Raw genomic sequence first — 135983 nt, forward strand, 5'->3', positions numbered from 1 at the left:
ATAGCTTTTGCAAGTGATGCCGAGACACAAGAAAGCTAGTGGTTGATGGCTTAAATTCATTCTGCATTTCAATTCTTGGTGACAACAAATACTCAAGCATTCAGTTTTTCATCAAGATCAGTGACCTTAAAGAAGTCTTTAATATCCCTCACAATTATTTTTACACAGCTGAAATTGCATGAGCCGAAATATGCATGATCGGGAATCCAGACAACAGGGCTAGGGGAATTCTTGCAAGAGGGAACTGCCAATATAGCTTGACAAGTTGTAAAAAATTATCTACCTCCTCTCTTCCTGTAAAATAACTGTTATTTACAAGTTCAGAAAGACAAACAATGGGAATGCAGAAGTGTAGTCATTCTCTAACTTGTAGCGGAGTTCCCTTGGCTGGTGCATGGTCATTCCAACTTACAACTTACGAGATTCTGGTTTGCACGTAGGCCATTTCAATGGCATTGGCTGAGTTGCATGTATTTTGGTAGAACTAATCCGAATTGACTTGTGTGCAAGAATATACTTTGGTCTCAGCAAATACCGGAAAGTGCTGTGGTACCAGCATTTAGTGCAGAAGCAAAGGGTTGTGCAAAATTGTGGAAGCACAATATCTGAAGAATTGGACATAGCAAGAGGGAAACAGTTTAGCTGCCTGGAGATCCACCGGCAAGGTCATTGCTCCCCTTTTTTAAAAGAAAAAAAATACAGAGAAAACATCACATAACTAGGATGGTATTGTCGGTTAGAGAAAAGCATCCATTTTGTTTAACAGTAGCAGCGTATCACTTACCTAGGTTTTTCTTGGTCATAGAAGACACAGAAATTCTAGGATTCTTGGCTAGTGGCACTTCATCTTTAAGTTATATGGTAACAAAGGTTTCACAAAAAACACAACAAGAACCAATTCATGAGATATAATATGGTCCGTCAAGCACGTCGGTTCAGCATCTCCGTTTGTTTTATAACTTTACAGGACACATTAAGTCAACCATCCTTTTCTTAATTCTTACCATTTTGCTTATAAATACGCCATCTTAATGTAGGTCATAAAGCATTTCTATGTTTCCTTTTTTAAAAAAACTTTTCTATATACAGTCAACGGCTGCAACAAAAACAGAATATGATTGATTTAAAAAATTTATACACTTAAATAAGGTAGTAGTTAAAATCATTTGCTGACAAATGATCTTATTTCACCTTAATGTAGGTCATAAAACCTTTGTCATCTGTGTGCAGCCAACGGTTGCAACAAAACTAGAATATCATTAATTGAATAAATTTATAGAATTTAATAAGGTAGTAGTTAAAGTGTTAACCACATGAGTGTTTCTAGAAATGTATTCTGTCCTTTAAAATCAACATATTATATGACGCTTGCTTAAACTTTTTTTCACCCACGGTATTTACATTAGTCAACACCTCTCGTTCACTTGCTTTTCCCATCCGCCGCTGCCACCCCTACATGACGTGCGAAGCTATCCCTCACTATTACGTTCTCGATCTCTAACATCAAGTCGTCAACGAGCACCGACATTACCCTTTTTCGTATTGATCTGGACTCTTTTACACACGATCCACCTCTATTCTAGTACCGTTGGCTCCCACGCATCGTCCTCCTCTGTCCACGATGGCTCCTACTTCTTCAAATCCAGTGAATTGGCCAACATCTCATCAACGATTGCAACACATGACACTTTCACCTACCGGCTGTTGTCCATCACTCTAGCATCATGCCTGCTGCCCTCAGCTCCATCGGCGATCCACCAAATCATCCAGGCACCCATGCCAAATTAAAGTTCAGGTAATCCACACCCCAATACCGATCGTCTAACCCTATTAGCGTCTATTGGTGTTAAATCTACTTCAATTTTTTAATGGTCTACACATTTACGAGGTCTAGGCTTGTCTCTGCTTGACATCGACCCTGTGACGGGTGTTGTTGATTCGTTAGCGACGGCCATTAATTTGGGCAGTGACCGGGCAGATTGAGATTTTTTTCTGTGAGATCAACCGGGCAGATTGTGGTGTTGTTAATCATTAAATAACTCCCATGGGCTAACCCGCTTGTTGCGTCCTGTCTCGGCTTTGTGGGCCGGTGGACGTCTTTCGGCCCGGTGGGAGCGTTCGTTTCGTCGTTGGCCCGTGCCCTCCCGTCCTCTCTTCCCGGCCGCCGAGCGGCTCTCGATCTGGCTGGGTCGCTCCGTTCGTCGCTCCCTGGGCATCGTCGCCGTTCTAGCGGTGCGCTTCGCCGCCTCCTCTACTTCTCGCGCGCTCCGGCTGCTACGACGGTTGTCGGCTGCGCGAGAGTGGTTCCGGCGGCCCGCGTAGATCGGCGGTAGGTGTTTCCTTCATCTCCTCTCTCTGTTCTCATGGCCTCATGGTCCTGCGACCTGCGTGCTCGTGAGCGCCGCCGTGCCCTCCGATTTGGCATGCGCGAGCTCGTTCCAGTTGGCCGCCGTGGTTGCTGGTTGGATTTTTGCGGCACCGCCCGCCGCCGTGCCTCGGATCTATAAGCACAGCCCCGCTAACCCATTGGCCCGTTATGTTCAAATACCCGTTAGCCCGGGAGGCTACCGCTCTCGCGGCCTATCCGGATCACACACCCGCGAAGCAACAGCCCCGTCTCGTCTCCCCGTTTCTCTCTAGTCTCTAGCCACCTTCGTTCCCCACCACTGTGCCTAGGGCTCGCAGTGGGGGCGACCGGACCGCGGCCTCCGACCTCCCTCCACCGCCGGAGGCGCCCTCTTCGTGCCGCACGGGGGCCGCCGAGGCTCCCTCCGTACCTGGCATGCCTCCGCGCCGCCGCAGCCGCGTCGCCAGAGGGCTCGCCGACTAGGAGGTGGCTCTGTCTCTCTCATCCGGTCTTCCCCCGTCCCCCCTGCCTCGAATTACGGGCTGCCTCATGCTGCTCTAGCCTATGTAGTATATGTTTTACAGATTTTTCAGCTAGAGTGGTAGATTTGAACCCATTGATGCGTCCAATTGCTTGCGGAGGATGCAGTTCCGGTCGTGCGGTGACTAGGGAAATGATTTAGAACCCCAGTATTGATAATTGGGTCAAATTCGCGGGTTTAATTACTAGTTTAGGATATGTGTGCTTATTTGGGTTGTACCCCTGTGATAATTTGGAGAAGGCCTTCATGGACTGATAATCGTTGGACTTCCATGCATGGACATCATTGAGCAGCCTGAATATCGAATCTGCTTGTTTCCTGACTGCCATGAATTCTAGGGTTTTAGTGATAGGAATTTAAGTGTCTCGAAATAGTTTTGCTTGTTAGGAACTGGTGAGTTTGCATGGGAAGATCTATTTGTTAAGCTGGATGCCTGGATGGTGTGAAAGTTAGGTTGAATATATATGTGTTACATAATTTATTGATAGGATTCCCTGCATTTTGTGATGTTATATATGCTGGTGTTTGGCAGCGGGTGAATGGGGGAGGTTGAAGAGAAAGTATCTCTGCAATGTATCATTGATAAATTAGACTTAGTAGGATAGGATGTATCTCTGCAATGCATGGGCTGATTATGTGGTACAGTTTTATACATGATGTGCTTTTGCTTGATAGTTTAGTGAATTCATCTTTCTTGCATTTACAGTAACACTAACAAGTTGCTAAGTTTGTGAATTTCAACCACTGGATAGATTTTTGCTTGCCTGTAGTCTTGTACTCTTGTACACCACGCTGCAAATTTTTTACTATGATTCTGCCATATCACTTCAGTACAGAAGTTAGTTGAGACTTGAGATGCATCATCAAGAATTTATTCATTTTCCCTCTCATACATCTTGTGGTTGCCAGCTAGCTGCTGTCTTTCCTATTTTGTTTTTTAATTCTGTGTTTTTATGTATGTGCTTCTACTTTATATATTCCTGACCACTCCCGAGCCATATCATTTCATTATTTAATGCTTTACTTGATTATTAAATTTAGTGTGTATACTTATTCTTTATATTTCCAGATCCAGGTGGTCTAGTAGACATGTCTTTTAGAAAGCACCAACTTTCCAGTAATGCAGCCTCCATAAGTTTGGCTCCTCCGGATTTTACAAGTCAGGAACTTGAGAAGGTTAATCCTTTGAATTCAGTGATGTCAGCTGATGTTGCATCCATGGATGGTGTGGATATTGATATGAGAGAAGTTTACTTTCTCATTATGCATTTTTTATCTCATGGTCCATTTAAACGGACCTTTGGTGAACTGTGCAATGAACTACTGGAGCATCAACTTCTACCTAGAAGATACCATGCTTGGTATTCGCGTCGTGGTTTCCATAGTGGTGAAGAAAATGATGACGGCATATCACTCCCTTTGGGTTATGCAAAGTTAGCTGAGAGGTAAAAATGTGTTATCTGTTGTCTAATCATTTAATCAATTTGATTCTGTTATTTTCTCGTGGAGGTGAGGATTCTGCAATTAATGTGGAGAACTGGAGATGCTCCCACCATTTCATTTTATAAGGCGTATCATTTAAGTGTCAAATCTTGTAACCTTGAACCAACCATTAGCCTCATATGATATAAATATTGTTGTACAAAAAATTATACCATTGACATTGCAAAGTACTTTCTTACGGTTATGATCATGTTGCTATACTTTTCCTGTGAACTTAACATCACCACTACCCATAGGAAAAGATGTTGGACATTTAGCAAAGTCCCGCTCGTGGAAGTGTAGTATTCCTGCACGATATATGCATATCAGAGAAATTAAGAGTCGGAGTTTAGTTTAGGAAATTGTGCCAAGTCAAATCACGCCTTATATTTTGAAACGGTTGGAGTACTTCCTAGTTTCTTAGAATCCAATGGGAAAAAAAACTGTATTTAGTGCATAAGTCAAATAAACTCATATGGTGCCTCTTGGTAGTCTTCAGTCCATAATATTCATCCACAGTTTGCAAATGATATTAGTATTTTGCATAGCTTGTCTGTGTAGTTTTTAACTGATTAAAGTTTTTGATTTTGAAATGACTGTCATCTTGAAAAGTAGAAAGCATATTAATTTAGCAGAATGAGTGAGCAGACATGAAATAAGCCTCCTACCCTGGCAGAACTGTTATACTTAATCTGCTTCTATTTCTAAATGATTACATAACATTGAGCATTTTCTTGTTGTAGATACCCCCACATTGGTAAAGACCACTTGGTAAAGCTATTAAAGCAACTGATGGTTAGTTCCTGTCACCCACACAACTTGATTGGAGCAGTTTCTCCAAACGCTGCTGATGTTCCAACACTTCTTGGCTCCAACTCCTTTTCGCTTCTTGCATGTATGTATATCATGGTGTTCAATGCATTTTTTTTTCGTTTTAGTATTCTTTGATAATCTGTGTATGCAATTTTATTTTTCCAGTTGTAGCAGTTCGATTTATCCTGTTCTTCCATGTTAGTATTGTAATGTGCTTATGCATTTTCGGATCCTTCAGCTGATAGGCAAGACAAGGAAACTCCCAAGATGCCAACCTATCTTCGTTGGCCGCACATACAGGCTGATCAAGTTCATGGTCTAGGTTTGAGAGAGATTGGTGGTTTCACTAAGCACTGTCGAGCTCCCTCTGTACGTGCATCATGCTATGCTATCGCAAAGCCATCTACCCTTGTTGAAAAGATGCAAATCATAAAGAGAATGAGGGGACATCAAAATGCTGTGTATTGTGGTTAGTTTTAACTTTCTTGCTCTCTGAGTTATATATGCTTAAAAATATGGTTTGTTGTTAGTATTTAAACTAAGGGCACATTTGTTATTTCGGTTGATAACTAATTTTGCCACACATTCTTGAGTAAGGTGGCTAACTTGCCACACTTACGGGCAAGAAAAATGGCCACCTAACCTTTGGCAAAGTTAGTCAAGAAACTTGAGTCCATGCCCAGTGGCCAGCAGGCTAAGAAGTTAAGGAGAGTAAGGTGTGGCAGCAACCAATCACTGCCTAAGAGAAAGATGTGGCTTACTAAGCTTAGGCATCATTTAGGGAGTTAGGGTGCAATTCAACATGTATTTTGTTATGTCCCTCATGAATCAACTCAATGTTAAGGCCTGCTGTACTTATTAGAAAAATTCCTGTGGTTGATCAACATTTGTTAGTTCATTCAGTTAACAATTCATATATGCTGTTCATTCTGTTCCAGAAGACCTTATTCTTTCCCCATACTATATCATTGACAAATTTAGCTGCTGCCTTGTTGTCTTTGGTTCCCCAAACCATCTTACTTCATCATAAATACATCATTTTTTATCTGCTGTATTGCTTTCATAGTAATCCTGTTTCTGCAGCTACCTTTGATCGCACGGGGCGTTATGTTATTACTGGTTCTGATGACCGCCTTGTTAAAATATGGGCGATGGAAACAGCTTTTTGTCTGGCTAGCTGCCGGGGCCATGAGGTAAGTTGTGGCTGTGTTGCATATATATAAACTGACCTTTCATTGATAACTTAACCCCACTTGTTCTGTTCCATTTTCCAAATCAAGGGTGATATTACTGATCTTGCTGTCAGTTCCAATAATGCTGTGGTGGCATCTTCATCCAATGATTTCATTATTAGAGTGGTAAGTTTGGTAGTTCATTCTTCCTAAGTAAACTGTCATAACATTCTTTCTTGGCCATAACATTATTCCTTTTATCTTCAATAACCACTTTTACCACTGCAGTGGCGTATGCCTGATGGAATGCCAGTTTCAGTGCTCAAGGGGCACACGGGAGCAGTTACTGCTATTGCATTTAGTCCAAGGCCAGGTGCTGCCTTCCAGCTGTTGTCGTGAGTGCTTCTTTTTCTTTCTTTTTCCCCCAATAATAAAATATAATTCGTGCCACTTTGTTGGTTCTTGTTGCTACATGCAAACTGGATGCAACTGCTTTCTAATGAAAATGCCCTGCGTGAAAGTATTTGATACCAGCGTATGTGATAACAACTGTATTTAATCGGCTAGTGCTGTAGTTTTCATGTTTGACTGAGGCTGATACTTGATTGAAGAAATTATAAAGCTAGATTGCCAGGTTAAAGAATTTGAATGAATTTTCTGGAACATTTCTCATTACTTTATTCAATATGTGCAGTTAAGAACACACTTGATTAAAGTTGTGAACCATGTTTCCTTTTTTTCTTCCTAAGAACTGTTTGGCAAATGTTTTACTTTACCCATGTTACTGGCAATACATATACATATGCAAAGCCATATTCTAGTACAAGTTGTTTTGTTTCACAGTGAATGGGCTTCTATTTATGCGATCTACTGATCTTACATTCTCTATGACCTTAGGGCAATTAATTTGTGCTGATTACCTTCATAGATAATTTTGCTGTTTCCGAAATAATAAAGATATGTTGCATTGCTTTATGTGTTTGTTGGGCAACCTTTGCTTGGACTGATTTTCATTTGTCATTTTGAATGTTGATTGTTTATAACACATGTAAGGCGTATTCAGAATGTGTTTGTCTTCTATGCTCTGGAATAACCTCACCATTTGACATGCTGTAGTACTTCACTGCACATAAGTAGGGTTTTGCTTGCTATTTTCATTTATGTGCTTGCTGAAGTTATCAAATACTATATGTTGGCAGGTCATCAGATGATGGGACATGCAGGATTTGGGATGCCAGATACTCCCAACAACCTCCACGAATATATACACCAAAGCCCCCAGATGTTGCCCCTGGTTAGTTCACTGAAGCATGTATACTGCATTAGTAATACTTGTTTTTCCCTAAAAAAAGTAATACTTGTTTCTGGATAATCCAATCCACGTGGTGTTGATTCCAGGGAAGAGTGGTGATGTGTCTTCAAGCGCTGTTCAAGTCCAGCCAACAAATCACCAAATCTTATGTTGTGCATTTAATGCTAATGGAACTGTGTTTGTCACTGGCAGCTCAGACACCTTTGCTAGGGTGTGTTTTTCTTGTTACCTTTTGTTTTCAACTTCTGATTTAACTATGGTGAAAATTGGCCTTTTTCATAGAAATTTTTATTTCAGGTATGGAATGCTTGCAAGAGTTCTTCTGAGGAACACGACCAACCGAATCATGAGATGGATCTATTATCTGGGCATGAAAATGATGTAAACTATGTGCAGTTTAGTGGATGTGCAGTGGCATCAAGATCATTTTCATCTGATTCTAGTCATATCTCTAAGGAAGAAAATAACCTGAAGTTCAGAAATTCCTGGTAAGTATTTTGTGCGTACTTAAAGTTTGTTTACTCCTTTTAAATGATCTTATGTTAGTGGAATCAGTTCTGATATGACCAGGGAAGGAACCTTTAGTAGATGAAAGAACGAGGAATACAGAGGGCACCTTGAGCAAGATCCCCCTCCTGCCGAGGAGATCTTTGCTCAATTCTTGCCTGCCTAACCTAGGACTCACGACAGCCTTTTATAGACAAGGCGCCTAACAAACTCACCAACAAATCTTATCCAAGCAACTAACAAATCCTAAGGGCTAACAAACTTGAACAAAGTAACTAATCCTATCTTGATGGCGTGCTCCCGGTCCACGTCCATAACATTCCCCACCCCTTCAAGACAGCTCGTCCTCGAGCTGCAATAGTGCTCAGAACTGAAGACAGAAGATTGAAGTAGCCTGTTGTTGGTGAAGATAGCAGCACGGTAGAGCAGTTCACGCCACAAACACTTGCTGGCTCAGAAAAAAAAACAGCACCCATAGCAGCACTGTAGAATCCCCTGGCCCAATCCTGTTATCCCAAACTCTCATCATCAACGCTGAAGGCGCCCAGCTCAAGGTCAATGCTGTTGATCGACCAGGGTGTTGCGTTATGCCGGACAAGCCATGACAGCTGCAGCTGACGGCGAATTGGAGCTCAACGCCCTTCCAGCTCGAAGGTGGCTGCAGTTTTGGTGGTGCCAAATCTCGCCCAATGAGCTCAAGGTCTGGTTTACCCATATCGATGACGCCGGTGGAGTCCGGCAGCGGATGGAGTCTGCCCCAGCAAAAAGGATGGGGGCACAGCTGACAGTAGGTACCCTCCAACATGCAGCCGCGCACGTAGGCGGCCGAAAAGTCGTTGCTGGTGGTGTCCGGCATGTCCGGGGGTTGCAGATGCCATGGGTGCTGATGCCATGAGAGACGTAGCAGCCTAGGCTGTTACCGGTGTGGACGATGGTGGTGATGCTAGTGAAGTAGCAAGCTGGGCGTTGTCACGCGACGCCAACCAGGCTCATAGCTGTTGCTGTGGGCCCGAAGGTGATGCTGCTGCTGCCGAGGTCGTTGGAGCTGCTATTGTGGACGCTGGTGGGGAAGATGCCTCGGCTGTCGAGGGAGGCAGTGGTTGTGATGCAGCGACAGCCATGGCCACCGGCAGTGACGATGGCTGCATAGCAGTCAGTGCAGCCTGTGGCGAAGTCGCTGCTAGTGGCACAGCCGTTGAAGATGCATCAGCCCGCGCGTCGCCAAGGGATGGCACCCAGGCCGCCAGGGCTGGTGCTGCAGCAGCTGCAATCAGCAGTGAAGATGGAGGTGCTGCTGCAGGCGGAGAAGGTGTTGTCGCAGTCGGTGGTACCGGCGTCACCGGAGGAGGCGCGGACGGCGTTGCTGGCGCTGGCACCGTCGGGAATGGCAGTAACGGCGTCCGTGGTGCAGGGTCTTTGGAGGCGACGGCGTGGGCGTTGGTGCAGGCATAGCCGGCGGTGATGGCGTGGGTACTGACGGTGCAGGCGGCATTGGGGCGACGGCACGGGCGCCGATGATGAAGGCGGCATTGGAGGCGACAACGTAGGTGACGGTGTGGGCTCAGGCATCACATGAGGCAATGGTGTTGGCATCGATGGCGTGGGAATCGCCGGTGGAGATGATGTGGGTGTCGATGGGGCGGGGATCACTAGCGGAGACGGCATGGGCGTCGATGGCGCGGGCAACAGCGGTAGCATCACCGGCGGAGAAGGCGCGGGTGGCTGCGGTATAGGGGGAGACACCGGCGGCGTAGCTGGTGTCGCCGGAGGCTGCGGCGTGGGAGGAGACGCTGGCGGAGCGCCTAGTGCCACCAGTGGCTGTGGGGGCGAAGATGGCGGTAGGGCAGCGGGTGTCGCCGGTGACTGCAGCGGAGGGGATGGCGCCGGCGGAGCCGCTGGCGTCGCCTGTGAGGGTGGAGTAGATGGAGACGCCAGCGGAGCGCCAGGCGCCACCGGTGGCTGCGGGGGCGGCGAAGACGGCGGTGTGGCAGCAGGTGTCACCGGTGATGCAGGTGTTGGTGGCGGCAGCGGTGGCGCTGTAGGGGCTGGAGTCTCCATCTTGTTGAGCTTCCTTTGCATCTCCTCTAGTAAGGCATGGATGTCACGACAAAGAACTCTAGCCTCCCTGGTGGTTTCCATGGACGATGGATGTAGAGCAGATGCAATCTGGGGTGGGATTGGGTGGGATTTTTGCGAGAACAGGAGTGAAATCAATCTAATCTGGCGCAGGGGAAATATGGTGATGGAAAAAAAAGTTGCAGGATCTAAGGCTCTGAATACCAAATGATATGACCAGGGAAGGAACTTTTAGTAGATGAAAGAATGAGGAATACAGAGGGCACCTTGAGCAAGATCCCCCTCCTGCCGAGGAGATCTTTGCTCAATTCTTGCCTGCCTAACCTAGGACTCACGACAGCCTTTTATAGACAAGGCGCCTAACAAACTCACTAACAAATCTTATCCAAGCAACTAACAAATCCTAAGGGCTAACAAACTTGAGCAAAGTAACTAATCCTATCTTGACGGCGTGCTCCTGGTCCACGTCCATAACAGTTCTTAGTTGTTCACTTCACCCATGTCGAAAAGATGTCATTTTTGTCTTCAATCCTCTTAGTTGTTCACCTATGTCAAAAAGATTTCATCTTTCTCTTTAATTATTACATGAGCTAAGTTGGTCTCTTTTTGGTAGGTTCACGCATAATATTGTTACCTGCTCACGTGATGGCAGTGCAATTATATGGGTTCCACGATCTCGGAGGTCACATGTAAGCTAATGCATCCTAGAACTTCCAAATTTTTTCCTGAAAAACTTTGCGTGAATATTTTCTATGATTACTTGCACAGCTGCCCAATGCAGCTATTGCTATGGTGCTATCACTGCTATGACCGCCTCCTGAAAAGCTGCCCATCATATTTCATAATTCAGTATCCACTGCATATTTCTTCGTTGAATCATGCTTCAATCACTAGAGGGTGTAGTAAGGGTCAGTATATAATATACCTGATGCAGCAGCCAGCAGCCAGCTGTAACGATAAATCCTATATGATGGCTAAGTCAGGTGTACTGGCTCATTAGCAGACTGTCTTCTCGTGTTCGAGTGAGACTGTACATTATCAATGCCTTTGATGTATGCTATATATGTGTTCAAAATAGTTTTCTGTATAATTTGTTCCTGCATTGATCTCGATTCAGGGAAAGGTTGGACGCTGGACACGTGCTTACCATCTTAAAGTCCCCCCACCTCCAATGGCTCCTCAACCACCACGAGGTGGTCCTCGTCAAAGATACCAACCAACTCCTCGTGGTGTCAACATGATTGTTTGGAGTCTGGACAACCGCTTTGTACTTGCTGCTATCATGGGTAATGGTCTACTGTTTCATATGTTCTCACTGCAACCATATTGAAACAACACTTTGTTTATTGTTTTTGAGAAATATTTGCATGTGCTGCCATTTGAATTGTTTCACTATCATCTTGGAATTCAGAAGATTTTTTTTATATTTTTTAATCTGATCATCTCATAGTTGGTTAATTGCATAGTCACCACAAAGAATAATTTCATGTTGATTTCATTCATGACCAATCAAGAAGGGGTTGCATGATTGTACCTAGTTTGTTGATTGTCAACCATTTTCCTAGCAATGAACACCCAACACCCATCCTCACCCCCAGCACACTTTTGAACAGTAGCTTTCCTTAGTGACATTGTTTTAGTAATTTCTCTAACATGCAGCTCTATTATGATGTTAGTTGATTGAAATTTTATATATCAGTATATTACTGAACGAGTAGAAGCCCCTCCAGCTACTCCACCCTCATGTTCAAATCATTCACCTAATTTTTGAGTTTTCTTTTTAGAAGCGCCAGTCATTCTCTCATTCTTCTTTTATAATTCAATGATCGATTCTATCATTTCTATTCATCTTCCTTGTACTTATTGCAGATTGCAGAATTTGTGTATGGAATGCTTCTGATGGGAGCTTGGTGCATTCACTGATCGGCCATAAGGAATCCGTAAGCATATTTCATGCATTCTATGCATTATGCTTTCATTTTGTGAATGATATATTGTGTTTGGGACTCAGTCTGCTGGTAACTCAGTAGATAGTTTGTTAGGGTGCTATTCATATGTTATTTTTCCCCCCTTTTTTGAAGGATAATTCATCACGTTATTATTATTGCCTTGAGTGTTCTGCCAAGAGCATTGATAATGATCATTAAACATAGAAGGATCAGAAAAAATCATGTAGTGTAGTGGTAAGCAAAATCCTGGTGGCAGCAAAAAAATCCCCTCGCTGGCAACCCGAAAAAATAGTGGCAGCCGGCCTGTGGCACCTGTGGTTGGTCTGGGCCCTCCTACCAGGGGGTAGTTGCAGTGGTCGCTAACCCAGTGGGTCGTGGTCGGCCTAGGTTACGGTGCGGCCCTATAGGGTGAAGCCGGGGTTCGGGGGTTTTCTCAGCCTAGTTTTCTGAAATAAATTACTAGTTTTCTCTTGCAATGATGTGATACTGAAGTTTCTTGTTTAACCTGTATCACTGATTTGAGGTATAGCTGGTGTAGTACCATCAAACTTGCATGAGTTCTATGCCTTTAATCTTATGTCTAACAAAATTCTTTAACAATAAACATCTGTGGTGCTGCTTGATTCAATGTCATGATTTCTGTTCTTTCGCATTTCATCTGCATATTGTTATTCAACTCCTATTTACTCAGAATCTTTAACTTGCAGAAATGTTATCCTTTTTAATTTGATCAACTTCATTCTTAACAGACATTTGTCCTTGATGTGCATCCATTCAACCCTCGTATTGCTATGAGTGCTGGGTATGATGGAAAGACGATCATCTGGGATGTATGCTCCTAACCAGATTCCTTTATGTTCTAACAATATCCATACCTGAAAAATCTAATCCAATTTTTCTGCACCAGATATGGGAAGGAAAACCCGTGCAAATTTACGAAACAGGGCATTTTAAACTAGTTGATGGGAAGTTCTCTCCGTAAGTATGGCAAACTTTCTTCACAAGCTTATTTTACTACATATGCTACGAATACCATGAGATTCAGTATGGCACTTAGATAACATTTTCTAGATTGGATCCAAAAAGAATTTCTTGGATGGTCTGCGATTCTAGTGTCTTTACACACACACACACACACACACACACACACACCACCCCCATCCCACCCCACCCCGCGCGTCAAGCCCACGTGAAGGGTGGCGACTTCAGGGTTCAGATCTTCGAGATGACATGACTTGTGGGGCCTATGTTCAAACAAGGTTGTGGTGGTGTGACAAGTTGGCAAGGCAATGTGTTGGCGAAACACCGTTTTATGTTTTCTTTTGCACTATAAATCTATAATTTACATGTGTGAATGATTTCGTGTGAATAAAAATAAACAGGGCCAAACTTTTAAATAACGCTGAAGGCTTTGACCCTATTGTCATGTGAATTATCTCCCTATAAAAGAATCTCATGCAGAAGAATAAGCTAGCCCCCAATATTCGCACACACTCCTGTCTACATGCTATGGATGAGATCGCCTTGGGTGAACTTCTGGTAGCTTCATAGCCTTTGGTTATTTATAGGCGCCACATATCCTCTGGCAACATTAAGTAGGAATCCTATGGAAGTTATCCTTGTAGTGCATTTCTCCAGCTCTAAATAGGATTGGAGTATGAGACCTGGCAATATTGTTTATTTTAGATTGGTAATGAATGTGAATAAATTATCTGTCATGTTCTCTTTATGATATGCTGGATGATCATCTAGGGATGGCACATCACTTATTTTATCGGATGAAATTGGGCAAATATTCATTATTGGTACTGGACAAGGAGAGTCCCAGAAGGACGCAAAATATGATCAGGTACACAAGTTGTTACTCAACTATCACAATATGATCAGTTACACAAGTTGTTACTCAACCATCATGTTTATGGAGCTCAGTGATGATGTGATTTATTTGATGAGTAAGAATAATAGACATATTTGATGTCTCAGTTCAGTTTGGTGCTGTATAAATTCCTAGTCTGGCAGATATTCACAAAATCATCCACCCATGCGCCTATAGTTACATGACTACTAAGATAATAAAAAACACCCCTTTGAGCAAGTTACTATCTTTTTATGAATTTGTTTGTAGTTCTGACTATGTGCGTTCTCTAACAGTTCTTCCTTGGAGACTATCGACCCCTCATCCGAGATACCAATGGAGGCGTTATTGATCAGGTTTGTTAAGAAAGTTACAATTCTCGTTGAGTGCTACAGTTCAGATGATTTCTTTCTCAAATGTATAATTTCATTCGTTGCATTGTTTATATCTGATTAATGAATGGAATGATTCCAACATAATATATTACTTTCAAGGAAATTGGTGCCATTACCTTGCTGCTCATTGTTGCTATAGCTGCCATTGTCTCGACATTGCTGCTGTGCTCGCTTATCGTCATTGTGAGTGGCCCTGTTGTCACCTCATCAAACATGTAAGAGGAAGAAGGTGAACAGCGAAAGAGCAAAAATAGTGCGACAAGAGAGGCAGCTAGGGTTTTCAGGATTGAGGGGGAAAATATCAGAGTGCTGTGATAATTGGGTGGTAGGGTTGGATCAGTCTGGTGGGCTGGGTTGGCCTATTGTTTACCTTCTTCGTTTTTTTATCCTCTTCCCCTCTAAACCAGCCGCATGTTTTTCTAGACGCTCCTGCTATCTAATTTGGCATTGTATACGCGTCCAGCTTATTTTAAAAATTCAATTTGCGTTGGTAGCTGTGTGGCTTTCTAGATTTTTAATGCTCTTATGAAATAATGTAAGCACTACAAGACTAAGGAAATGCTGAAAGCACGATTAAACAAACAGGGGGGCATAGTTCTCCATAAACTACCAGAATTCAAACCTGTTCATAACTTTGTAAAGTTCTTTTTTTCTTCTAAAAAGCCCATGAGCTTGTGAGCTATGCAGCTTTTCCTTATGCAGCTTTTGCTCCGTGTATGCAGGAAACACAGCTTATACCATATAGGAGAAATATGCAAGACTTCTTATGTGATGCTGGTATGTAACTTCCCTATCAGCCCTCTAGTGCTTTTACTACTCAATTGCAATCATGCAATGCTTACTTGCCAATTTCAGGTATGATGCCATATCCAGAGCCCTTCCAGAGTATGTACCAGAAACGTCGGTTAGGTACACTTGGACTTGAGTGGCGACCTCCCTCTGTGAACTTTGCTGTTGGCCCCACTTACAATGCAACCACTGGTGAATACCAAACCATCCCAATTATTGATCCGGACAGGTGGGAACCACTTCCAGAGATAACAGACTTCATTGAGCTTGAACCAGAAAATGAAGTTATCTCTGACGATACTGATTCCGAGTACAATGGCATGGATGAGAATTCAAGTGAAGGAGAACAGGAGATTATGAGTGGTGATTCCTCGGGTACTTCATATTCAAGTGCAGAAATTGATGCGGATAACCCTAATAGTGCTGCTCATCTCCGCCGATCAAGAAGAAAGAAGAAAAAATCTGAGGTAAGTGTCAACTTTCAATATCATCCTATATTCCTCTGTGCTGTGTTCTAAACTTTTTGGCATACTTTCCTTCTATTACATGTTGTGCAGGCTGAACTTGTTACTTCATCTGGTCGGCGAGTTAGGAAAAAGATTTTGGATGAGCCTGATATAGCTACAGTGTCAAGGCCACGTAGAAGTAGGAAGTCTAGGAATGGACATTCAAGCAAAAGGAAAAGATCCCCAAAATCCAGGGGATTGCGTCCTCAAAGACGTGCTGCTCGCAATGCACTCAATTTTTTCTCAAAGATAGGAGCTTCAACGGAAGAGGATGAAGATGACTCAGAGGGAAGTTTCTCAGACAGTGAATTGAACACAGATAGTACTGATGCTGAACAGTTAGAACGCACTGGCCAGCTCAGATTTAGCACAGAGGAAGATGCTACACAACCTTCTCAATTTACGGATAATAAGGGAAATTCTGGAACTGGTAGAAAAATAGTACTCCGAATACCACGCCGTGATTTGAAAAATCAATTTCCTTCGGGAAGTGGAAAAGCAGAATGCTCCACACAGGATAAAACAATGAATTCTCTTGCTCTAGCTAATCATGGATCAGTAGAGCCCGAACTAACTGTTGAACACAGACATTCCTCTGCTTGCAAGGCTGAATTACCAGCAGATGGTGGTCTGTATGATGGTTCTGCTGTTCACAGTAACAACTCAATTAGGTGGGGTGAAGTTAAGATGCGATCCTCAAAGCGTTTCAAGTACAGTGATCCAGCAGGAGGGTTGTGGTCCACTCCAAACAATGCAGCTTCACAGGATATTGAAGGATCAGGTAGTCATGAGATGCCTCATGAATATGGTGGTGGAATCCAGCAAAGTGTTGGGCGAAATGTACAAGAAATACGACCTGGAATAATTCTAGATAACATTCAGGAAAACCACACTACTGATGAGTATAATGGAGAAAATTTTGGGGACAAAGAAAAGATAACTAACGATAATAATGCCTGGGCAGATGGAGTAAATAATACCATACAAGTTAACAATACTTCTCAGCCTTCCTTGAAACTGAAGTTCAAGTCAAGAGGCTTTGCAGATGGAGCAAGTTTGCCGGACAAATCAAGAAGTGCAGCAGAGGGAAATATCATGAATGCCGAGCATGGTGAAAGTTCAGTACGGCATGATGATGATTCTTCGATCAATCAACCTAGGAATGTGCACATACTTAATGTGTCCAAAAGTTCTCAGGAATGCACAGATAAAAGCATTGGTTTACATGATTCAAAAAAGCTGATCTTGGATTCTCCAAAGACATTTCCTGCAGTGTACAAAAGGTCAAAGCCAAATAACAGGAAAAAAATAGATTCAGATGAATATGCAAACGAGGATAGTACTTCTATCTCAAACGACGATGGTGGATACCAACCTCCAGAATATAGTCCTGTTACAGCTGCAAGAGGTAGATTGAGAAGAAGCACAAGGAAGTCTTATGCGCACAATGGTGATGGCATACCACGGGATGATATTTCTCAAGTTAAAGATTCTTATAGTTCCTATAAAGCTTCAACTAGTGGAAGACGAATTGTCACAGATGTACGGGAAGTAATGTGGCAACCAACCTCAAAAACGGTTGGTTTAAGGTCTGCTAGGAACAAAAGAGAGAGTAGCAACTTTCCTGATACACATCTATTTGGTAAAAAGCACCAGGGGGCCTTAAAGTATTCATGGTTAATGTTGCACGAGCATGAAGATAGTTACCGTTATATTCCTCAACTCGGTGATGAGGTTATATACTTGTGGCAGGTAATGCTATTTTTCATATTTATTATGTAGTCTGCAGAAAGTATGGGTATGAAACTTCTCACTTTTGTTTTCTCCACATTTTGCCGCTTCTCCTTGCCCCTAAGTGTAGGACTAGTAGTTGATGGTGGAAAAAGCATATGTAGAGTGAATGAAATACAAATATGCTTGGGTTGACTTTATATAGTATTTCACTATTATGATCCTCCTTTCTGGGCTTGCTATATTTGTAGGGCCATGAGGAATATCTTGAAGGAGAGCGATTATCTGATCCTTGCCCTTGGATGCGGATAAAAGGCCTTAAGGCTGTAGAACTTTGCAAAATACAGGGTCTTGATTACTCCTCTTACAAAGGATCTGGTGAAAGCTGCTGTAAACTATCCATCAAATTCATTGATCACGCTTCCACTGGGTTTGGCAAAACATTTATGATCACCTTGCCTGAGCTAGTTAGCTATCCAGATTTTCTTGTGGAAAGAACAAGGTATGAAGCTGCTATGGAGCGGAATTGGACCCACAGAGATAAGTGCAAAGTTTGGTGGAGGGATGAAGAAGAACAGGAAGGAGGAAAATGGTGGGAGGGACGGGTTATGGCAGTAAAACCTAAATCAGCTGATCTCCCGGATAGCCCATGGGAGAAATATGTCATACAGTATAAGAATGATGTTTCTGAGCACCCACATAGCCCCTGGGAACTTCATGATGTAGGCAATTTATGGGTTCCATGGAAACATCCGCATATCAATCTCGAGATTCGGGATAAACTGTTATCAGAAATGGAAAATTTACAAGAAATGTCGCATGGGAATCAGGTGAAGTTATTTTTATTCATTACACTTTTGCTACCTTTTTGCTGTGGTATTGATCTTTAACAATATTTCTTTATGGTTTTACAGGATCGTTATGGTGTTATAAAGTTAGACAAGGTCACAGAAAAGTCGGACTTTGTGAACAGGTAATTATTGTATGTCGTTTTTCAGCGATTTTTCATTGAAATTATGATTTGAGAGGCAATGTTTGTTAAAAAAATTATACTTCACAAAAGGTTGACCAAATAAGTCCAAACAAATGTCTGCATATTTGTTTTCTCATTTCCTTTTATTTATACATGAGATTATCTAGAATATTGGGACCTACAAATCATTTTGTTGGTCAGTAAGAACCTACAAATCTCTGTTGAATTACATTTGTTATATCTAGTAGAAATGTTCATCTTAATTGACTCCTGGCCATACAATTTTTTTCCCTAGGTTTCCTGTCCAATTTTCCATAGAGGTGATCAAGACAAGACTAGCGAACAATTACTACAGAACTCTGGATGCTGTCCGACATGATGCCACTGTGATGCTTATAAATGCAGAGTCTTACTTTTCAAAGAGTGCTGAAATGACCAAAAAGATCCGCAGGCTCTCTGACTGGGTCGATCAAACCTTTTCATCATTGTAGTGGGTCTAGGGGACGTTCCTCGACGCCTGATTGACACCTTCATTTTTCATGTCAGCAGAATTTTCGCCTCAGCCATCAAGATGATTCTACTGAGGCATAATTTTGTTAGAGGAATTAACCAAAGTAGTTCTCAGGGTGAAAAGGAATTTTCGATGTAGGTCAACCGGTTAAACAATTTGTTTGCTGATACAAATTGATCTTAGCTAACTCCTCTGACCGTTTGATTTCCTGTTGTCAAGACACAATGTTTCATCCTATTGGGGCTTTGTTAGAAAAGATGCTAAGGTGTAAAGCTGGTAGAGGAAATGCATTAACAGATATCATTCATTGTGTATAGACACCAGTACATCGGCAATAAAAGAGGAAGAAAATGTGTCTCGTCTGTGCTAAGTACAATTTGGGATCTTTGTTCCAAAAAAGTACAATTTGGGATGATACATTGTATGTCTGAAGTTAGTAGCGCTTTTTTCCTGCGTGTCTAGGCACGCCGTTTATGTAAGGCTTTGGATGCCTTTTCTCCATTTGGTTTGATTTATTGCAGTTGGTTGAAGCCTTGCGACTGCCATTACAACTTTTGGCAAGTAAAAGGGGGACTGTTTCTTTGTCTAGTACTATAGTACTTACTTTACTCCACGCAAAAACATCTTTGGTTCAAGCAATGCAGCAAGCCATGAGGCCCTGCATAAAAGTGACTTGACTTCCGTAACTTCGCGGTTTGTGCACCAAGTGACTTTCGTTGACTGCATTACCATTTTAACAGGTAGTTGGAGATTAGTGGTTCCTTATTTGAAGACTTTTTTGATCTTTTTAAAACATAGGAATAGGAAACACATTGGAATGAAACGCATGATTTTAGAGTAATGAAGAGAGCGCATCGAACATCTTAAAACACGAGATCTGGACTAATGCTTGCTTCGCTATGTAGTTTTTTGAGATGATTACGCTGTGGAGTTGGATCATTGGGATATACAGACATCTTCGTTACTTTGTTCCTGAGTAGAAAGGAAATCTGAAGCGGACAAGATGCTACCCGCTTGGCCGCTTCGATGCGAATATAATGAACTCGAGTATCAGAATTCAGAACAACTTTAGAATAACTCTAGGAAAACCAAGTCAACCATGGAAAACAACCTCTGACAAACTAGCAATAGATGCCTACGTGGGCTTGGCGGCCCGGAACGTGGGGTGCAACAGCCGGCCGAGTTCCTCGTCGTCCGCGTCCAGCGGCCCGCCGGTCTCGTCTCGGACGCGCTGCACGGCCGTGGTGTTGAGCGATTCGTGCTCGAACCCGTACAGCCTCAGTATCTGGTCGTCGGCGAAGTTGAAGGCGCGCTCCATGCCGCGCCGGCACCGGTCCGCCGGGTAGCTGTCCGCGTACCGCCGGCAGGGCTTGCACCCGACGAAGTGCGTCACGAGCGGCCACCGGCCGTCGCCGAGGTCGCTTGGCCGCCCCTTGCGCCGAAGCTCCTCGTACCTGTCCACGATCCCCTCCCAGAACCCGTTGAGCTCGTAGGTGCTCTCCAGGAACGTCTTGTCGCCCCACCTGCTCCGCTGCGTCACGAGCAGGTAGATGAGCGCCGATTGGTCGTCGGCCTCGAACGGCGGCCGCCCCGAGAGCTCCTGCGCGAAGAGCTCGCCGTACCTGTCGCGCACGGGGCCGCGCGGCCCCATGGGCGCCAGCGCGTCGAGGAGGTCAAGCGACCACTGGCAGTTGCGGATGAGGAAGCTGCCGGTGTTGATGCCGACCCAGCTCTTCTCCTCGAACACCTTGGCGACCCAGCCGTGGAGCACGAGGTTGTAGGGCTCGTACCTCTCCCACGGCAGCTCGAAGAGCATGTCCGTGAACACGGCGTCCGAGTCCACCCACCAGAAGAGCTCCACCTCCGGGTGCGCCTGCATCAGCGTCCGCAGCAGCGGCAGCTTCGCCCAGAAGCCGGACATCTCGGCGTCCAGGAGCGCCGTGTTGTAGAAAACCTCGAGGCCGTGCACGCGGCAGTAGTCCGCCTTGTTCTTGAACGCGCGCAGCAGCAGGTGGTCGCCGTCCGGGTCGGGGCACCGGGCGGGAGCCGACCCCGTGACGACCAGCACCCGCGGCCGGCCCGCGGGCGGCACGCGCGTGGGGAACTCCGGGTGCGCGGCGAGCCAGGCCGACCGGCGCGCGTCGTAGTCCAGGATGGTGCGGCCCAGCGAGTAGGGCGGGTCCGTCAGCTGCCGGGGCGGCGGGAGGCCTCTGTCCTCGTCGTCGTCGGTCGCGTTGCCGGGCGCAGGCGCGGCGGCGACAGGCGGCGCCGGGAAGGCTGTGCGGACGGGTTGTTCCTTGAACACGACGCGGATACGCGGGATGGCGAGGTCGAGGTCGGAGTTGGCCGGGCCGAAGACGAGGTAGAGCACGCAGAGCGCGAGGAGCAGGGATGCGACCGCGATGTTGGAGGCTGCCGGGGCGCAGCGGCGGTAGTGCCGCCGGATGCCGGCCGCCTTGCCGCCGTGGTGCTCCCTCATTGTCACCAGACGGCCGGGAGCTGCACCCGGCGACTTGTAATTGCAGAATTGATTCTTTGTCTTGGCATTCGTGTCGGCTCGAAGAACTCCGTTTTAATTTGTTTACCGTGTTTTGTTTATGCCACATCGACCGTGTGGCAAGGGTCAAACGAAGTGTGGGGAACCGGTGGTGCACGCAGGCCAGGGCTCCATTTTGCTTTTGCAGAAGTTCATAGCCAAGCGGAATCTGAAAAGGAGAAAAATGGCTGCCTGGGGATTGCTGGGGATTAAAATACTGAGCAGCGAATTTCTGGAAGTGCAGGTTCCGAATCTCGATGCTTCTTAGGGTTCTAGTGCTTTTAATTGCCCATGTGCATCGGCTTAAAACCTGTGTAGGATTATTCTCCCCAGGTTGCACACTCACTAGGGTGATGAACGGGAGTGAGTTTATGGTGGCGTACTGGAGGGCACGTCTCTTTGCCCGGTTGATGAAATCTTATAAACTCGTAGATAGGCCAGGAGACCGGCCGGCCCACGGACGGACGCTAGGGAGTGGGCCAACAACGGTCTGGGCCACGCGCTGACGGACTTGGCCTTCGTGGACCTTTCCCGCACGCGACCGCAATTTTGGTCCTCATGGAAGCGGGAAGCCCAGTGAGCTCCACTTGTTTCAGTTGCGCTCGCGAGTCGGATTTGGATCTTCGGGTTTGGGGGTTTAGGGTTGGGGTTAGGGTCGGTGTTGCTCCTTGGAGGGTCCTTAGACGGCGGTGGCGACGGGCTGTGGGCGGGACAACGAGGCAGCAGGGCGACGCCGGCCGCGGGTTACAGGGGACATCCGGTTGGCCGGGGTAGGCGGCGGGGGAGCGTGGCTTTGCCGATGGTGGAGCTGGTGGCGGCGGCTATTGCAGCGGGAGCCGCCAGAGACGAGGAAGGTGGCGGTGCGAGGGCGGGGGAGGGCGAGGGGATGGTGAAGTGCTTGCTAGGACGGGGCAGGAGGCCGGCCGCGGATCCAACGGTGAGAGCCGCTGGAGACGAGGATGGTGGGCGGCGCGGGGGTGAGAAAGGAGAAGGCGAGGAGGAAGGAGATCTAATAGGCCGTCTTCAGCGATGAAATTATTTTCATCACCTGAAGCAATGTCTAGCTTCACCCGTCGGTCCATGCATGTTAGTCCACCTGTACAGTGTCCGGTGCTTCCCGAGCAAGTCAGTCACAGTAGACATTCGATCCATTTCGCACGATATAGTAATATATATTTACTAAATAACTAGAATTAGCACCCCGCGCCCGTTTATTCTGCATCGACGCATGGCGACTACTACAAACGAACGCGGAACCGGCTGGCGGCTGACCGATATTTCTACGCGCGCAGCGTCGATATACAGCCACATGGCGCGGCGGCACCGCAGGCTGTCGCCCCGAGCTAGCTACTGGCCCAGTATAGCAGTATTGCCTTGCTCGCTTCCGTTTGCCGTCGAGTTTTCTGTCCAGTCACGATCGTGCAGGCGCCTGCAGGGCTGCAGCCAGAGGCGCCGTCTCAAAACGTCATGATTTCTCAATCTGCTCGAATAGACGCCCTCCATTGTGTTTTGCTCTTGTCTACAGCAACTCAGCGAGCAATCACGCGTACAAACAAATCCGATGACGATCGAGGTTGCCGAAAATGAGAGAGGGGGGGGGGGGGGGGGGGGGGTTGTTGAATAGAGGCAGCTGACAGCGGCCCGAGCTAGCTGGCCGGCTGCGACGACGTATAGTACGCAGCGATGATTTGAAGCATTTACGCAATGCACCGTCTGAAAGGGAAGCGAATGTTCTTATTCAGGATAAAATGCAAATGCTTCAGTTTCCTGGACACTGTTAGTTGGCGCCAGAACTAAGGAGCAGCGATGGTATCACACATATGGAAACTCACCCGTCACATGCTGTGTATTTTTTGCAGCAACTAGCGTGACAGCCGGAGCTGCCAGCCGATCACCATCGGTAAGTATATTCTCCAGTGACAGGCAGCATTAACATACACCAACAACTCCGGCCGGCGCGCACCGCGTCCCATCGACCGAAACGACGAAACGTCGAGGCCCAGCGCGTCCACATTTCTCTGTTATGGGATCTCTGGCTCGTACTGGGACGTCAGATCATATATACCGGCAACCTACGGGGTTCCTCGCGGCAGCTGCCTCGTCCTTCCGTCGTCGGTTATAATGTCGGAGGAAGCCGACCGGCGAGCGCGGCAGCAGCGGCTGCTCCCCGTCCCGATCATCCCCATCCTGCTCTTCCTCGTCGCGCCGCTCGCCCTCTTCCTGTTCACGTCGCCCGACTTGCAGCTCCCTCGTATCCGCATCGAGTATGGCCGCGGTGACGCTCCCTCCAGCGCGACCGCCACGGCCGAGCGCACGACGCCTCAGCCTCCGCCGCCGTCTCCGGTTCCGGGTGCCGACGACAGCGACGAGGAGACACGGCTCCCGCCGCCGCGCCAGCTGACGGACCCGCCCTACTCGCTCGGCACAACGGCCGTGTCGGGCTACGACGCCCGCCGGGCCAAGTGGCTCCGCGACAACCCGCGGTTCCCGGCCTTCGTCGCACCGGGGCGGCCCCGGGTGCTCGTGGTCACCGGGTCGTCGCCGCGCCGGTGCGGGAACGCGGACGGCGACCACGTGCTCCTCCGCGCGTTCAAGAACAAGGTGGACTACTGCCGCGTCCACGGCTTCGACATCTTCTACAGCAACGCGGTGCTCGACGCCGAGCTGTCGGGGTTCTGGACCAAGCTGCCGATCCTGCGCGCGCTGATGCTCGCGCACCCGGAGACGGAGCTCCTCTGGTGGGCGGACTCCGACGCCGTGTTCACCGACATGCTGTTCGAGCCGCCGTGGGGCAGGTACGCGGCCCACAACCTCGTTCTCCCGGGCTGGGACGAGAAGGTGTACGTGGCCAGGAGCTGGCTCGGCATCAACGCTGGCAGCTTCATCATCCGCAACTGCCAGTGGTCGCTCGACCTGCTGGACGCGTGGGCGCGCATGGGGCCGCGCGGCCCCGTGCGCTACGAGTACGGGAAGCTCCTCGGCGAGGCGCTCTCCGACCGGCCGCCGTACGAGGCCGACGACCAGTCGGCGCTCGTGTACCTGCTCGCGACGCAGCGCGGCAGGTGGGGCCGCAAGACGTTCCTCGAGGGATCGTACAGCCTGCACGGCTACTGGGTGGACATCGTGGACAGGTACGAGGAGATGCGGCGGAGTCGGACGCCGGGGGCCGGCGGCGAGCGGTGGCCGCTGGTGACGCACTTCGTCGGGTGCAAGCCGTGCGGGGGCCAGTACGCGAGCTACGACGCCGCGCGGTGCCGGCGCGGCATGGAGCGCGCGCTCAACTTCGCCGACGACCAGATCCTGAGGCTCTACGGGTTCGAGCACGAGTCGCTCAATACCACCGCCGTGCGGCGCGTCCGGAACGAGACCGGCGGGCCACTGGACGCGGAGGACGAGGAGATCGCCCGGCTCTTGCACCCGACGTTCAGGTTCAGGTGATTCACGTAGGTCTTAGTTAATTTGGAGATTCTCACAGGGGAAACTAGCGTTGTACTACTACCTAAGGATTTCACTAGTCTCGATGTGTCAATGTCCAAAAGCCGTGTAATATGAGGGTCTTTTATGTGACACACCAATGAGTTGATGACCAATTGCACTACTATTACGGGGAGGTAGAATGGTAGGTGCACAAAATGGAGCATGGGAGCATGGTAGATGCCCAAAATGATCAATTTCTCGAGCATTTCTTAAGGTGCTCCCACAGCAGGAGCATGGGAGCAGGCTACCTCATCCTCTCACACTCACACACTAAGCTGACTGCTCCTGCTGGTGAGCCGCCGCGCCTAGAACCCCTGGCTGCTACTATGCGTGTCATTGCAGTGCATATGCCCTTCTAGACGCCTATGTTTTTTTTTTGAAAGAATTAGAGATATGTAATTGGGGATCCACTGGAATGTTGAAAGTCATTTTGCGATGCATTCCTCAATGTCATAGCCCAAACTTTTTTTTGTCCTCCTCTTTACAACTGAAATCACTTCTAGTGTGAGCTGAGCTTTTTAAAGATAAAGCCTCTACACCCACACTTCAACCTTTGTCTATTCATACACCTATACGCAATCAAGGGGAGCATCGAGGGCCAAAGGAGGGGTGGGTTGGGGGTATGGGGACTTTCGATGCACTCTTAAATATTGTTGAAATTCAAAATTTTGCTCTTATTCGTAGGCTGTGTACGCTATTGATCACATCAATTTAACTTACTTTGTTGTAAAATTTAAAAATTTCAACCTTGTAGCGGCTTTTAGAACGAGGCCAAAACATTGGGTGTTACTGAGCGAGACGATGTTAGCTCTTTGCGTGAGCAAACTTTCCATTTTGTGACACAAACCTTTGCAAGAAAAAAACAACTGTATTCTATGATGATGAACCGAAGAAACATGATCAATTACCATGGGCAATGCTAATCGTCTTATGCCTAACAATCAGGCCCTCATCACTCATCAGTCAACGCATCTCCCCCATCTGATCGCGACTCCGATGGTTCACGAGCTGTCTTCCTCCTCCGGTTCCGCTTTGGTTGCAGCTTGCCAGTTACACCTAAAAGAACGATGCCAGCTCAAAGGGCATCGTATTTGCCAGCGTATAGTGCAGAACTGCAGATTGAAGCACCATCTCTCCACTTCACCTGTCGCTTACTCGCTTGGCTTGTTTTCAGGTCACGTAACCCTCTGTATTTTTTGGGACGACCCGCGAACTTTGGCCCAGCCCAATACCTGGTGGGTCTGTCAATCAGCACACCGGTTCACTAGGGCCCACTCCTCCAGGGCCCAGCCCAGGCGCTAACCCGCGGCCCCGTCCCCAGTCCCCCACACATTCCGAAGCGCTCGACGTCACGAAGCCGACGAGTACAGTTGACGTGTAGAAAAAGAAGAACGGCGACAGCCGGCATCACGTACAGTATTTTTTTTTCGAACGCAGCAAGATTAAATTACTACAGGGAAGATGATATCTTGTGGCAGCTCAGGTCCCAGATCTGGATGCATCCTAGGACTCTGTGGCTTTTTAACTGCCCATGTGCCTCGGCTATTCTTCCCAGGTTGCCGCGTGCTAGCCCACGGAACTATACAAGCCGGGGTGGCTCGGAGTACGCGTCGGGTACTCGGGTCACTGGTTCAATCTCTTCGATCTACTCAGTGTCAACCAGTAGTAACGAGTACGATGGGCAGTCTGTCTGTGGCGAGCTCCAACCTCGCCACAGCCCACAAGACACGCATGACCATTTGACTCTTGTTACGTATTCACCATGTGTTTAGTATGCTGGCAGCTGTGTACGTATTCACCATGTGCTGTAAGTTTCCAAAATATGTTCGTCCGGGGTTTGCCGTTGGAGCTGGTGTCTCTAGGCTGACCGACGACTCATTAGGTAGATCGCTGAGATTTTGCTGTTCATTTGAAGGACTATTTGAAGGATTGTTTCCTGTGTTTTATCGAGTTTACTACAGGACCTCACCTCTTACTAGAGCCCTGAGGAAGTACACTGGTTGGGAGGAGAGCACGGTTTGTTTTTCATTCCACTAGGAAACACCATGTATTTTGTACAAGAAGAATCACCCGAAATGATGTTTCTCATGAGAATTACCTCTTCCTTCAATCCTTTAAGAATCCAAAACCAGCATATTAGCCAAAAAAATCATACAGGTGAAGAGGGGGGAAAGCTTTCCAAGCAGACCGGGAAATGGAGGATCCAAAACCTAGTAAACAGCCTAAGTTTTCCTCAACCGTCGTGTGCATAAAAGTTTCACACTTCACTTGCTTATTGATGCAAAACCGTTGATTTTTCTAGTCATATACGTACGTTCCCTTAACACCTTCTGCTTAGCAATATTTACAATCAGCATGACAGTCAAATACTGTAGTGAAATAGCCTTCGTCCTCCCGTTGCCGACATTTACATGGATTCCCGCTCCAGTCGGCGTGCATTATATTCTGTCAGACTGCGGCACCGAAACTTCGAAAGCTGACTCGTCCTGCAGAGTTACCTGCAGGATCTCGCGCTTCTAGTTCAGCGTCACCGTCATACCAGCAATCTATCTACCTACCTACAGTGCAGGGGTGTAGCACCCCTCCACCGCCGTCGACCATGTCGGAGCAGGCCGTTGCGGCCGACCGGCGAGGCTGGCAGCATCGGCCGTTCCGCCTTCTGGTCGTCCTCGTCCTCCTCTTCCTCGGGGCGCCGGGCGCCATCTTCTTCTTCATGTCGACCGGCCTGGCCCGCCTCCCTCGCATCCGCCTCGAGTACGACAGCTGCAACGCTCACTCCGGCGCGCGTACGGATCAGCCGCCGCCGTCACCGTCACCGCCGCCGCCGCCGCCGGATTTGGGTGCCGACAACGGCGTCGAGGAGCAAAGGCCGCCGCTGCGCCAGCTGACGGACCCGCCGCACTCGCTCGGCCCGGTCGCGTCGGACTACGACGAGCGTAGAGCCCAGTGGCTCCGCGACAACCCGCGGTTCCCGGCCTTCGTCGCGCCGGGGAGGCCCCGGGTGCTCGTGGTCACCGGGTCGTCACCGCGCCGGTGCAGCGCCCCGGACGGCGACCACCTGCTGCTCCGCGCGTTCAAGAACAAGGTGGACTACTGCCGCGTCCACGACTTCGACATCTTCTACAGCACGGCGGTGCTCGACGCCGAGCTGACGGGGTTCTGGACCAAGCTGCCGCTGCTGCGCTCCCTGATGCTCGCGCACCCGGAGACGGAGTTCCTGTGGTGGATGGACTCCGACCTGATGCTCACCAACATGCTGTTCGAGCCGCCGTGGGACAGGTACGGGAGCCACAACCTCGTCATCCCGGGCTGGGACGCCAAGGTGTACGGCGCCAAGAGCTGGCTCGGCATCAACGCCGGCAGCTTCATCATCCGGAACTGCCGGTGGTCGCTCGACCTGCTCGACGCGTGGGCGCGCATGGGGCCGCGCGGTCCCGTGCGCGAGATGTACGGCAAGCTCATCGCCGAGACGCTCTCCGACCGCGGGCCGTACGAGGCCTGCGACCAGTCGGCGCTCGTCTACCTGCTCGTGACGGAGCGCGGCAGATGGGGCGACAAGACGTTCCTTGAGAGCTCGTACAGCCTGCACGGCTTCTGGGCGAGGATCGTGGACAGGTACGAGGAGATGCGGCGCGATCCGACGCCGGGGCCCGGCGGCGAGAGGTGGCCGCTGGTGACGCACTTCGTCGGGTGCAAGCCGTGCGGCGGGGACGACTCGAGCTACGACGCCGTGCGGTGCCGCCGCGGCATGGAGCGCGCGCTCAACTTCGCTGACGACCAGATACTGAACTTGTACGGGTTCGAGCACGAGTCGCTCAACACCACTGCCGTGCGGCGCGTCCGGAACGACACCGGTGGGCCGCTGGACGCGGACGATGTGGAACTCGGCCGGCTCTTGCACCCGACTTTCAGGGCTGCCAACTTGTGATTTAAGTTGGGGTTCAATCAATGAACTTCTCAAGGGCTAAGGGGAATATCCTTCTTAATGTTACACACGGATTTCAATTCTTCATTAGTAGGCACAAGTTTTGCGACTTGTGTGATGAATTATACTATGTTGGCAGTCACTGCCTCATGCAAATCTTCTTGCTTATTACAGTATTGGCTAAAGCTAATCACCGTCTAAGTATCTAACTGAGTTATCCCCAAAAGAAAAGGAAACTTAAATTAGAAAACAAAATTCTGTCACCATCAAATTTCGATGCACAACTGGACATAAACTGCGCGCATGAACATGGTACAAACCCGAAGTAAAAATGTGTGGCAGTTTGCCGTCAAAAAACATATTATTTTGCAGTTTGAGGGTACATCATACCTTTTTCAAAATTTCAAACATAAGGTTCAGGAAAAAGAACCATAAACTGTAGCAAGGAACTGAAGAAATTGATCAGTTATTCATAGAACTGCTCAATCTGATTGGGTGTCGCTACAGTTGACTAGATATGACTTTACAATATGCATCACCAACGGGAACGGCAGTACAGACAAAAGGTAACTACACACTAGCCATGAAGCGAATGTGTTCATTGCACTGCCTTCTCTAAGACCCTAACTACATAGCTAAACTATAGCATTCATCCTAACTTTTGCACTTGCAACCGGTGTACTATCCGCACCTTAATCTTTTCAGCAATTGAGCTCCCATTGTATCCATCGATACAGTAAATATTGCAGCAGTATCTCAACTTGCTATCACTTGAACAATGTCTCATTTGTATTGTTTTGAAGGCAAGCTATTCAGTAGGTTAGTGCTCGTGAAAAATGCTAAGCATGATTTCAGTTCAGACACTTACTTCAGCTTCATCTAGTGATGAAGACAAATAATTCAAGATGAAATCATCTAGGTCTCCTTCGAGGACTGAATCAGGGTCTGATATTTCATAGTTTGTCCGGAGATCTTTGACCATACGGTATGGCTGCCAAAAAGCAAGGAGATCAATCTTTTACTAAAACCATTAAAACTATACAAGTCTGGTTGCAGAAATAATTCGAAATAACGCTTACGCTTAATAGCTCATTTCGCAATCTGGTTAGCTAAGAACGATATAAATATTTGCCTTCTCTTATTTCAAAATTGCACTAGTAAGATTATGAAAGAAACTTCAGATCAAAACATGTAACTAATGTACACATGAAGGAAAAGTAATCACTAGTTTGCTGCTGCTTTTTAGATTTATGACAATCCTGAGATGAGTATGTAAACAAAATAGAAATAGGAAGATTAACATTATAGACTAGTAACTCCAACTAGGAGGAAACACCAAGAACACAGATCATGCTATTGAGAGGTCACATGTTTTATCATTACTAGAGTTGTTACTTTAATCGGGTACTCTCAAAATAGAACCTTACATGGAGAACATAAGATCTTATTTGGTTGCCCCAGCTGATTTCATTGAGTGATTGTGTGTGCTCTGCATTCATCTGTGCTTGGCGGGCAATCTCAAGTTGGTCCAGACGAGATTGGAGCACCGCCATTGCTGATGCCTTGTTCATGTGTTGTGATCTGCATTTCTCAAGAAGTACAGAAATTTCAACAATTATGTCTATAAACATGCAGCCAAGAACCAGCCAAAATGCCATTTCTGTTTGATAAGGAAACACCCATCAATTAAGGAGGAAATAAACCATTGCACTTATGCTGCACAGATTAACAATTCAATGCCCTAGCAAAAAAAATGAATAAGTGGTTGAAATCCAAAGGAGACGAAGTCAAATTTACCTTTCGTTTTGACATGTTGCGCTAATACCAGTTGGAATGTGCACAATTCGAATGGCACTTTCAGTAGTGTTGGCATGCTGGCCACCAGGACCACCGGAACGGAAACGTTCTATCCGAAGATCAGAGTCTTTTATCTGGTATCGGCTAGAGGCATCGCCAAGAATAGGGATTACAGCAACAGCAGCAAAGGAAGTGTGCCGCCGCTTTCCGCTGTCAAATGGAGAAATTCGCACTAATCTATGAACTCCTACTTCGGCTTTGGCATATCCAAATGCATATTCACCGTCAACTTTGATAGTGGCCCTCTGGAAATAGCAGCTGTTTAGTATGAGTTCATTTTACCTATATAATACTTAAATTAAAAAGTGACTGTCTCAGAAGAAGGCAAAATGTATCCCAAGAAGGGATACATTTCTAGCAAAAGATACAAATAGCAAAAAGGCCTTTACGAATAAGTCGTTTATTCAGCAACAGGTATCAATGAGAAAAAAAATAAACCTTGATTCCTGCTACTTCACCAGGCATCTCTTCTACCACAGTGATTGTATATCCCCGTCGCTGAGCCCATGATCTATACATGTTCATGACCATTGCAGCCCAGTCCATGCTCTCAGTGCCACCAGCCCCTGCCTGAACCTGAAACCATCATCACAAGGAATCAACCACTGATAACGTTTTCAGGGCTGCATAAAAGGAGCATTAATGCTTCAGTACAAGACCTCTAGATAGGACAGTTCGCTCAAAATTCTTACAAACATAGTGAAATGGAGTAAGATGGTACGCAAAATAAACCTCAATGAAGCAAGAGCAGGAATCATTGTCTCCAGAAAGTAGAGCATTGAGTTCTTTCTCCTTTGCACTTCTTCTCATATCAGCCAAAGCCCTCATGCTTTCCTACAGGAGCAGTTGAAGTGACAGATGGAACAAAATAGCTGGTTTGCACGATGACTGGAACATAGGTCTGTGCTGTGTTTAAAGCTTTATATCATGTAATAAAGCACTGTACTCACCATCTCAAGTTCATTATCATTTTCTTCACGTGCAAGCCTTAACATATCGATGTGTTCAATTAATTCCTGCTCAAATTGGTTAACTGATTTAATCTTGCCCATGAGCTCACCGTGCTCACGGCTAACCCTTCCAGCGAAAACTGGATCATCCCAGAGGTCTGGCTTCTCCAACACCACAGCCAGTTGCTTCGTTCTCTCAAGTATCCACCCCCACTGTACAAAACAAAACAGTGCTCGGTTCAAACAGGATAAAATACCCAGTTAAGCAAGCATAGACACACACCGCACTTTAGATGTTCGTTCATATGCTCGAAAGAGCCAAGCACCTAAGACGCACATCCTGTCGCAACAATACTTCACAATTCAAATTTCACCCTACGGAAAAGAACAAGTACGGGTGTCGTGTGAGAATTGAACCTTGAGGCGCTTCTTAATGAGCTTGATGGACTGCGCGACGGCGGCGGCGTGGCTGCGCCAGTCGCTCTCGGCCTCGGGGAGGATCGTCCACCCCTTGCCGGCAATCGACTCCATCGTCAGGCCGTCCGCCGTCATCGGCACCTCTGCAACCGCCGCCGTGGACGAAGATGACCACCGCGCTGGGTAGCGGAGGAGGGCTGAGTCGGCGGCGGCGGGGATGTCACCGGTAGGCCCCAGGAGGGACGCCAAGGAGGCGCCATGGGGAAGGAGGCGATGGGTAGGGTCTGGCGTCCTGCGGCGGAGGTGCGAGAGGAGGCGCGCCGCCGCTGATCTGGCTAGGAGGCGGGAACCCATTTTTGTCGGCTGCGACGGTTCGACAGGTCGACGCCGGTGAGGGAGAAGGCTGGTCAGGTTAGCCTCTCGAAGTACGTTTTGATGCTTTGAAGGCGTATCCAAGAGGATGGTGTTTCTCCGTATTCTTATGATTAATTCCGAATACAAACATTTGCCCTAACGGCTAAAAATAATTCAGAAATCACTCCAATTTCACTGCCGCACGCTATGTGCAAGCTTGCCAAACCAGGTTGTAACATCCCAGTTTTCATCACTATTGAAAGAAATGTAAGGCAACCCTTTAGAACATTCTCCACTAAACAAGAGTTAGATATTTTCCATGGAGTACTCTAGAATCAGTAATAAGTAAAATTTTGAAAATATTAGAATATTTTGGAATTCTCTAGAAGGGGGACATTTGTCCTAATATCATGGCTCCCGTTGACCTATAAATAGAGCCCCCTCCTTGCCATGGCATCCATCCATGAACAAGGTAGATGAGTTGTGGTAGGGCGAGAAGGGTGAGTGCTAGGCTAGCCATTTAAAGGTGTGTGTTCCTTTGTAACTTTGTTGCTCCAATAAGATAAATGTCTTTATAAGTGTTAGTCTTCTAGTTAAACTTAAGTACTTAGTGTATAAGTTGTGATCCATCGAAGGTTGGCTCTGTCACCCGGAATCACAAAAGGGTCTGGGCTTCATCGAAGGTTGGCTTTGTCACCCGGAAGCCGGCTTCATCTGTTGGTAGGCTCTGCCTCCCGGAAGAAAAAAAGGCTCTACCGTCAAAAGGACTCGGTACACTAAGTAACTGGAAGCTGACCAACTCTGAAGTGAGTTGGTGTGTCATAGGGGTAGATCCTCAACCTAGTGGGTATTAGGGCCACCTCAATTTCCAACAATCACTAAAATAAAACTTATGTTGCAATTAAACTAGTAACGTAAAATAATACAAACGTTATATGAGGTATTACATAACTACTAGGCAAACTATTTTATACTCTTGTCTTGCGTTAGTGCATTCGTTCCCTTCAGTAACCAGCATGCGCATGCTTGCACCTACGATAAAAAAATCATCTCGTCTCTTTCCATAGAAGCCTCTCGAGTCACCGTACCACGCCATAATTCCCAGACAATCATGACAGCGCCTACCTTCTTCGCCATAACTTCATCATCCCCTGGAAGCCACAGAGTACCCACATCATTGACCTTGAAATGACACGTCATGGCAGCACTCACTCCAATTCCTGGAAGCCGGCAAGAGTGCTCGCAATATTAAATAACCCGTCATGCAAATAAGGCGGCACCCACCTCGCCATAAATCGGGGTCGTCGCGCGCAGTGCCGGCTGAGATTATTTTTTCCACCGCGCGAACCGTCTCACCTCGTCTATAAAAGAAGCCGACGCCCCCTCTCTGCCGTCCTCACCCGCGCTCGCTCTCGCTCTCGCTCGCGCACGCGCGACACGCTGGCCCCACGACGGGACCGCGCACTGCCGTCGGCACCACGCCATGCCGCCCACCTCCGCGTCCCCACCTCGCCCACGCCGCTGCAGCGTCCTCGCCGGCTTTGCCGCCTCGACGCTCGCGCCTTCAGCGCTGCCACTGTTCGCGTTGACAACGAGCTGCCGCAGCCCACGCCGTCGCTCGTCCCTGCGCGACGCCACTGCTGCTCTCCTCGCCTATAAAAGGAGGAGGCTGTGACGAGCCCCATCATCAGCCCAAGCACACCGAGCCGCTTCGCTCTGCTAGCTGAACCTCTTCTCACGAGCCCAGCTCAGTCACGAGACGAAGCTCCAACAGTTGACCATCTTCCTCGAGCTGTTCCGCGCCAAGGTGAGATGATAGGCAGCTTCCCGACCATTAACTCCGCAATACTAATAAAGGCCCAAAACACCCACCAGGCCGTGAGCACTTAATCCAAATCATTCTATTTTCGGAATTAAATACCAATCAATACTGTAAACTCAATATCTCCTTCATATCAACTCTTTTTCACGTAACTCTTTTCCCTAAACTCTCCTCAAATCATATACTATCTATTCCTCCTATTTTCATCTCCATTTGAGCTTATTTTATAGCTTGCTTGTGTTTGTTTGCCGGTTGTGCCGTTTTCGCCCGTAGATCACGGAGTGAACGAGGAGGAGCCTGCCAAGGAGTACGCAGGCCAGTACAGCGAGCCGGAGCCAGAAGACCCATACCGCGAGCAGGAAGCTGCCGCCGCCGCCGCGTACGTAAGCAAAGGCAAGTTTCATCGACCCCCCTACGTGAGCGGTTGCATCCATGTGAGAACGTCTAGTTGTAGCCCTGGTTTAGGATCGATTACATATACCAGTACTTGAGTGATTGAGTGTGCTCATATATGCATATGAGTAGTTATGCGTATCCAGAGTTGAGACTAGGATATGAAGGGATTTGGCTGAGGCTAGGGCAGCTGGGTATGCTGGAGCCGACGCTACCGTGGTGGTAGGCTGGCAGGTGAGTGATACTGTGGTGGTAGGCTCGAGTTGACATGTTGAGGGATGATTGCTGCCCTGGTGAACCATAAGGACTGAGTTGTTTTGACATCTCACCTAGCTTACTTTAGTACGACCACAGGTTCCGGTATGAGCCGGACTTAGCTTAATCCCACTGATTAGCCTGACGGTCGCAGGGATGGTTTACGGGTATAGACCATTGGGGTCAGGGCCCGAGGGTTTGTGCGGCCGGGCTGGGCGTGACCACGGCTGGGTGTCGGCTATGTCGGTTGTTCGTTCGGGCAGTCGAGCTTGTGGGTACAGTGTACGACCTCTGCAGAGTGTATAATCCATTCGAATGGTCCGTGTCCACGGTATGGACATGCTACGGTGTGATCCTGACAACTAGTGAGCTACCTACTGTGGGCTGTGTCGGGAAGAGTGCATACCATGAGTTGCATTGCTAATGCATTGTGCTTAATGTGCGTCGTGCATATCATTCCCCTCCCGTAGGGTGAGGTGAAACTTGCTGAGTACTCTTGTACTCAACCCTTGTTGATTTTTCTCCAGAGGATCCTAACTTTGTGCCAGAGGACTGCGAGTAGATCGTGTCCGCATCCAAGCTGATCGAGTGGAGCCGTGATGGATGAAGAGCTAGTCCTCCATGCCGTCATGCTAGTCGTTGTCCTATGGTTGTGCTGTGTAGCTCTGTGTTATCGCTTTACCCCTCGTGTACATGTTGAATAAAGCTCTGTATGTCTCTGGACTCCACTTGATGTAACATGTATTATGCCGGAGACCTCATTCGGTATTTAATACATGGTTTAGCCTTGATCTTTGGGTCAGGGTGCTTCACAGGTCCTCTGTTGTCCTTGCTCTCGCTCGCACACGTAGCAACACGCACGACACGCCGGTCCTATGACGCGACCAATGCCGTGCCGCCCACCGCTGCGTCCCCACCTCACCCACGTCACAGCCGCTTTACTCGCCGACTTTTTCTCATCATCGTACGCAGCGTCAACTTGAATGTCGTTCCAGTACCATCAGCACGACGACGCTCACAAGCGGCCACACGGCCTCAGCACCGCCATTGAAGGCGAGGAGGCGAGCGTTGGCACAGCTCCATCCCGCTGCACATAAAAGGCACCCCAAGCTGCTCTCTATCGTCATCCCGAGCTCGCCGAGCCGCCCAACTCTGCCGCTCATCTTCTTCCTCGCTTCAATCCCCCCTTCTCTATTCTTCACCAAGGTCATACCTCCCGTCGATCTCCTCCACCAAACCATTTTGGTCCAATTCCTTTCGAGATGAGCAACTCCACGCCCTCCTCTAGTAGTCTCAATTTGCGTCCTTCCCTATCCCTACTTGAATACATCTACACACGAGTTTCCGGAGCCGTTATCATGACTACCGCGACTGCGAGAGCCAACCTCCATTTCCCATACCCAAAGTCATCAAAATGGAACCCCCATCACCCTCCTCTCTCCCATGCCCCCGGATTCGAGAATGGTGGCCAAAGCTGCCGCTGGCTCGAGCTCGAGCAGCCCAGTCATGGTGTCCTAGCAGGGAAAAATATATCTGCTATTTTTTTTCTCTATTTATCTCCTGAGCACGTATAGACATGGTTCTTTATAAACTAAGCCACCTTTGCTGGCCGTTAGTATGTGTTGGTAAGAACAATCTTAATCAATGCTGTTTTCCATTTTCGAAGTTAATGAACACTCTATCCAACACATCTAATATCTTGCTCATCCAAACTCCGATTTAATTGATTCTTTTTACTAAATTTCTATAAAAAGAAATCTCCTATCTATTTCTCCTATTTTCATCTCCCATTGAGTTTGTGTGTGTTTGTTTATATTTGTTAGTCGTTGCGTCGTAATTGCTGTAGTCGATGGATTGATCGAGGAAGAGAACGAGTTTAGAGGCTAGCCCTGCGAGCCGTAGTACGAAGGACGGTACCGCGAGCTGGAGCCAGACACTCTGTACCATGAGCAAAATCTGTCTGAAGGATTTGAAGACCTCAAGTTCAATATTTTCCCTTTGATCATAGTTATCCCAATTTTCAAACACAACCCGTAAAAATCTACATGGTATCCAGTTATATATAAATATATGCTTGAATTATTTTACTGCTTTAGTTATAAATTTGTTTGGATAGCCACTCCTTGTTTGCCATTACCTCGCTGATGAATTGATGATACATAACCTAGGATTTATCGCTAAACATGATACGCTCTGTTTATACTATCACCTTGATATTAGCTAAATACTTAGGGCATGTTATTCAACATTTTTACTACTCACTTTACAAATGCAATTGGTTTCAAAAAGAAAATGTGTTGAGTGTGTTGTTGGTATACACATGGGTTCAGATTTTGAGAAAGTGTTAATGAACAACTAAGTGTTGGTGATTACCTTGAGATGGGGCGGATCAGGGTTCCTTGTGTGTGACGCCTGGTAGTTTGGCTCGTGCCTTTGTGGCTGAGTATGGAAGATGTCCGTCTTGTCCCGTTTAAAGACCGAGTCGATGTGTTATCTTGCCTAACCTAATTTATGTACAACCACTCGACCCTGTATGTGGAAAGGGCTTAGTCTAAATCCCACTAGCTAGTCTGTTATTCGTGTGGAAGCAAGTGTGCAACGAGAGGCTAAGGAGCAAGCATAAGCAAATGCAAGCTTATTAGTGGCCCGGTTGGAGACCTTGTTGGAAGGTTACGAGCCCTTTAGTCGGCTCTCGTGATGATTAATCATGATGATGCTATGATGGGTAATGGCTTTGATGAATCCACGTTGACACTAAGGTGATCATGTTGTGGTACCCTATAAAGTGTACACCTCTGCAGAATTTAAAATATATTCGAATAGTTATGTCCACGGTCTTAGACGAGTTGTGGTTTAGTCACTTTGACTAGTTTTAGGAATTGTGTAAACTTATTTGTGTATTTGGTGTGAGTAAAGCGTGTGTTGATTTTGAAAATTTCAGCAAGTGTACCGTGTGCTGCTGTAGATGGGGTGTCCGGTAAGCAATTGAAATTTAGATCCATTGTGTAGGATCACCCAATTCTTTTATAACTACTGTTTTCATAGCAGCGGCTTGTTTTATAAAATCAAATTATTAGATAAACCTTGTGTGTATATAAAAACTAGCTTTATGCAAATTAAATCTTAGCATATTCCTTGAATTATCCCTATGCATGTATTCTTTTATCCCTGTTCGTAGGATGGAGTTGGATTTGCTGAGTATGTTTATACTCACCTTTATTATTATTATAGAGGAGATCCAGATTTCGTCGTGGTGAAGATTTCGAGTACTTCGTCGCGTCTGCATCCAACTTGCCTGTGGTGTTGGGTTATTAAGGATGATTTCGTTTCCGTGTAGTTACGAGTGCTGCATGTGGATTATAATAGCCATATCCAGTATCCTCAGTTCGATTTGGTTGTTTCTTGTTTAGCTTTAGATTACTCGACCTTTATCGAGGGATTTGTATCGAGACTGAATTATCTAAATATGTGTATCAATTTTTTAGAATTGGTATTTATATCATATTTAATCTCTGTGCAAATAGGAGCTCTTCATTTACTTAAATGCTGATTGGTTAGATGCATTTCAGCCAACTAGGCTCACGGCTCACCGGATGCAGCATAGTCTTGACTGGTTCACTGAGGGTGTGATTGGTTTTCGGATCACGGCAGCCTGGCTTGCACCAGGCATGCAGGCTATGCAGGCGTTTGCTTCCAGCCAGGCCAGCGGATGAACTTGATTGGTTGTTCGTCCGACCAGCCTTTCCACGTTGTGCGCTCGCCCACGCGTGCTTGTCTCTACACCCCACGAGCCTGGCTGCGCGGAAACGCTGAATTTTTCTGCATCAGTCGATGCAAGCTCGGGGACAGCTTTTGCATCGAGCAGGCAGGGCCTGTTTGGCACAGCTCAAACTTGTTCAGAAGCCAGTTGGTGGCTAGCTGGCCAGAGAAGCAGCTTATTAAAGAAGCAGCTGGTCGTAGAAGTTAAATGTTTGGCAGACTGCTTGTTGAATGGGCTGAAATCCTGTTAAAAAGTTCAGAAGCCAGACTGTTTCCTGCTTAATCATAAATTACTCTTAATGATAACTTAATTATTGTACATAGTGCTCCTTAGTCGAATAACAGAGACTGATTAGCCATTTTGATCTTCAATTTTTTGCCTTTTTAGTTTATGATGCATCATCGATCACATTCAGAGGGGGAAAGAACAGAGCCCCGGCGCTAGGGGGCGGCGCGGGGGGCGGAAGGGGGCGGCGCAGGGCCGGCGCAGGGGGGCGGAAGGGGGCCGGCGCGGGTAGGGGCGGAAGGGGGCGGCGCAGGGCCGGCGCGGGGGCCGGCGCAGGGGGCGGAAGGGGGCTGGCGCGGGGGGGCCGGCGCGGGGGGCGGAAGGGGGCTGGCGCGGGGGGGCCGGCGCGGGGGGCGGAAGGGGGCGGCGCAGGGCCGGCGCAGAGGGCGGAAGGGGGCCGGCGCAGGGGGCGGAAGGGGGCGGCGCAGGGGGGCGTCGCGGGCCGGCGCGGGGGGGCCGGCGCGGGGGGCGGAAGGGGGCAGCGCAGGGGGAGGGAAGGGGGCCGGCGCGGGGGCGGAAGGGGGCCGGCGCTGGGTGGGGGAAGGGGGCCGGCGCGGGGGGCGGAAGGGGGCCGGCGCAGGGGGCGGAGGCCGGGGCGGGGTCCCGCGGAAGGGGGCGGAGGCCGGGGCGGAGGCCGGCGCGGGGGGCGGGGGGCGACGCAGGGGGGCGGCGCGGGCCGGTGCGGGGGGCCGGCGCGGGGGGCCGGCGCGGGGGAGGCGGGGGCCGGCGCGGGGAAGCGGCGCAGAAGCTGGTCCGCTCCCGCTGCTCGTTAACGCGGGTTTCTGAACGTGGTCGGGGAAGCGCTGGCGAGGGAAGCGCTTCAAGAAGCGGAGCGTTTGGCTGGGGAGCGGCTTAAAATTGCTAAGAAGCGGTGCCAGAAGCGGTGCCAAACAGCACCATAGCCCAGTCCCTGCTGCAGGCAACCAATCAAGGGCATGTTGCGCCCGACGATTCTGGACGGCTGATATGCAGGCAACCAATCACTTCCCGAAGCATGTGCTGGAACTAAACTTGCATGCAGAAAAGAGCTCTCTTAAAATCCGGTTCCCATTTACTAAAGCATACTGTCTTAGTCAGTTTAAGGACTAAAGTTTCAAATAACATAATTAAAAATAATTAAAAATATTTTAGTCACGTTAGCTCCTAAAGAGTAGCTAAAATTAAAAGAAAAATTTAAGAGCTTGTCTCTCATTTTAGTCATTTTGTTTGGAATTTTTGTCACTTTTGCTCACTTGATCCAAATAGGGGGGACTAAAATTTAATCACTGCTTTTAATCACTTTGCTTTTAGTCACTGGATCCAAACACACCCTTGATCTAATCTAGCTTCCGAGGTGCGAAAATTTTGCTTGTTTCCGCCAGATCTGGTTCGCGTGATCCCCAGATGAGGAGCGTGCTGGCGAGTGGAGCGTATGGGAAAAGACGTTAAGTGCTCTGTTGGACTGGTAACCAATCAGCGTTTTAGCTACTATTGTCAGTTGGAAACAGCAACGAAACTAAAGCATGCTGCATTTACCAAGCCTAGCCACCGGGAGCCTTACTAATACGAGCCAGGACTCTCAGCCAATTACATCTTAGAGCCTCTAAGTACATTACTACACATCAATTTCGTAAATTGTCTCGTGCGGATTCATGTAGGATTTTTGATGATGCAGAGAAGAGAAGGACGAGAGAGAACGAGATAGTTGCTTCGCGAAATAACTGTCTCATAGGCTAAAATTAAGTACTATAAGATAGCTTATTCACCATTATACGAGTTGTTGTTGTCACAATACTCATAATATTTTCTTTTTTCATTCCACAAATTAAGAAATATAGTATTACTGCGAGACAATAAAAGCGACACGCTATCGTAGATATTGTCTGTTTAATCACCTTAAGATGACATACCGTTATATTAGATCGTCTATTAGACAGCTCCAATGTACTTGTCCTTAGTTGGTTCTTAGTCCGTTGTCCTTAGTTGGTCCTCAGTCATCTAGTTTCTCATTTATTCAAATTACAAATAGATATTATAAAAAATAAGTAAAAAATATATTGAGTATGTTCGGAACATCTAGCTGCAGCAGCTATATATAACTATACAAATGCTGCGCAGCCCTGCAGCCAAGCAGAAACCAACAAGACTACTATTTAAATTATCAACAACTGCTATTTAAATTATCAACCTGTCTGATGGAGCAGTCCTCCCGTGCTTACCCCCCGCCAGAGCGGCTCGTCCGGCCGCTAGCCCGTAGGAGCAGCCCCGTGCTTGCCCGCTAGAGCGGCACACTCGCCGGAGCAACTCGCAAGCCCGCAAGAGCGGCCCGGCCCGCCAGCCTCTTTCCCGCGCTCTGCCACCGGAGAAATTCACCAGACCGCCCACGCTGCTCGTGGTTCGCGGGATGCAGCGAAACGTGGACGAAGTGGGATATTCCCGTCCGCTCTTTTCAGAGGGATGGGCTCATCCCGCATCTGGAGGGAATATTCACTCCAGTGGATGATCCCATCTCACTCCTCAATCCGAACACCGTAACAAGAAGGATGGATCTATACCCGTTCTAGTTAGTCTCGGAATCACTTGTACATAATTAGTTCTCCTGAGAATTTGAAGCGGCAACTCTACCAGTAGTTCCTTAGTGATAAGTTGGAAAATTATGTGACACTAATGCTACATAGATAGATCAACACTAATTAAAGAGGTTTGGATCTCGAGTGAACTATTTACTAAGTACAGATATTAAAGACCCATATATGCACATCAACAGTTTGGAGGCGTAGGTGACATCCAAACAAGTGAAAAGCCGATGCACTTTAGTCTTTTCAATATATATAATTTAATTTATGCGGGAATTTAAAAGAACTCCAACATTCCAGGCGAGACATGAAGATAGCGGAAACTCTCAAACGATCCAAAATTGCATTGATACCTGCCGAAACAGTGCCACATCCATAGCAGCTTCAGAAATTAAGCAGGTACAAATACAAATAGAGTACTTTTGTGGAATGTGTATAAAAAAATCCAGGGGGTTAAAGTAGAGGTGAATAGCTGTGTACCACAAAAATTCTATTAATACAGAGAAGTTGCAAATTGTTCATTTGCCATGCAAGGAAAGGGTGCAATACATTGCTCTGTTCATGATTGCCCAAGTCTAGTTTTTATTCTGATGATGCATAAACAGACGTGTATGCTTACATAAATCGATGCCTTTCAACTCGCACTAGCATTCAACCCAAATTTTGCTCGAAGTCATCAAGTTGAGCAGATTTTACCATCAAGCAGCCCTATGTGACTAGGCTGTCACCGTCATACTGTGACCCCTTTGTATTTATAAATGAGATCGAGGATCAGAAACAAGTGAAAGAACTTCACAAATAATTTTTAAAAGATGTAAATGCACGCATAAGCTGTAAGCACAGTTGTTATTAGGACTGATACTGCATTAACAGCATCATTGTCCAGGACAGTGATCCCAGAAATCTTTGTAACAGTAGGACCTCTTTTGCTGACGACCTACAAGGAGAAACAAAGACAACTATAACATTATTATCAAATGAGGTTGCAAGATAGTATTTTGCTAAAAGTTCACTAAATTCCAAACTAAATCAAGCTTGTTAGTATTTTACTACAAAGGACCCTATTTGCAGAAACATCAAATCCTGGCATTCTATATTTTGAAACATCCAAATGTACTTGTTATGGTCTTTACAAATAAGTGAACATGTAACACTTCAAACCTATGGAAGAAGTCCTATATGATGATATTCTACTTTGAAAATGATAATAAAATGAATAAATATTTTTGTGCCCTTTGCGATTATCACTTACTGACCATACTCCATTTATAAAGCAGAGGAAGACTTCACAACTGATAGTTCTATCTCAATGCAATAATGACCTCTTGATGCAATCTTCAATGAAAAAACATAGCTTTTACAGACCATCTTTCCCCCTAATAGCATATTACAGAGGTGGCCCAGAAAAGTTTACCTTCTTCCGAACACTGCAGTATCCACTGAACTGAAGTGTAGCTCCCAGCAATGAATCAATAAGACTCCCAAGCAAACCAGCTGCAGCAGAGATGGGTAGCACTAGGAGCTGCCGGAGGGCCATATCAAAGGAACAATCAGCTGTCAACAGTCCAACGATAACGAAAGTGAGACCAATGATCAGGCCTCCTCCAGTGGCAGCAAGAAGTCCTTGTAAGGTCACTCCACCATTTGTACCCTTCCTGACAGGCTTATAGAGTAATATTGTTATCAGTTTACAGGCAAACACCACAAAAGATATACACTGGGGGAATTTCCGACTCCCTCTGACCATAAATGTAAGTCATATTAACCTTTTCGATTCTTTAGTAGATTTAAGCCATCTAAGAAATTATCGGCACATTTTCTTTCTTCCTTCCTTCGTTGCCCAAGATAATTGATGCTTCCACCCTCATGTTGTTATGGCTGGGTGGTGAAGGCCCTAGGTGACGAAGGTGATAGCCGTTAGCCGTGGTTAGTAACTGACCGAGGCTGCTCACCTCGTCGCCCTGGAGCAATAGAGAGAGAGAGAGAGAGCAGGAGAGAGGAGGATAAATCTTTGCTTTATTCTTGATGAGTATACCGCCTTGGTTTATATCAGCACCAAGTCGTTTCCCGGGCACAGTCCATCTCCTATCTTTGCTTGCGAAGTCCAACAAACTAGTACAAAGGCGAGCTGATCCGAACTAGATAAAACCAAATAGTTTAACTCAAATATCCTAACAAACTAAACCGAATATTGGATAATGTAGTGCCTTTCGCGCCGGTGCGCTTCCGCATCATTCACGATGTGACCGTAATGTCATCCTTGGTGCGGCATGTGTAGTGTCTTCCCCACAAAACACATGTATAAATAACCCATCTTTTCCAATTTAGTATAAATGAAGGGCAATAAAGTCATTTGATATACCTTCTTAATTCTTTTACACAAATCTAAAGTGACCTACATTTTGGAATCAGATGAGTAAACAAAAAAATAAAATAAGTGGAGAATGAAACAGTAATATTCTGTGTGTTGAACACAAACCATGATAATCATAATCTATTGCGTGGTGTAGGTAACATAGTCATGACAAACATCCACTCCACTTAAATGTTAATGCTCATCTGTTCTACTTTGTACTCTTGTTACCCTTTGCTAATGATACCATATATGCTTTGGGAACGAATAAAAATCATCTGTCCTAGTACTCTATTGGATCAACTTTTCAAAAAACATAGTGACACTGTACCTTACTGCCATTAGGCTTCAAATTCAACTTCTTTACAAAACAGTATATTGGAATTAGTGATATATTCGATGTTTGTACGGCCAACCCACTAGAACACACATAGCATAGAAGTGGACAAGGTCTGTGGTTTCGATTCTGAGTTTGCACATCTGGAGAAAGGTTTCACATGATTATTAAGGAAAGCTATGCAGTGTGGAATTAGTCCAATATCATAAACAATATGGGTGTGGTCAGATGGGTAGCAATACCATGACCTTGGACATTTCAGATCATTTGACTGGAACCTAATGTGGTGGCGTTGTCCAGTCAAATTGGGTACACAGTAGGTTTGGTTAAGGGCAGATTAGGAAAAGTGACCAAATCTTGCAGCCTGGTTAAAACATATAGCGGATTACATATACAATGAATGAAGAGAACACATGGACTCCATCAGTAACTCAGTATATCCTACGTGAAAAGGAACAGTTACCTTCAGAGTTGTAATAAGCCGTGGTTGTTCGTCACTAAGCACACCAATTTCGGACGACCAAGTATCTCCATTGCAGCAACAGTAATGGCCAATAATACCACCTATAATACCAGTTATAATCTTTGAACCATTTGAGTCCAAGCACTGATCTTGCCCTCCAGTCATTATTTCAAATATCACAACCAGTATAGTGGCAACTGTGCTATTTGCTAGTACTTGGATCCTGTAAGATGTAAAAGGAATAGTAAAAAACAACAGAAAGTTAAATTCACAAAACAGCAGCTGTTGTGAATTGTTATCTATCTTTGATGATGTGTGATGAAACCAGCAAGATCTTTTTAGCATCTTTTGTGTACAATTTTTTGAACGGAGCAATGAATATTATCACTTTGAGTGTAGTTTCAAAAAAAAGGACTAAGTAACACGTGATAACATGTGATGTAATTTCATCAAAGCATTGAAACATGTAAGAATTTCAGGGAATTTTTCTTGAATTTACAACACTTTGGCTTTGGTTGGAACTGCAATTGCTGTTGCGCTGTATGCAAGATGACAACAGAATAAAGTGCTAACTCCCAGTAAACGTTGCACACAACCGAGCAGGAGGTACTTATACATGGTAACCATGCGAGACGCATTTCCAATCATTAGGTTCTTTTTTGTTTCTTCCTTTTTCTTGCTAGACGTGGTAAGGCCAATCTTGAGTCGTGCTTAATCTAACTGTTACTTTATAAACTGGTATATGGTTTAGCATTTGTGGTTGCATCTTTATATCTCTCCACTGAACACTAAATTCTTTTTCCTAGCATCATTCACTACTATACTTAGAATTTCTACATCAATTGTTCTGGGCACGTTACACGGAAATGGTGGCACGGCCAGAGAAAGGGACCTGCCTGAGTTGTGACATGTCGAAGCCTAGCTCAGGCGTATAGCAGAGAGTAGATTTTTTTGGGTGGGATTCGCTGCTTCCACAAAACAGAGTGTGTTGGTTACCAGTTTCGCTGGCCGCCCTCCTTAAAGTCCTCCTCGACGCGGCGCTTGCGGTCCACCCCGATCTTGGTGACCTTGGACGAGGAGAAGAAGAAGGCCATCAGCACCGCGCCGTACCTGTAGCCGCAGGCGATGTGGACCGCCATGACGACGAAGCCGGCGATCCCGCCCGAGGCATCCAGGGAGCGGCGGCGGACCGCGCGCGCTGCGATGAGGGCCGCCAGCGACGCGCCTACGGCCGACCGGACCACGAGGGAGGAGGACAAGGCGGCGGGGATCACCATGGCGTGGTCGCGTGGACGCCCCTTGCGCCGACGGGGAGCGGCAACCCCTTGCCCCGGTTGCCGCGCCGATGGGGAGCCGCGCAGGCCCGCGCTGCCTCTGCGCCGACGGGGAGCTGCGGTCTGCCCTGCCCCGTGTACAGTTGGAGGGAGAGGAGACGAGAAGGGAGAGCGGCCGCCGTCACTGGCTGCTGCGTGCTGGGCAGAGCGCAGAGAGGAGAGGGAGGGGGGAAAGAGACGGGATAGAGGAAAGGAGATGAATGGAGAGCAGAAAACGCCAAGTTTGAAGTTTTGTTGCAAGATATGTTCTAACTCCATGCTTAAATATATAAATATTTTTTCTCAAATTGTAACTAATAATATTAATTTATCTCATTAGCTGAGCAAAGTAATATGAATCGGCTAGTACTCACCACGTTTAAAGCCTATTTATATACACCCCACGTGAACAGACCAATAACAGACACCCTTATTCAATTTAGATCCTCATCACCGTATATAATCCTATAAGTTATATATAATTTAGACCCTTACCTTATACTATATCCTATAAATTGTCTTTGAACTACCCCTTCCGTTCCTTCCATAGATCAGATTTTGCATTAATCTATATATTAACGATCTACAATTTGATAAAACCGAGAAAACGATCTACAATTTGATGAAACCGAGGAAGCAGCTTATTTCCATCGATTTACTTCCATTTTTTCCTTCATCGAGCTTGAGCTTGGGGTCGACAAGTAGACCCTAAGCGTGAAGTTAAACTCCCGGTTTCATACACGCTGCATCTGGCGAAGTGATGAGTTGATGCTCACGGACATGATGAGTTCCCAGTAATCCCAAAACACGACTTCTGGGTTCGGGCTGCTCATGTCGGCTGCCAGACGAGGAACCATAACAGAATCAACTCCACCGGATTCTGTAACACTGAAGGGAGAGTCGTTCGTGATTTTTCATGGAAGCTCGATAGCCGTAGCAACAGATGCAATGGCGACGGTAACGGCAAGCCTACAAATCAATATCCTCTAGTCCGCTTACAAGATAGCTGAAAGTATCCATGATACAACACCCCAAACTATCGTAGAACGGGGCTACTAGAAGTCTAGAACATAACGATAGCAAGATGAGGGTGCGCCGTTCAACAGAGCGCGCGGACTCCGCAACGAAAAGATCACAAGAGTGGCCACCAGCGCGACAGAACTAGCCGCCAGCATCCACCGAGGATGGCAGCTAGCGCGACGGCGCGCCTGCGCTTCGGCCGGCGGGCTCAGGACGGAATCAGAATATGCCAGAGAGCACGTTGGCGGCCGTGGAGAGCGCGGCGCCGGCGATGGCGCACTGCACGACCTGCTCGTGTGACGCGCGGTCCGACGTGAGCGCGACGGCGGCGCCCGTGATGGCGCCCGCCACGGCGCTGTTCCGCCAGTCGTGCGCCCCGCGCACCTCCGTCAGGCCGTAGGTCAGGCCGGAGTGCACGCCAGCCGCGAGTCCTGCAAAAGACGACACCCAAATCAGATGGAGCGAAAAAAAATTATGAAAAATCGGGCGTAGACAACAAACAAATGCTTCTTGTTGGTTCAATTTCAACGAGTACAGAAGTGTTACCCCACTGTAACGACTCTTTGCTCACGTTTTTCACCTGAGGAAAAATGGAAAAAGTAATTACAAACAAAGCAAGGCACGGTCGGTCGGTCTAGAACTAGAACTCGGCTAATTTCCTTGATGGCTTACCATGGCCTCGGCCGACTTGCTACCACTGTTCGTCCCTGCCCGATTTGCCACCACAAGATCAGGGGATGTTACTCATTTACTCATGGTTACAAAAGCACTTCCAGCCGACTGAAAGATCGGAGCCGTTACCAACTTACCATTCAGTTCCGGGAACGAGCGTTTCCTGGAGCCGGTGGCGCCGGACACCGATCCTCCCTCGCCTGCAGCCAGTCAAGGCAAAATATCACATTAAAAACTCCAAAAAAAGGGGCAGAAACAGAGCGAAGTCACTGAATATCATGTTCACAAGCAGCAGCAACACCAGCAACAAGGTTCTGTTACCTTCGATGGCCATGAAGTACGACTCCCTCGCTACTGCTTGCACTGCGCCGATCTGCACAACCACACGGCAGGAGCAGCGGAACCGAGTTGAGGAGAGACGTGGAAGGAAAATAGATCATTTCCGGCAGAAGACGGAGTGGACAGAGGCGTGCGGGCGTGCTTACCCCGGCGGCCTTGACGAAGCTCTCGGCGATGCGGTTGAGGAGTGGGTGGCCGAGGTCCAGCATCCAGTTCTTCGCCTCCAGGGCGCCGCCGCGCACCTCGTCTGCGAACGCCCGCGCCTGCGTCTCCACGCTGCCGCTCATCCTCCTCCCTCCCTCCCTCCTCTGCCGCTCTCCCCTCTTGCTGGCTGAGCTGCTGAAGTGCACACAGCTAGGTTCGAGCACGAATGCAGATGGCAGGGCACGATTGCAGTGATGGCTGTGGCTGTTGGTTGCATTAGATAAACGTTGGGCGCTGCAGAAAAGGCCGAAGCGGTGAACTCTGGAGGCCGGAGGCCCAAGGCGGCGCCAGTCACAACACAACACATCACATCGACGTCCTACTGGTCCTGGTTCCCTGAGGAGAGAGCTGGGTGACACGTACGCAGACTCCACGGACACGTGCCGGCGATGGCTGTAAATCGTGGCGCTCTTCTGGAACTCGCACCGCGTCGCGTGGTTCACGAGACCTGGCGAAATCTGTGCGCTGGCCTCCTGTTTTTTCAGCTCCCAACGTCCCTCCCAAGTGCCAACAATCCAACAATGATATTTATGTATGGGACTACGGGTAACTGAGGAAACTGGTACTGTACTACTTTTTTTTTTTTACTTGATCAGCGGAGGGGACACTAGTTTTACTTTATCATCTCGAAGAAATGGTTGGTATGGTCGAACGCGTGTACCTGTACCACCCACCGTACGTAAATCGAAATTTCTTTGTTCATCCTGATCCAAACAGACTTCAAGATCACATCTCACAACCAAAAAAAAGCACGGTCTTTCTCAGCGAAAAGTTTCGTTTGTTGCGTGATTTAAATGATTTCTTTTTGTTACTGGAAGATAGTAAAGACTGAACATATTCAAGAGCTGAGCTTGTAACGAGCATTACTGGAGTGGCGAGTAGAGAGAGATGAGGTACATGATAATCCCCTTTTTCTCACAACATGGAGTCATGGAACAGAATCAGATTTCTCTGCTGAAAACAAAGCTGGGTACAATGGTGACTCAGGGGTACCCAACACAATTGACAATTGTATCACTCATTCCAGTTCCCACAAGGCACGGACTGCTACGCAGAGAAAAAAGTTCATGACATTCAGATACACGTTCAAAACTTGCAAGCACTGATTTGCGAGCTTATTTCTTGTTTCATACCAATCCTTATGAGCTGATCCCGAGCTGGATGCGCCAATCCTCGAGCTGCTTCTTTACTTGATTTGAACCAGTGGAGCCGTAAGATATGAACTTGTTTACAGCATTTTCAACCCCCAAGTACTCGTACACGTCGGTCTCGAACGCTGGATGAACGGCTTTTAGGTCATCCAGTTGAAGTTCAGCTAGTTGACAGTTCTTGGTGACGCATAGTTGAACAGACCTTCCGACTATCTCATGAGAAGTTCTGAATGGAACTCCCTGCAAAGAGGACAAATAAGAAACAATTAGCTGTAATAATCTGATCCAACTAAAGTACATAACAAAGCATCAAAAAAACCAGTAGATAGCAAAGCATCAACAAAACTATAAATGATGTTAAGTTTTTGTGCTCCTTTGCTTTAATATGTTATACTATAACTGCCATATAAAACTATCCATCCTACAGTCGTGGGCAACAGGAGTTTACCTTCTTCACAAGATAATCCGCTAATGTTGTTGCATCCAGATAACCAGCTGGCAAGGAACGTTGTATTCTTTTTGAATTAAAAGAAATGTTCTGAGCAAACTCCGTGCAAACTTCAAGCATTCCTAATATGGCCTTCACGCTATCAAACAACGGTTCCTTGTCTTCCTGCTCAAAAGAAAAAAGTTTAAGAATATGCACTAATATAAGCATGGATATACTCCCTCCGTCCCAAATTATTAGTCGTTTTGACTTTTCTAGATTCATAGATTTGGCTATGCACCTAGACATAAATATATATGTAGATGCATAGCAAAAATTATGTATCTAGAAAAGCTAAAACGACTAATAATTTGGAACAGAGGGAATACTTATGAGAATGAGACCCACCTGAAGATCACGGTTGTAGGCCTGTGGAAGGCCCTTACAGAGGATTAGGACAGTCATGAGATCTCCAACAACCCTAGCAGACTTCCCACGAACAAGCTCCATTGGATCTGGATTTTTCTTCTGTGGCATAATGCTGCTTCCTGTTGAAACTTTGTCACTTGGTGTCAGGAACCCAAACTCCTCCGATGCCCAAAGAACCCATTCTTCACCAATCCGAGAAAGATGAACAGCAGCGATCGAATTGGCAGCAAGAAACTCCAATACGAAGTCACGGTCTGATACTGCATCAATGCTGTTGACCAAAAAAGCTTCCAGTTTAAGTGAGAACTGCACAAAATTGAAAATGGACAGTTTGCCATTCACTGTGTTACAGTACATACAAGAGCATGACCCACAATTCTAGGCGGTGCAGGTTACATAGTCACAAAAATATGCCAGCTATAGAAACCAGTTAAACAACCATTTCTGCTTCTGCACGATATTCAGGTGTTTGTGAAAGGAAGAAGATGAAGAAAATCAGATAATTAGGTCTGACATTTTCATCTAGCTTTATTTCAGTGTGAACAAATTATCAAGCTCTGAAAAAAGAATACTTAGCATTTGATGAATTTCACAAGACAAGACTCAAGACAGAGACTGTAGCAGATGTAAAGCATTTAGAGCTTCAAGTTTTTTAATTTAATAAAATAACGCTAGCTTGATCATCATTGAAGGCAAGTAATATAACAGAATAGAATTACAGAAAGCCATGCTTGGAGACTTGAAATGGTACTACCACAATAAACCAACAACTTGCCTGTTCTTCATCGGAGCTGTAAACTTCAAATCTTTAGCGGTCTGAAACCTGTCAATGGGAAGTCCAGTTCCAGCCAAAGCGCAAGCACCAAGAGGGCAGAAATTCACTCTCTCCCTGCAGTTGGCCAGCCGACCAGCATCACGCTCCAACTGTACAAATTATAGATCAGAATACCATCAAGTTAACCAGAATTTCCATTCTTGTTTATCCCGAAAGATTATCAGTAAAGTGTTTGGAGCTCTATTCTTCGAACAGACATGCCACAGATATGGTAAACTGTAAGCTATGTATCGCGATTCAAGCGGGCCTGGTATGACAGCTATATGATGCATTGCATACAGCTCAAGTTCAGCAGATTATACATTGAAGGATATATGGTACAAGAAAATGGAACACCTAAACATGGTCCATTTTCTTTAAAAGTTCACATAAAAAAAATCAGAACTTTCCATATTGGCTATTAGATGTAGGTGTATCTGGACTGTGGCCAACAGCCTTAGTATCATTTGGAATACCATAGGCAATGTTTCAACTTTTGGTGTTGCATTGGGATGTCTACAGTATAGATAGAGGTTCCAAATAATCCTAAAAACACAGAATGTTCTATTTTATGCACAGCAGTTCCACGTATGTTCAAGTTTTACAGCCAAAAACTGAAAATGGACCTGGTATACCACCCAAATAATCGTGAATATTAAACAGATTTTCTCTTTAACTTTGCTTAGATAAAAGCACACTAGTTTGATCATTCAAAGATTTATTTGCACAATACCCACAAAGATCGACTAAGGGAATAGATCATCAATAACACATGACACTCACATTCATAAACTAAAATTCTTGCCTCCCCAAGCTCGAAAGTAAATTGAAATTACAATGTTGCAAGATGTCACAAAGGAAAGAAATAGAAATCACCTGTTCAACATATGATAAGAGAAGATGTGGCAGCAAAACAGGCTGTGCCCTTTGCAGATGAGTATAACCAGGGACTATCAAGTCAACATATTTTGAAGCTAACGTAACCAAAGACACCTGAAACGTCAAGAATCATGCTAATATTAGAAAGGTGAAACTTCCACCCTGAAATCAAGTTCTGTGAAAATAGTAGAAATCATGGGTTAGCATTTACGGAGTGGAATTTCTAAGAGAGTACACATAACCTGCAATCAGGTACTGAATCAACTTTTCTTAACGTTGTGTACAAAAGCAGGAGAAGTTTTGGACTAAAGTTGCTGCCACAAGTTGAGAATTACAGATGAATCAATAAAAAAAGCTTTGAAACTTCCACAGCATAAGCTTTCTTAACCGTTTGAATGGTTGCGTGTCAATAGAGACAAATCTGAGTGTTGCACCAGCAAGCAGTAAAGGTAGCCAAGAAAAACACACATGATTATATTATGACTTCATAACCATTAGAGAGTAAATTCAGAAGCAAACCTGAAACTGCTTGATACGAATCAAAATCTTGTCAATAGCATCACGGCACCATAGCCTTAGATCTGTCACAATTTGGTCATTGCGGCTCCTAGCAGTGTGCAGCTTCTTCGCCGGCTCACCAACCCTCTCAATCAGAGCTGCTTCAATGTTCATATGCACGTCCTCCCGATCCTTTCTCCACTCAAACTTGCCTTCTTGAATCAGCGTCTCAATCTGATTGAGACCCTCTAAGATGATATCCCTATCGCCAGCAGTTATCAAACCCTGCATTGCACATGATTCAGCAGCCATACTAGTGATCATTCGTTATAAGAAGCATCCAGCAAGGCCAACCAAAATATGGCGAACAACACTGCTGGAAAACCCCAGAGTGCACCGAAGATTAAACCTAACCAATGTTACTTTACAGGAAGCTAGCGGTTTCGAACTTCTGTGTCACACCACAAGCATAATAAGTAAGCTGGCATTTTCTCGAACACAAAGCTGACCCCAGTGATCAGCAGCGTGACCCCGGACCAACAACCCCCAAATTGATTCGCCGCAGCTCCATTCAGATAAGGCTAATAATCTGTCCAACATCTAGGCGGTCAAACCACACTGCACGACTACCACGAACAGCGAGGATGCAGTTGCTTCAGTAGAACACGCATATAATACCTGGGAGGCGAGCATGGTGGCATGAGCCTTGCTGCCCATGATGTCGTACTTGTAGAGCTGCCAGTCGTAGGAGATGGACTCCGTGAAGCGCTCCACGGCGTCCGTGACGCCCTCCTCGAAGCGCCCGCCCCAAAGCTTCATCTCCTTCTCGTCGCCATCCGAGTTCGCCATCGGAGTGGAGGCGGCCGCGACGGAAGGAAAGGCGGCGCCGCGGCCCCGGAGGGCGACGCGACCGGCGGATGGGGCGGCGAGGCGGCCGCTGGGGAGGGAGGAGGGTGCCCGGAAGATCAGGGATTGGGAGGTGAAGGCCATGGACTGCGTTGCGCCGTTGTTTGACGCGGCGGCGCGGCGGGGTGGTAGGGTCGGTGGGTGGGTGGGTGGGTTTAGGCGATTGTGTCGCGGAGAACGGTTATTACAGGGGAGGGGAGGTACAGGGACTATTAGTAGGGCTGGACGCTGGTGGACATCTTTCTTTCAACTTTTCTTCCAATGGTATTTTAGGTTGTCAAATCGAATGATTATTCTTCTTTCCAAACTGGTGGTGATTTGTCTTTATTAGCAGTTTCCCTCGTGCTTCGAAGTCAAATGATGTGGACGGTCAAAGTTATGGAATATATGACTAAACGAATGGCGGCTATGCATAACAATTCACCAAACGAGTTACCCTTTTTTCTATATGATTCAATTTGTATTTAGTTTTTTCATTTTGTACTCTCTTAGTCCCTTTGATTTGAATGCTTTTTGTTTAGTTTTAAAACATTTTCAGATGCACACAAGGCCATTTGACTAGTTTTTCATCTTTGTGAACAACTTAAAAACAATGAGCCTGGTAAAGTGGTAAAGCAGTGATCTTACAACTTGCTTCGATACTGCTACTGAATAGCACAGGTAGAATCATCCGTGTGTCACATTATCACGGGCTTCCATACCACTAACGTGCAATGTAATCCACATTCATTTTAACCATGTAATTCATTTATGTTTTCTCTATTTTTTCGTTTCGACGATACTGCGCACTAAACTTTTATCTAGAAAGGTAGATTGACTAAATTGTGTTTATAAGAAAATTTCTTTAAAATAAAAAATTACACTTTGGTTGGTTTTGGCGATATTATGATGCTTAACTTCATAGAAACAAGCAAAAGAAATTATACTTCACCTTAATTGTTCGAAGTCTACCGACCCTTTATTCGCAACAAATAGCTTCTTCCCCAACTATAGTGCTCGGAATAGAGGAGGAACACAGGAGCAGAGGAGGTTTAGTGCTCGACCTTAAACCTTCAATGAAAAGTCAGGCTTGGTCGGAGAATAGAGGAGGACCGAAGAATAGCATAGTTGGGGAATATGCTCCAGTAAGATTCAAATTAAGTTGAATTAAACCTATAAGATCTACCCGCAAAAAAAACCTATAAGGTCCATTTAATTTTTACGCTAGTTCATTCCTATTTGTTGCATTTTAAGTTCGTTCAACATAGTTGACACACTAATCCATAGTTTCGGTGTGGCTGGTGGCATTACTAGTTGATGGTGATGAACTGATGATGTTCCTGCTAGGTGCAAGAGAAGGTGGCTGCTTCATCAACGGATCACAAGTTGCATCATCTTCGCTAATTAATGGGAAATTGGCAGCCTGAACACGGAGTGTTTATAGTGGCACCAGAGGTATGTCTCCATTACTTCTTTTTATTGGGAAAGCATGACCTGAAGTATATGCGGCTTCCTATACTTCGTTTTCTTGTGCTTGGTGCCACTGCCACCGCTAGCGAAGCCATCCTGGTTGGGCACGGTTAGGAATGGCCTCCTTTGTAATTCAACTCAGCTTTTAATCATTCTTAGCTTAAAAATATATGAAATATAAGTCCGTTTCTTTTTTGACCAATCCTTACATGCATTCTCGTTCAGTTGATTTGAACGTGTAGAGTCCGCTTAGTTTTTGGGCCGGTCCTTCCCTGCTTCAGTTTAATAAAGTTCGTTCAAGTACACTAATTTCTTGGTGTTAGGGTGCGAGAGAGAGCATCTTGTAGACTCGCAAGCGAGAAACGACACTCTACCTCATCGTGTCAACAAAGATGAGTATAAGAAACGAAACGGGCACGAGATTTGACCGGATTTTTATGAAATTCAATCGTTTGGTTGGACTATAAAATGCTAAGCTAAGTTATGACACACTTTTTTCTGTAATGGATAGTGATTAAGATACGGGCTCTGAACATGAGAAGCAATGGAGTGCTTCCATAAATGCTCACGAAAAAAGTGTTGCCTCGTGACACGGTTCCAGATAAGTCAAAGAAATATATAGCTTGATAATACATATCTATATATTTTAGTATAGTATGGATAACCATATTTCACCGATATCAACGTATGGTCAAAAAAATTGAGTAGTTTTGTTGTTTTGGCATAATGCTTATTCTCTCTGTTCAAAACTATAAAAATTATAGATCATTTTAGCTTATAAATATATAGGATTTGCTATGTATCTAGATGTACACTATGTCTATATACACTATATCTAGTATCTGCCAAAAATATATATATCTAGAAAAGCTAAACAACGGAACGAAGATAATAGTTTATCTATAGAAATAATAATTTATATGTAGTAAATATGATATTTAAATCAACCAAGCTCGATCTGAGAAATTCTAATTACTAGAAAAATAATAAGATCTAAATGATCATTGATTAACTTAAATAACTAGTGATTAAGTAAATTAGGTTTTATTTGTATGAATCATTAGGGGGCATGGCCCCTGCCAGCCCCCCTGGCTCCGCCAGTGTGGCTAAGGTTCAAGAAAAATGCGAAAACAACTTTGAGTAATCACGATCGGAGAAGCAATTCAGTTCCACGTAAACCGACGTCAATGAGCTCGAAGAGCTTACCGTCTCGGCGAGCATGGTCGCGTGGACGCGGCTGCACGCGACGTCGTGCGCCCACAGCTCCTCAGCCTCCGCCGCCACAAGAGGCTTGGCGAAGCGCTCCCATGCGCGGGGCTCGGCCGGCTTGCCGTTGAGCCACAGCTTCGGGGCCTCCTGAACCTTCACCACCTCCGCCTCCCTCCCCACCACCGTCCGTTTCGCCGGTGGTTGCGGAGGCGGTGGCTCGTTCTCGTTGACGTACTCCAGCGATGACTTCACCGACGACTCCGCGGAGCCGTCCGTTGAGCTGCCGACCATCTCGATGAGGCCGAGTTCGTGCGCCGACAGCCGCTCGCCCGTCGCCACCTCCACGATCTCCAGCCCCTCCACTTGCTTCTGCTGCTGCGGCGCGAACGGCGACCGCGGCGAGTCCGTCGGCTGCTTGCCCGGCCTTGGTGTGGCCGGCTGCCGGCCAGGCGGCGCCGGCGAGTTGACGGTGCTGCCGTTCTCGGTAGGGGCGGGAGAAGGTGGCTGCGTCATCGGCGGGGTCGGAGCTTGCGTCTTCTCCGGCAGCGAGGGGGAGCCTGGCGGGTGCGTCAGCAAAGAGGACGCCGGCGTGAGCGCCGCGCGCGGGGCGCTCGCGGTGGACGCCGCGGCCCTGGCCTGCTTCCGCTCCTTCTTCTTCTTCCTACTACGGAAGCACGAGCCGAAGGACGGCATGCGCGGCTTCCTGTGCTTCTTTTTCTTGCGTTCGGCGCCGCCGCCGCCGCCGCCGCCGAAGCCGCCCTGGTTTGGCATGGCGTACACGAAGAAGGACGGCTCCTCCTCCTGCTGGCCTTGCTGCAGCTGGACGCCGCCTGCCGCCGGCGCGTCACGGACCCTGGACGGCGTCCGCTGCCGATGCTTGCCACGGCTGCGGCTGCGGCCGTGGCCGCCGGGGCACCGGAAGAGGGACCTGAGCGGGTTGAAGGTGCAGCACGGCGTGCCGCGCTCCCCTTTGCCGCCGCCTAAGCACTTGCACCGCGTCCGGCGGTGCGACGACCGGCCGCGAGGGGTCGCCGACATGGGTGCCGGCTGGTGGACTGATCTGGGGTGCTGGGCGTCGTCGTCCGGAACAGTGGCCGGGAGCTGCCGTGCGTCCCTGGTGGCTGGTGGTGTTCGTGGAGTTGTAGGTTTGAGGCGGATTTCTGTTGCGCGGGCATGGTTTACGTGCGGAGCACTACGGCTGATCATGGCGGCCAGCCAGCCAGCCAGCCGTGACGGTGTGTCGCGCAATTGCGTGCTGCGTGGTGAGCTCATTTGCGAACGTGGCGCTTGATTGGGCAGCACGATGGTGATTAATTACGTTGATTCCTGCTTGCCGGTGCAACCGTTCAATTCTGATTCTTTATATAACAACTGTACGATGAGTCGATGACTCTGGTCAAATGCAGCCTGCTTGACATCATGTGACAGGCATAACCTATTGGGCTGACGGGGAACCGGACAGCCTTTGGGACTCATCTCAACGGGCTCAGGGCCTCAGACTGCAAGCTGGGCTAGGCTTGTTCTTATCTCCTGAAAGCTCATACAATGCGGCCCATTTGAAACTGAAGCCGGCCTGCGGATTAAACAAAACACGTTCGGACCCACACAGGCACACACACAGTCACTCACACACGGAATCCGGAATGGCAGGACCCGCGCCCACATGTCGGCTAGCCGAGTACGCAAACCCAGGCGCGGCCAGGAAAACCACGGCAAATCTCTCGCCCAAAGAGGCAAAGATACCGCGGAACCCAAAGCCACCGTTAAACAAACCACGAGCTACGCCTCTTCCGATAAAAGCCGGCCCGGGATCTCTCGCCCGTCCACATCCACGAGTCGGAGGAGCTTCTAGTGACCAGTGACTGCTCGCTCGAGATCGATTCGGTTGCGTGACACGTGTGCAGCGAGATAAGCATGGGCGGCGAGGCGGCGGCGGAGCAGGGGCGGCGCATCCTGGTGGCGGTGGACGAGGGCGACGAGAGCGTGCAGGCGCTGCGCTGGTGCCTCGGCACCTTCGCCGCGGCGGCGCGCGGGGACACCGTCATCCTGCTCTACGTCCGCCCCGCGCCGCCCACCTACTCCTTCCTCGACGCCTCCGGTACGCGCCACCTCTCTGCTTTCTTCCAGCGCCCATGGCCGGCTTCCTGGGCTCCGTTTCAGTTACGGCGACGAGAGCTAGCTAGTAGCCATTCGCTAACAGTCCTGTGCTGCAAGCCGTGGTAGGCTACCTGTTCTCGGAGGAGGTGACCGCCGCCATCGACAGGTACAGCCGGGAGGTGGCGGACGCCGTGGTGGAGAAGGCGCAGAAGCTCTGCACGCTCTACGGCAAGGTGCTCAAACTAGAGATCATGCAAATCGCAGACGTTTCAGCTCCGCTATAGCGTCCGGCTAGCAGATTTCGTGTCTGACTGCTGATGGGATGGCGATTCGGTGGCTGCAGGAGGAGGGTGAGGGTGACCACGAGATGAATGTCGAGGTGAAGGTGGCCGTCGGGGACGCCAGGACCGTCATCTGCCACATGGCGGACAAGCTCGGAGCCGACCTCCTCGTCATGGGGAGCCATGGCTACGGCTTCTTCAAGAGGTACTTAACAGTGGTTTGCTCCTGCCACACGAACGCGCGCAGTGAATCAACTGCTTGGATGAACATATTTTACTTGCATGCTTTCTTTGCTTGCACTTTGGGATGGTGATTCCGTGATTGATTGTGTGGGGGAATGGCTGTTGCTTCTGCAGGGCTCTGCTTGGAAGTGTCAGTGATTACTGCCTCAAGAACGCGAGCTGTCCCGTCCTCATCGTCAAGTCTTAATCCGAACCTAGTCGAGTGATTAAGAATGGATCAGACATGATGCCCATTGCCCAAGCGCTTCCCCAGGTGTTGTTCTCCCCGTTTCTTTTTTCTGAGCTTAGCTTTGCCTACGTCAAATGTATTTTGCCAGAGCCGCAGATGTGTAATGGTGACTGAAGTTTACCCAGCAGCAACCTGTATGTATATAGTACTAATACAACCTTTTTTTTTGAGTGGGTACTAATACGACCTTATGATCATGTAACTGTTGAAATGGGCTCAATGTTCGATCATCCTTGGGCTGAAAAGCCGAGACTTGACTTTTTATTTTAAGAGCTTGTTATGTTTCGGGTGGGAGTTGGGCTCCGGACCTGTACTGTCGTGTATCGCCTAAAGAAACTGGATCAGGGCAAAAGCTAGGCACTTCAAACCTAACTGTGTATATGTCACAATTTTTTGCACCCAAAATTAGTCTAAATAAAAATATTGCAAGGTGTTGCTTATTCCTCGAATTAGAACCTTCTTCAGGTCATATACTCATGTTGCTGTGCTCATGTACTTCATATATTGTCCATATGAATTATGAACTGTTCCATACAATCGAGCACGGGTTGTAACGTAACATTAACCATATTTTCACACTCCACGTACCGGAAATTAGTAAATTTCTTGGTCACATTGGCCAATGGAGAGATTTGCCATTTTATATCGCCACGGTCTCATTGGCCAATCAAGAGAAGAAAGAATCGGTGGTCGTAGCGTAGAAGGGAGGGGTGAATTAGATTTTTTTTAAACTGCTCAACTAGATTGGACAATATTATCTAGATGTGCAATTATGGTTTAACTAGTATGAAAACTTTATTCTAAAGAATTTTAATCCTAACAAGATACTACGCTAAAAATGTAAAGTCACACAAGATTGCAACAAGAAATGCAGAAGCTCAAAGAAGGAGAAGAGGAGGCAAACACTCGATGCGCGGATTTATCCCGTAGTATTGGTAGGCACAAAACTATCCCTAGTTCACGTTGTTGACTATCCTTAGTTCACGTTGTTGAAGCACTCACTAAGAGTATTGCTTTCTAATCACCAAATCTCTCCTAGAACTTTTCTTACTACAAAGCTCACCCACCAAAGCTCACGCCAAGTCTCCGGTCACCTCGATGCCGTCTCCACTAAGAAGCTTCTTCACGAAGGAAGGGGTCTCCACATCCCCCGCAGAAAGTTGTTGTCGCCACTCCACACCAAGTCGGAGTGTCGATGACTTGCCAACGAGCCACTAAGAACTCCAAGGAGCTGGCACATCGAGATACAACCTTTGCTCAAGAACCAGCACATAAGGCAACTGCACCTTGCACTCTCACGCTAACTAGAGCTAGTCTAGCACACTCATTTACAAAGCTTGTGCTAAACCTAAGAATGTGATCAATATGCTCTTCAATGGCTTGGAGAACTTCTTCTGAGAACTTCTTCTGAGTGCAAGAGACTTCTCACGAACTCCAAAAGTCTCAAGTGACCTGAGGTGAGGTCTTATATAGGCTAGAGATTTACTCCTAGCCGTTACATGTTTTTTCACTGAAAAGCATAAAGCGTCAATTAAACTGGTCAGCACCGTTGGTTTAACCGGTCACACACAGCCTGTCCACTAGCCGTTGAACTTCAACTGCCGTCTTCTGCTGACGTTATTGCACCGACGCCTTGCACCAATGCCCGTCGGTTCAATCGGTGCTGAAGACTTTACTTGGGAACTCTTCTAGAACTAAAACATATACTGAGTAAATATAGCACGCTTGCACAGTTATTTTCATGCACCGTCGGTTTAACCGGTATCTCTATCATTTCTTCACTTGATTGCTATATCATCTCCTCGTTGCACTGATATCTCCATTTTTATAGCGTCGGTTCAACCAGTGCTACTATAATTTCTTCACTTGATCGCCGTATCAATTCATCGAAGCACCGATTCATTATAGGTTCATGCCGTCGGTTTAACCAACGCATGTAATCATTTGGAACCTTGTCCAAAATATCTCGACTGTCATTTGGATTTTCACTGCAACTTGAATATCTTGATAACCATTTGGACCATCTTGTATATAGATTGGACTCCATCCATAGGATCTAAAAATCCTACAAACTTGAACTCACAAAATATTAATCACATTGTTATCACATAATCACCAAAATCACATATGGAACCCTAATGGAGCCATGTTAAGAAGAACATGGACAAGAAGTGCGGCGAGTTTACCAAAAGGCAGGCCGCTCCGTTGTACAGACAGTAGAGTGCGAAGCATTCTCCAACCTGCAGGTTAATTGTCACGGTCTCACGGGCGAGATCCTCGGTTCTCCGAGTTACCACTCGCTTCAAAGTACAATCGGGGCCCAAGTTTTCCTGAACTTCTGAAGATCGATGTGCCACTTACTTTTAAGCAAATTAACCCTTTTTTAGCACGTCAGCGTCGTTGGTGAATGTTGCAATCCAAGTGTCGGCCACTGTTCCATGAACCCAAACTCTCCCGTCGTCAACTCTTAATCCCATGATGCTCACGCGGCCTGGATGCGTGTTTTTTTTCCCCATTTCCTTTTCCCGGTGGGATACCGTGTACGGTCGTTTTCCTTTTGAAAAGCTGAGTTTTGCAATTTTTTCAATTAGCAGCCTGCGTACGTGCTACGAATTTATTAGGTGTAGACGTACATTTCACCAGCACCTACAAAACAAGCTTCAAGCTGAAGCTCCATCCATCTCCAACAAGCAGCAGGGCTTGGACATTCCAAACGGTGTCTCCATCGACTTCGGATGAGGCACAGTCGCATGGAGCACATCGAGCCAACCCAACCACAACGCCGCAAGCCCGCAACCACTCCGAGATCAATGTTTGTGCGTACTCGGGGGCCTTATCAAAACAGGGGCGTTTTGACCCACAGCTCTGCAGACGAATAACAAAACACGCACGCGAACCCTAGCAAGTAGCAGCTCTTTTTTTTTTCTGTGGTACTGGTATGGTTGGAACCAACGCAGGAATCTCTGGAGCCTTGTCGCTCTGCGACTACGATCAGTCGAATTTCCGTCAGATTTTGCGCACGGTATCCTGCCTTGACACCCCAACTACTGCATGCAACACAGCAGCATCGCTTGGGCAGCAAGGGAGCCGTCCTTTTCAGACCGATCGAGGGAACAAAACAGGGCGGATTTCCATTGGCTTCAGACCAACCCAGGAGCTGTGTTGGGTTGGGTTGGTCCGACTGGCAGGTCTATCGTCTACGGGGGTTTAGTTGGATTAGAAGCCCAAGGCAGCGGCCGGTCCGGGGGGTCGGAGACGACGAGCGAGCTGGGATTTTGGTGTCGCTCCGGCGACCAATCGAAGCTTCCTGGCCGGGTTTGGTTGGTACACATCCCTCTCCGATCAGCCGGGAGCCATCATTCCATCGACCGTCACTACGGGCAGCTGTTTGGCCAGGCTCAACTCGTACGCCACCCCGTCTTTCTTTGGCCTAGTTGGGGGTCTCGGGTCTCCCCTGCAATGGCATGCATGAGTACCCTGAAGAAAATTTGACAGGTTTGGGAGGTGTTTTTAGGGGACGGGTCGGTAGCAGCAGGTGATGGTGATGGATATTGTTGGATAGTATCAGCGTTCGGCGCTCCACCATTTTGGGCAAGGAGATTGGTTAACGGTTTGTTCGGACTCCGAAATATGCAGGAGCTTCACGGGAGTCTGCATAGAACTTTGGTTGTGCAGAGAGTATGCATTTCTAAAGTGAGATCTGTTTACTGTCTTTCAAGGTAACAAGACGTGACGCCAAATTAGAAGAGGTAAAAACTAGGCATAACTTTTTGTGATGCCTCCTAAGGACTCCCAACGACTGAAAGCAATATTGTAAAGAAGGTGGGCACGGTTGCCATCATTCAGCGAGAGACCTGTTCTTTTGTGTTAGTGGGATGATGGAAGTGAAAACCGTTCCGGCCTCGCTCTACAGCAAGAGACTTGTTCTAAGCAGGGAACATTACTAGGAAAACTATTGCAAATTGTGTTGTTGTAGATTAAAAACGGCAGGCATGATGATCAAGAAATTAAATAGGCAAGGCAAGGCAGTTTCTCGCAAGCAAAGCATACGATTCGTTTACGCGTAGCGAAGACTTGATGTATCCCTTTCACACGGTTCGTACTTCGTATGCATCGCAAATCACTATTCAAAGACTGTTTAGGGCTGGAAACTCAGGAGTAAGCCTCACACCAAGCATGCACGTTTGGCGCGCGAAGACTGTACCTTGCAGCAATGATGTTTGCAAGTAGAAGCATGGCAATTAGGCACCAGTGCAGCTGGAGACAAAGGTACTTGAACCCGCCATCACGGTTGTAGGACCCATCATTTGCCAAATTTTGTCCAGTGTCGGCCTGCCTGCATCAGTTGGTTGACCTGAGGATTGTTTTTTGATATCTGGTAATGGAGTGAGCAGCATTTTTTATACCTCATAAACATACACAACGGACATCCCTGAAAAAAAAAACGTGCACTGGACATCACGCGTTCGTTTAACCAAACCACACAACTGTCAGGCAGCCTATGAAACCAGCTTAGCTCGCCCCAGCTATTATACAATTATTACTCCTTTTAATTATCTGGACACAAATCATGAGAGCACGCACACAAAGATCACGTCCGGTGCGGAACGCGGACAGGCGCCAAATTCTATTCTGGCCGTCAACTAATACTCCCTCTTAAAAAGCCAACAGCAACGCCGCAACGGAGACTTCGATTCTCCTCCAAGCAATTTCATAAGGAGCCGAGGCCGGGCAGCTGTTTGCCCAGAGCTGAAAACAAGAGAGCAAGGCTGAGAGGGTTGGAGCCCCAACGGCGAAGTGGTCGCACGTCGCCGTCGTCGCCGAGACGAAAAGTACGCTCGCGTCCAGCTCCGACCGAACTCACTGCCAGTTGCCAACCAAATCGACCACCACGCGTTCTTTAATTGCCTGTCTAATCCGGCAGCTATTTCCCCCCGTAACTTTCTTTCGCCTTTCCAAATTCCCTTTCCCCCCTGTCTCCATGCGGCATGCCTCTGTCGCCCCGCCTGTTACGCCTGGAGTGGAAATCTGCAGCCTCGCGTACACACTCCCGGCTCTGCCCTGCGTCCATGAATCTGCCGAGAAAATTAGGAAGGACCCAACAGAGACTGAAGCAAGCTCTGTCGTCGAAGGTCCATGGTCTAACCGCGGCGAATGGTTTCTCTGCGAGTTGAATACGTTCAGAACAGCGTCGCAGCAGGGCACCGCAGGGCACGGACCGAGCTGGGAGCCACCGTGACGGTGCTGCGCGCGGGGCGCGCCGTCGCCGCCGTGTGGGGGTGGGAGACGAGTCAACGCGGACACGACCAGCTCACCGCGCGGTGCGGCTCGGACCGAACCCGCCATCTCCTGCCGAGCCCATCCGTTCCACACCAACTAAACCTCTCGAGTTACCTGTAGCTTTCCGCCCTGGTGGCCCTGCGACCGGGGGAGATCGCGAGGAATTCCTCGCTCCCGCCAACCGTTTTAATACCCTCCCGACCCGCCCGCCCCCGGCGCGCCATTGGCACCTGGCTGTCGCTCGGCTCAGCTGCTCGATCGCGTGGTCGTTCGAACACCCGTCGGTGGGGAATGGGCAACCTGGTCTCAGCCGGGGCCGGGGCCGCGGCGGCGAGCGGCGGTGGGAAGGTGGTGATGGCGGACGGGAGCGTGCGGGCGCTCAGCGAGCCGGTGTCCGTGGCTGAGCTCATGATGGACCACCCGTGCCACTTCGTCGTCGACGCGCGCGTGCTCAAGGAGCAGGGGCGGCGGGAGCAGCAGCAGCAGGGCGGCGGCGGCAGGGCCAAGGTCGCGCCGCTGCCGGCCGACCACGTGCTGGGCGCCGGCGGGGTGTACGTCCTGCTGCCAGCCACGCGGGGGAAGGTGTCGGCCGAGGAGGCGCGGCGCGCGCTGTCGGCGGCCAGGTCCCTGGCGCGGTCCCGGTCGATGCCCGGTCTGAGGCGGAAGCTGTCGTCCAAGAAGGGCCGCGAGGAGGCTGCCCCCGACGTGTCAGCGCAGCGGGAGGCGACCACGGAGCCCCCGGAGGAGGAGGAGGCGGAGGCGGCGAGGCCGGACGGGTTCGAACACCGGCCGGAGTTCCTGAGCCGGGAGCTGTCTAGCAGGGGGTGGAAGCCGAGCCTGCGGACCATCGAGGAGCGCGTGGCGCTCAAGAAGACGCCCCATTGGCTGTTCTGATCACCTTCCTCTGATCCGTGAGCCGATCGAGTAGGTGCTCTGATCATCTAATCGTCTCCGTTTCCTCTCTTCTTCTCGTTCCCTCTCTCTGTCCCAATGAATGCCTGTTGTGATCATGTAGCCTGTCAAAATGCATGTAAGATGATGGCATGATGTGACTCGCATGTGATGCGCTGAGACAGCACGTCTGAAACTTGCCATGTAATTATAGGATTAGATCAGATGCTTGATCAGGGCTTTGTCATATAATGTTGAAAGGCCTCCAGATGTTCTCACTGAGTCACTGACATTGTAAATTTTCCTTTCGCCCCTGCTATTCAAACTTCTACGGTCGACTGTACGACCCTGAACGGAACTGAATGGACAGAGTTGTGCGACGAGCAGGGAGATGTCAGGCTCACTTGCGCCCTAATTCAGCCTCGCACGTCAGCTGCTTCCGGAGCGCAGGTTTGCTTGCGCCCGAATGCAAGGCTGATGCAACCACCGTGACTCCGCCAGCGATCGCGAACGGAGCAGCATGTATTCAGAAAGAGACAGACGCAGAATTTGGGTGGTTACGCATTGTCCACGAAAGAATTAAGTACATTCATGTGAAATCTACCTAGATTCAGTGGAAGGGTATTAAAAAAAAATGATCTGAAGGGCAGGAGCACTACAATGTCATTTATGGAGAAGAGTACTCAGATTCCCACTTGGAATCTTCTAGAAGCAGACCTGCGTCTGCTGAAGAATGAGTTCCGAAGAGACGGAGCCAAAAATTTCGTGTTGGATTTCGGTCGCCATTAGAACGCTGTGTTCCACCCGTGCTGCTCCCTGGAGCCTGGAGTCAAAGGCGAAGCAGCAGCAGAGCAGGGGAGGGCTTCGAAGACGAGACGAACACGGCCGGGCTTAGCGCCTAGCAGGCCTCAACGGGCTCGAAATCCATTGTTTCGATACGGACAACAGCTCAGCCCATCATAAACGTAACCGTTCACGCATGAAAACCCGGCCCAGGCCCACCGGTCGACACCAGCGTCTTTGCAAGCACAGGAATGAGGAAACGCCTTGTTGGAGTCCGCGTTCGCCGCGTCACCGCCAGAGCAGCTCGTAGGCATCGTTGGAGGAATCCTTTAGCCCTCAACCCCTCATAAATTCCCAACTCCCATGCTGCCAAGACAAGCAAGCCATTCGAGCGACACGATCCAACTCGCGCAGAGTTTACAATTCAGCGACGCCGCGCCGCATCCTGGCGCCGGAGCAAGGCTCGTATCGTATGCAAACTTTTGCTCGAACGCGAGCACCAAACAGCAGGACGTGAACATTTGGCACACCTCCGCCGCCACGTCCGGTGACGCCGTGCGTCGAACCAGGACAGGGGAGGCCCCTCTGTGGGCTCACGAGTCCCGACGCGGATGCCGCCAACTTGCGTCCGGTTGCGTCAGCACTTACCTCACCTTTGGATGATGCCAGATCACCATAGGGTCCGTCAGGGCTTGCCGTCGGCTGCCACGCTCGCACGAAACGGAGAGCAGAAACCTGCTGCCGTCGTCTCCTCTGACCCGTGACAGGTTTCTCCGCGCAGCGAAATGGGGCTCTGGAGGTTGCAGTGTACAGTGGCAGTCTTCAGGCGCGTTTGCCGAATGCAGCGTTCAGAATTCAGATCGCACTTCAGGGCTCGCGGGCTCGCAGCGCTACAGATCACAGAGTTGCTGTCTTGCAGTGTACTCTCTTTGATCTCCATTGTTACCATTTCTTTCTGCTGTAGTTTAGCTTTGGTTGTAATCCTCTCTTTTTTCTGGTTTTTCTTTGCTCTTTCTTATTTCTGTACTCTTATTCATTTTTTAAATATAAAATCAGTAGGGACGTGCCCCTCCTGTTACTCTCAAAATAAAAGTGCAATGTGATCAAAACTATGTGGCTCACTAAGTCACAATATACTCCCTATGGAAGCACTGATTTTCTCTTTTTAAAAAAAAGTTCAATGTGCGGGGACCTACTGTGGCCCATAGTGACCAGCCTCTGGAAGTAATAATTGAAGCAGGAGCCCATGGGCCCGCCGCCACAGAGCTGGCTGGGCACACCACACACGTACGACGGCGGTACGCGTGTCCGTCCAATCTCACCACGTAAAGCTCGTCCGGCCCATTCCGCGGGATCTGGCGAAGGCGAAGTCTAATTGCAAGTCCATGGCCCAGAGAAGGATCTTGAGCGTCCGTTCGTAATCGGACCGGCGTCCTGGCGTACAAGTCGCCCGCACGGCGCCGCGGGAGACTTCCTCACTCCGAGCTATAAAATGGCAGCGAGCTCGCCGAGCGCCGTCGCCTCGCCTCCTATTTCCACTTCCCTCCCCGCCACACGCTCTCGACACTGGTACGGCACTCCAGTCGCCGCCTCGTCACGATCTTCGCGAGAGCGAGAGAGAGTTGGAAGGATGAGTTCTGGGCGCGGGTCCGCGGCGGCGGAGCGGGACATCGACGACCTGCCGCGGAACGACGCCAACTACACAGCCCTCACGCCGCTCTGGTTCCTCGAGCGCGCCGCGCTGGCGCAGCCGGGCAGGGCGTCCGTCGTGCACGGCCCCGTGCGCTACACCTGGGCCGACACCTACCGCCGGTGCCGCCGCTTCGCGTCCGCCCTCGCGCGCCGATCCGTCGGCCATGGAAGCACGGTGAATTCACTCATCCCCCTTGAGTTTTCTCCTCTTAATATTCTTTTTTTTGAGGAATCCTTTTTTGATAAGCGGTTCCTTTTTTTTTTGCCCCAATCATACAGCTGCTTGTGAACTGTATCGTGCTTTTTAGGAATTTGTGGATAATATGGGTTGCATTCATCATAGGGTAAAATACTAAAATTTCTTTCGTGATATTGTGGGGATTTTGACAGTAACCTGAGTGTGGAGCGATTTCAATTTCATTAGCTTTTTATACTCAAGATGGGCCCCGTTTCCAACAAGTGGAAGACACTGTTACTGATTCCCTTCCTTTACAAGATGAATTTCACTATCTTTTAATTTTTTAAGGAAAAAACACTGCATGATTCCTCTCGTAATTATCTGATTTATGTATATGACTGTATTTTGGCAGCCAATCCTTACATGTTACATGCTGCCATTATGCTATGATCATGTTTCACTAGATCTTCCTACTCTTGCGCAATGGAGAAATAGTTACCGACTGTTTTCCAGAAAAAAGGAAGCAGGGGATCCTCGCCTGTTCGTAGAACGCTGCAGTCCAGTGATAGCTTGATATGTCCCATTTATGTAGGATTAATACTCCACATAGATCCTTTGCATGTCAAGACACGGTGGTATCCGAGTCAGTAGTAAGTTGCCCCAGAAGGTTGCACCTTGTTGTGGTATTCCGGTTGCTTTTAGAACATACCTGTAACCAAAGCCAGCCTAGTAGAAGTAGCTTTTTTCATCAAAATGGAATACGACAGCTTACTGTTTTTCGTCAGAATAAGATAAGCTTATCTCAATCTTGTCTAGCCCATGACTCTCAGACTCTGGGTCTTGTCTCTATCAGCCTGTCGAGACTTGAGGGCAGCATCTGGCCTTGAAACAAAAAAAATGCCATTCCTCACAAGGGTAAAACTTTTGTATTGACCATGTGATTCACGGGGTACTCTTCTTCTTAAAAAAAAAAGAAAGAAGAAACATTTTTGGATTACATTGGAAACAATTTTTGCTTGAATGTAATAAACTGAATCTGTTTTTCTTTGCTTAGGTTGCTGTAATAGCCCCAAATATCCCAGCAGTTTATGAAGCTCATTTTGGTGTTCCGATGTCCGGAGCTGTTGTGAACTGCGTCAATATCAGGTTGAATGCCGAGACAATAGCATTCCTTCTTGACCATTCTGTGGCAGAAGTTGTGATGGTGGACCAAGAATTCTTCACTCTAGCTGAAGAATCCCTGAAGATACTCTCTGAGAAGAATAAATCGGCTTTCAGGCCTCCGATCCTGATCGTTATTGGTGACCCAACCTGTGATCCAAAGTCTCTGCAATATGCTCTAGGAAAGGGAGCTATAGAGTACGAAGAGTTCCTGAAAACTGGTGACCCAGAATTCAACTGGAAGCCACCAAAGGATGAATGGCAGAGCATCGCCCTAGGATACACTTCCGGGACTACTTCCAGCCCGAAAGGCGTCGTGCTGCATCACCGCGGTGCGTATCTCATGGCGCTCAGTGTTGCTATGGTATGGGGAATGCCTGAAGGTTCTGTTTACCTGTGGACTCTGCCCATGTTCCACTGCAATGGTTGGTGCTATACTTGGGCGCTGGCAGCGTTCTGTGGAACAAGCATATGCCTTCGTCAGGTACGTTAACCATCCGTTCTGGTCCTAGATAACATTTTGTGTCCCGAATGTTTTATGAAATCATGCAGGATGCATTTAATTTCAGCTACATCAACTCAACTTTTTGGGTGAAAAAAGCAAGAAAACTTGTCATGCAATTCATTTGAGCTCTAGTGGTTCTGATATCTCAAAACACCATTTTTGCAATCTGAAGGTGAGCACAAAGGCTATATACTATGGCATTGCGAAGCAAGGAGTGACGCACTTCTGTGCTGCACCGGTCGTCCTCAACAACCTCATCAACGCTCCGGCCAGCGAGACCTTCCTGCCGCTCCCGCGCGTCGTGAACGTCAACGTGGCCGGAGCCGCCCCGACGCCGTCCCTGCTCGCCGCGCTGTCCATCCGTGGCTTCCGCGTCACGCACACGTACGGCCTGTCGGAGACCTACGGGCCCTCGACGGTGTGCGCGTGGAAGCCCGAGTGGGACGAGCTGCCGCTGGAGGAGCGGTCCCGCCTGCACTGCCGGCAGGGCATCCGGTACATCGCGCTGGAAGGGCTGGACGTGGTGGACCCGAAGACGATGGCGCCCGTCCCCGCCGACGGCAAGACGTACGGCGAGATCGTGATGCGGGGCAACGCCGTGATGAAGGGCTACCTGAAGAACCCCAAGGCGAACGCGGAGGCCTTCGCGGGCGGGTGGTACCACTCGGGCGACCTCGGCGTGAGGCACCCCGACGGGTACATCGAGGTGAGGGACCGGATGAAGGACGTGATCATCTCCGGCGGGGAGAACATCAGCAGCCTGGAGGTGGAGAAGGTGGTGTGCACGCACCCGGCGGTGCTCGAGGCCTCGGTGGTCGCCAGGGCCGACGAGCGGTGGGGGGAGTCGCCGTGCGCGTTCGTGACGCTCAAGGACGGAGCCGCCGACTGCTCGGAGGACACCGCGAACGACATCATGCGGTTCTGCCGGGAGAGGATGCCGGGGTACTGGGTGCCCAAGTCGGTGATCTTCGGGCCGCTGCCCAAGACGGCCACGGGGAAGATCAAGAAGCACGAGCTGAGGGCCAAGGCCAAGGAGCTGGGGCCTGTCAAGAAGAGCAGGATGTGAACCCTGGTGCAGAAACATTTGTACAGGGGAAAGAGAAAATGGACGGTGTCGCCGTCGTTGAATAACGAATCCAGAAAGTTCACAGATGAAGTGAAGTACCTTCAAAATCCCGGAATTATAAAAATATGCATAAGAAGTTTGATTATCTATGCTTTATTCAGTTGTATGTATCCTTCAGAGATTCAGATAAGATCTGTATTTTACAGTCTGGAGCAAAGTGGTTGCTGCCTCTCAAGTCTCCATATGCAAAGGACTAAAGGAGATGATGCTTGCTATTCTATTATTCTTCATGATAAATGTTGTTTCTTAAGAACGGTCGCCTGCACGAGCAGCTTCTGTGTTGACTTGCGATGAGGGATTCCAAACTCCAATTCAATCGCCATGGACACTTGTAAAAGAAATGGAGGTGGAAGTCGCGTGCTGACGTTCTCTACGTCCGTCCGTTCTGGCCATGTTGGAACAGGTCACAGGGCGCATCGTTTGGATTTCTTCTCGGCGATTGACACAAGCTGGTCGCTCATAGCTGCCCCACTTGCAAGTTTTTTATTTTTTGCCCGAGGAAGAAGATGATAAGCTTTTCCTACCCAATCTGTTCAGCCTAATCTGCGGAGTTGTATACTGATATGTTCTTCAAGCGTTGTCACTACTGGCTGATGCCAACGAATTTCTCTCGACGGCGAGTCAAGCGTGACGTCCAGCTCCGATCCAAACGGACGCGATCCATCGGGAGGCTAGGTCCGGCGAAAGCGACCGGCGGGCCAGTGCTGATCCGACGAGGACGCGTAGTGTAGTTTCGTCCGCACCCAAAAAGTTTGGACGGCACGAGCTCTCGTGGTCCGAAGAACATCCTATCCTACCTGCCATGTAGGAGTACTCCGCGAAAAATATTGCGTGGCTCGTTTCAGACTCTGTATCATCGGGGAGTCGTGGCCAGCGGGGTTTGCGCGTGCCGTTCCGGTAGCTAGCAGAAGAGGGAAGCAGAGCACTGTGGGATGCGCGACATGTCAGCCATGGCTAATAGTTGGAGCTGCTCTGCAGTTAGGTGCGACAAAGACAGTCGTAGCTATCGCTCGATTAATTCAGCAACTGTTTGCCTTTTTTTCCCTTCCAATTTTCGTCTGAGCAAGCAGCTGCTGTTTTAGGATCCCAGCATGCAATTCATGCGTCCGCGATCACCATGGGGGCAGCAACCACATCGCAGGACCTGCCGATCTGCCACCAAGAACTGGACGCCGGTGCGGACAGCCCCTGCCCGTAAACAAACACCAGGAACGAACTCCCGGGCTCCCCAACCTCAGGCTGAATCGGCCACGGCCGGCGCAGCGGCGCTCGCCACCACCACCCGCCGCCTGGCGACTCGCGCGCCACCAACCCACCCACCCGGACGAACACACGCCCCGCGCCGTGCGCCGCCACTAAAAAACCCTCAAAAACCCCGCGCCACGGGCTGCCGCCGCGGCCGATCCCCACCACCCGCTCCTCATCCCCCGTCTCCCCCTCGACGCCATCGACGGACCCCGCGCGCGCCACGCTGGACGGCCTGTCCCGGCGGCCCACCTGCCCGCTGCCCCCGGTCCCCGGAGGCCAGAACACATATAAAATGGCAGGCGAAGCGCCTCCCCGCCCCCACTTGTTCGGACTCTTCCTCCCTTCCGCCTCCCCGATCCCGCCACCGTCCCCGCAGCTGCAGAGCCCCGAGCCGAGGTCAAAAGCAGCCGCGGCTCCAGCGGGGGGCGTCCCGGCATTGGTCGCGGCGCGGAGATGGCGGCGGAGCGGGACATCGACGACCTGCCGCGGAACGACGCCAACTACGCGGCGCTCACGCCGCTCTGGTTCCTCGAGCGCGCCGCGCTGACCCACCCGGCCAGGGCCTCCGTCGTGCACGGCCCCGTGCGCTACACCTGGGCCGACACCTACAGCCGCTGCCGCCGCCTCGCCTCCGCCCTCGCGCGCCGGTCCGTCGGACACGGAAGCACGGTGCGGCCTCCATCCCTTCCCGCTCCTCTTCTCTGTTTGCCTGTGGTTTTCTTCCATTGGTGTGCTGACTTTTTCTCTCTGAGATGAGAGCAGAGAGGAAACTTACACTTAACTTAGTAGTAAGTTTCAACAATAAATTTTTATGCTGTTGACAACCGCCATGATTCCATGAAACCAAAGGCTACGTTGATAAATTAGGCTGTCAACTCCTGAACTACTGGTGAAACAACGAAACGGATGGGTGGTCCTATTATGTTGGCAGTAGATGGTTGGCTGAACGGTGCGTTTCTTCAGTACCCGCAGTAGTACATCCTGAGAGCTTACTTCTGCCTTTCACCTCATGTGTTTCTTGTGTATGTAAACACATGACAATATTTTATATATGTGTCGCATGCTAACTGAAATAATCCATGCCTTTTGACAGAAATCAACCTGCTGTTGCTGGGAAACATCTAACAGAAAGGATTTTGAAAGTGTGTCCATTGTCCAATATGTCGTTACTCAAGCTTGGCCCCAAACAGTCCATATTTTAGCTCATTTACTATATCTGTGGTATTGTGCTACCAGAACAGATCTGGAATGCCTTACCATGTTCTCTTGCGTACATTCAGAAATTGGAATTATGGTCAGACTTACTAAATTCAGATAAGAATCTGTTGTTTCAACAAAGCTTCCATGTTAGGAAATCACAGCTTATTAAGTTTGACAATGGTCCTTACTTGTTTAAGAATGTTGTGGTGAAGTTTTGATGTCGAGATGTATTGAAAGGCCTATCCACCACCATTATCTGCCAATGTAAAAGGAAACTCATCATTTACGTAATGATTGTTCCCCTTGTGATCAGCTGGATAGCTGAAAAACCTTGTAATAAAACCGGGCTGAGCAAAGGTCGGAGACAATTCCCTTTTCTTAAAAAAACATTGTTGCCAGGGGCAGAACCAGAAATATTGCCATTGGTGTCACTCCTAGAGGGTATAGCAAAATGTACCTGTTTATAAGTGTTTTTTGCTGTGCACATTTGGAATTTTAGTGGAACTAGCAGCAAACCATTGTCATGGGACACCTATGGATACATGCCGGAGCTTCCCCTGGCAGCTGCAGTCATTACTCTGTTTGTCTTATACATAAGAATGATTTCATGAATATTCTTGATTATGTTGTCCCAGATATAGCTTCTTAAATTCTGTGCACTCTATACATTCTATCGTGTTTTTATTGATTCTTGGTTTATCCTGAATCTTTTAGGTAGCTGTAATAGCTCCAAATATCCCAGCAATTTATGAAACTCATTTTGGAGTGCCCATGGCCGGGGCAGTGGTCAATTGCGTCAACATTCGACTAAATGCTGCCACTGTTGCATTTCTCTTGGAGCACTCCTCGGCTGAAGTTGTGATGGTTGACCAAGAATTTTTCTCCCTGGCAGAGGAATCTTTGAGGATTATTGCAGATCAAAAGAAAGGTGCTTTCAAACAGCCACTTCTTATAGTTATTGGTGACCAAACATGCGATCCAGCAGCCCTCCAAGATGCTTTGAGAAAAGGAGCCATCGAGTATGAGGCGTTCTTGGAAAGTGGTGATCCAGAGTTTGCCTGGAAACCTCCACAGGATGAATGGAAGAGTATCGCACTAGGTTATACTTCTGGGACAACTTCTAACCCAAAGGGTGTGGTATTGCATCACAGGGGAGCTTACCTAATGTCGCTGAGTGCTGCCGTGGTATGGGGAATGAATGAAGGCGCTATTTACTTGTGGACTTTGCCAATGTTCCACTGTAACGGCTGGTGTTATACATGGGCGCTTGCTGCTCTTTGTGGAACAAGTATATGCCTTCGTCAGGTATACCTTCTTTTTCCAAATAAATATGTGCCGACCTTCTTATTGTCCAGTGCATGCGTAGTAATCTTATGAAGACCCATATATGAAATGTCATGTTTCATTGAATAGCATGTATACGCAAATAGAACGTCAGTTACACAACTTCGAGAGCACGAGCACAAGTCACATTACTGGAAAACAAATTTAGGTTGATACAAACATCCCTAGAAAATTGTCTCACCTACAAAATTACCATGAAGAATAAAATCAGTAAATGATAAAAGAGTAATTGATCAAAACTGGTCAAGTATGATCATGTGCAAAGAAACAATTCTTTGATGCTATATTGCTATTGATAATGTTTCCTTCCATCAAGAGCGGTGCAGTGTAAAGTGTAAACATAAAGGATGTTACCTTGATGATCTTTGTAAGGCGAGAAAAAGAAAAACATAACATGAAACTAATATTTGGTAGGCTCTGCATCACTACATTGCCAGGCTATAATTAGGATGGTTATCTGTTCTGGAATAAGCAATATATCTTGAAATTTTCATTTAGCGGCTGATTGATGGCTCATTTTCACTCTCAATTCTTGCTTTCTCTATAGTGAGATTTTCTTCATATCGCAAGTTTTACTAGTTTCTCCCCAGATAACATGACTCAAGAGAACATTAGATGTTTAATGGTTATGGACTTGCATGTGAGCCAATAGCCACAAACCCACCTGAATGGATGAATAGGTTCAAATATAACTGAGCCAATGTTGTTCATGTCCTTTGACTAAAACTTTGTGCCTGGCGACCTTAATGGTTGGTTTCCTTTTCCCCTTGATTGGAAAGTGAACTTTTCCCCAGTAAGTAGTACTAACAAGTAACAAGTACTCTTTTTGGCATGCATCGCTTGATGCAAGTTTGCCAAGCAGAATACTTGATTTTTTCTCCACCCAAGGATGTTGATAGCTGAAGTTAAAATGTATAACCTTGGAAATCATCAGACTAGTTGTTTCCTTTTATCCATCTAGGCTGTTAACCTGTAGAATTTCCCAGATCAGTACAATTTGGGCAAAGTTAGCCTTCTTGAATCACTTGTTTTGTTTCTGATTTTTTTGGGGGGCAAGTTTTGTTGTAACTTGTAAGGTCGTTAATGATAATACCTTTAGATTTAAACTTGTTTATGTAATGAAAATTTTACAAATCACATGATAAAATAATTAATTCTTCCCAATTCACTCTATTCATATATGAGGAAACACCAGCAGGTTAATTCACCTAATTCTCGTCAGCGACTGATTTTTTTTCTTCTTCTGTATACGTTGTACAACAGGTTTCAGCAAAGGCCATCTTCTCAGCAATAGCCCACCAGGGTGTGACTCACTTCTGTGGGGCACCAGTCGTGCTGAACACCCTCGTCAACGCCCCTCCGGCAGACACCATTCTCCCTCTGCCTCGTGTCGTCAACGTCATGACTGCTGGCGCTGCCCCGCCACCCTCCGTCCTGGCGGCAATGTCGAAGCTCGGCTTCCGCATCACCCACACCTACGGCCTGTCGGAGACGTATGGACCATCCACGGTGTGCGCCTGGAAGCCGGAGTGGGACAGCCTGCCAGCCGACGAGCGCGCCCGCCTCCATGCGCGGCAGGGCATCCGGTACGTCGGCCTGGAGGGCCTCGATGTTGTGGACCCGAAGACGATGGCGCCGGTCCCGGCCGACGGCACCACGATGGGCGAGATCGTCATGCGCGGGAACGGCGTCATGAAGGGGTACCTGAAGAACCCGAAGGCGAACGCCGAGGCGTTCGAGAACGGGTGGTTCCACTCCGGCGACCTGGGCGTGCGGCACGCCGACGGGTACATCGAGGTGAGGGACCGCGCCAAGGACATCATCATCTCCGGCGGGGAGAACATCAGCAGCCTGGAGGTGGAGAAGGCGGTGTACCTGCACCCGGAGGTGCTGGAGGCGTCGGTCGTGGCGCGCGCCGACGAGCAGTGGGGGGAGTCACCGTGCGCGTTCGTGACGCTCAAGGACAGCGTGGACCGCTCGGACGAGCCGGCGCTGGCGCGCGACATCATGAGGTTCTGCCGCGAGAGGCTGCCCGGCTACTGGGTGCCCAAGTCCGTGGTGTTCGGGCCGCTGCCGAAGACGGCCACCGGCAAGATCAAGAAGCATGAGCTCAGGGCCAAGGCCAAGGAGCTGGGCCCGGTCCGGAAGAGCAGAATGTGAGCTCGTCTCAACATTTCTTGTTATCGATCTTGTCTCAACATTGAGCAGTCCTTTGGCATCAGTGCAAACCACCGGTGTTATCTGCACTCCAGGATGTAGGTTGTATACTACAAACTGTAACTCTTTTATAATGCCCCTATTGTACGACCAACACGCACACCTGATAAACTATATTCGAGTTATGTGTGGAAAACATATAGGATCTGAATATCCAGCGAGTTCGTGTGCCACTCCACTTGTATTCCAAGGCCAAGGGTATATCAATGGCAAGACAATTACGAAGACTTCAAAGCAGTGAAAGAATGAGGGCCTGTTTAGTTCCGGTAGCTGTAAACGTAAAAAACTTTTTGTAAAGAAATCTTGCTAATTTGATGTACTAAATGAAGTCTATTTATAAAACTTTTTGCACAGATAGGTTGTAAATCGCGAGACAATCTAATGATGCTAATTAATCCATGATTAAGCAATAATTAGCGGATGGTTACTGTAACATCACTGTTGTAAAATATGGATTAAGTAGGCTCATTAGATTCGTCTCGCGATTTACAGCCCATCCATGCAAATATTTTTGTAAATAGACTTCATTTAGTACTTCAAATTAGCAAGATTCCTTTAAAAATTTTGCGTTTACGGTTTTTTTGCGTTTACAGGCTGGAACTAAACAGATAAACAGACCGTGAAGATCAAGATTCTCTGCCACGGTAAAGCCATAAAACAATAAAACTACACATGAAAGATTGATTGAAGACAAAAAGTCTGAAAAGATTGGGTCTTTGGAAAAGCTGATTGAACAGCAGTATCTCTCCGGCTTCACTTGCTTCCCGGCCTAGGACCCAGAGCTGCGTAGCTAGCCCGGAACGAACAAGGCGACGTGTGAAGAAGATTTTTGGGCTGAAACCCGAGAACAGACAGAATCCATCCATCCATCCATCAGGCTAATCTGCCATCCTAGGAAAGGTGCAAAGGCAAAGCTCTCTTTATGCCGCTGCTCCTGCGTCGTCGCCGCATCGCATCGGCACGCACGCACGCAAAGTTTGTCACCGCTGGCCTGGGTGTGGCGTTGGTGCTCTCGTGGAGACGTGGAGTGCTTGGCAGCCCGACAGCACAGAGCGCGCTGCCGAAAAACGCGCAGACGCAGCAGCAATCATAAAGGAAAGAAAGAACAGGATTGGTCCATGTCGTCGCATGGGGCCTCGTGCTGTGTGCAGATATGATGTGTTGCTGAGAATAAGGTGAAACAAAATGTGGATTCCTGATTTCCCGTCAGAAATCCAGAACATATTCCGGTCAATTTCCTTTTGGGTCAATCCATGGATACGGCGAGATACGAATGAACTCAGAAAAAACCATACAGATGCATCAGAGGAAAAAGATCAAGATTCTCCACTTTACTGAATGATGTTCCTCAAAGGAATACATGAAAAAAAAGTGTACCCCGAAATTCAGCCTCTAGTCCCTACTAGCTCCCTACTGAAAAAAAGATCAAGAGGAAGGTATTTAGCTTCTGCTCCCTACTGTACACAAACAAAAATGAACACTGTTGCCATTCTTTACCGGAACATCCACTGATATGCTTTGTGATTTAAGTTGATGACGAAAGGTATGATTTGGTGACCTTGTGAAGAGATTCATTCGCTGTCACGTTCATGACCATCGATCCTAGACCGAAACCCAGCAACAAAATGTGCAAACATTCCTTTCGAATAATTCGCAGGGTCCAGCCAGTCATACTATAATCATGTGGTTTTGTCCACCGAAACCCCATGGCGCCACACGTTGCCCGGGCGAGATTTCAAGCCTTGAATCTGTCGTTGCGTTGCATTGAAACGCCAGCTTGGTGACCGGTATGCATGCGGTGCCGACAAGCTTTAGTAGTCTCCGGGGTTGATACTGACATCCAACTGGAGTAGTACTCCAATATTCATTTGGGTTGGATCATTTGGTTGGAAATAAACACTTGTGTTAAACGCATGATCAATCTAATGCCATTTCCCTGTTCTGCATTAGATACATTCCCGGCAGACTGGATCAGTTGGATTTCAGAGAATGGCTTACTGAATTGTCAAGATCTTACCCAATCCAACCTCCTGTGGACATATATGGGTGGATGTTCCTTCCTTAGCTTCAAAGATCACACCGCATCAATTGCTTCGCGTGTGTATCTTAATCTTGGAGCAAATGGCTTTTATTAATGGCATTACAGTCTGATCGATAGGTTTAACCTACCAAGACCCAAAATGAAATGTACTACCAGTGGACCCAAAATAAAATGTACTGCCAGTGAAGATTTTCCCAAACCAGGCACCTCACAAACTTTACTTGGGAGGACCAAAATAAGAGAAGCTACGTGTCAGACCTATGAACACAGGACTGTACACGTGGCATACTTCTCATAGGATACAGGATGGAATATAGACTACACATTACATCTGTTATAACTACTCGTAGTGCAGTAGGACTACTCGTACAGTAGTGAAACTGGTCGGACACGGTAGTAAACTAACCGAGAAGTATTCGGGTAAGACTCGTTGTACCCGATTAGGACTTCCACCTAAACATATCCCCCCAGACTATATAAGGACGGATAGGGACTCCCTCGGGGACAATCACCATCAAAGGCAATACAAACCACACAGGACGCAGGGTATTACGCTCTCGGCGGCCCGAACCTGTCTAAACCTTGTGTTCCTTTGCACCTTCGAGTTTCTAATTTCGGCGACACCCTACCTACAAACTCACCACCTCAGGGGTATCCCTCGGTTGGCGTGGCGGTAAAACACCGACAGCTGGCGCGCAAGGTAGGGGTGTTCATCGAGCATCCACCGGAGAATTCAGTGGCATCTTTCAACTTCACCAGCGCTGTGCTCGACGAGGGCACAACTTTCACCTTCGGCTCCTGGATCTACGTCGCCAACGGCTCGGGTGGTTTCAACAGCCACCTAGCCAACTCCAGGGAGTCGGAGGCCTCTTCATCGACTCCAACCAGCGATCTCGAAGAGTTCATCAACAACCTCGACGATCTGTTGCTTTCTGATCTAGCACTGCAGATCGAAAAGATGTTCATTTTCGACGCAACTTCAACTCGTGACACACCAGATTTATTCGAGTTGGACTCAAACCGATCTGAAATGACCACACGATCTAAATCCCTCTCTGACTTGGAGGATTTGGATCTGCTGCTCAAGATCAAGGACGTGGGAGCCACCATTTGTCGTGGGGGGAGGGGGGCGTTTTTGACTTCTACTCAGACTCCAACGAAGAGTACTTCTCGCTCAGTACTACGCCTTCAAGCAAGTCCCGAGAAGAACTCGAAGACAAGGAAGCCACCGCTCGTCAGGCGGCCCCCGCCCTTGAAAACCACTTGCAACCCGACGGCCACACCAAATCATTTCCGGGCATCCATATGGGTTTAACCATAACATCAACGCCGCAAGGCCGTTTCCTGTACTGGAAGGGCTTTGAGCCCTCCGAACTACTCGATTACAAGTCCCGCCTTATGGCCTTCACATAGGAACTGCCCTTCCAGGAGGGCAAACATCTTTCTCCCATCGCGGAAGAAGGAGAAAGTAGCACAGAGCTACTCGAGTACAGCCTTACGGCTAACTACTCGCCGGATCGTCAAATCTGTATGGCCTCCCTTCGCAACGCGGAGGATGACAAGCTGGACCCCCAATACGACAACGAGCAACTCGCGGACATCTCAGCCGATGAGCCCACAGCTGATGCTCCCAGGATGAAGACGAGGAGCACCGAAGGATCCGGCGGGTAAAGAACGCCAAGCGCGCCCAACGCAGGCGCAATGCGCAGAATCGCGCTCGCGAACCAAGAGATCTAAACAACGCTTTCGTAGCAGTCGCAGATCGGGAGTACCGTATGCCTGGCACCATCGCAGAAGTAGTCGTCTTAGCTCAACAATTCTCACCCAATCCTCGGATACAAAGGCTACAGTATCTGACCCAGCGCGCGCTCGTGCAACTCGATGGGCAACATCCAGTATCTTTCACTCGGAATCAACCCTCGAGGTCTAAGCGCCATGGTGATACTGCGTGGTCACTCGCACCTCCGGAAGAGGCCCCGGGAGCCGGAGGAACGACAATAACCAACGCAATGAGGGCCACCCGTCCGCGCGTGTCAACAATGAATAAGAAGTACAACAACCCACTCGCAACCAGCGTGGTGCGAGGCATCAAGGCCAAGATCCACTCGAGGCCAACCTTCATGATGCTCCCACAATTGACCTTAGGCAGAAGATCAATGAAGGCCGCGACGCGCGGCGTGTTATTGAAGCGAGGAGAAGGGATCGTACCGGCACGCGCCATGACGACAACAGCGACTGCTTCCCTACCTTCACCAACAGCATCACCGATAAGTCCTATCCAAAGGACTTCAAACCAGTCAGAATCCTGAAGTACGATGGTAAGCAAGACCCGCGCTAGTGGATTTGATGCCACTTCGTCGCTATTGAAATTTTAGGGGGATCCAACTCCACAAAAGCTCTCTACTTCCTGGTGGCTCTGTAGTCCGCACCCCTCACGTGGCTTGAAAGTCTCAAGCCAAACTCCATCGACTCGTGGGAGGACCTCAAGCGGGCCATCATCGACAACTTCCAAGGATCCATGATCAGGATGAGCACTCGCCACGACCTGTCCCAGGTGAAGCAAGAGATGAACGAGACCCTAAGATCCTACACCCGGTGTTTCTTCGAGATGCGCGCCATATCGCCAACATCACCGACGAACACGTCATCCGCTGCTTTCAGAACGGACTCTTCTCGAAGCATACGTACCACGACTTCGGGCGCAATCGCCCGACTACTACCGTGGAGCTGCGTGACATGATGGCACGGTGGGCTAATCAGGAGGACGAGAAGGATGACCGCTTCCCCAAGCGCAACCATGACAACCAAGGCAATAGCAATTTCCACTTCGATAAAAGCTAGCGGAACCACTTGGGGAATACCCGAAAGCGCAAGCCAGACCAAGAAGTCGTGGCCATGAGCGCAATCCATGTGGCAAGAAGTCTGGGAACAACATAACACAATACGAGCAAGTCATGCATAAACAATGCCCGATACACGTGAAGTCGCAACACACGCTCTTCGAATGCGTCACCATCCACAAGGCACTCAATGCACCACCCTCCCTTAAGGAGGAAAGCGAAAGGACCAGGAGGATGACGAGGGAGGTGACAAGTCGGGGGCTCAGGACTTCCAGGACCCGAAGAACGTCGACAACGTCATCTTCGGCGGAGACGGTGGATTTCCTTCCAAGTGCGCGCAGAAGTTAACCCTATGCGAAATACTCTTTGTGGAGCTGGCCACGCCAAGTCCTCTGAGATACAGCGAGGTCCCGATCTTCTTTTTAAGGGACGATCAATGGACTAGCTTCTCCAAGCCGGGAAAATTCCCGCTCGTCCTAGACCCTGTCGTGGCGGGCTCACAGCTAACCCGAGTACTCATCAACGGTGGAAGTGGCCTCAACCTGCTTTTCGCGAGTACTCTGAAGAAGATGGGCGTGGACATCTCCAAGATGGTCACCCCTAGCAAAGCTCTTTTCTACGGCATCATCTCGGGTAACGCGGCTACACCACTCGGCTCAGTGGTCCTGCCAGTTATCTTTAGGACGAAAGACAACTACCTGAAGGGTCCCCTCATCAGAGGTGAAAAATGTGATACAAATATTAGTACCAGGAGGCTGATAACATATTTATTACATCAGATGGTTCATTACCGTACAAACCGTTGAGGTAGTGGGCACTAAAGCGCCACTATTAAGAGGGACAATATAAGGACTAAAAGCCAAACTAAAATACCAATGAAATCTAAGATAATATCAGAGTCTTGCGTCATGGTAAGCTTCCTGTGGAGACCCTGAACCACAGGCAAGGTTGGGTGCAGGACGGCAACCTACTCGACGTCTTCAGGAACGAAGTTCGGATCCTCCTCTGTAAAAACTAGGCAAGAGTGAGTACATACGTACTCAACAAGTCCAACCACACCAACGGAGGGGGGTAATAAAGATCATGCACAGGATATATCAAGGATAAAGTTAGGGTTCGTTTGCGATAAAGTAAGGTTTTACACATGCAAGGGTTCATTTAATAAAAGAGTTTTCTCAAAACATTTCTGTAGTAATCGAATAATAAGTGGGGTTGATCCTACACAAAGGATCTAAGTTTTAATACTACCGGACTCCACATCCACAGTAGCTCACAGCACAACTGCCGGACAATTTCAAAATAACTCACGCCACAAAACCAACCATCCCAAAATATCTACTGAAGTGACCATGCTGTAACTCGTCCAATACCGTGGACACGGCTATCCGAGTAGATTTTACACTCTGCAGAGATTGTACACTTTACCCACAAGTAGAGTACCGCACTACGAACACCTTAGTGTCGCTGCGGATCCTAACAAAGCCATTACCCACCTTAGCTGAATCTAACTAGCCAACACGGAAGCAACCTTGGGGTTAATGAACTATCAACAAAGTCATAACCAGGACATAACTCACACAGATTGTATTCCGTCTCCATGATCTCCCGTTGCTCACCAACTCTCCTTTTGGCTAGTAGAATAACTAGTGGGGTTTATGCTAAGCCGTTGCCCACATAATGGTCGAATGGTTGTACGATAAGTGGGTTAGGCAAGATGACACCTCAGTTCATCCTTACATTGACAAGACGGACATCTCCCAACCATGCTCAACCACAAAGCTACAAGCTCACTAGTGGCATTTCACATAGGAAACACCGTCCATCTCATCAGATTATATCTTTCTTTTATTTTCCCAAAATCCCGTTTTATCTTTTAAAACACTCACACCTTTATTTTTGATAAAGCGCGTTGTGGTCATGATTAAAATATAATAAAGGGAATAAAAGGTCCTAAGCATCTCTAGCAGTAGTTAACGTCCAACAGAGCAAATCCTATATAGACATTAACCTAGGTCATCAAGGAATAGTCATAGCAATCAAGGGGTGGCTATCCAACCATGTCTTGCAATAAAACAATGCATTTTATTGAACAAGTCAATAGGTTGTGTTTATAAAACTGGGATAAATATGCATCAAAGGATGGAATTGGACTTGCCATCCTCAAAGACTTCCGGAAGCTCCTCCTCGAGGTACGGGTCTTCGGGCTCTAGTTCGCGGTACTGCTCCTCCTCGGTCACACCGTCGGCTACGACACACAAACAATCACACAATAAAAACAAAGTACGGCGACGAGCTTAAAAAAAGAGAGGGAAATAGGGAGCTTCGATTAAAAAATAGAGAAGACTATTATATTTATCGGATGTGGATCCTGAGACTTGGAGAAAATATTTGGAGATGATGCGTGGTGGAGTTTGGAATCGATTCGGAACAAAATGTCGCATGAACTAATGAGTTAAAGGTCATTTAGGGAGTAGTTTAAAAGGACGAGGACCTATTTGTAATGAAAGAAAGAGATAGAAGGAGCTCTGATTAAATATTTGAGAGAGGGAGGTGGAGGGCTGCGGACTGCATAAGAAGGAAAAGTGGAGGGGGTTATGCACAAGTCTGCCTTTCTTCTTCCTCGAGACAGAACAGGAGGGGGAGGGGAACGGTAGGATAGGGGAGGGGGGCAGGCCATGGGCGCCGGCCCCCCGGGTGCATGGCGACGCCCGGGGAGGAGGGGAAAACGATGAGGAGGCCGAGGGGGTCCGATTCCGGCCCTCAACTCGTAAGGAGACGATCTACGGAGGGTTGTCCATGGAGATGGGTGGTGCCGGCAATGGTGAGCTGCGGCAGCGAGCTGCAACGCGAGGTAGAGGAGAGGAGGTGCTGGGGCGGCGTGGGCGGAATGAGGGGCAGCTCGGGGGTTGATTTATAGGCTGAGAGGGAGAGGGGAGATGGCCGGCATGGGAGGGTCACGGGCAGTACAGGAACCTCGCCATCAATAGCGCCCGGGATGCTCGGGGACAAGGCGCAAGCTGCGAGGGCAAAGGGACGGGACGGAGACGGGCCAGCGCAGCAGCGGGTCGCCCGCTGGCTTGGCGTGCACGGGCAGCAAGCACGCAGCGGCATAGCGAGCAGCAGCGGCCGTGGCGGCCGTGGCATGACGCGGGCAGCGCGATGTGAGCGCGCATGCACAGGCAGCAATGGGGGCAGCGACGAGTCGTGCGCTGGCCCGCGCGTAAGTTCAAGGAGCGGGCTACAGCTCGAGCAGGCAGCAGGCAGCACGTGCGTACCTGTGTGAAGGAGATGCAGTGCTAAGCACTGGAGCAGGGAGCAGCAACGCTAGCGCAAGTAGCAAGGTGAGGCAGCACAGGGGAGAAAAAGAAAGAGGAAGCCAACGCCGGGAGAAAAAGAGAAAGGAGAAGAGAAAGAAAAGGAAGGAAGGGAAAGAAAGGAAAAAGAAATGGAAAAAAAGAGTTAGAAGAGAGAAATAAAATGAATTTGAATAAAATATGAGAAAAGAAAAGAAAAGAGGGGACATGCGCGCGGCACCGACGATCGCGGCCGGGAAGGCGCACGCGGCCGACCGTGACACGATGGTGATGCGACGGGACGGCGGGGCCGGTGGAAAAGGAAAAGGGATGGGGGCTCCGCGGAAAAAGAGGACTGCACGATGTCGGGATGGTGAAAAATTGGGGGGTGGGCTTCGGGAGCTTGAGCAGCTGAAAAGGTTTAAAAGATTTTTAAGCGAGTGATTGGTAGTGCAATTTAAATAAGATAAAAATGCGGGCGTTACAAACCTACCCCACTTAAAATGAATCTCGTCCTCGAGATTCGACTGGCTCCTAAATAGATGGGAAAACTCTTTCTTCAGGGTATCTTCACGTTCCCATGTAGCTTCTTTCACTCCGTGTCTGCTCCACTGAACTCTGCAAATCCGTACTTCGGAGTTTCTTGTCCTTTTTGTGACAGTGTTCAAAATTTTGACAGGTACTTCCTGGTACCTAAGATCTGTCTGTAAGTCCATTTCTTCTTCCGGCACACTCTCTTTCTCGGGTACCGTCAGACATCTTCTCAGTTGGGATACATAGAATACTGGACGTATGTCAGCCATTCCTTCTGGTAGCTCCAGACGGTATCCTACGTCTCCAATTTTCTTCCATACTCGGTACGGTCCAATGTACCGAGGGGCTAGTTTTCCATGTACCTGAAATCTTCAAGTCCCTCGAATAGGTGAAACCTTGAGATAGATGAAGTCTCCTGGATTGAAGCTTATTTCTCATCTCTTCTTGTCTGACTAACTCTTCTGTCGAGATTGGGCGGCCTTTAGTTTTTCTCTAATTTCGGCCACTCTTTTTTCCGCTTTCTTTACGAATGCGGGTCCAACTAGGGCACGCTCTCCAACTTCTGACCACATCAGGGGGTTCTGCTCTTTCTCCCATAGAGAGCTTCAAATGGTGACATGCCCAAGCTTGCTTGATAACCGTTGTTGTACGAAAACTCAGCATAGAGTAAACTTTATTCCCAATCCTTGCCATAAGTAAGGACACATGCTCTTAGCATATCTTCTACAATCTGGTTCACCCTTTCTGTTTGACCATCGGTCTGCGGGTGATAAGCCGAACTGAAATCTAACTTGGTGCCCATGGCCTTATGCAAACATTTCCAAAAATCTAGAAGTGAATTGGATTCATCTATACGAAACAATTCTGCTAGGCACACCATGCAGCTTTACTATGTTGTCCACATAGAGCCGAGCTAGCTTTTCTCCACCATAATTGGTCCGTATGGGTAAAGGTTGTGAGCGACTTTTGTGAGCCGGTCCACTATCACCCATATGGAGTCATGTCCTTTCGGTGTCTTGGGTAAACCCACTACAAAATTCATTCCTACCTCATCCTATTTCCAAACTTGGATGGGTAAAGGTTGCAGTAATCCTGCTAGCTTCTGATGTTCAGCCTTGATTCTTTGACAAGTATCACAATGGGCGGCGAACCGTACAATGTCCGCTTTCATACCACTCCACCAATACTTTTGTCTTATATCGACATACATCTTGGTGGATCCTGAGTGGATGGAATATGCCGAGTTGTGGGCCTCATCTATAATAGTTTGCTGGAAGTCTCCTTCTTTGGGTACGCAAATACCATAAGGTTCCTTTGTCATCCACTCTAAAATCCGGTGCCTTATTTTCTCCAGTATGCATGCTGATTTTCATCAAGTCCTTGTCTGAACCTTGGGCCTTTCTGATCTTATCCTCCAGAGTGGGTTGAACACTCAACTTGCGACTGGAACCATGGGGGGTGATGTGCATATTTAATCATACCATTTCTTCTTGTAGGTGCGCATCCTTAGGTCCATAAGATTTCCGGCTTAAGGCATCTGGTAGCACGTTTGCTTTACCAGGTGATAATGAATTTCCATATTATAATCCTTAACTAGTTCTAACCACCTTCTTTGCCTTAAGTTCAAATCTGGCTGAGTGAAGATGTACTTTAAGCTCTTATGGACTGTGTAGATCTCACACCTATTCCCAATCAGATAGTGTCTCCAAATCTTGAGGGCATGCACTACGTCTGCAAACTCCAAATCATGGGTTGGGTAATTCTGCTCATGAGGCTTGAGTTGTCGGAAGCATATGCCACTACTTTCCCATCTTGCATAAGGACACATTCTAATCCTTGACGGGATACATCAGAATAAATGCTAAAGTCTCGTTGAATATCCGGCAAGGTTAATACCGGGGCAGTTGTTAGTCTTCTCTTTAACTCCTGAAAGTTTCTCTCATATGACTCGGTCCAGGTGAACTTCTTCTCTTTCTTGAGTAGTTCTGTCATGGGTCGGGCTATCTTGGAGAATCCTTCAATAAATCTCCGGTAATATCCGGCTAAACCAAGAAAGCTCCTGATTTCACTGACATTGGTTGGTTGCTGCCAATAGAGACTGCTTCAACTTTTTCGGGGTCCACTGCTACTCCTTCTACGGTCAAGATACGACCAAAGAATGCTACTTTCTCAAGCCAAAATTCACACTTGCTGAATTTGGCATAGAGCTTGTGCGCTCTCAACTTTTCCAAAACCACTCGTAGGTGCTGCTGATGTTCTTCGACACTCTTAGAGTAAATAAGTATGTCGTCAATGAAAACTACGATAAACTTATCTAACTCTTCCATAAACACCTTATTCATAAGGTTCATGAAATAAGCAGGTGCATTGGTGAGTCCAAAGGACATCACCGTAAAGTCATATTGCCCATAGCGGGTGACGAAGGCCGTCTTCGGAATGTCACTTTCCTTAAGCTTGAGCTGATGATATCCTAACCTTAAGTCTATCTTGGAGAAGTACTTGGCTCCCTTCAGCTGATCAAACAGGTCATCAATTCTGGGAAGAGGGTATTTGTTCTTGATGGTGACTTCATTTAGTGTTCGGTAATCCACGCACATCCTCATGCTTCCGTCCTTCTTCTTGACGAACAAGACTGGAGCTCCCCATGGTGATGAGCTTGGTCTAATGAAACCACTTTGTTGTAACTATTCCAGTTGTTTCTTTAGTTCTACCAATTCAGAGGCTGCCATCCTATAGGGTCTCTTAGCTATAGGGGAGGTTCCAGGGACAAGGTCAATGACAAATTCTATATCCCTATCTGGCGGCATTCCCGGGAGTTTTTCAGGGAAAATGTCTAGGTATTCATTTACTACTGGAACTTCTTACAAGGATTTAGCTTCCATACTAAAAATCATTGGGTCCGGTCCACTTCCCCGAGTATGGCAGGTTACTTATACTCGTTCTGGGTTGGTTAGGTGTACCACCTTATCAACACAACTTATAAGGCCATTGTACAAGCTTAGCCAATCCATTCCAAAGATCACATCTATACCTTTAGACTTAAGTACTACTAGGTCTGCTAGGAACTCTACCCCACTTAAAATGATCCTTACCAGAGAACAACCCAGTTGACACTTAATGTCACCTCCAGGTGTTTGGGTTAATAGGGGTATTTTTAGTAGTACTGTAGGTATATTGTGCTTTTTCACAAAATTTGAGGATACGAATGAATGTGATGCTCCGAATAAAATAATATTGTTGCCAAAACTGAGCTGACTAGAAACTCACCGAGCACTACGCCCTGAGCATCATGAGCCTCTTGCGCGTTGATGTGGTTGACGCAGGCTCGTCCGAAGGACTGCTGGGGCGGCCTCATCTGCTGGTTGCTGTTGCCGATGTTGTTGCTGCGGATGGGTACACGATTGGCTCCTGGTAGAGCTGGCCTTGGTCCATTCACTGAGTTGGAGAGGGCTGATGTTGCCGGCTTGGTGTTGGCATATGGACAGTTGGCAATGAAGTCCCCTGTCTCACGCCAGTTGAAGCATACTCTGGCATTGTTGCTGGCAGTAACTTGGCTTGCATTGCTCTGTGGGGCCTTCATGGTGTTCTGGCTCTTGAACTGCCTGAACTGGGTGTTGGGGGCCTGAGAGCCAGTAGCTTGTGATTGGGTCCTGTACTGCATAGAGGCTTGGGACCTAGGCTCTGGAGGGCCGAAGTGCCACGGCTTCTGGAAATGGTCCTGCTGGCGAGCCTTGGTTTCCAGGAACTTACGCTTATTTTCTCTCTTTTTCTCTGCCATGGCTCTCTCTGTGATGATAGCCATGTTCATCAGTGTGTTGAAGTCTGGGTAGATGCATGGGGAAAGTAGCTTCTTAAGTCTTGCATTCAAATCCTTTCTGAACATATCCTGCTTCTTTTCATCCTTGTTTACTTCCTCCGGTGCATAGCGAGTTAGTTCTATGAACTGATATGTATACTCCTCAACGGACTTGTTATCTTGTTGCAGCTCACAAAACTCATCTGCCTTGCGCTTCATGATGGCTGCTGGGATGTGATAGCGACGGAATTCATCCACAAATTCCTTCCAAGTGATAGTGGAGGCATCTTGAGCAGCTGCACAGTAGTTCTCCCACCAAGCCAAAGCATTTCCAGTGAGCTGGTCAGCAGCCAAACGGACCTTGTCATGGTCTCCATGCTCAAATGGCTTGAGTTTTCTCTTGATAACACGCAGCCAGTCTTCTGCATCCAAGTGGTTGTTGGATCCTACAAAGGTGGGTGGCTTGGTCCTCAGAAAAGCTGTCAGTTTGTCATTTGTACTCTGCTCACGGGGTCTTGGGTTGGTGATGACATTGGTCAAAGCTTTCAGTAGGAGGTTCTGGTTGTTCAACACTTGCACCAGGTCAATGGCAGGTGGGGGTGGGGCCTGACGTGCTCGCACTTGGCTTTCTCCTCCCTGCTGGCTTACTTCCTGATCTTCCTGATCTTCACGGGGCCTCTCCGCACTTGGAGTGATACGTGCCTGACTTTGCGAGGTCCTGGTGTTACGTCTGGAGGCCATCTGTGGATTGGGTAAAACTTTTATGAGAGTTAGATTTGGAATTAAGTGATGTTTAAGTTATTTACTTTCGTATTTTTGAAAAGGCAGAATCCACCTCCCACCGACAAGCACACAGACTAACAAGCATCAAGCAGAAACAGATTTATTTATTAAGCTGGAGGTACAACACTTGGGAGGGTACAGCCAAAACACGCACTACACGGTCGGGTACAAAGGGCACAACAGATGGGAGGGGCACAACTCTAAGCTTGAGGCCAGGACGGCTTCATTCCTGGGGGCATCTCTGAGGCATGCTACTCGCGGGGCAAGCCATCTTCCGGGGCGGAGTGCACTTCCAGTGGAATGAGTAGCTCTTCCTCGTCATCCTCGAGGATCCCATTTTCTTGGGGCTGTTCGATAGCTCCTTCTTCTGTGGCTGCAGCTGACCTTTCGGCACCTTCGGGTGGAGCTTGCGAGGTCCCAAAAAGTCCTCCCCATCCTATGATGGGTGTTCCAATTAGGACTTGGGTCTCCCTGATTGCCGGGATAGGCGTTCCACTGCTGGTCCATTCTTGCATACGCCGATCCTGGATCTGCCTGAGGTTCTCATGAGCGACGGCTTCGCTACTTATAGCGGCCGCGGTTCTTGCTTTGGCTTGAGCCACCCAGATTTTGTGCATCCTCACTGCAAGCTCTGCTTGCTTGGCCCTGTGGGTTTGCTCCCTTAGGAATCAGGCTTGCTCGTCGAAGAGCTTGTCCAAGGAGACGAGGTAGGCGACCACATGGTACAAAAGGTCTTCTTGATGGCGGCGCCATTCCAAGTTCCTCATGCGGGCCTGCCAGACTTGCATCCTGATAGCCGGGGAAAAAAATCCTCATCGGTGTGGGAATAAGGTGTTCCTCGAAGATCCGGCACAGGTAGCGGAGAGCCTTTCTGATGGCCAAGGGATAGGCATCCCGATGTTGAAATCATATGGCAGTCACTCACCACGGCTCGATGTCGGGGTAGTGGGTGCTTCTGGTGATGGAAAGAACCACCCTACAGCGAAGAGTGGCGAGGTGTTCGTACTCTCTATTGTAGTACCTTGGGCGCTCAGTAACACCGAGGCGCTCCAGAGAGTTGATCAAAGGGCGGGGGAAACCAGACACTCCTTGGCAAATGCTCTGGGTCCAACCATTCTCAGCCATTTGAAAACAAAGGCAAAGTAAACAAGCCTTGCACACATAATAGGGTACAAAAAGGATAGACGGTCTTTATTTTTCAACAGGGTCGGGTACATCTCCCAAGTATACATTATTACTAGGATGATAGCTCTAGCTTAGGTACTCTACTCTTCCCCAAGGGGATTCTTCCTCGATCGGGTTAGAGCACTTCTTTGGTGGAAGACATTGCTCCAATATCTCATCTTCGGTCTGAGTGCCCTTATCCCAATGGGTTTCTTTGGGTTCTCCTTCCAGTAATCCAGCTTCTCTTCTGCGTGCCTCGATACGTTCCCTTTCTCGAGCGTTGCTTCGCCATATGTCTTGGAGAGAGGCTATGGAACTCTCAGCTTATGCCTCAGCTTCTATTGTTCTCCCCCATTGTATTTCCAACTCTTGTTTTGCCTTTTCTGCCCTGCGGATTTGGTGCTTCAGTTGTTTTGCCTGTTCGCGGTAAAGTTGGTCTAGGCCGATGAGGTAAATGGACAGGTGGAAAACCGTATCTTCTAGTTCTTCTTCCCTTCCCAATCCTCTTATCCGGGTAATCCATGAGCGCCCTCTTCCTCCAGCAGGTGGGAAAAATCTCATAGGAGTTCACTAAAGATGATGCTTATAGACCACGCATAGGCGTCGCAGGGCTTTTCGGGCAGCCTTTCGGTAGGTGTCTGGAAACCCAAAGCCGGTGGTGGAGATAAACCAGGGATCCACGTCGGGGTAGAGTGTGCTTTTTCCTACGAAGATCATCACGTCACACCGAAGGGTGCCTCTGAAGTTGTACTCCCGGTAGGTGTACTCCGGTGGGTCCACAACTCCGACGCATTCCAGGCTGAGTAGCAATAACTTAGGGAGGCCAGGCTCTGCGGGGCGGATTCCGTCACTCCATCCATTGTCAGCCATCTGGAACCAGACAAGGGCCAAAGGTAAGTGCCGTGTGGAAAGGTGAGTTAAGTGGGGAAAGATATAGTGGGAAACGGCTTACAAAACGTCCTCGATCCTAAGGGTCGCGTCCTACGGCCAACCTACGGCTCTGATACCTCCTGAAGCGTCCCCTCATCAGAGGTGACTAAATGTGATACAAATATTAGTCCCAGGAGGCGGATAACACATTTATTACATCAGATGGTTCATTACCATACAAACGGTCGAGGTAGCGGGCACTGAAGCGCCACTATCAAGAGGGACAACATAAGGACTAAAAGCCAAACTAAAGTACCAACGAAATCTAAGATAACATCAGAGTCTCGCGCCATGATAAGCTTCCTGTAGAGACCCTAAACCACAAGCAAGGTTGGGTGCAGGACGGCGACCTACTCGACGTCTTCAGGAACGAAGTTCGGATCCTCCTCTGTAAAAAATAGAGAAGACTATTATATTTATCGGATGTGGATCATGAGACTTGGAGAAAATATTTGGAGATGATGCGTGGTGGAGTTTGAAATGGATTCGGAACAAAATATCGCATGAATTGATGAGTTAAAGGTCATTTAGGGAGTAGTTTAAAAGGATGAGGACCTATTTGTAATGAAATAAAGAGATAGAAAGAGCTCTGATTGAATATTTGAGAGAGGGAGGTGGAGGGCTGCGGACTGCATAAGAAGGAAAAGTGGAGGGGGTTATGCACAAGTTTGCCTTTCTTTTTCCTCGAGATAGAACAGGAGGGGGAGGGGAACGGTAGGATGGGGGGCCCGGCCATGGGCGCCGGCCCCCCTGGTGCATGGCGACACCCGGGGAGGAGGGGGAAACGGAGAGGAGGCCGAGGGGTCCGGTTCCGGCCCTCACCTCATGCGGAGACGGTCTACGGAGGGCTGTCCACGGAGATGGGTGGTGGCCGGCAATGGTGAGCGGCGGCGGCGAGCTGCAGCTCGAGGTAGAGGAGGGGAAGTGCTGGGGCGGCGTGGGCGGAGTGAGGGGCGGCTCAAGTACTGATTTATAGGCCGAGAGGGAGAGGGGAGATGGCCGGCCTGGGAGGGTCACGAGCAGTACAGGAACCTCACCATCAATGGCGGCCGGGATGCTCGCGAACAAGTCGCAAGCTGCGAGGGCGAGGGGACGGGATGAAGACGGGCCAGCGCAGCAGCAGGTCGCACGCCGGCTTGGCGTGCACGGGCATCAAGCACGCAGCGGCACAACAAGCAGCGGTGGCCGTGGCGTGACGCGGGTGGCGCGATGCAAGCGCGCGTGCACAGCTAGCAATGGGGGCAGCGGCGAGTCATGCGCTGGCCCGCGTGTGTGTGTGCAAGGAGCTGGCTACAGCTCGAGCAGGCAGCAGGCAGCATGTGTGTGCGTGCCTGAAGGAGATGCCGTGCTAAGCGCTGGAGCAGGGAGCAGCAACGCTAGCGCAAGTAGCAAGGCGAGGCAGCACAGGGGAGAAAAAAAAAGAGGAAGCCAGCGCGGGAGAAAAGGAGAAAGGAGAAGAGAAAGAAAAGGAAGGAAGGGAAAGAAAGGAAAAAGAAATGGAAAAAAAGAGTATGGGAAAAAAAGAGTTAGAAGAGAGAAATAAAATGGATTTGAACAAAATATGAGAATAAAAGAGGGGACACGTGTGCGGCATTGACCATCGCGGTCGGGTTGGCGCACGCGGCCGACCGCGATACGATGGTGATGCGACGGAACGGCGGGGCCAGTGGAATAGAAAAAGGGACGGGCGGCTCCGCGGAAAAAGAGGACTGCGCGATGTCGGGACGGCGGGAAATTGGGGGTGGGCTTCGGGAGCTCGAGCGGCAGAAAAGGTTTAAAAGATTTTTAAGCGAGTGATTGTTAATGCAATTTAAATAAGATAAAAACAAGGGCGTTACACTACCGCACCGAGTACATCAAGTTCGAGGTGGCGGATTTTAACTAGTCATACCATGCCATCCTTGGCAGACCAGCACTAGCCAAATTTATGGTCGTGCCCCACTACGTCTACGTGCTACTCAAAATGTCAGGCAGGACAGGCGTAGTCAGACTCCATGGTGACCTGAAGAAGTTGTACGAGTGCGACCAGGAGGCGATCGAGTACGCCATGACATCACACGTGCCAGAGCCCTCTGCAGAAGTACTCGCGGCCGCGCAGAAGCTGACCAATTTAGAGATGGAGATCTCCAACCAGCGGCCTAACCGGTCGAGGGTTAAACCCAACCCCAGTGACGTCGGCATCAAGGCCATCCAGCTGCAAGAAGGCGATCTGTCCAAGCTGCTTTCATCGGGGGCGGCTTAGACGACAAATAGAAAAGCAGACTCATCAGCTTCCTTAGAGCTAACCAGGATATATTCACGTGAAAACCACCAGATATGCCAGAAGTGCCAAGGAGATAATTGAGCACTGCTTAAAAGTCGACCTAAAAGCCACTTCGAAGAAGCAACGACTACGACGCTTCACCTCGACAAGCGGGAAGCCATCAAGAAAGAGTTAGCAAAACTACTCGTGGGTGATTTTATTAAAGAAGTGTACCACCCCGAGTGGTTAACTAACCCTGTACTAGTAGTGAAAAAGAATAATAATAAATGGAGGATATGTGTAGATTATACTGATCTCAATAAACATTGTCCGAAGGACCCCTTCGCGCTCCCACGCATCGACCAATTTATCAGCTCTACAGCTAGCTATGTCTTACTCTCCTTCCTCGGCTGCTACTCAGGATACCATCAGATAGCTCTTAAGGAGGAAGATCATATCAAAACGGCGTTCATCAACCCCCTTTGGAGCATACGCATACACTACAATATCATTGAAGCTTATATGGATGATGTGGTTATCAAGACCAGATCCCGCGATGAGTTCATCACTGATCCCGAGGAGACATTCAACAGCTTGCAACAGTTTTGATGGAAGCTCAATCCGACAAAGTGCGTCTTTGGCGTGCCACAAGAAAAACTACTCAGGTTCATAGTTATTCGCCGTGGAATTGAAGCAAAACAGAAGAAAATCAATGCCATCACAACTATGGATGCTCCAAGGACAATAAAGGATCCCTAGAAGCTCACAGGCTGCATGGCAGCTTTGAATCGATTCATCTCCCAACTTGGAAAAAAGGGGACTACCCTTCTTCAGATTGCTAAGGCTCCATGAAAAGCTCTAGTGGACTGGGAAGGCAAATCAGGCGCCGCAAGATCTCAAGCACCATTTCCAGTCGCCACCCATTCTGACGGCTTCCCAACCGGGCGAGAATCTGCTACTCTACATCACGACTACTTACATCGTCAGCACGGCTATTGTGGTGTAATGCCCGGAGGAAGGCCACACCTTCAGGGTGCAGTGACCAGTCTACTTTATCAGCGAAGTTCTCTATGAGTCCAACGTTCATTACCTGACAATTCGTAAACTACTTTACGGTATACTCATCACTTTCATGAAGCTCCGCCACTACTTCGACGCATACAATATCCTGATGGTCTCTGACTTCCCATTGGCGTATATCCTCCACAATCAAGATGCTACCGGGCGCATCTTCAAGTGGGTCGTGGAGCTGGGAGCACTCACACTTGACTTCAATCCCTAGACAGCCATCAAGTCGCAGGCACTATTCGTTTTCATGGCGGAGTGGCGAGACAACCAAGTGGAAGCTCCAACCAACCAGCCAGAGCATTGGGTCATGTACTTTAACGGCTCACTCAAGCTCGGTGGTGGTGGTGCTGGAGTACTTTTCATCAGCCCGAGAGGAGAACAGCTCAAGTACGTATTTCAAATACTATTTGAGGTCTCCAACAACGAAGCCAAGTACGAGACACCATTGCACGGGCTACGCCTGGCAGTCTCCATGGGCATCAAGTGACTACTCGTATACGGTGACTACTTATTGGTGGTTCAACAAGTCAACAAGGAGTAGGACATCATCAAGGACACCATGGACGTGTACATTATAGAAATACGCAAGCTCAAGAGCAAGTTCTCGGGGTTGGAAATTCACCATGTGATTCACGACAACAATATGGCCGCGGATGTGCTCTCCAAACTGGGTTCTGATTGAGCTAACGTCCCACCGGGAGTTTTCCTTCACGAGTTGCATCACCCTTCCATCAGGGCACCAGACTCAAGTTCCATCACTCAAGAAACCCGACCGAGAGGTCTTGATGATCGAAGTCGACTTGAGGGTGGCCTTCATCGACTACATTCAGGAGCACAAACCACCTCCCGGAGTCGACCCAAAAAGCGCTTAAGCTACTCGCATCCTAAGACGCAGTAAAGGGTATGTTCTAGTCAGGATTAACCTGCACAAGCGTGGATCAGCAGCAGGCATACTCATGAATTGTGTCAATACGGAGGAGGGCAAAGAGATACTCCAGGAGATTCACGAAGGCCTCTGCGGGAACCACACTAGTCGGCAAGCCATTTCGATCTGATTTCTACTTGCCGACTACTTTAGCAGATGCCGAAGCACTCGTTCACCAGTGCACCAACCGCCAATTTATTGTCAAACAGGCTCATGTTGCAGCTCATAACCTCATCACCATACCACCTTCATGGCCGTTTGTATGCTGGGGCCTGCATATGATAGGGTCCTTAACGACTGCGGCAGGAGGTTTCACACACGTGTTGATGGCCATCGACAAGTTTACCAAGTTTATCGAGTACAAGCCATTCGCGACGCTCTCGGCGGATCGAGTGGTTACTTTCATCTAGGACATCTTACATTATTTTGGCTTCCCCAGCACTGTCATTATAGTTTTAGGATCCAATTTCCACTCGCATCAGTTCTATAACTTTTGTAAACGCAGTTCCATTAAAGTCAAATATGTTTCAATGGCTTACCCGTGGGCCAACGGTCAGGTTGAGTGAGCAAACAGCTTGAATCTCGATGGATTGAAGAAACGACTGTATGATGAGAACAGTAAAAAGGGCGGCAAATGGATATCAGTTGTCTGGGGGCTTCCCACACAACCAAATAAAGCCACGGGACAGTAACCTTTCTTTCTCGTATATAGGTCTGAAGCTATATTACCAGCTGACGTAATGTGTAAGTCTTCACAACTGGAGATGTTTGAAGAAGGCGAGACTGACACTGCAAGACATCTCGAGCTTGACTCAGCTGAGGAAATCCGATGCAATGTATTGCTCTTGTTGGCCCGCTACTTACAAGGAGTTCATCGTTACCACGACAGAAACATTCAACGACGCTCTTTCAATGTTGGAGATATGGTTCTTTGACAAATTCTGACGAATTTAGAATAATACCGGGCTACACAAGCTTAACTCACGATGGGAAGGATCTTTTATTGTGCCCAAGGTTACAGGCTCTGGATCTTATCGCTTACGATACCCTGATTGCCAGCAGATACCAAATTCTTGAAATATTGAACATCTACTTCGGTTTCATTCTTGATCTACCGAGGATATATTCTATTGGTGCATGGAGATTGATACTTCCAGTACAACTCCATTTTACCGGTTTATGACTGATACTACGCGCAAGTTGGCTGAAGGGGCCTCGCTCCCATACCGCCAGTAACCAATTACTAGTTTCCAACTAGTATCTTGAGTTATTGAAGGGGCCTTGCGCTGATACTTCCAGTACAACGCCGTTCTACCGGTTTACGACTGGTACTACACGCAAGTTTGCTGAAGGGGCCTCGCTCCCGTACTTCCGATAATTAATTACTAGTTTCCGACTAGTATCTTGGGTTACCGAAGGAGCCTTACGCTCATACTTCCAGTACAACGCCGTTCTACTAGTTTACGACTGGTATTACGCGCAAGTTTGCTGAAGGGGTCTCGCTCCCTTATTTCCAGTGACATATTACCGGTCTTCGATTTGTATACTATGTTATTGAATAGGTCTCGTTCCCATAGCACAAAGTTTACTAGTTTACGATTAGTTTTACACATGTTTGACTATTTCGACTACTTATCTTGATTACAATCCTAGTAGCTTCATCGACTGTTCAACCACCAGCGGCTACTTGCTCGATATGTGGGCTCGGAGGCTGTCACACCCGATTTATAAGAACATAAATCGAGCAATCATATATGCGCCAGGATCAAGTCACGCATATATACAACAGATCATCAAGATATCACAACACATGTCAGGGATAACATTAATATAAATCGTAAATGAATCAATAAATGAAATATTTTATTACAACCGAATCAAGAATCGGTTCAAGAGATGCGGAAGCGTAAAAGAGATACATGAAGAGCTGGGCGCCACAGGGACGTCGACTGGGAGACAAACGCCTAGAAGTCGTCGATGCCGCTGACGTAGTCCTCCACGTTGCCGGGCACTGAGCAGCAGTCGAAGATATCCGAAGTAGAACAGAAGAGTAGAGAGACAAGTGTGAGTACAAACTCGTACTCAACAAGTATAACACAAACTATGAGGCTCTAAGGTTGGCTGACTCAACTGCATTAGCTTTTAATCTTGGCAAATTTTATTAAAGCTAATTACTACAAGTGGATGAGTTACCATAACCCAAATTGCATAAGAATTAATCAGTATTAATTAAGAACTGCTGAGAACCATCCAAACCAAAACCACCCGGGGAATCGCCCTCGTCAAAGGTTGATAACCCCACTAATCAGACGGAGGATCCGGGCCGCTCATGACTGTGAGCACAGCTGATATATCAGTTTTACACTCTCGAGAGGTTGCACAACTTTACCCACAAGTCGTGAGCTACGCTAGTGGTTCATCACACTTCCTTAGGTGAGATGGCTAGCAAGCACACTACGAGACCGTTACAAAGGACACGTTGGCAAGGTGTAACCGCTAAGGATTCTGGATCAGCGACGATGGGGCCCACCTCCGGGGGTACAAGACACACAGCACAGACCAAGCCGGAGGAGCAGGGACCATTGAAGCTTACCACCCCTCTTGCCCACGCAGGTAAGTTACTCCCGAACCAAAATGACCTAATTAGTAAGTCAAGACCGTCCCATACCAGTCTTGTGGTTGCGCGGTTGTCCCAGGTTGTCGCTCTATGAACCGGTCCTTATGGAGAGTGGCCAACCAAGCACTAAGCACCGTGCTGGCCCCCTAAACCATGTTTCTACAAAAACATATTTTTAAGGACGCACAAACCACTCAAGCACACAGCACAGAGGGTCGGCTCTAGAATTAAGTTGCATAAGACCATTAACAAATTAATTAAAAAGGACCAAGTGTGTTATAGCGCAGCAACCTAGCACTACTAACCACAATGCAACCCAAAGGATATATATTTAGGATATAAAGGTGGCTAGGAAATCCTTATAGTTATACAGTATTAAAATGCAGTATGAAATTGTATTTAAAAGTGATAGGAGGTTCATGCTATACTTGCCTTCCTCGTACTCTCCCGGCTGCTGCTCGAAGTGCTCGGAAGACGGCTGCTCCTGGTACTGCTCCAAAGGCTCCGCGTCTACTCACGATCGTCAAACATAGTCCACACATACACACATGCACAAACAATAGCAAAATATAAGAAAACAGTACAACATTACATGGAAACAGTACATGAAACTAGCCTAGAACTAATCTACGCGTTACAACGATCGCGTGGATATAAAGAACACCTAAAACGGAGCTAAAACGTGAAAACTGCGCTTAAAACAGGATCCAGGGACCTAATTGTAAGAAAAACAGGACTTCCAGGGGCTTCTGCACAAAAACCGAGGACTAAAACCTAATTAAAGGCTAGACACAGGGGCTAGCGCGTGAAAACACCCCACATGGACTGCGGGTTCAAATTCCAGAAAGCTCAGGGGCCTAAACGAGTAAAACAGGACCTATCCGTAATTATTTGTGACTCACGGGTGGACGGCGGGTTGATTCCCCAAAAAGGCAGGGACTCTTTAGCAAAAGGGGCGGCTGAAGCGGCAAGATCTATTCTGGGCCCTTAGATCCGGATCGGGCGGCTGAGATTAGATTCTTAAAGCGAAGGGGTACGCGTGCACCGCGACCCTCGGATCTGGATCCAACGCTCCTAATCTCACCTTCCTTAGATCTGATATGGTGCGCTGGATCAACGACGGACGGCTCAGATTTAAAAACTCGGTGAACCGGTACGCGCGGACGTGGTCGCTCGGATCAGGATCCTACGGTTCGCATCAAAGGAGGCCACGATCTAATCAGGGACGCTGGCTGTTGATCCGACGGTCGGGGAAGATTGGGGACGCAGGTGGCGGCGATTGCTCGCCGGAGCTCGTCCCCGCGGCGGCGCCTCGCCGGCTTGCAGCGCATCTAGGTGCTCCGGGGTTCTGGGTGATCGGGAGCATGCCGGGGAGAGAGAGGGAGTGATGGCGAACCCATCTGAGCGGTCTTGGTGGTGGATTGGAGCTCGGGATGAGGCTCCTCGCGGCGGAGGCGGCTCGGGGTTACGGTGGCTAGGGAACACGCCTACGCAGAGGGAGAGGGGAAGGGGGAAAGGGCACGGCAGGAGCCTTACCACGCCTGGAAGCTGCGACGGTGGTTACGGGCCGGAGATGGGTGGTGCCGGTGCGGTGCCGCGGTGGCGCAGAAGCTCTGTTGGCGGCGGCGGCCCTAATCCGGGAGTGGGGCAGCGGTGCAAGGCCAGGGGAGAAGGAAAGTGGGAGGGGTGGATGCGGCTGAGGAGAAGCGCGAGTGAGCTGCGGCTAAGAGGGGCGGAGCGGTCCTCGGCGTGCGGGTCCACCGGGCAACCGAGCGGCCGCCTTTCACGGGCCGTTGCGGCGTCGTCCAAATCCGTGCGCGGGGCGCCCTTCTAGAAGCTCCTAGTCGCGGACGGGGTCAAGGTGCGGCTCGGGGGAGGGCCCAGGGGCGCAGCGGGACGGGGCCACGGCCAGTGGCCGAGCGGCCGGCCGGCGGGGAAAAGCAGAGGAGGAGGATCGGGCGCCGGGTAGAAGGAGCTTCTGACCGGTGGGACCGGCCTGGCGGAGAGAAGAGGAGGGAAGGGCGCTCGGGCTGGGAAAGAAAGGGGATGGGCCGGCTGCTGGGCCGTGCGGGGAGGGGAGAGAGGGAAGGCGCTGACCAAGCGTGGCCCACGCGGGGGACAGGAAGGGGAAGGGGGTGCTGGGCCTCGGGTGGCTTGGGCCAGGAAAGAAGAGAGGAAGAGAGAGCCCGCGAGTGAGGGGGAAAAGGGAACTGGGTCGGGCTGGGCTGGGAGAGAGTTGGGCTACTTTTCTTTTATCCTTTCTTCCTTCCTTTTCTTTTTCTATACCCCACTAATTCAAACAATTCTACTTGAATTCAAATACAATTTGAATTCAAACCTACCCACTCAACACAAACAAAAATAATGCACCAGCATGAATGCACAACCAAGTTGATCTTATAATTAATTTTATTTCCTTGCGTTATAAATTGCTTTAAATGCCACGAAAATTAAAGAAAAGCATGGAAAATTTATTTAAGCCCAAATAAATTCATTAAAATTAGGGAAAATTTACCTTAGGGTGTTACAAACCTACCCCCCTTACAGGAATCTCGTCCCGAGATTCGGATAGGCTAGCTAGCAAAGAGATCGGGATATGTCTTCCTCAGCTCGTCTTCTCGCTCCCAAGTAGCCTCCTCCTCCGTGTGATGACTCCACTGAACACGGCACATCTTGATCTTCTTGTTTCTAGTAGCTCTCTCAGATGTCTCCAGAATCTTTACCGGATGCTCAACATAGGTCAGATCCTCCTGCACATCCAACCCTTCTATCGGTGCTTGCTCTTCTGGCACTCTCAAGCACTTCTTCAGCTGCGATACGTGAAACACATCGTGCACTCCTGAGAGATTGAGGGGCAACTCCAGACGATATGCCACCTCACCTTTCCGTTCCAGCACCTTGAACGGACCAATGTACCGAGGAGCTAGCTTCCCTCGTATATTAAACCTGCGGAGTCCTCTCATCGGCGAGACCTTCAGATATACATGATCACCCACTGCGAAGGTCAAATCTCGGCGACGAACATCCGCATAGCTCTTCTGACGAGTCTGAGCGACCCTCAGATTTTCTCGCACCTGCTGTACCAGCTGTTCGGCCTCCTCAACAATATCCGGACCAAATACCTGCCTCTCGCCAATCTGATCCCAATATAGCGGAGTCCTGCATTTTCGACCATACAGAGCCTCAAACGGGGACTTCTTCAGACTGGCTTGATAGCTGTTGTTATAAGAAAACTCTGCATACGGCAGGCATTTATCCCAGCTGGTACCATACTGAATAGCGCAGGCTCGAAGCATATCCTCCAACACTTGGTTGGTTCTCTCTGTCTGTCCATCTGTCTGAGGATGATAAGCAGTACTGAAGCGCAGCTTCGTATCCAACGAATCATGCAACTGCTCCCAGAACCGTGAAGTAAACTGAGATCCTCGATCAGATATAATCTTCTTAGGAACACCATGCAGACAGACAATCCTGGAGATGTACAACTCTGCGAGTCTAGCACCGGAATAAGTAGTGTTCACCGGAATAAAATGAGCCACCTTCGTCAACCGGTCCACTACTACCCATATGGAGTTGTACCCCTTCTGAGTACGAGGCAAGCCAACAATGAAGTCCATAGTGATTTCCTCCCATTTCCACTCTGGAATCTTCAACGGCTGCAATAACCCTGCTGGCCTCTGATGCTCTGCCTTGACACGCTGACAAGTGTCACAGATAGCCACGTACTCCGCAACGGAACGCTTCATTCCAGACCACCAGAATCGTTCCTTCAGGTCGTAATACATCTTCGTGCTGCCTGGATGGATAGAATATGCGGTATCATGAGCCTCACTCAGAATCAACTTCCTGAGATCTGCTACATCCGGCACACATATACGACCCTTGTACCACAAGGTACCCTGATCATCCTCTCTGAAATGAGGGGCTTTGCCAACCTTGAGCAACTCACGAATCTCCTGCAGCTTCTGATCTTCCTTCTGATGCTGCCTGATCTCTGCCTCTAGAGTGGGTTCCGCCTCGAACGATGTACCCGAGGTATGATGCAAGAAACCCAGACTCAACTGCTCGAACTCCTCACATAACTCCTGAGGCATCTGAAAAGCCACGGCCATGTTAACATAGCTCCTCCTGCTCAGAGCATCTGCTACAACATTGGCCTTGCCCGGATGATAGTGAATCTCCAGGTCATAATCCTTGACCAACTCTAGCCATCTTCTCTGCCGCATATTCAACTCACTCTGAGTGAAAATATACTTGAGGCTCTTGTGATCGGTGTAAATATCACACCTCTGCCCAAACAAGTAATGCCTCCATATCTTCAGAGCATGCACAACTGCGGCTAACTCCAGATCATGAGTGGGATAATTCAGCTCGTGCCGGCGCAACTGCCGCGAAGCATAAGCTATCACTCTGCCTTCCTGCATCAGAACGCAACCAAGACCATCCCTCGAAGCATCACAATACACTGTGAACCTCTTGCTCTGGTCTGGCAGAGTAAGGACTGGCGCCGTAGTCAACTTCTTCTTCAGCTCCTCGAAGGCCTTCTGACGCTCATCAGTCCAAGAAAAACCCACATCCTTCTCCAGCAAGGAAGTCAAAGGCTTCGCAATCTTGGAGAAATTCTCGATGAACCTCCGATAATAACCCGCTAAGCCCAAAAAAGAGCGGACTTCCTTCACCGTCTGTGGTACAACCCAGTCAAGCACATCCTTCACCTTTCCGGGGTCCACAGCAATACCTCCCTTGGAGATAACATGACCGAGGAACGGAACCTCGTCGATCCAAAACTCGCACTTGCTGAGCTTGGCATACAGCTTGTGCTCTCTGAGCCTCTGCAACACAAGCCTCAGATGTTTCTCATGCTCCGCTTCTGACTTGGAATATATCAGGATATCATCAATAAATATCACCACAAAGGTGTCCAGATAATCCATGAAAACCTTATTCATCAGATGCATGAAGAAAGCCGGAGCATTAGTCAAGCCGAAGGACATGACCGTATACTCGTATAACCCATACTTGCAGGTGAATGCCGTCTTCTGAATATCCTCAGGACGAATCTTCAGCTGATGATAACCCGAACGCAGATCAATCTTCGAGAATACACAAGCACCCTGAAGCTGATCAAAGAGATCCTCAATACGGGGCAATGGATGCTTATTCTTGATAGTGACTGCATTCAGATCCCGATAATCGACGCACATTCTCTTCGCACCATCCTTCTTCTCTACAAGCAATACAGGAAAAGCCCAAGGAGAGAAACTGCGACGGATATAACCCTTAGCTAGCAACTCGTCGACAGTCTTCTTAACCTCCTCATGCTCGACAGGAGCCATACGATAGGGCCGCTTAGCAATAGGAGCTGTGCCCGGCAAGAGATCAATAGAAAACTCAATGTCGCGATCAGGCGGCATACCTGGCAAATCATCCGGAAAGACATCCGGGAATTCCGACACCACGCGAATACCATCCGTGGGTCTAGCCTCCATCTGATGAAGAAATCCAGAAGGCTCCGTAGCTCCAACAGTAACCTCCTGACCATCCGGTGCTGACAGAAGAACCGTCCTCTGAGCACAATCTATCCGGACTCCCCATTTAGCAAGAGTCTCCATCCCGAGGATCACATCAATGCCTTTGGAGTCAAGCACCATCAGATTCGCACTGAAATCTACCCCCCTTATAGCCACACTGACTCTGGGACAGAAGACATGAGACCTCAACTGCCCTCCCGGTGAAGATACTATCATGCACCTCTTTAATGTGCTAGTAGGAATACCATGATGCTCAACAAAAGACTGGGTGATGAAAGAATGCGTAGCACCAGTATCAAAAAGCACTGTAGCAGGATGGGCATTAACCATGAACGTACCAATAACCACGTTGGGAGCCTCGGCCGCTGACTCGGCCGTCACGTGGTTCACCCTGCCCTGAGCTGGGGCCTTGGGCGGTGCTGCACGCCCCTGCTGTCCTGCCTGCGCCTTCCGGGGGTAGACGTTGGCGTAGTGCCCTGGCTCGCCGCAGTGGAAGCACACTCGAGGAAGTGCCGCGGCCTGCTGCCCAGGAGGAGGAGTGGGTACCCCCTGCCTCTGAGCTGGTGGGGCCGGAGGCGCCGGAAGCCTCTGTCCCTGTCCCGCCTGCTGCTGCTGCTGAGGACGAGGCGGGTACTGCTGCCGCTGCTGGTACTGCTGTGGCGGCCTCTGCTGCTGCTGTGGTGGATGCTGATAGCGGGGACGGGTGTTGCTGCCCGAAGAGGATGGAGCCATCTTCCTCTTCTTATCCTCAATCTCCCGGCGCTTGCGCTCGGTGTTGAGGGCCGCGTCAACCAACTGGTTGAAGTTGTCGAAGCGGTGGTTCAGCAGCGCATACTGGATGTGATCATCCAGTCCCTCCTTGAAGTACTCCTGCTTATCGCTGTCACGAGCGACGTCAGCAGGGGCGTAGCGGGCAAGCTGAAGAAAACGGTCACGATACTCCGTCACCGTCATGGATCCCTGAAATAACGAACACAGATAACAAGGATGGAAAACGCTCAATTGGTTAGGTTTACAAAAGAAAATCAAGGATGGATCAAGCTCAAAAGAATTTGGTAGGGAATTTCCGTTAAATTTTACCTGCTTAAGGGCACGGAACTCCTTCTACTTCATCTTCATGATGCCCTCAGGAATATGGTGGTTCCTGAAACGCTCACGGAACTGGTCCCACGTGAGAGCCTCACGATCCCGAGCTGGGTAGGACTCCCACCAGTCAAGAGCGGAGCCTCGCAGCTGCCCGGCTGCGTAAAGGACTCGCTCACGGTCGTCGCACTGCGCAACAACCAACTGGCGCTCCACCGAGCGAAGCCAGTCGTCTGCCTGGAGTGGGTCCGTGGCGTGAGAGAAGGTCGGCGAGTGACCTCTCAGGAAATCCGCACGCCTGTCGCGGGGCTGAGGCGGCGGTGGAGGCGGTGGCTGAGCGTGGATCTGCTGCAGAGCCTGAACGGTGTTGTTCAGGGTAGCCATCATCTGCATCTGGAGCTGGAAGAACTGCTCCGGGGTCAGTGGTGGAGGCATCGGTAACGGCTGACCAGTACCCTGGTCGTTCTGTTCCTGCGGGTCAGAACCGGAACCGGTGCGCCTGGTGTTCACCATCTGATTGCAACAAACGAAATTTATAAGGATAAGATATCGTGCAGCTGCGGAAATGAAACTTCGGAAGGATATGACAGAAAGGAAGGAATATAGGTTTTACCCCCAACGTTCTAACTCAATTTTATTATTTAGTTCAAGTTGGGTTAGGTCGATTTGCATGAACACGTTTTAACTATTAGACTATGCAATCAACCAAAAATCCAAATCAAACATTTGCACAATAACAAACATTCAATATTCACAAATTAGTCGAGTTTTCCACACTACTCGACCAACACACTCGTTCTAGCGTATTTTATCGGGACAACTTAAACTTATAACTTATAAGATTAGGCGACTCAGGCCAACGTCTACGGAAAAACTCAAGCTACTTCTCAGAAAAGACGGGGAAGATAGCGAATCTAGGGCTTAAGACTCAAGGGATGGAAGCAGAAAATAATGGCTGAAGATTTGCGGAGGCAAGCAAGAGAACAGAAGTCCCAAACTCGACCAATTCTACCTAGGCTTCGTCCTACAGTCGACACGGCTCTGATACCAATCTGTCACACCCGATTTATAAGAACATAAATCGAGCAATCATATATGCGCCAGGATCAAGTCACGCATATATACAACAGATCATCAAGATATCACAACACATGTCAGGGATAACATTAATATAAATCGTAAATGAATCAATAAATGAAATATTTTATTACAACCGAATCAAGAATCGGTTCAAGAGATGCGGAAGCGTAAAAGAGATACATGAAGAGCTGGGCGCCACAGGGACGTCGACTGGGAGACAAACGCCTAGAAGTCGTCGATGCCGCTGACGTAGTCCTCCACGTTGCCGGGCACTGAGCAGCAGTCGAAGATATCCGAAGTAGAACAGAAGAGTAGAGAGACAAGTGTGAGTACAAACTCGTACTCAACAAGTATAACACAAACTATGAGGCTCTAAGGTTGGCTGACTCAACTGCATTAGCTTTTAATCTTGGCAAATTTTATTAAAGCTAATTACTACAAGTGGATGAGTTACCATAACCCAAATTGCATAAGAATTAATCAGTATTAATTAAGAACTGCTGAGAACCATCCAAACCAAAACCACCCGGGGAATCGCCCTCGTCAAAGGTTGATAACCCCACTAATCAGACGGAGGATCCGGGCCGCTCATGACTGTGAGCACAGCTGATATATCAGTTTTACACTCTCGAGAGGTTGCACAACTTTACCCACAAGTCGTGAGCTACGCTAGTGGTTCATCACACTTCCTTAGGTGAGATGGCTAGCAAGCACACTACGAGACCGTTACAAAGGACACGTTGGCAAGGTGTAACCGCTAAGGATTCTGGATCAGCGACGATGGGGCCCACCTCCGGGGGTACAAGACACACAGCACAGACCAAGCCGGAGGAGCAGGGACCATTGAAGCTTACCACCCCTCTTGCCCACGCAGGTAAGTTACTCCCGAACCAAAATGACCTAATTAGTAAGTCAAGACCGTCCCATACCAGTCTTGTGGTTGCGCGGTTGTCCCAGGTTGTCGCTCTATGAACCGGTCCTTATGGAGAGTGGCCAACCAAGCACTAAGCACCGTGCTGGCCCCCTAAACCATGTTTCTACAAAAACATATTTTTAAGGACGCACAAACCACTCAAGCACACAGCACAGAGGGTCGGCTCTAGAATTAAGTTGCATAAGACCATTAACAAATTAATTAAAAAGGACCAAGTGTGTTATAGCGCAGCAACCTAGCACTACTAACCACAATGCAACCCAAAGGATATATATTTAGGATATAAAGGTGGCTAGGAAATCCTTATAGTTATACAGTATTAAAATGCAGTATGAAATTGTATTTAAAAGTGATAGGAGGTTCATGCTATACTTGCCTTCCTCGTACTCTCCCGGCTGCTGCTCGAAGTGCTCGGAAGACGGCTGCTCCTGGTACTGCTCCAAAGGCTCCGCGTCTACTCACGATCGTCAAACATAGTCCACACATACACACATGCACAAACAATAGCAAAATATAAGAAAACAGTACAACATTACATGGAAACAGTACATGAAACTAGCCTAGAACTAATCTACGCGTTACAACGATCGCGTGGATATAAAGAACACCTAAAACGGAGCTAAAACGTGAAAACTGCGCTTAAAACAGGATCCAGGGACCTAATTGTAAGAAAAACAGGACTTCCAGGGGCTTCTGCACAAAAACCGAGGACTAAAACCTAATTAAAGGCTAGACACAGGGGCTAGCGCGTGAAAACACCCCACATGGACTGCGGGTTCAAATTCCAGAAAGCTCAGGGGCCTAAACGAGTAAAACAGGACCTATCCGTAATTATTTGTGACTCACGGGTGGACGGCGGGTTGATTCCCCAAAAAGGCAGGGACTCTTTAGCAAAAGGGGCGGCTGAAGCGGCAAGATCTATTCTGGGCCCTTAGATCCGGATCGGGCGGCTGAGATTAGATTCTTAAAGCGAAGGGGTACGCGTGCACCGCGACCCTCGGATCTGGATCCAACGCTCCTAATCTCACCTTCCTTAGATCTGATATGGTGCGCTGGATCAACGACGGACGGCTCAGATTTAAAAACTCGGTGAACCGGTACGCGCGGACGTGGTCGCTCGGATCAGGATCCTACGGTTCGCATCAAAGGAGGCCACGATCTAATCAGGGACGCTGGCTGTTGATCCGACGGTCGGGGAAGATTGGGGACGCAGGTGGCGGCGATTGCTCGCCGGAGCTCGTCCCCGCGGCGGCGCCTCGCCGGCTTGCAGCGCATCTAGGTGCTCCGGGGTTCTGGGTGATCGGGAGCATGCCGGGGAGAGAGAGGGAGTGATGGCGAACCCATCTGAGCGGTCTTGGTGGTGGATTGGAGCTCGGGATGAGGCTCCTCGCGGCGGAGGCGGCTCGGGGTTACGGTGGCTAGGGAACACGCCTACGCAGAGGGAGAGGGGAAGGGGGAAAGGGCACGGCAGGAGCCTTACCACGCCTGGAAGCTGCGACGGTGGTTACGGGCCGGAGATGGGTGGTGCCGGTGCGGTGCCGCGGTGGCGCAGAAGCTCTGTTGGCGGCGGCGGCCCTAATCCGGGAGTGGGGCAGCGGTGCAAGGCCAGGGGAGAAGGAAAGTGGGAGGGGTGGATGCGGCTGAGGAGAAGCGCGAGTGAGCTGCGGCTAAGAGGGGCGGAGCGGTCCTCGGCGTGCGGGTCCACCGGGCAACCGAGCGGCCGCCTTTCACGGGCCGTTGCGGCGTCGTCCAAATCCGTGCGCGGGGCGCCCTTCTAGAAGCTCCTAGTCGCGGACGGGGTCAAGGTGCGGCTCGGGGGAGGGCCCAGGGGCGCAGCGGGACGGGGCCACGGCCAGTGGCCGAGCGGCCGGCCGGCGGGGAAAAGCAGAGGAGGAGGATCGGGCGCCGGGTAGAAGGAGCTTCTGACCGGTGGGACCGGCCTGGCGGAGAGAAGAGGAGGGAAGGGCGCTCGGGCTGGGAAAGAAAGGGGATGGGCCGGCTGCTGGGCCGTGCGGGGAGGGGAGAGAGGGAAGGCGCTGACCAAGCGTGGCCCACGCGGGGGACAGGAAGGGGAAGGGGGTGCTGGGCCTCGGGTGGCTTGGGCCAGGAAAGAAGAGAGGAAGAGAGAGCCCGCGAGTGAGGGGGAAAAGGGAACTGGGTCGGGCTGGGCTGGGAGAGAGTTGGGCTACTTTTCTTTTATCCTTTCTTCCTTCCTTTTCTTTTTCTATACCCCACTAATTCAAACAATTCTACTTGAATTCAAATACAATTTGAATTCAAACCTACCCACTCAACACAAACAAAAATAATGCACCAGCATGAATGCACAACCAAGTTGATCTTATAATTAATTTTATTTCCTTGCGTTATAAATTGCTTTAAATGCCACGAAAATTAAAGAAAAGCATGGAAAATTTATTTAAGCCCAAATAAATTCATTAAAATTAGGGAAAATTTACCTTAGGGTGTTACAGAGGCTGACGCCACTGACTGCTATGTATACTTTATGATACTCATCTGGTCCCTTGGCTCGGGGGCTCAATGGGACAGGGCACTCAGCGCGCCGCAAGGGACAGGTCTCATGTTTCAACACTGGACCATGTCAACTACTCGACAATCCCAAGCCAAGAGGCTTTTTAAGATTTATCTTGGGTAGATATTTGTTAACCATTATTTTTAGGATTTTATTCCGAAATAAGTGTTTTCATATTATTACCCAGAGGTCTTATTCATTCATTGACTCGGAACAAAGACTGATTTGAGAGGTAATTTCGGATGCTTTTTGGATATTATTTGGTTAACCATTTTTTAGGTAATTCATCCGAAAAAAAATTTCAAATTTACTACACAATTTTTCCTTGTTCAACATCAAATCTTTACCGTCATTTATTGCATGCCATAATTTTTCGGATCCTTTATTTCAAAACTTGAGGATTTGGATTCAAGCCTCGGGGCTGCGGGACACATGTCATCAACGACTTATTTTTCAAATCTGCTGGAAGATAAGGACAAAAGACTTAAGAATAAATTGACCCTCAGCCTGATTCTACGAGTCAACCTAAGGATCGGGGGCTACTCCATATGGAGTGCGAGTTTAATCGCATCCCATATAAAGAAGACTGGACAACTATTCAGGTATAAGCACCTCACAGCCTCGACGCAGGTAAAGAAGTACTCGGTGGACACCTTCAAGACAAAGTTCCAGAGATCTCGAAGACGTCTTCAGAAATACTCGGACGCCTGCAGTACTCGGCTACGAAGAGCTCGGCGGCTTGTCAGACCCAGAAACACGGTACTATACACATGGCATACTTCTTCTAGGATATGGGATAAGACATGATCCACGTCCTACATCTGTTGTAACTACTCGTAGTGCAGTAGGACTATTCGTACAGTAGTGAACTAGTCGAATACGGTAGGAAACTACCTGAGAAGTATTCGGGTTGGACTTCTGGACTTGTATCCGACTAGTACTTCCATATAAACATGTCCCCCAGACTATATAAGAGCGGACTGGAATCCTCTCAGGGACAATCACCGTCAAAGGCAATATAGACCACACAGGACGTAGAGTATTACGCCGGCCCGAACCTGTCTAAATCTTATATTCGTTTGCACTTTCAAATTTCTAGTCTCGACGACAATCCTGCGGATAAACTCATACAAACTCATATATTGCCGATAACGGAGGTGCCACACGGCTAGGAAGATAATCGTGGCATCAAGACACGAAAACATCTATTCATCGACGATGTTCAGCAAGATGCAGACCACAGGAGCTCAGCATGGGCAACCCGTGTATCTACGTGAGCCACACACAACGTTTATGCCGATCGCGTGAGATGGGCATCATGACGTTCTCTTTATCGGATTGATTTGCAGCATGAGTTGACACGCCAAGATAGCCACTCACACTCACCGGTATTCCAGTCCTTTTTTATTCAAAGAAAGGAGAGAAAAAGGCAGGCAGTCACCAGAAATTTTGACCGGGATGGCAACCGATGAGCCAGCAGCATGATCAGCCGGCTTAAAGCGAGCCTGCAGCAGGGAGCAGCCAATCATCCGGCGACACATCGCCGCGAGGAGCCGGGACGGGCTCGCACGCGGGAGAATATATGAGGGCAGCACTGCAGCAGCTGACTGCTATAGAATCCAACGGGGAGTTGGGGACAAGGATTCTAGGAAGTCGATGGCACATTTGAATCGGATTTTTTTGAGCAGGGCTACTAAGCAATTATGTCTCTCTGCCGGATTGAATTTTACATGCAAAAAAAAAAAGTCAAGCGTTACGGATCCATATTGCCTGTCTAGAATTAACTTTTTGATTGCTAGTGAACAGATTAAGCAGCCACTGCCTGAGTTATTCCTGCCCGCTAATCCGATCACCAGCCCTAGACGTCTTCTCACCTGAACTCCCCACGGCACGCGCCTCGCCCAAATCCTCACGCCTCACCCATTCGATTAGGCGACGACGTGAGGCCTCATGTCACGTGTCCTCGCCAGATCGCTCGTCGTCACACGCCAGCAAGGCCGTGGCGTGGCGGCCCTTCTTTGTTCACGCCTGCGGACGCAGGCGCAGGGGACGCCGCGCCGGGAGCGAAGGCACACCCACGGATGCGTACAGGCACACCGACGCATCAGCGGAGGTTGGTGGCACGTCGTCTCGTCCAGCGAGGATCGCGTGCCCGGCGCCCGGCCACTGCTTTCCGCCGAGACCGTGCGCGACGCGTCGACGATCGGGCGACCGTCGGATCGAGGGCACAGCGCCGCAGGGTTCCATGGGTATCCTGCAAGGCTGAGGATCCTCTGTGTCAGCTGGAGAATCGACGAGCTGTTGCGCGAGCGTTCCGTGCCGCTGCGCGAGGGAGCTCTGCCTCATCCCCCCGCTCTCTCCCGTATGAGCTCTATATAAACAGGCCTGCCCCTCCGCGGCGCACGCGCTTCGTTCCTCCTCGTCCCCCGCCTTCGCCTCCTCTCCCCGTCTCCCTGCAGAGAGCGCCGCAAGGTTCCCGCCTCAACAACTACCCAACGCCTCCCACTCTTTCAGTCTTTCATGCCGAATGGTTCACCGACGTCCTCTTCGGCTCTTCGCTTGCGCTCCTGCTTCTTCAGGCACTGAAACTCGCGGCGCCGTGTTGTTTGATTCCTTGCAGTTGCAGGCAAGAGGGGGATAGGAGGAGGAAGAGAGCAGGAGATGGCAGGCTGCGGCGGAGCCAAGTCATCGGTCTGCATCTGCAAGGAGGAAGAGGTAATTTCGCATGATTTCAGCGGATTGGTTTCTGGCACAAAACATGCATGGTCTGTACATGCCTTGTTCATTCCACCTCCAGGTTACTCGGATCAGTTCTTGCTTAGAGCTCCTGAGTTATCGATCACAAAAAGATTTTTTCCCCCGCAACAGCTTCTGAGTCACAAAACGTCTTTTCTCCCTGAAATATGGGGATCTTAACAGCGTACTGTAGTAGAGAGATCGACAGAGTTCAGCTTTCGCAGAGTGATGCTTGGTTCGATTTCGAAATACATGAAGGCCAATGATTCGTTTTGAATAGATTTTGTGTGTGTTGAGGTAGGTATTCCAACTCTGAATGCTGCTGGGTTTGCTTATGAAGGTGATCTTAGAACTGTCCCGAAGTTCCTGAACCATGTCCATCCAACTTCCCAAGATAGATGCAGTAGCGTTTCCTAAATCCTTTCTTGCCTGAAAATGTATAACCGACAAGCAGTTCAAGAAATCAGAGGATAAAGGGAAAGCATGAGGTTACCCTGTCTGCCCATTTCGGCGTTCAGTTTCTTCAACAAAATAAATATCTTGCCTATGGTGCTAACTGCAAAGACTCGTAACTTGCTAGTGAAGAAGTTTCTTCAGTTTTTCCTTTTTTGTGACACCGTAGTGATGTTCTCTCTGCTGGCCTTAATTGTGCATTAAACCAAACCATCAGGCTTAACCACTGAAAAAGGTAATTACAGGACATCACCTAACGTGTGTGTAGATTGATTGAGTTGCACTTATCCTCGGCACCTACTACTTACTAGCAAGAAACTAGCCATGCCCAACGCATTTAAAGATTCTGCACTATCTTAGTACTAAACAGCTATAGATTACGCCCAAGAAACTGCTTTTGTTGACCACAGGCACCAAAGATTTAGTTTAATATACCGTGAAGGAATGAACTAAGGATCTAAAGCAAACTAAACTTTACGCAACCTGTTCTTCAACCAAGAATCTGTTGACTGAAACTTCTGAGGTTCCGAGCGACCATGAGGAGAGGAGATGTGGCCTCGATCCCGTCGATGATGGACCACGACCATTCCTGCCTTTTCACTGTGACCTAGCTGACCGCCGGGAGAATCTCTCCATCAGCTTTGCAACTGCATCTGCATGGATTACGCATGAGCAGCGAGCGACCCGGGAACACTTTCCGGAATCCTGTCGTTTTCATGGCTTCGTTCAGAGATCGCCGTCAGTATATCGGTCACATGATTTTTGTGGATCAAAAGCAGCCGCATAGCGCAGCGGCATCCTTGCGTCGGGGATGATTTTATTGGTCGCGCGGGGGATCGAAAGGGATGCCTTGTTTTGTCATCGCGGCCGCAACGCGATCCCATGAGCGAACGGGCGCTTTCGGCCGATCATCTTTTCAGCAGTGAAATTATGGTTGATCGGGTGGTCAAAAAGGCAGGGGGCGGATGCCTGAACACATGGTTTAGTGTGTGGTTATCATGCCGTCATGTCAGTCCACTGGAGAAGCGTCTGCGTCTGTGCCGGCATGGTGGCCCTGACCCTTGAACAAACGGATAAGCCTTCCCTGATTCCCTTTCAACGGGAGGAGTTCGATGTCTCATCGCACAGCTTCAGAAATCGATTTTTTTTTCCTTCTTTCTTTTGTTTCCAGAGGACCTTCACAAGGATTAGATGTTTATCGGTGTTTTTTACGCATATTCTGTGCAGGCTCTGCTCAGGAGTTTCTGATGCCTTGAACGAATGATTTTGCAGGCATGCGTTGAGAAGAAGTACGGTGGAATTGCACCCAAGAAGCCTTTGATATCCAAGGTATGGACAGTGTACTTCATCACTAGTACAATCTGTAGAAGCAATCAATCTGTAGAAGCAACAAGGAAGCTACCTGCTGGCAGCTTTGATCATTTCATTTACCGCGTTCTTGCTTGCTAATGCAGGACCACGAGCGCGCCTACTTCGATTCAGCAGACTGGGTGCTCGGCAAGGTAAGAGAGAGAGAGCAAAATCCTCAGACCAGAATTCAGGCATGGCATCGTCAGAGCTCAGACTGTATCTAACATTCTTAACCCTGACTCTTGGCGCCCCTCTTGCAGCAAGCTGCAAATAGCAGCACAAGGGCTGCTGTTGAGTCTCTGAAGCCCAAGCTGAAGGTCAGTTAGTCCATCTTCAGTTCAACTAACCCACTGCTCCTCATACCAAACTTCAGCCAGTTCGGGTCATGAGATTTAATTTCTTCAGTGTACAACTTACTAGTTACTACTAGTCTTCTTCTTGCCCTATCCAGAGAACGCCTCACCACCAGCTCCCCCCTCGCAAGCCGACCTGCGCTTCCAGCTGAGACGCACGGTGAGCTGGCCTCCAGACTCCAGTAGCCTGCAGCATTTCGCCCGTAGTAGCATCACCAGCTATGTGCAAAAGCACCGCAAGAAATGACCATCCTTGCTGTGTTCGTGCAGTGCAGCTGCTGGAGGGAGTGCTCGGAGCCTTGGAGGCAAGAAAGGGAGAATGCATGGTGCGCTCGGATAAATGCTTGGCCGCTGGTCCGAAATCGTAGGGGTGGATCAGAAGCTCGAGGTGCAATCTGGCTACTAGCTTGGCGGTTGCAATCTCTACTATGTCTATCACCAGAACGGATTAATTATCAGCATCATGCTTAAGTTAGATGGTACTTGGTGTATGAACTAAAAGCTTTCTCATTTGTGGGAAAAAGAACATTTGTCCATTATCCACGGTCTATCACCGTCGTCCTCGGAAAAAGGAGCCCAGTATTCGACCACGACCTGCTATGCTCGCCTAGTAGGCCGTCAGCTTATTGGGCTCCTACAATAAGCATTCGTACTGACTGACAACGGGCTATAACCTTTCAGCCTAGTTAGAAATGGGTCTAACCACTTTCAGCCCAACTCAGTCACCAGAGCGATACGGATTGAGCCATTTGCCCATCCATATATGGTCTACAGCCAAAATCAGCATCCACAATGATGCGATGACGAGCATGAGAAATAAAAGCACGTTTTACCTGTAGAACATAGCATGAGTTTTTTTTCCCAGTGAACACTCCTTGCTTAGAGCTCTTTTGGCATAGCTTCTTAGAAAGCATGAAACTGTACCAAATGCGTATTTTCTCAGCCGCTTCATCTATAAACCACTTAGAACGCGTTTGCTTCCCTGCACCTCGCCTGACCAGGCTCGCTGGGTGCAGGCAGCATGCGTTCAGTTGCGTGCATGCCGATCAGAGCCTGTCCCGCCGGATGCGGATGAGCCTGGCTCCCGGGAAACGAGTTTCGCTTCCGTTTCCCGCGGGCCTGGCTCGCGCTGTGTGAGATTAGCATCACTAGTGATATAATTAGTATAATGATTAACATGTATTAAATGATATTAATATGTTTTAAATAATTGTTAAGTATAATAAGATAAATAGATACTATTATAGTGTAAGTACGTAAAATAAATATTATGGTGATGATTATTTAATATTTTTTTTGTCTCATGCGACATATCTTCACGCAGGCAACCAAACAACATCTCTTGTCAACGAGACTTAATAGATACAATCGATCAAACATAATATGTTGCATGCACTTAACCTGACTGAGCTCAGTCTGTCTCACATATACAAGCCAGGCTAGTCTGAGAAACGAACCAAAGGTGCTCCCTTGGTGAACTTGTTTCCAGCTTACACTGGGGAGAAGAAGCTGAAAATATTAGCTTCGTCTATCTTCTTCCGCAGACCCACGTTTCGCTAAATAATTTTGAAAATAGTTTCAACTTTATTAGAGAAGCTGCTTCAGCAACCGTTTTAGGAGAAGAGCTGCCAAACGGGATCTTAGACATTCTTCTGCGTCCAAGCTTAGTTATTTGGCTTCTTTGGGCGCATATATGGTTTAAAACTCGTGCGAAGCTTTGCATCAGTGGATGCGTGCATGGTTTGGGGCATACAAACAATTATGATCAATCGACGCCGCTGTATCATCGAAGCTCAGCCGGCAACACGCGCGTGCCGATCTTGTCTAGTCTCAGCATGGCTCAAGCTGTCGAGCAGGCAGGCAAAGAGCACGCCGCAAAGCAACAACTCCCGTGAACATGCAACCCTGCAGCTGCAAAGACTTTTTGATCTGGCGGGGTAGCGGGGTACAGAGACAAAAACCGGGCTAGGTGCCTAGGTCACTGCAGCGTTTATTTCCTTTGCATTTCGCAAGCTTTTTAGCTGGATGGACATATAGTATACAAGTATAAAGCAAGGCACAAGAGGCTCTACGCTTATCTGATTGGTGAGCTCACTCACATACTCCGTCACACTCCACTAGCCTGTTCAGGTCATGCTTTTCACATGTACAGTTTTGTGTACCTGGCCAGTGACCATCTGCTACGACTGATCTACATGCACATATACTATATCCGCACCGCTCTTTCATGTGTTTGCTCTGCCCTGGCAAGCAGGAATCTCTCTCTCAATCTATGAGTGAGTACCTTTCAACATTGCCATGCCATTGCATCAATCCAGATCTGGACACAGCTGCGCACAGGAGTCCATGCAGGACCAGTACCATGCTTTCCCTCTCGCTCACACACTCCCTTTCAGCTTTGGATCTTGTGGCCTTGCAAGCTGCCTCTGCCATGTTCTCAAAAAGATCTCATATTTTACTACCCGCAAGCCTCTTTCAGCCTGCTCCAACCTGCTCCGTACCGTTTTAAAACTCTCATGCTCAACATGAGTAATTTTAAAACCTCTTCCTGACAGTTTTTTTTTCCCTCCTTCAAATAAAACTGAGAAAAGATAAAGGCTTGATCTGACTATCTCCTTTCTTTTATTCACAACTATTGCTGATAGGAGCCATGAGTTAGTATGAACGGTCATAATCATGTTGATCTCATGTCCTGCCGAATTGGGTTGTGAATAGCAACATCATTCCATGATTGACCAGCTGGTTTATCAACACTTCAACATCGCCTTCGCTTTTGCCTTTTGTGGGGCGCCGATTAGTAAGTTCTATGTATCGGATCGATCGCGCGATCTTTATAAAGATACAATGATGCTTAGGATAAGATCTCGGATCCATCTTTTTATCGGGTCATTTGTTCTTGGTAATTGGATCGGCTGGCAATAATGGCATGCATGCTGCATTTCGCAACGGTTGCCGGATCCAGATGCAAGAGCAGCCATATGCAAAGTTGTAGTGTACTGGATGCATCTGTGTATCTCGATCAGTGTATGGATGGGAAAGTTGGCATTGTATAGAACCCATTAAAGCTGTGAGACCCAAGCTAGCCACTAGCCAGCATGCTGGCACACCCAGCATCATGGAAACAGCTTTACAGTTGAAAGTAGGGGGGCTCGTAATGAAGGTGTCAAGGATGGAGGCCGTGGTGGTGGCTACAAAAAGGAAGGGGACAAGGCCATCAACCCGTTGTTAAACTTATCAAAGATCAGCAGGTTTTGGCAGGTTGGCGCACGTCTACGTGTTGCAAGCCGATTGACGCCACAGCCCAGCAGAGAGATCACAAAAGCTGCCTGCACCCGTCTGACGATGATCTTATTAGATTTTTTTCCCTTGGAATAAAAGATCGAGTAAGAGAACCTAGCGTAGCTCGGATGGCTTGCGTTGCAGGTGTGCAGGCAGCCCGTCCGCAGCGATCGCAACCTGGGTGTCTCACCGGGTGCTGAGACGGTGCGTGCGTGGGTGGGTGTGCGCGTGTGGAGGTGTGCCTCAGTATGGCGCGTCCCCAAACTATTCGGACAGTCTCGTCTACGTTGAGTCCGGTCAGTGTGAACGTCTAATCTCTTACTACCAGTGCTCCTGGCTGTTTTCAAAAAAAGATCGAGTAAGATGGTGAGTCTTCTGGTTTTCACCGAAGGAGGATTACTGCATGCGAGACAATCGTGACTCCAACGATCGACCTTTATTCCTTTGGCCATACGCGCGCGTCCTTGGCCCGGTGCTAGTCCGCAAGTTCCAAGCACGCCGGTTGAAGATGCAGTTGCTGGTAGCCCCGGCGCTGGCCGGGCCAGTCACACACGAGCCTACAGTGCACGAACTGTGGACCAAAAACGAGCAGGAGCAGTAGCAGCCTGCATTGTTGGTCTGCTGCTGCCAAGATGCGGCATGGCGATCGAGATCGCCAGCGAGCCTTGCCAAAATCTCAGGTTCCTGGGGCAACGCCCACCCAATAGCCTTCCCGTCTGCGCTAGCTGCCCGCGCGACATGGCGCGCGGGCGCGGGTGGGAACACGAGGACGATGACGACACGGGCTCCGTTCCCCCGTCGATCTTGACGGGGTATAGTCCGTGCGCAGGCATGGACCAGCCGGTCGCCGCCAATGGCTGGCCGGGGTTGGCACCAGGAGGGGTTCCAGCTCGATCTGCGTGCCGAACCAATAAATGTGCGCCGGGTCCCTCCCCGGCTCCATGCATCGCTCCACCAATCATTGGGCAAGAGCCCGGAGAGATCTCGATCGCCGGCCGGCCGGCGCCGGCGCCACATTTATCGGAGTTGCCGACCTGCCCGCCGCGCTCTGGCGGCTGGCGCTGCGCCTCCCGTGGCACCCGTGCCCACTCCGGTCAGAGTCCGGTCGCGAGTGCCGCCTAATAACGAGCCCACGCTACATGTTTAGCGGCGTCACAAGTCAAAGTTGGAGGACTAATTGCGCGCTAGCTCTCGATCATCGGTCTCGTAGTGTGGAACTATGAACATGCATGATAAACCGAGGCTGCAGGTAGATAAGGTCATGTGCGCAGAGAGAGAGAGAGAGAGAGAGAGAGAGAGAGAGACCGCGTGAGGGTACATGTGTGAGAGAGGGCAAATGGCAAGGACATTGGCATATCTCAGCTCATCATGGTGCACCAGCTAGTGCCGTGGCCGCATGCATGCCTGCACCTGCATGGCAGCATGGCCACTGAGACATCACGTACTCTGCTATCAGTTAGACCAGGCCCCCCTACTATCCTCCTCCTCCCCTCTATCTACTGTGCCACGTACAACTGGTAACTTGGCGCTGCCACGTTGGCACGTCGCCGCAGACGAGTCCACGAGTCATGAGAAGGGACGCGGCCGAGGACTTGCTCTTTCAGGCTATGGCGGCGAACAAGGGTAAAAACTCCGAGGAGAAGGCGCCAAGCAGAGCCACAGACCCATGACTGTGGGGCTCACCGTTGGGCTCCGCACGGCCGCCACACCGGCGCCGCTGCGGCCGCCGTTAGTGGCCGCGGGCCCGCGCGCGCGCTCACAATCAAGCTGGGCCCGGCGCGGGTCGGCCCCGAGGTCAGCCGAGTTAGGCAAGGTCACATGGCCGCCTCGCTATCGCGGGCCCGGCCCAGGACGGGCTTCTGCTTGCCTGCCTGCTGCCGCCGGGCGCACCCCGACCCGCAGCAACCGGAGCTCTGCCTCCTCGCACCCAATCACCCGTAGTCCGACACGTATACACTGTCGATCATTCAACTTCGCAAAACGATGTGCTAAAATCGACTCGAATTGGCGGGGTGTTTTTTTTTCAGTGTTCTCCCCGAAAATTGACGAGAAAGGACTCGATCGAACCCCTGTGAGCAGTTCATCAAGTACCTGTCCAAGTTTCGGGTGATGTGCTCTGGTCCTACTGGAATAGTTCACGCCTTCACGGCTCCATGCAGGAGGTGAACTGGTACTCTGAGCTTTTCACGTCGGATATTGAATGAGGCCGATGCACGGGCACTGAGCTAGCAGCGAGCTGCCGCGCGCGCGACGCCACCCGTACGTGTGCGTGCGAGGGCGCGCGGTCGACACGTCGGAGGAGGCGGCTGGCGGCGAGTGAACCGTGCGCAGCCTGCACGCGAGCTCCACCGGCGCACGGCACCGAGTGCCGGCCGGGAAGCGACGCGGTGGGTTGTGCAGCCAGCTCGGACGTGCGTGCGCCAGCCACAGTGACGCCGCGCGCGCCGGCATCAAGGGCGATGACGGCCAGTGGCTCAGTGCCAGTGCTAGTGCATGCCACGGCACCATCCTAGCTAACTTGCTCCGATCTTCTTTCTCCCATGGTTTTTCGGTTTTGTCCATGTGTAAAGGACTCGAATGATTCTCTCGTTTTCTTCTGCTCCCAGCAGAGCAGGACTGGAGGAGAGGTCCCTGGCCTGTGCTGGCCTGGCGCAGATGAGAGGGACACCGAGACAGGCACTGCGTGCATGAGATCGTGACCTGCCATGCTGGAACTGAAGGCTTCCTTTATTGTGCGCCCACACAGCTGCCGGACGCTGACGCCAGGAATCCAATGCCACAGTGACCAGCGGGACGCATGGATGATTGCATCGATCCATCCATGGAGCTGGGGGGCTGTGGCCTGTGGGGCACTCCTCGCATCGGCGATGATGCTACTTCGCTTTCGCGCCTGCGCCACCGCGCGCGACGACGAGCCGGTAAAAACCAAAAACGGCCTCACACGTCGACAAAAACCGCTAACCGGCGCGCTTCCAGGACGTGTAGCGCAACCGATCGATCCAAAGGTTCGTGTCGCCTAGGCCAATGGCGGCCCAGGAACGTGCACGGCCGTTTTATCTGCAGCTCCGGTGCCCCGCCTGCACTGCGCATGTGTGTGCGAGCTAGTGCACGCCAGTGCGCGCGGTCGTTGCCTTGCGTGCATGCAGGTGCACGACACCGATCGCGTCGTAAAGCTAGCTAGCTAGGCAGCTCGCTGTCGCTGTCCCGGTCGTTGCTTCGCCGAACAAAAGAACGTGACCGTCACAAGGCGAGGCATGCATGCATAACCATCACATGAAACTGATACCGTGTATGTACTTGCAGGTACAGTGCATGATCCCCTGTGAAGAGATGAAAGCAGCGCAAGCCTCTCGGCTCAGGTTCACAAGAAAGAAAGGAGCTGATGCATGCATGCATTGCTGGGCGCTGGGCGCTGGCCGTGGGCATGCCATGTATGCGTGACAGCGGGAGAGAGAGGTGATCGTGAATTCATTACAACAGCCGCTGTCAAATCTCGAGCGAAGGCACGTCCGCTCGTACGTTCACGCACCCAGGGACGGCGACAGAGGTAATAACTGCGGGTTCCGTGACGGACAGGGGCGACACATCATTTCCACTGACGAGCGCATCCGCGTGCGTGCCGCGCGACCGGCAGGACGAGGTGTACATGTAACACAGCATGCGTACGTGACGTACACACCTGACGAAGAGTATACACAACGTTACTGTTCCGGATTTGACGCTGCTAGATAATGTAAGCATCACAGGTCCTTGTCGCATTTCTCTATTATTTTTTAACTTTTAGCATGATCTGATCGACGACCTATCATCTATAGGCTATACTCCTAGATGGGATGGTTGGGTTCGTGCCCTGCCGTTCTCGTTTCTCAAAGAGTTGGCCGTTGATGGATGGCAGTTGGCAGCGACAGCGACGTCGACAGGGATCGATCGATCGGCCCGTTCCCCGCATGTATCTCGATCGAACGGGGCAGTTAGCCAGCGAACCGAGCGAGCTAGTGCAAGTAGTAGCTGTCGCAGGCCACCAAACATTTCATGTGGCAGACCGGCCATTAGTTAAGTTAGGCCGAGTAAACAATTAATTAATTGCCTTGTTCGACCCATCCGGCATGCACGGAACAGAACGAGGAAAGCTCAGCTCGGTCAGCCCATGTCCATATCCGCACCATGCTGCGTACTCGGGCGTGAGGTGATGAGCTGGAGAAGACTGCTCGGCGACTGCACGCCGACGACAAGAGCGTGAAGGCATCGCATCCACGGGGACTGGCGCCCCGATCGGCCGGCCAATCGCGCGCCAGGCCATCTCGCCGCGCCCTCGTGCTCTCCGGGGCCGGCGCGGCAGACGGCGGCCGGGCCAGAGCGGGGCGCCGCCGTTAATTCGACGCGCCGTACCGCCGCCTGGCGGTGGCGGACAGCGAGGCGACTATGCCCGAGAGCCCGTACGCCTCCTGTGCGCTTTGTGCCGATCCCCTGTGCAGGCGTTAACGCGGTGCCGGGCGAACCACCGCGCGTCGCGACGGGCCGAATGATGATCGGAGGCCGCGGCGCTCATCGTCAGCCTCCGGCGCTCGGGCTGGCCATGCGTGCACGCCGTCTGGCCGGAACACCTGCCAGTTTGTCATCCGATCGTGAAACGAAGTCCGACTCTGACACGTGCTGCGCCCACTCCTATGCTCATGGTAGAAATCAAATGAAAACAAAGGCATCATCGGTAGATACGCTGGGATTTTAACTTCGGACTGACGCGGCAGGCGCGCACTGTGCGGAAATAAAGCGGCGGACCGGGGGATGATGGGCTCGCGCTTTACCGGGCTGCGTTTGTCCGAGAGCGCTTGGTGTCGCATGGCTCGTATCCGGGCGCTTGGGTTTTCCTCATTACTGAACGAACCCAGCTTTTGCACGGAGGGGGCGCGTTAATTCGTGGCATAGAAAGTTGTTGAGCACGGCGGCATCATGTCTCTGAAGACAGGAACACGCATCTCGCGGTCGTGGTCGTGGCCCGCGACGACCGAGATCGATGCGATGCAACCTTTACCATGTCTGACCCCTCTCTCGTTCATCTATTATTTGCAGAGCCGTAACCGTCAGAGTCCAAGCAATGTCACTGCCAAAATTGCTTCAGGAAAAGGAAAACAACGGTCTAATGGCGGTAGCTAGCCTTTGTACGGGACGATTGACGGCGAGCGCATGCAAGGAGGCTCCGCGAGGCCATCATGCAGTCACTGCTCGGCTACGTTACCGCTTGTGTCCGAAGCAAGCTAGAAAACATCGCGAGCGAGAGCCGAGAGCGTGAAGGAGCATTGAATGCTGGCTCGTGCCCAGCTTGAGGAGCGCTCGACCAACTCGGCTCGATTCGCCCTCGTCAGCCCCTCCCAGGTGATCAATCACTGCAGCTGCAGGCACTCGTCGTTCGACCGGCCGATCGCGTGATCGATCATGTCAAGCTCGCGGCACGCGTCGATCGCTGCGCGCACTGCAAGCACGCACGGCCACTGACCTCGCCGCAGCTAGCGCGTGTACGATCAGCTGCTCCCCTGCACGGTGCCGGCGAGCAACCTAGCTCATCATGCCATGCCGAAGCCCCGCTGCCTGATGCAACACATCTATACCATGCATGCTGCCGCCTGCGTGCTTGTTGACTCCGTGCGCATTTCCTCCGGCAGTATCCGGATTTCTACTGTAGCGCGAGTCCAGCGGATCGGAGTGCGTACATGCACACCGACGGATTCCGTATGCTGGTTCAGCGAGTCAGTCAGGGCCGAGCCGATCGAGGAGGAGGACGAGTGGGCCGAAAAGGAGAGGAGCCGCAGCGCAGCGGCCAGCGGGGAAAAGGGCGACGCGAGATCACGAGAAAGCTGCGCGGCTTTAATCGAAAGAGGCCAGGGAGACCTACGCGACCGATCGAGCATGAACATGGAGCTAGGGGAGCTGGGGGTTAAACAAGCCCTAGGCTGTCGAGCCTACCACACATATGCGTCCAGCCTAGCTGCGGCCCGGAAGGCTAGGCGGATTGTTCTCCCGCAACTTTGCGCGACGCTTTGACCCCCGCCGGTTCACCGGGGAGACCGCCCGCCATGGCGCGTGGCCGCCTGGCCGGGGTGCTGCGCTGCATGGCTAGCAGCCTAGCCGAACAAGATTCCTGCTAGTGTTCGTCAAGTGTTGCAGTTATTCCATACAGTTTTTGTTCTCCGCGGCTTATTTTAATCGCTAGGGATTTAGGGTGTCAACTTCTCTGGTTCTTGGCTCCCAACAGTCCACAACCTCAATATCCTAGTTTAGTCTCTGCTAGCTCAGATACAGTAGTAATCCTAGTTTTGGGAAGGAACAGGCACGCACAAATTGATTTTGTTCCCAAAAGCCAAAACCTTCTGGCTCCAAAAACCACATCCGCAGCGTGCTCCTGTAATGGCTCTGCTATGGATGACCCTCCCTGATCGATTGACCACCTCTGTCGCTCTTGGACACTGTATACTTGGTACATCATTATTCAGGAAATTACACTAAGGCGCATTTCCATGATACGTTTGGTACATCAGCTTCATTTAGGATTCAGACTAGCTAGTCCTTCAAAATGAAACATGCATCAGTCGTGCAACCATTACCTTACAAAAAGATATCAGACTGTACTGCAAGATTTGCTGGTCAGAGGAAATTAAGTCTCGCTGTGCAAGAGGACAGAGGATCATCAAGTAGCTAGGACATGAGAATAATCAAGGGATCAAGGTGTTTGCTGTTATCTGGAAAATCATTTTAGGTTATCAGCGAGGTATAGGCGTGCAGGAAATGCACTGATACCTACTCATGTTTTGAGGCAAGCAGCTCGCGCACATCTTCAAGAACTGTGTCCGCGCCATTAGCCAAGTGGTACAATAACAAGGAAAAACATTCTTTAGCTTTGGTCGATTATTCATTCTTACAAAATTAGACGTGTGAATTGGCAAAACCGTCACGCATTCAAAAGTTTGAGTCGCAAAAATACATATCTAGTGGGATGTTATATCGAAACAATGGACATAAGAAAATACAAAACTGCATGCGCAATATTCAGGTCCATCTCCGTTAGCCACGCTTAAGTGAACCCAACTTACCCTCATATATTGATTCACAGTCTATCATATAAAGGGATATTTTGACACGTAGCAAAAAACAAATGAGAGGAAGGAGCGTGCAACTTCGAGGAAGGCTGCAGGTCTTCAATGGTCTTAATTTTTTTTTAAAAAAAATCAAGGCTAGTAGCTACTAGCAATAGCATTGTGTTAATTTCTCAAGCTACACCCTGTAGGGGGCAACGCCTCCTATTTCATAATTTTTTTTGGTAAGCTGCAATTAGCCGTGATAATGACGGAGCACTTGCATCTAATCGGATGTCGATAGACAGCTAGCCCGCTCTAATGAAGAACACGCAGAGGTTAACCGATCGATGGTCCAATTTAATCGAAAATGATGGCAAGTTGGTTGCTTGATCCTCAAGGCTTGACGGCCTGATGTTTTCGTTTAAACAAGCCGCCGGTCCATACCGCCGCGATGAACCAGTCGAATCGTCTGATTAAATACCGTTTCAGCGCCCATACTAGCGCGACACTTGTACTCCTATATATGATTACGAATCCTCTACCAGTAGCGCGACGTATCAACGTGCCGGTGCAATTATGCTTTGAAAAAGAGCAGCTAATCGCTTGCTATTTAGCTACGGATCTCTTTTCTGGCAGCCCTTTAATTTTAATCGAAAAGCACAGGCGCGGCCACATGTGTAGAGCTCTAAAGCACGCGTAATGAGCACCTAATCCCACAGAATACTCCTTGCATCACTTTTCTAGTGAAACTCCTCACATGTAAACTGAATCTCTCAAACTTTTTTGAGCACCGACGTGCAAGAAAAAAAAAACATAGTATCAAGATTGGCCATGTGAAAAATACTGCTACAAAGACACATTGCAATGAAGATAACCCGACGATGTCCTGTTGTATTACGAGTAAATCGTGTTAGAAATAATCAGCGGCTGTGTGGATTGAATAATGAGCCGCCGCCACTATGTTCCGCGCGTACTAATATTGGTTGCACAGAGCCACGAATCATTTCATTCATGCCATAGCGTACTGCATGGAGGCAGTTTACCTACTGTTCAATACTGAAACGGACCGTATCTTAGCACGGGTCGCTGGGGAGCAATCGACGGCCAGCATGATCGGGGTCGGGGGCAACCAACAGTCGTTGAGCCTTTTAATTAGCTGCTCCTCCTACTAGTGCTCATGACACGGCTGGGCTGGCGCCGGATGATCGTGACTAATCGACCAATGGCGTGCGTGCGGAGCAAGCAGAAGACTGTCTAGGCCCACCTCTCAGCAGTGCGAGGGGTGACAGGGTGTCGCCGTGGGCCCATCTTCAGCTGGCAGCCTGGTACACGTAGACCGATGCCACGCGTATCCGGTCAAGGGGCCTACGATACGAGGTGTTTGTCTACGATACGAGCCTGTCCTAAAGCACCACTGGCCAATGGGGACAGGGGCACTCGCGGTCGCGGGGTTGGCAGCTGGCGCCAACGTGCTCGGCCACCATGGCTGGCACGTCGACAAGCTAGCCGGAGTGGCCCCCGCCATCGGACGTAGCGTAGTAGTATGCTTTTGAAAATTTCTGAAGAAGTTCAGGTTCAATAAAGGTCTGAGAAGCAGAAGGGATCGGAGTACTGTTTGTTACTCTGGGAGCGAGATTATTTCAAAAACAAAAAAAAACTCCGGGAGCAAGTGGGTAAGAAGGCGTAGTAGAATGGGCCGGGGGATCGACAGCAGAGCATGGGAATTTTTCTACAGGAAGTCAAGCACACATGTTGGGGGTACAATGCTGCAGGTCGACATGGGGTGCGCGCGACGACTATCCAGGCACTTATCCAGTTCGCGCTACGCTAGAGCCGAGTTGAGTTTAACAATCGGGCATTGACTTTGTTCTAGCTACTCCCACAATAATACAGTCTCAGTATGATACGGTGTCACGGGCCAATAAGAAAACAGCGGTGTGCAAGTGTCCCGTGAGCGGGGGAGATGCGGATACTGGATTGATCCTGCCCGGCGACAGGCGCCGGGATTGCAGGCGCGGAGCATCCGATGGTCGCCGAGACGCGCCAGCCAACCCCCCACTGTTCCCCACCCAACAGCAAACCGAACCCTCGTCGCGCACGACGCCGACCGACGGCTCTCGCCGCAGCGCAGGCATGCATGAACACGCGCTCGGCCAGCGGCTCGTTTGCGAACTGGATCGATCTGCCGCCGAGCTAGAGCATTACTCTACACGCTGCCAGATGCATTCGTTACGTGCTCGGAGAAACCACTCGATGCGGCCGGAGCCCCAAAAGGGGCAGGAGCAGCTAGCTACTAGGCATGTCTTTGCGAGCAAGCAACCTGATGACGAGCGAACAACGAGAGCATCCGTGACAGGTGTATCGGAGCGGGAGCGAGCTAGGCCGCCGGAACAGGCAGAACATGGAGGCATGATGGGCGGGGAGATGCCCGCCCCCGTTCCGGCTCCAATGATAGGGCGGCCTTTTGCCCAGATCGGTCGATGGAGCGAGCTCCGCTGCCTGCATGCGCATATATTCCCTGCTCACCCCTGTCCCCCGAGGAGTGCCACTGACGCAACGTTGGCTCGCGTCTGCGTGCGTGCGTTACGGTCGCCCATGCATGCATTTCCGTATATCCAATCCATCCGCCCCGTACGCACGCCAGGAACGGTGGGCGAAACATCTCCTGAATGTGGCGAACTGGCGATCGCGATACGGCTCGTCGCACGCCGGCGCCGTGGAATCCGTACGCGGCCGGTACGATCGTAGCAGCTCGCCGGAGACGAAGAGACGGGGAGAGATCGAAAGCGAACGAACCGAGCCACCGGGCTACGGAACGCGACGTCGCGCCGGCGGAACGGACACGGACGGCGACGCGGAACGTGTGCTCGGCTCGGACCGGGGGGCGGGGGCGAGCGAAAGCGGGCGCGCGCGGCCGGGGCTCGGCACGCTCGGCTGTAAAGCGGGCGGGGGCGACGCTGACATCTCCTCGGCGCCCGGAGGGCGTACATGTGACCACCGGGGCATTCAATGGAGATGGGTAAAGCCGGTAGGGACTACGGGCCCGCAGGGGGGGTGGGGTGTTGGCGCGGAGGAGAGGTACGTATTCAAGGCTGCCAGGCGGGGGGCGTCGCCGTGTGCCACGGCTACTGGTAGGAGTAGCCGCTGGGCGTGGCGGCAGCCGGCTACAGTGGCTGCCTCGCCGCCGCCGCCGCTTGCTTCTGCGGCACTCCACTGCGCGGTCTGCGCCGATCCATCATCGGCGGCAGCCCCGCCGAACCATCGCGGGCAATAAATTGGCCTGCGGCTACGGCGGTGCCGCGCCAATGCTAGACGCTACGTACGGCCCCACCCGGGAGCCCCTACGCCTTCCTGCTGGTGATCGGATAGGGCCCATCATGCACCCCCGTGATCGAGCTGCTAAAGATAATCTGCCGTGGCCCCAGAAAACTATTGCTAGTTCACTGAGACCTTTACCTTCAAAAAACAAAAAAGTTTGCTGAGATCGCCATTGCACATACTGGAGTACTACCACACTCCGTGCACGAAGTACCGTAAATATCCTCTGAGTTAGTTGCTGCCATTACTAAGGGTGCAAATTGGTGATTTTTAGATGCACCTCAAATTCTTTTTAGCATAAATATTTGTGCTACTCCTTCAAAATTAGATCTAATTTTTAAAAAGTAGCACGAATATTTGAACCGGAGAGGGTTGCCCAACCACTGCCGTGTCAGTCAATTTTCCTTTCTTACGCTATCCACATTAATAGATGGCCACGGCCACGGCACAAGCTCGCTACCCACTGTTCAGCGTCCGACAATAACAGGGCCTTCTTGCCTTCCTCAACGCCGCAACCCGCGGTGATGCCTGTAAGCGCTGCGGACTGTGAAAATGCCAGACTTCTCACAGTGCCAAGCAAAAGAGATCTGAGATCTCCATGCCCATGCTTTGGAACTTTAATCCCCAACACAATTTCTGATGTCATGTGGATAAGAAAGGTCTCTCGGTTAATCATTTCCAACAAGCTCTCAACACTCCGGCACGAGCTAGCTGCGGCACCCATCCAAGCCGGCAAGCACGCCGCCGTTTTACCACACGACACCTCCGGTTCCGGCGACCGTTTCTTGTCGCCTCGCGGAGCTAACACCGTTTCCTGTTCCCTGCTCCCCCCAGTCGCTCCTCCACGTATATACAGGAGCTCTCAAAAAGGTACACGTACACTATACCCATGCACAGGTTCTCCTACGTAAGACTGTACGCGTCGCTGTGCGGCTACCGTGTACCGTATTTTTCCGCGTCCAAAAAAAAAGAAGCCGCCTCCCCGGTGCCGTGTCTCTGCCGAAAGCAAGGCCACCTGCTGTTCATATTTACACGGATTTATTGCCTTTCCAGTTTGCGCGCACACACACACCCACCCCCCCGTAGTATACGCTACACATCTGAGTACGTACCTGTACTCGACAGGAAGTACACCGACTCGGATATGAAGGGAGCCAGCCTTCACGTAGCGGCACCCCGTATTTATGAGTGCCGCGGCTCCATATCTGCGCCTTCGGGTGTTCAAGTTGTAACCTGGATGCTGTATTTGGTTGGTGGCCACGCGTAATTTCTCCTCTCCGAGCTTCTTTGCACTGGCGACAGCCAAATGCAGCTAAGAACAAAACGAAGTTCGTGTGTAACATGTGGGCTGAGCTGACAGAGCTTCGAGGGCCGGCGATTTTCGGTTTTAGTTAAATTGATAATGTGATCCTCCTTCCGAGCTTTTAAAACTTGATAAGCTAGAATAAGTAAGCGAATAAACGAATCATGGAAAAGATAGCAGGGTAGAAAAGAAAAGGAGGAAAGAAACTAAAATGGTTGGGTGTGAGGGCGGCTGCTGGTAGTGGGGCAGCACGACTCATTTCCGCCCTTTTAAAAGCTTGGCCATCCTACACGAGACCTTTTAAAATTTTGAAATTGTGAGGCTCTTTCTTTTATTTTTTTTACTGGTCCTGTGATGAGGAGCGTTGAGGGGGGTCGCTGGACGGGCATCTTGGCCAGCTAGGATGGCGAGGGATCGAAGCTTTCTCTGAAAGGGAAAGCAGCGACGAGCGAGGGGGAGGAAGTGGGGCGCAGTGCCGTCAAAGCTGGCATTTCTCCGTCTGGCTCCGCATTGTATTCCTCCGCGCCCCCATTTCTTCCCCACTCGATTCAAACCCAGGAAAAGATTATGAAATGCGCCGGGGCGCGATAGATTTGGGAGCTAGTATTGCCCACCCCCGGTATATATAACCTCCTCTCTCCTCTCGCATCCTCGCCTCGATTGCCCTTCCGGCCTTCCAACCTCCTCCTCCCCCCCCCCCCCCCTCCGGCCTCCCCCTCTCTTCCCCTCCGCGTGTCGGGTTGCGTCCGGTGCCCTCCCTTCGGGGATCGATTGATGCGAGGGAGGCAATGGCGGTGTCCTCGCCTTCTGCACCGGAGAAGAGGAGGAAGTGGCTGCTCAGCAACAGGAAGGTCAGTACCGGTTCCCGTCCTCCTCCTGCGCCGCCTGCGTTCTCTGAGCTGGGTCGGGTTCCGTTTCCACCTTGAATGTTTCTTGGGATTCAAGAACTGCCCTCTTCTTGGTATTGCACGGATGCCAAGATCGAGCCTTTTGACTTCTGGCCTTGGCGTCCAACCAAATGCCGGCGCGGCGAAGAACGGTTTGGATCTTTGAAGCTCGCTGTGCGCGCCTTTTGTTTGTTTCGCTCAAGAACAGCTGGATTCCAGCGCATTCCGCCCGCTTGTCCTGTTTTGGTTTGTTTGCTTTGATTTGTCCTCTCGGATTGGTCAATCTTCCTCTGTTCATGGGGAGAATACACCCTCTGGTTCGGAAATCTAATGCTTCCGTTCTGTTTTTTGGCCAGGTGATCGATAAGTACCTGCGGGAGGCGAGGGCGATTCTCGCGGCGGCGCCGGAGTCCGGCGGCGGGGACGCGGTGGCGGCGCTCGGCCTGGTGGACGCGGCGCTGGAGCTGTCGCCGCGTATGGAGGCCGCTCTGGAGCTGCGGGCGCGCGCGCTCCTCGCGCTGCGCCGGTACCGGGAGGTCGCCGAGATGCTCCGCGACTACATCCCCAGCTGCGGTAAGGCCTGCTCCGGCGACGACACCTCCTCCACCTCCTCGTCGGCGGCGGCGTCGCTGCTGTCCTCCGGCTCCGGTGACCTCGGCACGATCTCCCGTGCCAAGCTCCTCTCGCCCGACCGCCACCGCTCCGACGACGCCGAGCCTGACGCTCGGCCCGTCCGTTCCTTCCGCTGCTTCGACATTTCCGAGCTCAAGCGCCGCGTCCTTGCCGGCCTCTCCAAGAACCCCAACAAGGACACCCAATGGAGGTACGAAACCTTGGACATTTGCTAAGTTCAGACTCTGCGAGGCTGATGATTTCTTGATTTGACAAATGCTGCCGATTTCCTGATGGTTTAATGCTCGCGTACAGGTACTTGGTCCTGGGCCAAGCTTGCTTCCACCTCGGCCTCATAGAGGACGCCATGGTGCTGCTCCAGACCGGCCGCCGCCTCGCGTCAGCGGCGTTCCGCCGCGAGAGCGTGTGCTGGTCCGACGACAGCTTCTCGTCGTCCGCCGCCGCCGCCGCTGTCGCCACCGTTCCGTCGGGGAAAACGTCCAAGTCCGGTTCGGCGTTCATTATCCCGGCCATGGAATCAGAGGCCGTGTCCCAGCTGCTGGCGCACGTTAAGCTCCTGCTTCGCCGCCGCGCGGCTGCCATGGCCGCGCTGGACGCAGGACTGCCGGCCGAGGCTGTCCGCCATTTCACCAAGATCCTCGAGGCACGCCGTGGCGTGCTGCCGCACCCCTTCGCCGCCGCGTGCCTCGTCGGCCGTGCTGCCGCGTTCCAGGCCGGTGGCCGCCCGGCGGACGCCATCGCGGACTGCAATCGCGCGCTCGCTCTGGACCCCGCCTACATCCCGGCGCTCCGTGCCCGCGCCGACCTTCTCCAGTCCGTGGGCGCGCTTGCCGATTGCCTCCGTGACCTTGACCACTTGAAACTCCTTTACGACGCTGCGCTCCGGGACGGTAAACTCCCTGGGCCTCGGTGGCGGCCGCAGGGCGGCGTCCGGTACCGCGAGATCGCCGGTGCTCACCGCAAACTGACCGCCCGCATCCAGGGGCTCCGCACCCGCGTCGCCGCCGGCGAGGCGTGCAACATCGACTACTACCTGCTGCTGGGCGTGCGGCGCGGCTGCACGCGCTCCGAGCTGGAACGCGCGCACCTGCTGCTCTCCCTGAAGCTGAAGCCGGACCGCGCCGTGGTGTTCGGGGAACGCCTGGAGCTCGTGGACGAGCACCGCGACCTCGAGGCGGTGCGCGACCAGGCTCGCATGTCGGCGCTGCTGCTGTACCGGATGCTGCAGAAGGGTTACTCGTTCGTCATGTCCGCCGTGCTGGACGAGGAGGCTGCCGAGAGGCAGAGGGCGAAGGACGCCGCCGCGGCAGCCGCGGCCGCCGCGCTGGCGGCCAAGCAGGAAGCCGCGAAGCAGGAACCACAACAGCCCGTGCCGGAGAAACCCACGAACACGGTGGCCGCCCGTCCAAGGAGCCCACCAGGCCGCGCGCCGAAGGCGAAACCGAAGCCCAAGGTGGCGGCCGCTCCGGCGATGGCGAAGGCGCCGGCGGCCGTGACGTCGACGGCCCCGGTGTACCAGGGGGTGTTCTGCCGCGACATGGCGGTGGTGGGCACCCTGCTGTCCCGCGGCGGCGGGTTCGACCGCGCCCTCCCGGTGAAGTGCGAGGCGATGAGCTGCTGATGGCACGCCGCGGACGCAGACACATGACATGTGCGACGTGGCGTGCACCGAGACGGAGACGGGATGGGAACGTGAGATCCAGCGAGGTGGCGGGAAAGGGGTGATGGGTTTGAATTGTTTGGTCGTCCAGCTCGCTTGGTGTACAGTTGGGGAGGTGGAATTGGAATCGGAGGGGAAGAAGGAAAAAACGGCGAGAGAGAGAAAAAAAATGCTCGGATGCAGGATGAGGGGAGCTAGTGGACGGTAAATTTTGGCTGCATCTTCATGAATTCGAGTTGTTGCAGTGCTGTTGGTTCTGCCCTTGTACCTCGCCGTTGTTATCTCCTGCAGGTTTTACGCTGAAACCGGCTCCGGTTACTGCCGTGTACAGTCTTTTTCCCTTGCCGATGGTTTTTACTCCCGAGTCCAGAATCTGCACTCAGCCCCATGATCACACTGCCCTCAGTAAGCTCCACTGCTGCCTGCGCTGCGTTAGCATCATTGCGATTTTGCTCTGTGGTTTCTGCCTTTGTTTTCACCATCTCTTCCCCGGGTCGCATTCGCATCCGGCCAACGCGTTCAGAGTGCGGGGACGGGGTGGCGCCCCTCGATCGCTTGGGACTCTGCTGCCCCGGTCCACCCCCCTCTGCCATCTTCAGCGGCCTTGCGATGCGCTTGTGGATAGAGAGAGAGGGGGAGAGAGGTCGGAACTATCGACGCGATGCGATCTAGCGTGGTGGCAGACTAGATGCCCCTCGGTTCTCGGCGCCTGCTGCCCGCTTTTGCAAGCAAGCGGAAAGCCATCCCGTTTTCACCGGCGCCCGGTGGTCGTGGGGCTCGTGGATAAAATCCCTGGCGCCGGGGACCCAAGCTTTTCACTTTCCCCGGCTCTCCCCGCTCGCGTCCGTGTGGTCACTGAAAGCGAATGGTGATGGCCTCTGCTGCTGCAGGCGCGAGGGAAGCGGCGAGAATTCACTCCCGTCGCCGCCGCTGCTCGCTGGCGTCACGGGAAATATCCTGGCGGCTCGCGAAACCGCTCGCTCGTGATCCGATCCGGGCCGTAGGGACACGGTTCCTGACGTGATCCCCGCCGTCCGTCGGCCGGCCAATACCCTGCCGTGGACTCCAGATTGTAGTAGATTAACTAACCGGCTGACATGATGCGTGAACTGGAGCGGCGCTAACCTGTGATTGCATCAGGATTACGCGGGGCGCCCCGGTGGCGCGGTGGCCGGTAGCGCCCGCGCCGTATCCGCCAGCCGATTCGTTGTCGCAGGGAAGGGCGAGAGGGCCCCTGGGCTGAGCGTCGCCGATTCGATGGGGGCATGGGGGCCGTGCCGATGTGCCGTAGCGGAGGTCATGGTGACGCACGGCGGCACGGGGTTCGTGAACCCGGCACCGGCAGCCATTGTTTAATGCCGCTTGGAGCTGGGAGGGCGCAGCCCCGGATCGCCATTGGAGGCCGAGGTGATAAGACTGACGGTTGCGAGCGGAGCACGGTTACGAGCCCGAGCACAAACCAAACCTACCATGTGCGGGGCCACGTGACCTGATCCACGAGCGAGGCAGCCAGCGATCGTCACCTCGCCTCGGGAGCCGCGTTTTGAATGATTAGCCGGAGCAGGATGGAGTTTGGGGCTTGTTTAGATCCCTTCCAGCTTCCAATTTTTTACACTCTCTCTCCATCACATTAATTTTGGGACACATGCATGGAGCAGTAAATGTACGTAAAAAAATAACTAATTGCACAGTTTAATTGTACATCACGAGACGAATCTTTTAAGCCTAGTTAGTCCATGATTAGATAAAATTTATCAAATACAAACGAAAACGCTACAGTATCAAAAAATGCCAAAAGTTATAAACATTTACGATCTAAACGGGGCCTTGGTTAATTTTACTAATCCATGTCGGTCCGGATTAACCCACAAGCTGAGTAGCGAAGAAGGGCATGATTAGCTTTTACCCATCCATGTATGTTCCCGCACGTAAAGAAACCACGATTTTTCTTTTACACCGTTCGCGGCGCAAGAGTGTCGCAAGCATCTCCAACAGATTAATTATTCCTCTTCTTAACAAAAGAAATTAGTATTTTAGTGATTGAAGGTGCTCCAGCAGATTACCAATCCAATCCTCAGTACCTAAGGATTTTGGTAAACATCGAAACACACCTTCCTCCTCTTAACACCCTTAAATGAAGGAGAGTTATCTCTCTATTCTATTCTTGGAGATTGGATCCTGGTAGTCTATTGCCAAAATACAAACCTAGTTATTGCCAAAATACAAATCTAGGTGGGACCCACTTTGCAGTCTCTGCTGGTGCCGGTGAGGGATGGTCTGTGCCGACTTGGGTAAACAACGGCTCGTACCACGGAGAGGTACCCGGGTTACTTTTCACGCCCTGGCAGCAGCAGGGGAATTAAGTTAAGCGAGGGTCTAACCGACCCGCCCTGATGATGCAGCGTGACGGCATCGTGCAACGGATCGGTGACTTTTTAAATAAATCAGACACACAGAACTAGTATACTACTCCCGTGGCTGCAGGACGCAGGCGAGCTTTTGTTTGGTCCGCTTGTGTGGTTTCGCGTTCGGATACGCGCAGCTCGGGCGCACCGGCCACGCCCCGGCTCCGTCCGGGGTTAAAGTAAGCGCGCGAGATCCGCCGAAATCTAATAGCTTCCAGGCGCGTGCACGGGTACGTGATCGCCCCCCGATCGGATCGCGCACCGGCCGTGTCCACTTGGCTCTCGCGAGAACGCTCCGTCCATCTCTGCTGCTCGCGTGCGTCGCCGCACCGTCACGCTACATGTCTAGCCACAACGTGATGGCCACTACGATTGACGAGCTCATAAGGTCTTGGAGATGAAAATAATGCCACGAAGGGATTTCTTTTTTCTGCCACTATACGGCTGTACTGGTAGCTAGCAGCACGGCGGTGGCAGGCACCAGGTTGGCAGAGGGAGCCTCCGACGCGACGTGCCCCCGGCGTCGTGGTCGTGGCGCTGCCGCGGCGTGACGAGATGTCGAGGGCGGATGGACTGATGATTGCGTGATGATGGCATAAAGAAACGCGGCGAGATGAGCTGTCCCCGGCGGCGGCTGACACGCGGGAAATACTTGTTTG

The 135983-nt window shown here is 49.8% G+C and overlaps 15 protein-coding genes across 26 annotated transcripts in view; 10 read left to right on the forward strand and 5 right to left on the reverse strand.

Annotated features, from left to right (window-relative positions):
- The window catches only part of LOC112873933 (lon protease homolog, mitochondrial-like), a 12317-nt gene extending 11911 nt beyond the window's left edge, over positions 1 to 406 (forward strand). The window contains exons 20-21 of one of the 2 annotated variants that reach the window (XM_025937040.1): positions 1 to 78; positions 169 to 406. The exon at positions 1 to 78 is cut by the window's left edge and continues 150 nt beyond it. In XM_025937040.1, the coding sequence (XP_025792825.1) occupies positions 1 to 39 (39 nt within the window). In that variant the 3' untranslated portion in view covers positions 40 to 78; positions 169 to 406. The other variant, XM_025937039.1, reaches the window with a different exon arrangement.
- A 1765-nt stretch (positions 407 to 2171) lies between these two features.
- On the forward strand, positions 2172 to 19438 carry LOC112876229 (bromodomain and WD repeat-containing protein 1-like). Of its 5 annotated transcripts, XM_025940290.1 has the most exons (24): positions 2604 to 2833; positions 3958 to 4333; positions 5114 to 5265; positions 5422 to 5652; positions 6267 to 6376; positions 6464 to 6541; positions 6644 to 6750; positions 7555 to 7649; positions 7754 to 7878; positions 7965 to 8155; positions 10864 to 10939; positions 11368 to 11536; positions 12120 to 12190; positions 12949 to 13029; positions 13107 to 13177; positions 13952 to 14048; positions 14351 to 14410; positions 15172 to 15226; positions 15305 to 15467; positions 15576 to 15705; positions 15787 to 17496; positions 17727 to 18305; positions 18390 to 18448; positions 18744 to 19438. In XM_025940290.1, exons 2-24 carry the CDS (start codon positions 3978 to 3980, stop codon positions 18937 to 18939), a joined length of 4962 nt encoding a protein of 1653 aa, XP_025796075.1. In that variant the 5' UTR covers positions 2604 to 2833; positions 3958 to 3977; the 3' UTR covers positions 18940 to 19438. The 5 variants fall into 5 exon arrangements, with proteins under 5 accessions (XP_025796072.1, XP_025796075.1, XP_025796071.1 ...); XM_025940287.1 differs by lacking the exon at positions 2604 to 2833 and adding an exon at positions 2172 to 2329 and having other exon boundaries at positions 15305 to 15705; XM_025940286.1 differs by having other exon boundaries at positions 15305 to 15705.
- A 573-nt stretch (positions 19439 to 20011) lies between these two features.
- Positions 20012 to 21438, reverse strand: LOC112873331 (probable glycosyltransferase 5). The gene has a single exon (XM_025936311.1). The coding sequence runs from the start codon at positions 21436 to 21438 to the stop codon at positions 20095 to 20097; it is 1344 nt and encodes a 447-aa protein (XP_025792096.1). The 3' UTR covers positions 20012 to 20094.
- A 2178-nt stretch (positions 21439 to 23616) lies between these two features.
- Positions 23617 to 24933, forward strand: LOC112873332 (probable glycosyltransferase 4). The gene has a single exon (XM_025936312.1). It carries the CDS (start codon positions 23617 to 23619, stop codon positions 24931 to 24933), a length of 1317 nt encoding a protein of 438 aa, XP_025792097.1.
- A 2535-nt stretch (positions 24934 to 27468) lies between these two features.
- Positions 27469 to 28980, forward strand: LOC112877133 (probable glycosyltransferase 4). The gene has a single exon (XM_025941341.1). It carries the CDS (start codon positions 27572 to 27574, stop codon positions 28898 to 28900), a length of 1329 nt encoding a protein of 442 aa, XP_025797126.1. The 5' UTR covers positions 27469 to 27571; the 3' UTR covers positions 28901 to 28980.
- Positions 28981 to 29334: 354 nt separating this feature from the next.
- Positions 29335 to 32535, reverse strand: LOC112875629 (peptide chain release factor PrfB2, chloroplastic). Its single transcript, XM_025939553.1, has 7 exons — positions 32122 to 32535; positions 31705 to 31917; positions 31487 to 31588; positions 31193 to 31330; positions 30695 to 30999; positions 30325 to 30478; positions 29335 to 29888 (listed from the first exon to the last, which is right to left on the reverse strand). Exons 1-7 carry the CDS (start codon positions 32473 to 32475, stop codon positions 29754 to 29756), a joined length of 1401 nt encoding a protein of 466 aa, XP_025795338.1. The 5' UTR covers positions 32476 to 32535; the 3' UTR covers positions 29335 to 29753.
- A 9446-nt stretch (positions 32536 to 41981) lies between these two features.
- Positions 41982 to 46272, reverse strand: LOC112875447 (protein PGR-like). 2 transcript variants are annotated; one of them, XM_025939303.1, is made up of 4 exons: positions 45695 to 46262; positions 44699 to 44921; positions 42960 to 43208; positions 41982 to 42482 (listed from the first exon to the last, which is right to left on the reverse strand). In XM_025939303.1, exons 1-4 carry the CDS (start codon positions 45973 to 45975, stop codon positions 42351 to 42353), a joined length of 885 nt encoding a protein of 294 aa, XP_025795088.1. In that variant the 5' UTR covers positions 45976 to 46262; the 3' UTR covers positions 41982 to 42350. The 2 variants fall into 2 exon arrangements, with proteins under 2 accessions (XP_025795088.1, XP_025795089.1); XM_025939304.1 differs by lacking the exon at positions 41982 to 42482 and adding an exon at positions 42528 to 42880 and having other exon boundaries at positions 45695 to 46272.
- A 683-nt stretch (positions 46273 to 46955) lies between these two features.
- LOC112875448 (outer envelope pore protein 16-2, chloroplastic) lies at positions 46956 to 48419 on the reverse strand. Of its 2 annotated transcripts, XM_025939305.1 has the most exons (6): positions 48189 to 48407; positions 48025 to 48076; positions 47841 to 47903; positions 47704 to 47738; positions 47578 to 47611; positions 46956 to 47462 (listed from the first exon to the last, which is right to left on the reverse strand). In XM_025939305.1, exons 1-6 carry the CDS (start codon positions 48327 to 48329, stop codon positions 47251 to 47253), a joined length of 537 nt encoding a protein of 178 aa, XP_025795090.1. In that variant the 5' UTR covers positions 48330 to 48407; the 3' UTR covers positions 46956 to 47250. The 2 variants fall into 2 exon arrangements, with proteins under 2 accessions (XP_025795090.1, XP_025795091.1); XM_025939306.1 differs by lacking the exons at positions 47578 to 47611; positions 47704 to 47738 and having other exon boundaries at positions 48189 to 48419.
- Positions 48420 to 49092: 673 nt separating this feature from the next.
- Positions 49093 to 53538, reverse strand: LOC112876881 (argininosuccinate lyase, chloroplastic). The gene is made up of 7 exons (XM_025941061.1): positions 53123 to 53538; positions 52466 to 52729; positions 51944 to 52060; positions 51029 to 51177; positions 50233 to 50524; positions 49846 to 50010; positions 49093 to 49637 (listed from the first exon to the last, which is right to left on the reverse strand). The coding sequence occupies exons 1-7, from the start codon at positions 53432 to 53434 to the stop codon at positions 49386 to 49388; spliced, it is 1551 nt and encodes a 516-aa protein (XP_025796846.1). The 5' UTR covers positions 53435 to 53538; the 3' UTR covers positions 49093 to 49385.
- A 4221-nt stretch (positions 53539 to 57759) lies between these two features.
- Positions 57760 to 59060, forward strand: LOC112876882 (universal stress protein PHOS34-like). 2 transcript variants are annotated; one of them, XM_025941062.1, is made up of 4 exons: positions 57760 to 58106; positions 58223 to 58338; positions 58449 to 58591; positions 58744 to 59060. In XM_025941062.1, the coding sequence occupies exons 1-4, from the start codon at positions 57923 to 57925 to the stop codon at positions 58814 to 58816; spliced, it is 516 nt and encodes a 171-aa protein (XP_025796847.1). In that variant the 5' UTR covers positions 57760 to 57922; the 3' UTR covers positions 58817 to 59060. The 2 variants fall into 2 exon arrangements, with proteins under 2 accessions (XP_025796847.1, XP_025796848.1); XM_025941063.1 differs by having other exon boundaries at positions 57762 to 58106; positions 58232 to 58338.
- Positions 59061 to 64347: 5287 nt separating this feature from the next.
- LOC112876553 lies at positions 64348 to 65382 on the forward strand. Its single transcript, XM_025940684.1, has one exon. It carries the CDS (start codon positions 64430 to 64432, stop codon positions 65030 to 65032), a length of 603 nt encoding a protein of 200 aa, XP_025796469.1. The 5' UTR covers positions 64348 to 64429; the 3' UTR covers positions 65033 to 65382.
- Positions 65383 to 67289: 1907 nt separating this feature from the next.
- LOC112876023 (acetate/butyrate--CoA ligase AAE7, peroxisomal-like) lies at positions 67290 to 70697 on the forward strand. Its single transcript, XM_025940051.1, has 3 exons — positions 67290 to 67679; positions 68737 to 69327; positions 69521 to 70697. Exons 1-3 carry the CDS (start codon positions 67305 to 67307, stop codon positions 70412 to 70414), a joined length of 1860 nt encoding a protein of 619 aa, XP_025795836.1. The 5' UTR covers positions 67290 to 67304; the 3' UTR covers positions 70415 to 70697.
- Positions 70698 to 71894: 1197 nt separating this feature from the next.
- LOC112876869 (acetate/butyrate--CoA ligase AAE7, peroxisomal-like) lies at positions 71895 to 76710 on the forward strand. Its single transcript, XM_025941050.1, has 3 exons — positions 71895 to 72391; positions 73637 to 74227; positions 75530 to 76710. The coding sequence occupies exons 1-3, from the start codon at positions 72176 to 72178 to the stop codon at positions 76424 to 76426; spliced, it is 1704 nt and encodes a 567-aa protein (XP_025796835.1). The 5' UTR covers positions 71895 to 72175; the 3' UTR covers positions 76427 to 76710.
- A 35487-nt stretch (positions 76711 to 112197) lies between these two features.
- LOC112873616 lies at positions 112198 to 115308 on the forward strand. 4 transcript variants are annotated; one of them, XM_025936623.1, is made up of 7 exons: positions 112198 to 112349; positions 112498 to 112592; positions 114339 to 114395; positions 114521 to 114568; positions 114677 to 114733; positions 114847 to 114929; positions 115040 to 115308. In XM_025936623.1, the coding sequence occupies exons 2-6, from the start codon at positions 112539 to 112541 to the stop codon at positions 114919 to 114921; spliced, it is 291 nt and encodes a 96-aa protein (XP_025792408.1). In that variant the 5' UTR covers positions 112198 to 112349; positions 112498 to 112538; the 3' UTR covers positions 114922 to 114929; positions 115040 to 115308. The 4 variants fall into 4 exon arrangements, with proteins under 4 accessions (XP_025792408.1, XP_025792409.1, XP_025792410.1 ...); XM_025936624.1 differs by having other exon boundaries at positions 115045 to 115308; XM_025936625.1 differs by having other exon boundaries at positions 112199 to 112349; positions 114868 to 114929.
- Positions 115309 to 130444: 15136 nt separating this feature from the next.
- LOC112875972 lies at positions 130445 to 133259 on the forward strand. The gene is made up of 3 exons (XM_025939986.1): positions 130445 to 130590; positions 130983 to 131449; positions 131554 to 133259. The coding sequence occupies exons 1-3, from the start codon at positions 130528 to 130530 to the stop codon at positions 132878 to 132880; spliced, it is 1857 nt and encodes a 618-aa protein (XP_025795771.1). The 5' UTR covers positions 130445 to 130527; the 3' UTR covers positions 132881 to 133259.
- The last annotated feature ends 2724 nt before the right edge of the window (positions 133260 to 135983 follow it).

Source organism: Panicum hallii, chromosome 9 (genome assembly GCF_002211085.1).
Source record: "Panicum hallii strain FIL2 chromosome 9, PHallii_v3.1, whole genome shotgun sequence".
In the NCBI taxonomy this organism is placed as follows: Eukaryota; Viridiplantae; Streptophyta; class Magnoliopsida; order Poales; family Poaceae; genus Panicum; species Panicum hallii.

Bases quoted from the DNA above. Each gene is read 5' to 3' on its own strand.
- LOC112876553 (XM_025940684.1), top strand. From the start codon at position 64,430: ATGGGCAACCTGGTCTCAGCCGGGGCCGGGGCCGCGGCGGCGAGCGGC.
- LOC112875447 (XM_025939303.1), bottom strand. From the start codon at position 45,975: ATGGTGATCCCCGCCGCCTTGTCCTCCTCCCTCGTGGTCCGGTCGGCC. The intron at 44,922-45,694 runs GTAACCAACACA...TACATCTTACAG, and splicing joins GAGGGCGGCCAGCGAAACTG to GATCCAAGTACTAGCAAATA. The intron at 42,483-42,959 runs GTAAACTTTTCT...TTCTCCTTGTAG, and splicing joins ACTGCAGTGTTCGGAAGAAG to GTCGTCAGCAAAAGAGGTCC.
- LOC112876882 (XM_025941062.1), top strand. From the start codon at position 57,923: ATGGGCGGCGAGGCGGCGGCGGAGCAGGGGCGGCGCATCCTGGTGGCG. The intron at 58,339-58,448 runs GTGCTCAAACTA...CGGTGGCTGCAG, and splicing joins TCTGCACGCTCTACGGCAAG to GAGGAGGGTGAGGGTGACCA. The intron at 58,592-58,743 runs GTACTTAACAGT...TTGCTTCTGCAG, and splicing joins GGCTACGGCTTCTTCAAGAG to GGCTCTGCTTGGAAGTGTCA.
- LOC112873332 (XM_025936312.1), top strand. From the start codon at position 23,617: ATGTCGGAGGAAGCCGACCGGCGAGCGCGGCAGCAGCGGCTGCTCCCC.
- LOC112873616 (XM_025936623.1), top strand. From the start codon at position 112,539: ATGGCAGGCTGCGGCGGAGCCAAGTCATCGGTCTGCATCTGCAAGGAG. The intron at 114,396-114,520 runs GTATGGACAGTG...TTGCTAATGCAG, and splicing joins AGAAGCCTTTGATATCCAAG to GACCACGAGCGCGCCTACTT. The intron at 114,569-114,676 runs GTAAGAGAGAGA...CCCCTCTTGCAG, and splicing joins CAGACTGGGTGCTCGGCAAG to CAAGCTGCAAATAGCAGCAC.
- LOC112875629 (XM_025939553.1), bottom strand. From the start codon at position 32,475: ATGGGTTCCCGCCTCCTAGCCAGATCAGCGGCGGCGCGCCTCCTCTCG. The intron at 31,000-31,192 runs GTTTATTTTTTT...TGCTATTTCCAG, and splicing joins GTGAAGTAGCAGGAATCAAG to AGGGCCACTATCAAAGTTGA. The intron at 29,889-30,324 runs GTAAGGTTCTAT...GCTTTTTGGCAG, and splicing joins TAAGATCTTATGTTCTCCAT to CCATACCGTATGGTCAAAGA.
- LOC112876023 (XM_025940051.1), top strand. From the start codon at position 67,305: ATGGCAGCGAGCTCGCCGAGCGCCGTCGCCTCGCCTCCTATTTCCACT. The intron at 67,680-68,736 runs GTGAATTCACTC...TTCTTTGCTTAG, and splicing joins CCGTCGGCCATGGAAGCACG to GTTGCTGTAATAGCCCCAAA. The intron at 69,328-69,520 runs GTACGTTAACCA...TGCAATCTGAAG, and splicing joins CAAGCATATGCCTTCGTCAG to GTGAGCACAAAGGCTATATA.
- LOC112876869 (XM_025941050.1), top strand. From the start codon at position 72,176: ATGGCGGCGGAGCGGGACATCGACGACCTGCCGCGGAACGACGCCAAC. The intron at 72,392-73,636 runs GTGCGGCCTCCA...TGAATCTTTTAG, and splicing joins CCGTCGGACACGGAAGCACG to GTAGCTGTAATAGCTCCAAA. The intron at 74,228-75,529 runs GTATACCTTCTT...GTTGTACAACAG, and splicing joins CAAGTATATGCCTTCGTCAG to GTTTCAGCAAAGGCCATCTT.
- LOC112875972 (XM_025939986.1), top strand. From the start codon at position 130,528: ATGGCGGTGTCCTCGCCTTCTGCACCGGAGAAGAGGAGGAAGTGGCTG. The intron at 130,591-130,982 runs GTCAGTACCGGT...TTTTTTGGCCAG, and splicing joins GGCTGCTCAGCAACAGGAAG to GTGATCGATAAGTACCTGCG. The intron at 131,450-131,553 runs GTACGAAACCTT...GCTCGCGTACAG, and splicing joins AACAAGGACACCCAATGGAG to GTACTTGGTCCTGGGCCAAG.
- LOC112877133 (XM_025941341.1), top strand. From the start codon at position 27,572: ATGTCGGAGCAGGCCGTTGCGGCCGACCGGCGAGGCTGGCAGCATCGG.
- LOC112876229 (XM_025940287.1), top strand. From the start codon at position 3,978: ATGTCTTTTAGAAAGCACCAACTTTCCAGTAATGCAGCCTCCATAAGT. The intron at 5,266-5,421 runs GTATGTATATCA...CGGATCCTTCAG, and splicing joins CTCCTTTTCGCTTCTTGCAT to CTGATAGGCAAGACAAGGAA. The intron at 15,227-15,304 runs GTATGTAACTTC...TGCCAATTTCAG, and splicing joins AGACTTCTTATGTGATGCTG to GTATGATGCCATATCCAGAG.
- LOC112876881 (XM_025941061.1), bottom strand. From the start codon at position 53,434: ATGGCCTTCACCTCCCAATCCCTGATCTTCCGGGCACCCTCCTCCCTC. The intron at 52,061-52,465 runs GTTTGCTTCTGA...TTGACGTTTCAG, and splicing joins TTCGTATCAAGCAGTTTCAG to GTGTCTTTGGTTACGTTAGC. The intron at 50,011-50,232 runs GTGGGTCTCATT...TCTTTTGAGCAG, and splicing joins CCTACAACCGTGATCTTCAG to GAAGACAAGGAACCGTTGTT.
- LOC112873331 (XM_025936311.1), bottom strand. From the start codon at position 21,438: ATGAGGGAGCACCACGGCGGCAAGGCGGCCGGCATCCGGCGGCACTAC.
- LOC112875448 (XM_025939305.1), bottom strand. From the start codon at position 48,329: ATGAGCGGCAGCGTGGAGACGCAGGCGCGGGCGTTCGCAGACGAGGTG. The intron at 48,077-48,188 runs GTAAGCACGCCC...GTGGTTGTGCAG, and splicing joins GCTTCGTCAAGGCCGCCGGG to ATCGGCGCAGTGCAAGCAGT. The intron at 47,904-48,024 runs GTAACAGAACCT...GACTGGCTGCAG, and splicing joins GTACTTCATGGCCATCGAAG to GCGAGGGAGGATCGGTGTCC.